Source organism: Uloborus diversus, chromosome 10 (genome assembly GCF_026930045.1).
Source record: "Uloborus diversus isolate 005 chromosome 10, Udiv.v.3.1, whole genome shotgun sequence".
NCBI lineage: Eukaryota > Metazoa > Arthropoda > Arachnida > Araneae > Uloboridae > Uloborus > Uloborus diversus.
In genome coordinates this window covers 100,747,507-100,891,685 of record NC_072740.1, presented here as the reverse complement: position 1 = coordinate 100,891,685, position 144,179 = coordinate 100,747,507, and the positions used below count along the sequence as shown (strand labels likewise).

General features: G+C 32.7%; 2 protein-coding genes across 4 annotated transcripts; one reads left to right on the top strand and one right to left on the bottom strand.

The window, feature by feature from the left end:
* Positions 1-67,411: 67,411 nt before the first annotated feature.
* On the top strand, positions 67,412-142,495 carry LOC129231775 (serine/threonine-protein kinase STK11-like). 3 transcript variants are annotated; one of them, XM_054866141.1, is made up of 9 exons: positions 101,903-102,368; positions 113,414-113,587; positions 119,541-119,673; positions 124,766-124,902; positions 128,494-128,621; positions 135,541-135,598; positions 138,528-138,709; positions 140,341-140,366; positions 142,371-142,412. In XM_054866141.1, exons 1-8 carry the CDS (start codon positions 102,034-102,036, stop codon positions 140,358-140,360), a joined length of 1,167 nt encoding a protein of 388 aa, XP_054722116.1. In that variant the 5' UTR covers positions 101,903-102,033; the 3' UTR covers positions 140,361-140,366; positions 142,371-142,412. The 3 variants fall into 3 exon arrangements, with proteins under 3 accessions (XP_054722117.1, XP_054722116.1, XP_054722115.1); XM_054866142.1 differs by lacking the exons at positions 101,903-102,368; positions 140,341-140,366 and adding an exon at positions 67,412-67,486 and having other exon boundaries at positions 142,371-142,495; XM_054866140.1 differs by lacking the exon at positions 140,341-140,366 and having other exon boundaries at positions 142,371-142,495.
* Positions 98,412-101,462, bottom strand: LOC129231774 (engulfment and cell motility protein 1-like). The gene is given in 2 exon segments (XM_054866139.1): positions 98,412-100,567; positions 100,569-101,462. Coding segments are annotated over 2 exon segments (2,157 nt in total). The 3' UTR covers positions 98,412-99,304.
* Positions 142,496-144,179: the final 1,684 nt, after the last annotated feature.

The window sequence follows — 144,179 nt, the reverse complement described above, 5'->3', positions numbered from 1 at the left end:
CAGGTAAATGAGCTACCGCTCGTGTCTTTTCAGTCGTAAAAAAGTGCGCCAGAAATTACTAAACAAAAGCTATACTAAAAAGTTTGAATTAATTTTTTGATATTGAATGTCTAGTTCACTTTCTTTATGTCTCTGGATCAGGTGCGGCTCCAGAAATCCATGGGGGTCATGACCTCCCCCTAAATTAACCAAGATAGGCAAAAACTGCATTCTTGGGATTTATATTTTGAAAAAAAAAAAACCCAGACCCCTATTTATGCCTAAAACTGACCCTTATGACTTCCTTTTCTGGTAATGCCCCCGTCCAAAACCAGAAGCTGGATCATCCCCTGCTCTGGATCACCTTTAAGGTGCAGTTATATTCCTGCAAAACTTCCAGTCAAAGCTCATTCCCAACTCCGGCGGTCTCCCTGTTAGATCTACTTTCCCCGAGAGCACGGTTAAAAGCCCCAATTCCTTTACAATACTCCAAAAAGTGAAACTATCTCACGAGGTCGAAATCTCCGAGTGTCTTGGTCATGCTCTGCTGAAAAAGGATGAGTTTTAACAGACGAAATATTGCGCCTGCCCATTCATACCAGAAGACGATTACATAATCTCTTTTAATTTCTTTCTTGTTATTGTTCTTTTTGGATTTTTGTAAAGTCAAGTGCGCGTACTTGGGACAGTACCCTAAATTGGGACATTTTTTTCGAATTTGGTTTTGAGGGCTGGTATACTTGTCAGTATTCCGCCAGTAAGACATAAAATGGTGTTACAGGATAAATGAATAATTATCTTTTGATGCTATGTGAATTAAACTTGGATGCTTTTGCTTCATGGGTCAGTTTAATTATTTTGAAACTTTAGACAAAATATGAAATTTTTAAGCATGGAAATAACTTTGATTACACCTATGTCAAGTGAGCAGCATTAGTTTGAATTGTTGTTATACTTTTCTTCGGCTATGAACTTGAGCCTTATTTCTGCACATTCATTTATTGTGCTGCACACATAAAAGGAAAATCAAAATGTTAAGGTGTCCTAAGTTAAAGAGGAAAACCCCTAATTAGGGACACTGATTTTTTTTACTATTATTTTTTTTTTCAAAATACATATCTACACATCTATACCTTGTCCTGAGGAAAAGTACTAAGGCTCTTCCTAAAAATAGATTACTCCACTAAAATGTAAAAATTTTGAAACTGTCCCAAGTGTGAACACTTGACTGTACTTCTTTAAAAAAATAATTGAAAGTAAAAGAAAGGAACTCCTCTCCCCCCACCCTGTTTTCTTGAACGTATAACCTTTTGAGATGGCTGAGACTGTGTGGTTGAAGTTTTTAGAAGGGGAAGAAATTTTAGAGGGATTTTGTTATCATTTTGAGGTTTCTCGCTCTTGGGAGTGCTCCGTAGTCCCCGTAAGGAGATGGGCACCCTTAATATCAGTGTTGTTTCTAGTCTTTTGAATGCTCGAGAAAGCCTTAAAACGTTTTATGGAGTGATGTGCTCCTTATTAATTCAACCAGCAGTACCAGCAGCAATTTAGGTAACGTTCGACAAAATACGATTTGTCAAAATCAAGACTTTTTCCTTTTGTTGCATTGAGTATTTCGAGCCCTTTTTTTTTCAATCGGCGGTAGTAGCTCCAAATTATAGGTAACGTTCACGACAATAAGAGCACGGTAGATGTCACTACGGTTTGGAAGCAGTAAAAATCGAAAACGTCTTTCAAGGTCATAACACCCTAATCGCATAGTCATTCATTCATTGGTGTAGAAAGTGACTGAAATACTGACTCGAAGAGGAAAAAAAAGTTATCAGTAGCATAGCTCCCCTACCCCCAACCCCCCCCCCCCCTCTTTTTTTTATTCCGAAAGAATTCTGATTTGCTTCTAAAAGCATTAGAATTCTTAACTGGGAAATCGTTGGTGTCAAATCACTTTTCCAAACCATCATCGAGGCAGTCATTAACTTTTTGGATGTGGGGGAAACCCGAAAATGTTTCACGAGGTCATATGCTCCCAGGAGTAAATATCAGTTAGTAAGATCAGGCTCCCCGCCACCAAAAACGGCCTCTTTGGACGTAAGCACTCAAAACTTGTCATTACAGTGGTATGCTGAAGTTCAGTGAACCGAAAAGGCGGTCGTCGCTCTTGCGCCAGCCTACGTAGGGTGCTCCAGTGCTAGACACTCCTCTGCAGCCCTTGCGGCCGACAAAACTTGCTACTACTTGGTGATGTGACCACGGGTCAAGAACGTCTGCTCCAAGATCAACAGAAGAAAAGGGCAGGAATTACGGTGCACTTGGAACGAGGATGCTCTCGCCTATGGGGAACTTTTCACTTCCTCAGGGAGTGGCAGATTCACTACGAATTGTGTGTGACGTATTTATGACGTTTTTGGCATTATTTAGTGTTTGAACGATTAATATTGTCCGAAGAAAGTTGAGCCCAGGGGCGCCCCGATGGGAGGTCACTGCGACCTCTCAAAAATCTCCTTATTCAGAAAATTTTGTCAGACGATTCGGTAAAATTATCACCATTCGGAGAAAATTTGGAGTTTCATTCGGCGAAATTTTGTGTTCTATTAGGAAAAATTATCATCATTCGGCAAAATGTGAAGTTCCATTCGGAAAATTGACAATTTCCGCCCTTCCAAAAATTTGAGTTGGGGCGTCCCTGGTTGAGCTAGTTCACATTGCAAGTAATCTTTACAACGCTCCTCTTCGTTAAATTGCTCCTTCTAATACATCACTTTTTTTATTGTTTTCTGGAATCCTTATATATTATTTCTGTAGCCTGTTTTTGGTTTCTACACCAGATTTTCCTTAATTCTTGATCGATTTCTTTGATTTACGCCTTATTTTAAAGCTTATGGTGCTGGCTACTGACGAAAAATAGACCCACGGTCTAAAAATTGTTTTTTTCAGCCGAAAAACCTGTTTTAAAGAACCAGAATGAGGTTTTCGGTTAAACTTCTAACTTTAATTTGCACTACGACCGACAGAGCTGAATAGCTTGATCGGCAGAGCGTTCTCTTCGTAACCAGGAGAATGCGTGTTCGGGCCTACGTCCGGACAATCTGCAACAAAAAATTAGAGAAATATCGCGCAGTACATGAACACTGAATTAAGTGATTAACAACTATGAAAAAATGAGAAGGAAACGCTCATTGCTGAAATGAAAATTTGAAGTGACTTTGTGCTAAATTACTTCTGAATGGTACGTTTTTTTTTTCTTTTTAAACTTTGGCTCTGGTAAGAAAATTAAAGCATAATGTAAGCGAAAATTTAAGTAACAGGTTCAAGATTTCAGTCTACAATAGAATTGTTTTTTGTTCAGAAAAAAATAATAAATCGTATATCTTATATATATAAAAATCTCGTGTCACGATGTTTGTTCGGGGTAAACTCCGAAACTACTGAACCGATTTTTATCAAATTTCATACCTATCTGTAATTTGATCCAACTTAAAAGATAGGATAGTTTTTATAATTTTTAATTGCAAATAAAATGTTAATTACACATTAATAGTGTGTATTAATTGTTTAGTTCTGAAAATTCTTAATAGATGGCGGTGTAAGTTAATTAATCGATATAACTCTAACATCGTTTGACCTACTGCTAAAAACACTATAATGAAAAAAACCCTCCGAAACGTTGCTTATTGTTTCCATATAATGTTTCGGGATTTTACAGGTTTTTATTCACTTTCTGAGGAAGTCAGTTATCTTTGTCAAAAAGTTTCCTGAAATGCTACAAATTGCAGATTTCACACCGTTGTGAAAAATATTTTTGTCCACCGGTATCAAGATTAACTGAACGTATTTATTTGGTGTATCGGTTTCAGCTCGATGACGGTCAGTCGAGATTGACTCAGCTCCCAATGAGAGCGAAAAGATGCATGGATCAAGCAGCTATGCAGGAAGTTGCACATGAGTTACATTCGAGCCAGCACTTACTTTAGAATCTAGCTTAGCAATGATTGCATTAATGCTTCGAGATCTTAGTTGGGAAAGCAGGAAGGGGTTCCAGATTATTATATTAAACCTACGTTAGGCTTCTCTGAAGTTGCCAGAATCATAACTGTTTTTAACCAGGAAGACTACTAAATTCTTCAAAAATATTCCAGGATAATATCTGGAAGGTTACTGAATTTAAGCGGAAAACATTAATTTTCTTTCTTTTTTACGCCAGGAGATTTTTAATAACACTAACTCTTGCAAATATACTTTCGCAACAGAAAATTTCAGTGACAATTGCATCGTCAGGCATTGCTGCTACTTTTTTTTAGATGGTAGACGAACAGCACATACAGCTTTAAAGTTGCCTATTAGATATTTATAACAAACCAAACGCAATGTGTAATGTAACATTAAAGAAAAAACGCGGAATGGCTGTAGTGTTGCAATGCAATTATAGTTTGGGATAAGTGTACTATGGCTCATGAGCAAAAAGCATTCATTCGAAGCACATCAAAGGATTATGTAAGATTTGAAAGGCAACGATAAACTTTTAGTACTATTGCCTGAATACTGTTTGGGGACTTCCGGCAAACAATACCAGTTATTCCGATGAAATCAACGGATGCTTAAAACAATCGTTTTTATAGTGTAATGTCGAGATGATGCGATTGACCAAAAACATGCGAGTTCAAATGCAAAATTAGGTATTCGCACAAGTATTTTCTAATCGATTTCTGGGTATTGCAAACATTGAAACTGAAATATATCAAAATACACAGTACATCAATTAGCCCGAAAAGTTCTGCACTGCAATTGAGACGAAAAATGAACTCATTAAGAGTGTATTCCCGAATTTTTTTTTTTTTTTTTTTTTTTTTTTATTTTGACCGCTTCTGTAGTCACGCTATTTTGGCAGCAAAAAAGTTAATGTAGACACAATTAACTTTTAAATGCAACAGCTGTTGCCCGGTAATTTGAAAAAAAATTAAATCAATCGATAAAATTGCTGATTAGAACAAATCAGTAAAGTTTCCAACTGAATTTTAAATCATCTGGACATACCAGGAATGACACTACACAATTTCCAGTTAAAAATTATTTCACGAATTAATATTCTCCATAATTTAAACCCACCTAGGTTTTTACAAATATACACGTATATTTGTCAAAAGGGTCACCGGAAATGTTCTTGAAGCAGCAATTTTATTGTAAAAGTTTAAAGGAGGAATTATCCTGCTGCCATGCATTCCATTAATATCGTCAGAATCTCCAATACAGCTTAGAAGGCTTCATATTTCGCTTTGCTTAGCCTTCGCGATAACCATAAATAGATCTCAAGGCCAAACAATGACGGTTTTCTTATATATATAAAAATCTTGTGTCACGATGTTTGTTCGGGGTAAACTCCGAAACTACTGAACCGATTTTTATCAAATTTCATACCTATCTGTAATTTGATCCAACTTAAAAGATAGGATAGTTTTTATAATTTTTAATTGCAAATAAAATGTTAATTACACATTAATAGTGTGTATTAATTGTTTAGTTCTGAAAATTCTTAATAGATGGCGGTGTAAGTTAATTAATCGATATAACTCTAACATCGTTTGACCTACTGCTAAAAACACTATAATGAAAAAAACCCTCCGAAACGTTGCTTATTGTTTCCATATAATGTTTCGGGATTTTACAGGTTTTTATTCACTTTCTGAGGAAGTCAGTTATCTTTGTCAAAAAGCTTCCTGAAATGCTGCAAATTGCAGATTTCACACCGTTGTGAAAAATATTTTTGTCCACCGGTATCAAGATTAACTGAACGTATTTATTTGGTGTATCGGTTTCAGCTCGATGACGGTCAGTCGAGATTGACTCAGCTCCCAATGAGAGCGAAAAGATGCATGGATCAAGCAGCTATGCAGGAAGTTGCACATGAGTTACATTCGAGCCAGCACTTACTTTAGAATCTAGCTTAGCAATGATTGCATTAATGCTTCGAGATCTTAGTTGGGAAAGCAGGAAGGGGTTCCAGATTATTATATTAAACCTACGTTAGGCTTCTCTGAAGTTGCCAGAATCATAACTGTTTTTAACCAGGAAGACTACTAAATTCTTCAAAAATATTCCAGGATAATACCTGGAAGGTTACTGAATTTAAGCGGAAAACATTAATTTTCTTTCTTTTTTACGCCAGGAGATTTTTAATAACATTAACTCTTGCAAATATACTTTCGCAACAGAAAATTTCAGTGACAATTGCATCGTCAGGCATTGCTGCTACTTTTTTTTAGATGGTAGACGAACAGCACATACAGCTTTAAAGTTGCCTATTAGATATTTATAACAAACCAAACGCAATGTGTAATGTAACATTAAAGAAAAAACGCGGAATGGCTGTAGTGTTGCAATGCAATTATAGTTTGGGATAAGTGTACTATGGCTCATGAGCAAAAAGCATTCATTCGAAGCACATCAAAGGATTATGTAAGATTTGAAAGGCAACGATAAACTTTTAGTACTATTGCCTGAATACTGTTTGGGGACTTCCGGCAAACAATACCAGTTATTCCGATGAAATCAACGGATGCTTAAAACAATCGTTTTTATAGTGTAATGTCGAGATGATGCGATTGACCAAAAACATGCGAGTTCAAATGCAAAATTAGGTATTCGCACAAGTATTTTCTAATCGATTTCTGGGTATTGCAAACATTGAAACTGAAATATATCAAAATACACAGTACATCAATTAGCCCGAAAAGTTCTGCACTGCAATTGAGACGAAAAATGAACTCATTAAGAGTGTATTCCCGAATTTTTTTTTTTATTATGACCGCTTCTGTAGTCACGCTATTTTGGCAGCAAAAAAGTTAATGTAGACACAATTAACTTTTAAATGCAACAGCTGTTGCCCGGTAATTTGAAAAAAAATTAAATCAATCGATAAAATTGCTGATTAGAACAAATCAGTAAAGTTTCCAACTGAATTTTAAATCATATGGACATACCAGGAATGACACTACACAATTTCCAGTTGAAAATTATTTCACGAATTAATATTCTCCATAATTTAAACCCACCTAGGTTTTTACAAATATACACGTATATTTGTCAAAAGGGTCACCGGAAATGTTCTTGAAGCAGCAATTTTATTGTAAAAGTTTAAAGGAGGAATTATCCTGCTGCCATGCATTCCATTAATATCGTCAGAATCTCCAATACAGCTTAGAAGGCTTCATATTTCGCTTTGCTTAGCCTTCGCGATAACCATAAATAGATCTCAAGGCCAAACAATGGCGGTTTGAACTAGGAAAATAGGTGTTTCTCCCATGGGTACAACTACATGTAACATGCTCATGTGTGGAAAAACCATCAAATCTGTTCGTCTTAGCAAAAGGAAGATTAACCAAAAATATTGTAAACAAATTAGTACAAAGATAATTTTCAATTTTAATAATTTAAAATAATCGAAACAATAGTTCGAAATAAATGTTATATACCTTATTCATAAAATTCCACTTTTATAGCTTATCAATTTATGTATAAACTGTGCATACAAAATCTGTATATTGGTTAATGCTTAATTTCAACATTCTGATACTTTACTTACCACGTTCAAGTTATTTTGCACCTTTGGACGATGTAAGTACACTGCAAAAGATTTCCGAAACGTATCTGAGTATTTCCGTGTAACGTTTCAGGATTTCAGTGGTTTTCATACACTTTCCAGAAATATCAAGTGTTATTGTCAAAAAGTTCTCTGAATTGCTACACGTTGCAAGAATGCAGTTTTCTCACTGTTGTGAAAAATATTTCTAGCTTCCAGTTCAAAGATTAACTGATCGTATTTATAAAGTGTATGGGCTTCAGTTTGATTATGGTCTGTCCAAGCTGATCAAGTGCCGATAGGGAGAAAATAGGCATGGACGACGTTGTTTCGCCAGAATTGCAAGCGAGTATAATGCTCGATACTTTCTTGCAATTCTTGCTTGACTTCGGCCATGTTTGCAGTAATGCTGATGGAACTTTCAAATTAAATCAGGAAGTTTCCGAACGATTATACCTACCTAAGTTTTCTCTGATTTTCCAGAAACATGACTGGCTTTAAACGGAAAGATGTCTGAATTTTTTACGCGGCTTCAGGAATAATTTCAGGAATATTACTTAATTTTACCGGAAAAAATTCCTGATTTTTATAAGGTATCTTAATGGTAGAAATTGGGCATATCAGCTGCTGCCCGTTATTTTCTAGGAACGTAGATAGTAATGGTTTTACTATAGAAAATTTAGTTAGTTCCTACTTCGGGCAAACACGACCATTCTCATTTCCCAGTGATTTAAAATCAACGGAACTTTTTCCAGCTTTGTTAAAAATATTAATTTGATCGTACAAAAATAATTTCCATTCTCAGTCACAGCAACGCGTGGCTGGGTCAGCTAGTTGAAATATATATTCTTCTAATGAGTTTTTGACTCTTTGTACAAATAAAAAAATTACTACCTCAATTTGAAGGGTAAAATGTATATTTTTTCTTCTTTTTGCAAAAAAACAAATAGCTTATCACATTTTTACTACATTTGAAAAGCTACGCTTAAAAAAGAGCATAGTTCAATTTATTTTGTATTTTAACCGTGCTGTTAAATGATGAACACGTGCTGCCATCTAAGTTATAACGGTTTAAGCAGCCTGCGGTAACAAATTGTAAAAATTTTCAAGAATAAAAAAATGTTTCTTCAATATCTTATCTTATATATTATTCCCTTCTCATTTTAAAACTTATCAGGCTGGCTAATGAAGAAAAATAGACTTACAGTCGGAAAATCAAGTTTTCGAAAACGTCCCTTGCTGTTTCAAAACCTTGATGCTGCCTGTAGTTCTTATGCATTTTTTAAAAGCAAAGTTCTAATCAGTTTTCCATTTTTTACGTCGCTTTCGGCAAAAAAAAAAATAATAGCCTGTGTGTGTGTTCATATTTTAATAAAGCTTAAAAGCACTGGACTTAGTTGTTCGGTTAAATTTATAAGTTTTTTTTCGGTAGAGCGTTCGGCTATAAACTATCTGAACTTCGGGCAAGTTTGGGCTGTCCGATATCCTTATATATTATTTCTGTAGCCTGTTTTTGGTTTCTACGCCAGATTTTCCTCAATTCTTGATCGATTTCTTAGATTTACGCCTTATTTTAAAGCTTATGGTGCTGGCTACTGACGAAAAATTGACCCACGGTCTAAAAATTGTTTTTTTCAGCCGAAAAAACCTGTTTTAAAGAACCAGAATGAGGTTTTCGGTTAAACTTCTAACTTTAATTTGCACTATGACTGACAGAGCTGAATAGCTTGATCGGCAGAGCGTTATCTTCGTAACCAGGAGAATGCGTGTCGGGCCCACGTCCGGACAATCTGCATCAAAAAATTTGAGAAATATCGCGCATTACATGAACACTTAATTAAAAGAATAACAACTATGAAGAAATCGAATGAATGAGAAGGCAACGCTTCTTGCTGATATGAAAACTTGAAGTGACTTTGTGCTAAATTACTTCTGAATTGTACGTTTTTTTTTTTTTTTTTTTTTTTTTAAGCTTTGGCTCTGGGAAGAAAATTAAAGCATAATGTAAGCGAAAATATAAGTATCAGGTTTAAGATTTCAGACTACATTGGAATTGTTTTTTGTTCAGTAAAATATAATAAATCGTATGTTGAAATATAGATTCTTCTAATGAGTTTTTGACTCTTTGTACAAATAAAAAAATACTACCTCAATTTGAAGGGTAATGTATATATTTTTCTTCTTTTTGCAAAAAAACAAATAGCGTATCACATTTTTACTACATTTGATTAGCTACGCGTAAAAAAGAACTTAGTTCATATTATTTTGTATTTTAACCGTGCTGTTAAATGATGAACACGTGCTGCCGTCTAAGTCATAACGGTTCAAACAGCCTGCGATAAGAAATTGTAAAAACTTTCAAAAATTAAAACACTTCTCGGCAAGAAAAAATTTTTTAAAATTACCTGTGGGTTTTTTTTTTTTTTTCGGTAGAGCGTTCGGCTATAAACTGTCTGAACTTCGGGTCAGTTCGGGCTGTCCTCCATAATAGCAAGTTTACAGTAATATTACGCATTACATGTACTCATAACATACAACAGATAACACACGTAATAAAATAAATGCAGTGGGAATGCTATTTGGTGTTTCGACTCCTTTATGCAGGCTACAGTTATTATTCAGGTAAGTTAACTGCTAATCGAAGGGTGTTCTTCCCTTTTTTTTTTAAAAGCTTTGACTCCGTCCAGACCACTGAACATAATGTAAGCATAAAAAAAGTATTAGATATACCTCAAGGGAATCCTTTTTGTGCAAAAAAAACATTTTCATTGTATGCTGAAATGTAGATTTTTCTAATAGCAGTGTTCGAACTTTTGTACAAATGAAAAAATACTACGCCAAATTTAAACAACGAGTTTCAACCAGTAAATCTTTAATTATTTATTCGAATACGGTATAAAACATTAAAATTATTGTCAACTTCTTTAGTAAGAAATCATTTTCTGCTCCTCTGCTTTCGGCTGAAAAAAAAAAAAAAAATTGTCTACGTTCGAAAAATTACACTTAAAAAACGGTCTCAGTTCATTTGGTTTTGGTTTTGAATTTTAAGTGTTCGATTAAAAGAAAAACAAGTGCGGGCATTTAAGCCGTATAGGTTAAAGAAACCTGCTATGGGAAATTGTTGAATATTCAAAAATTAAAACACTTATTTTTTCTACCGAATTTATTACTTCTCTAAAATGTTTGTTTCAATCGCTAAGTGAGATCTTCCTTATTCTTTAACCAAATTCCATGTTTTACGAATAATTTTAAATCGTATCATGCTGGCTAATGACAAAACATAGACGCATGATTTTATTATATTTTTTTCGGCAAAAAACTTTTTTACTGCGTTTTATTACGCTTTCCTTCAATGAATAGCATTCGAAAAGGAAGGCGCAGTTGCTAGGTTTGTTGGAGCGTCGTACTGTTAATCAGAATGGCGCCAGTTCGAATCCGTGCCACTAAATATCTCTTTAATGTTTCCTTTTTTTCTGTCAGATGCTCACATGGGCAGGACTGTATTTGCCACAACCTGTTTTTTCACATGCAAAATTACTGATTTTTCACGTGTCACTCAGCCACACTTTTAATGATATTTATATTTGCATTGAAAATACGTACAACCAAAAGGGGAGCGATAATCAAATTATCAAAACGTTGTATATAACGAGGTTTTGTTACTGATGTCTTCAAATTGCATTCCTTCTCTTGTGCGCTTACTTTTTTCCGTTTACTTTTTTCGGTTTTTCTTCATAATATTCTTTCTTTGAAATTTTTAAAGAGCGAAATGCATTATGAAACGATTCGAAGTACAGTGCGGAGTTCCGCACGGGTCGACTAGTCCTTATATATTATTTTTGTAGCCTGTTTTTGGTTTCTACGCCAGATTTTCCTCAATTCTTGATCGATTTCTTTGACTTACACCTTATTTTAAAGCTTATGGTGAGGGCTACTGACGAAAAATAGACCCACGGTCTAAAAATTGTTTTTTTCAGCCGAAGAACCTCTTTTAAAGAACCAGAATGAGGTTTTCGATTAAACTTATAACTGTAACTTGCACTATGACCGACAGAGCTGAATAGCTTGATCGGCAGAGCGTTCTCCTCGTAAACAGGAGAATAAGTGTTCGGACCCACGTCCGGACAATCTGCATCAACCAATTTGAGAAATATCGCGCTTTGCATGAACACTTCATTAAGTGAATAACAAATGCGAGGGAACAGAATAAATGAGAAGGAAACGCTCCTTGCTGTTATGATAACTTGATGTGACTTTGTGCTAAATTACTTCTGAATTGTATGTTTTTTCTCTTTTTTAAAGCTTTGGCTTTGGTAAGAAAATTAAAGCATAATGTAAGCGAAAATATAAGTAACAGGTTTAAGATTTCAGACTACAATAGAATTGTTTTTTATTCAGAAAAAAATAATAAATTGTATATTGAAATATATATATATTCTTCTAATGAGTTTTTGACTCTTTGTACAAATAAAGAAATTACTACCTCAATTTGAAGGGTAAAATATATATTTTTTCTTCTTTTTGCAAAAAAAAAAAAAAAAAAGCTTATCACATTTTTACTACATTCGAAAAGTTACGCTTAAAATAGAGCATAGTTCAATTTATTTTGTATTTTAATCGTGCTGTTAAATGATGAACACGTGCTGCCATCTAAGTCATAACGGTTCAAGCAGCCTGCGGTAACGAATTGTAAAAATTTTCAGAAATAAAAACATTTCTCTTCAATATCTTATCTTATATATTATTCCCTTCTCATTTTAAAACTTATCAGGCTGGCTAATGATGAAAAATAGACTTACGATCGAAAAATCAAGTTTTCGAAAACACCCCTTGCTGTTTGAAAACCTTGATGCAGCCTGTAGTTCTTATGCTTTTTATTTTTATTTTTTTGCAAAGTTCTAATGCAGTTTTTCAATTTTTTACGTCGCTTTCGGCAAAAAAAGCCTGTGTGCGTGTGTTCATCCTTATATATTATTTCTGTAGCCTGTTTTTGGTTTCTTCGCCAGATTTTCCTCAATTCTTGATCGATTTCTTTGATTTACGCCTTATTTTAAAGCTTATGGTGCTGGCTACTGACGAAAAATAGACCCACGGTCTAAAAATTGTTTTTTTCAGCCGAAAAACCTGTTTTAAAGAACCAGAATGAGGTTTTCGGTTAAACTTCTAACTTTAATTTGCACTATGACCGACAGAGCTGAATAGCTTGATCGGCAGAGCGTTCTCTTCGTAACCAGGAGAATGCGTGTTCGGGCCTACGTCCGGACAATCTGCAACAAAAAATTAGAGAAATATCGCGCAGTACATGAACACTGAATTAAGTGATTAACAACTATGAAAAAATGAGAAGGAAACGCTCATTGCTGAAATGAAAATTTGAAGTGACTTTGTGCTAAATTACTTCTGAATGGTACGTTTTTTTTTTTCTTTTTAAACTTTGGCTCTGGTAAGAAAATTAAAGCATAATGTAAGCGAAAATTTAAGTAACAGGTTCAAGATTTCAGTCTACAATAGAATTGTTTTTTGTTCAGAAAAAAATAATAAATCGTATATTGAAATATATATTCTTCTAATGAGTTTTTGACTCTTTGTACAAATAAAAAAATTACTACCTCAATTTGAAGGGTAAAATGTATATTTTTTCTTCTTTTTGCAAAAAAACAAATAGCTTATCACATTTTTACTACATTTGAAAAGCTACGCTTAAAAAAGAGCATAGTTCAATTTATTTTGTATTTTAACCGTGCTGTTAAATGATGAACACGTGCTGCCATCTAAGTTATAACGGTTTAAGCAGCCTGCGGTAACAAATTGTAAAAATTTTCAAGAATAAAAAAATGTTTCTTCAATATCTTATCTTATATATTATTCCCTTCTCATTTTAAAACTTATTAGGCTGGCTAATGAAGAAAAATAGACTTACAGTCGGAAAATCAAGTTTTCGAAAACGTCCCTTGCTGTTTCAAAACCTTGATGCTGCCTGTAGTTCTTATGCATTTTTTAAAAGCAAAGTTCTAATCAGTTTTCCATTTTTTACGTCGCTTTCGGCAAAAAAAAAAATAATAGCCTGTGTGTGTGTTCATATTTTAATAAAGCTTAAAAGCACTGGACTTAGTTGTTCGGTTAAATTTATAAGTTTTTTTCGGTAGAGCGTTCGGCTATAAACTATCTGAACTTCGGGCAAGTTTGGGCTGTCCGATATCCTTATATATTATTTCTGTAGCCTGTTTTTGGTTTCTACGCCAGATTTTCCTCAATTCTTGATCGATTTCTTAGATTTACGCCTTATTTTAAAGCTTATGGTGCTGGCTACTGACGAAAAATTGACCCACGGTCTAAAAATTGTTTTTTTCAGCCGAAAAACCTGTTTTAAAGAACCAGAATGAGGTTTTCGGTTAAACTTCTAACTTTAATTTGCACTATGACTGACAGAGCTGAATAGCTTGATCGGCAGAGCGTTATCTTCGTAACCAGGAGAATGCGTGTCGGGCCCACGTCCGGACAATCTGCATCAAAAAATTTGAGAAATATCGCGCATTACATGAACACTTAATTAAAAGAATAACAACTATGAAGAAATCGAATGAATGAGAAGGCAACGCTTCTTGCTGATATGAAAACTTGAAGTGACTTTGTGCTAAATTACTTCTGAATTGTACGTTTTTTTGTTTTTTTTTTTTTTTTTAAGCTTTGGCTCTGGGAAGAAAATTAAAGCATAATGTAAGCGAAAATATAAGTATCAGGTTTAAGATTTCAGACTACATTGGAATTGTTTTTTGTTCAGTAAAATATAATAAATCGTATGTTGAAATATAGATTCTTCTAATGAGTTTTTGACTCTTTGTACAAATAAAAAAATACTACCTCAATTTGAAGGGTAATGTATATATTTTTCTTCTTTTTGCAAAAAAAACAAATAGCGTATCACATTTTTACTACATTTGATTAGCTACGCGTAAAAAAGAACTTAGTTCATATTATTTTGTATTTTAACCGTGCTGTTAAATGATGAACACGTGCTGCCGTCTAAGTCATAACGGTTCGAACAGCCTGCGATAAGAAATTGTAAAAACTTTCAAAAATTAAAACACTTCTCGGCAAGAAAAAATTTTTTAAAATTACCTGTGGGTTTTTTTTTTTTTTTTTCGGTAGAGCGTTCGGCTATAAACTGTCTGAACTTCGGGTCAGTTCGGGCTGTCCTCCATAATAGCAAGTTTACAGTAATATTACGCATTACATGTACTCATAACATACAACAGATAACACACGTAATAAAATAAATGCAGTGGGAATGCTATTTGGTGTTTCGACTCCTTTATGCAGGCTACAGTTATTATTCAGGTAAGTTAACTGCTAATCGAAGGGTGTTCTTCCCTTTTTTTTTTTAAAGCTTTGACTCCGTCCAGACCACTGAACATAATGTAAGCATAAAAAAAGTATTAGATATACCTCAAGGGAATCCTTTTTGTGCAAAAAAACATTTTCATTGTATGCTGAAATGTAGATTTTTCTAATAGCAGTGTTCGAACTTTTGTACAAATGAAAAAATACTACGCCAAATTTAAACAACGAGTTTCAACCAGTAAATCTTTAATTATTTATTCGAATACGGTATAAAACATTAAAATTATTGTCAACTTCATTAGTAAGAAATCATTTTCTGCTCCTCTGCTTTCGGCTGAAAAAAAAAAAAAATTGTCTACGTTCGAAAAATTACACTTAAAAAACGGTCTCAGTTCATTTGGTTTTGGTTTTGAATTTTAAGTGTTCGATTAAAAGAAAAACAAGTGCGGGCATTTAAGCCGTATAGGTTAAAGAAACCTGCTATGGGAAATTGTTGAATATTCAAAAATTAAAACACTTATTTTTTCTACCGAATTTATTACTTCTCTAAAATGTTTGTTTCAATCGCTAAGTGAGATCTTCCTTATTCTTTAACCAAATTCCATGTTTTACGAATAATTTTAAATCGTATCATGCTGGCTAATGACAAAACATAGACGCATGATTTTATTATATTTTTTTCGGCAAAAAACTTTTTTACTGCGTTTTATTACGCTTTCCTTCAATGAATAGCATTCGAAAAGGAAGGCGCAGTTGCTAGGTTTGTTGGAGCGTCGTACTGTTAATCAGAATGGCGCCAGTTCGAATCCGTGCCACTAAATATCTCTTTAATGTTTCCTTTTTTTCTGTCAGATGCTCACATGGGCAGGACTGTATTTGCCACAACCTGTTTTTTCACATGCAAAATTACTGATTTTTCACGTGTCACTCAGCCACACTTTTAATGATATTTATATTTGCATTGAAAATACGTACAACCAAAAGGGGAGCGATAATCAAATTATCAAAACGTTGTATATAACGAGGTTTTGTTACTGATGTCTTCAAATTGCATTCCTTCTCTTGTGCGCTTACTTTTTTCCGTTTACTTTTTTCGGTTTTTCTTCATAATATTCTTTCTTTGAAATTTTTAAAGAGCGAAATGCATTATGAAACGATTCGAAGTACAGTGCGGAGTTCCGCACGGGTCGACTAGTATTTTAATAAAGCTTAAAAGCACTGAAATTAGTTGTTTGGTTAAATTGATAAGTTTTTTTCGGTAGAGCGTTCGGCTATAAACTATCTGAACTTCGGGCAAGCTTGGAATCTCCGACATAATATGAAATTTATATTAGTATTACGCATTACATGTACTCATAACATACACACGTAATAAAATAAATGCAGTGGGAATGCTACTTGGTGTTTCGACTCCTTTATGCAAGCTACAGTTATCATTCAGATAAGTTGACTGTTAATCGAAGGGTGTTCTTCCTTTTTTTTAAGCTCTGACTACATCCAGATCACTCAGCATAATATAAGTATAAAAAAGTATTAGATTTACCTAAAGGAAATCTTTTTTGTGCAGAAAAACATTTTCATTGTATGCTGAAATGTAGATGTTTGTAATAGTAGTGTTCAACCTTTTGTACAAATGAAAAAATACTACGCCAAATTAAAACTACGAGTTTCACCCAGTAAACCTTTAATTTTTTATTCGCGCAAATACGATATAAAGCATTAAAATTATTATCAACTTCATTAGCAGGAAATCATTTTCTACTCCTCTGCTTTCTGCTGAAAAAAAAAAACATTTTGTCTACGTTTGAAAAATTACACTTAAAAAACGACCTCAGTTCAACTGGTTTTGGTTTTGAATTTTAAGTGTTCGATTAAAAGAGAAACATGTGCGGGCATTTAAGCCGTAACGGTTGAAGCAATCTTCTTTGTGAAATAGTTCAATATTCAAAGATAAAAACACTTATTTTCAATCTAAATTATTACTTCTCTAGAATGCTTATTTCAATCGCTACGTGAGATCTTCGTCATTCTTTAATCAAATTCCATGCTTTACGAAAATTTTAAATCGTATCATGCTGGTTAATGACAAAATATAGAAGCATGATCTTATTATTATTTTTTTTTTCGGCAAAAAGCTTTTTTGCTGTTTTTTACTACGCATTCCTTCAATGAATAGCTTTCGAAAAGGAAGGCACAATTGCTAGGTTTGTTGGGGTGTCAGGCTGTTAATCAGAATGGCGCCAATTCGAATCCGTGCCAATAAATATCTCTTTAATGTTTCTTTTTTTCCTGTCAGATGCTCACATGGGCAGGACTGTATTTGCCATAACCTGTTTTTTCACATGCACAATTATTGCTTTTTCACGAGTCACTACTCAGCCACTTTTAAAGATATTTATGTTTGCATTAAAAATATGTACGACCAAAGTGAGCGATGATCAAATTATCACAACGTTGTATTTAACGGGGTTTTGTTACTGATGTCTTTAAATTACATGCCTTCTCTTCTGCGCTTACTTTTTTTCGGTTCTTCTTCCTAATATTCTTCCTTTGAAATTTTTAAAGAGCGAAGTGCCTTATGAAATGATTCGAAGCACAGTGCGGAGTTCCGCACGGGTCGACTAGTAAAAATGATCTTGATTTAAGGTACAACACCAATAGTGGCCACTTCAAGGTTTAAAACGGTCTAGTAGTGGCCACAGTGAAATACATTTTTAAACTGTAGTTCTATAATATTAATTGTCCCTCTTGAAACTTAATGAGCGTTTTATAGCCCAACGCTTTCTAAATCGTCCCAATTTCTGAAAATGCCAAAATTTCCTCTTATTCATTTTTTATCCATTTTTTTTTTTTCAAACTTCAAATTTGATTCAGCAGTGGCTACTCCAAAATCTGAAAATTTCAGTAGTGACCATCTGACATGCTTTCATCCTTTAAATTCAAATAACTGATGAATATAATGGATTGGGGCCTCCGTGGCTCTATGGTAGAAGCTTCGCTTCACATGCCGGAGGTTGTGGGTTCGATTCCCGCCGGTGCCCTGGATGTTATATCCTCTCTATGTGCTGTAAATCTTTCTTGTGTTGTCTTATCTGTAAATAAAGAAGTCCAACCTTTCGAGGCAATGGCACCAATCTTTCCGTAATAGTGTATTACGGACACGCCAACAACATATAATGGATTCAACATGATAGTTACATTAAGTTCCAACAAAAAATCACATTATTATTGTTCATTTCTTTCTTCAAAGTACAAAAGTAAACTTGAAGTGGCCACTACTGGTGTTTTACCTAACATTTGAGATCACTAAAGTGAAAAATAAAGATTGTATTTCTCAGGAAAAATCTTTTTATTCCGAAATGTGTGTGACGGTTTTATGATGTTTTCGGCATTTAGTGTTTGAACTATTAATACTGTCCTATATATATATAAATGTTGAGCTAATAAATATAGCAATTAATCTTTACAAAGCGCCTTGATAAATTGCTCCTTCTAATGCATCGCGCTTTTTTATTGTCTCCCGATAAAATACAAGTAAAAGGGATCTTAGTTTGAATTTGAGATCACTGAAGTGAAAAAAATCGTATTTCTCAAAGGAAAAAAAAATCACTCCAAAACGTGTGTGACGGATTCATGACGTTTTTGGCATCATTTAGAATTTTAAATATTTATAACGTCCTAAAAAAGTTGAGATTGTAAATTTAGCAACTAATCGTTATAACGCGTCTCGTGAAATTTCTCCCGCGGATACATCACGCTCTTTGAGTGTCTCCCGAAAAAATTAAAGTAAAAATTATCTTGGTTCAAACTGAGATCACTGAGGAAAAAAGATTGTATTTCTCGGAAAAGAAACTTCACTCCGAAATGTATGAAACGGATTCATGACGTTTTTGCCAATATTTAGTGTTTGAACTATTGATAATGTCCTAAGAGAGTTGAGCTAATTTAATGTAGCAACTAACTTCACCAGTGGCGTAGCTACGCTTTCTGCCGCCCGGGGCGGTTCCGCAATTTGCTGCCCTTTTGATGGGAAATAGTTAATACATTAAAGAGTCAAAAGTGCTTTAATAAGATTTTAATAAAGAAGAAAATTAAAATTTTCCTTCTTATTTTTCTTGCAGAAGTAAAAAAAAGGAATTCAGAGCCCCACCGAAAAATTCCAAAAATTAAGTCAAAATTCGAAATTTTAAGCAATTTTTGGTAACGCTTATAGAAAAGAGGCTTTGAGCTCAATTCAGATTTTTTTTTTTCCTAAATTTAAATCAGTTTTATGCTTTCTTTGGTGACGTTAATGGGTTAGGACTTCTCAAGAAAGTGTGACGAAATTGAAGTCTTAAAAAAGCAATTTTAGGCTATCTTTGGATGCGTGAAGATATTGGGGAAGGTTCAGCGGCGCTGTCCGGAAGGCTTTTCAACTAAATTGAAAAACACGTAAATGTACGCTGTATCTAATGGTATAAGTATCTAGTGGTATGGGCGTCCCGTAACTCCAACAAAGACTGGATTTTCCTCCCGAAATATTTTCAAACTTGAAATCAATTTTAGTCTGTCTTTGATGACGTTAAAGAGAATAGGGAACGTTCGGGAGCTCTATAGAAATTTTCCGATGGCAAAGTTTCAAAAACGCAATGGTAGGCTTGACGGAACAAGTTTCCAACTATTTCCAAAAATGTCGAAGTCAGGTGGTTTTCCCTTCTTCCTATGAAACTTTTTGAAAATGACGTCCTAAAAACGAGACTATAGCCGTTGTTTGATGGACAACGTCATGCGAGAGAGAGAGTTCGGTGGGGGGTTTCCCAGCCGAAATCTTTTTCGAAACTGTTGCTCATTTTAAGCTGTTCATTACTGAGAAAAAAAAAGGCTTTGCGGTCTTCCCTCAGAAATTTCTAAAAACGGAATTTGGAGCCAACTGTGATGACGTTAGGTGATTTAGTGCACATTTGAGGGCCCTACCTTAGAATTTTTCTGAAATTTACATTTTAAAAACCCAACTTTAAGCTTTTTTTTTTTTTTTTTTGGAGACATTGGACGGGGATTTTAAAGTTCAAAGTTGATGTCTTTAATACACGTATTAGACTATCTTTAATCACGTTACAGGAAAGGTCAGAGCTTTGACCGCCCACAGGAATTTGCTGGACCGCCCTCAGAAATTTTAAAAACTCAATATTATGCTAAAAGACAAGATGCAAAGGGATGGGGTGGGCGTTATCCCTTCGAAATGTTTCGAGACTCAATGCCTAAAACAGCACTTTTGGACTGTTTGGAGACGTTAAGGGATAGAAAGGTTCGGTTGCTCTTCCCGAAAAATATGACACCGCTCTCAGTCTGTAGCTACAGACGAAGGAGGAGAAAGAACAAACAATATAATGCTGAGATGTCCACAAGAACAACACATGTTTTGTATTTGAGAAATTTTATTATCATAGTCGTACCACAACCTTAGAATTCAAAAACCTTTTTTTAACTCCAGAAAAAGATCAAAAGCATGATTTACTTGTTGGAAAAACGCGTTAGTTTTTTTCGCATCGAAAGTGTGAAATTTCCGCTCCCCAAAAAGTGCCGCCCGGGGCGGACCGCCCCCTCCGCCCCTCCCTAGCTACGCCACTAATCTTCACATGACGTCTCGTTCAAGTGCTCTTTCTAATGAATCACGATTTTTGATTGCCTCCCGAAAAAATAATGATTTTGGTTTAAATTTGAGATTACTGAAGTGAAAAGATTGTGTTTCTCAGGAAAAATCTTTTCACTTCGCAATGTGTGTGACGGATTCATGATGTTTTTGGCATTATTTAGAGTTTGAACTGTTAAACATGTACTAAGCAAGTTAAATATTATAGCAACTAATCGTTGCAACGCGTCTCGTTAAATTGCTCCTTCAGATACATCACGATTTTTGGTTGTCTCCCAAAAAAATGCATCATGTAAAAATGATCTTGTCTTAAATTTGAGATCACTGAAGTGAAATTAGAGTAACAGATTGTATTTCTCAGGAAAAAAATGTTTTATTATTTACTTAATGAATAGAACTGGGATGTTTTCCATCCATCTTTTTCCACTGCAGTTTAACCGGTAACAGTAGATTCTTATTTCGCAAAAAGGCGTAAGGGAGTTTTTTTATTATTTTTTTTTTTTTTGCTTAAGAGAATAAGAGAATATTTGCTCGGCAAATTTTTTTCTCTTCGTATTGATAAAGTCGTCTTAGTATGATAATAAACATTTTTTTTTCTTTTTGATGTACAGATATCATATATTCGTACGTTAAACGAATGGTTACCTCGATTACATTGTGCTTTTTTTTTTTTTTTTGCTTTGTTTCCTGACAAGCGCAATATAACTAATGTGAAAGGGTCACTGTATTGACTTTTTCTTCATACTTGCAATCGAGAGGAATAAATGCACAAAATGCATCTCTAAGATCTTTTTCGAACTTCAGCATTTTTTACAGAAAACTTCTTGAGCATTAAAAAGAGGGGAGAAAAAATGACAAATTGCGAGCATATTGCGTCATATCACACACGGATACTTTGATAAGGATTAGGCTCAAAGGGGCTGTCCACAAATGAAGTCACCCTTTGAGGGGAGAGGGGGTTCCTGAAATTGTGACGGTTAGTGACAAGGTGGGGAGGTGTGAAAAGAAGGGTGACATCGCGCATATTTTATAAGGATATGTTTATGAAAAATAGCATGACACGTGACAAAAGGAGAGGAGAGGGTAAAGTGAAGAGTGACTCTTAGAGACAAAGGGAAGAGAAGAGTCAAAATGTTGAAAAAAAGTGTGACATAATTCACACACACATAGAAAGCCTCTAATCTTGGATTCATGTTTCCAATTGCGGTTGTTTTTCTTTCTTTTTTTTTTAATTAATGTAGATAATAGTTTTTTTTTTTTTTTTTTTCAATGATGGGATCATCTACAATTCAAGCTGCAATGTAAAAATGCCAAATGAATTTAAAAATTGTTTTCCAACTTAGGGAATTTACTTCCGAAGAATGAAAAACGCTTCTCGTGTTTTAGTTTTTTAGTGAGATTGTTAAGCTTTCGGATAAATAAAAAACCAATGACGATGTCGCACTATTTTCAAAAAATTTGATCTACTTCAACCTCCCTCCCCCCCGACCTCATGTCACAAAGTCACATTTTATCTTACCCCTCCTTCCCCTCGTCACATGTCACGCTGTTTTTCATAAACATATTTTTATTTTAAAAAATATGGAATGTCACACTTTTTGTTATCCTCTCCCTCTCCCTAGTCACAAACACCCACAATATAACGAATACCCCTCCCAATCGAAGGATGACATCATTTCTAAGTGACCCCTAATATGTTTGCACAGAGCAAAACGGCATTACTTTCCCGTGTACTATAAACATCGATTTGGTTGACGTAAGTTTAATTTTCCCTAACCACCATATCTCATAGATATCTGAAAAGCTGAAGCAGCAGTGAACTCCACCCGGCTCCTCACCCATTTCTCCCGGAATCGACTTCATTTATACCCGACCCTATTTACTTGTCACAATCGTCTTTAGGCAAAAACAGCCAGCATCCAGTACACATCTTCTACCTTTTAGCCCATGGCATCAATTTGAATTTGAAGTCTTGAGCTCAGATTGTGTTTTTCTTAGTTATGATTACGAAAAGAGCCATTTGTAGAAACAAAAAGTCCAACCAGTAGAATACTATCACAATTCGTGATTGGAAAAAACATAATTTGAATTCAAGATATCAAAATTTAAATTAGTGCCAGGGGTAGGATAGCTAGTTGCAAGATGTTTTTTTTTTTTTTTTTTGAGCAATCACGATTGCTTATTGCTTTCACTTGACTGTTTTTGGCGTTCCTATGATTTTATTTTCCCACCGCCACACTCCGCACCCTCACCGTCGACCGGCTCCTCACGATGCTGCTCCTTTAGCGAAAGCCGTCTCCAGGTTGCATCCATGTCCTACACACCCGCGCAAACATACACAACTAGACACACACACACAAGCACATACACACACATACACATACACACACGCATACATACACACACATAAAAACATACACACACATAACTACCCACACACTCATGCCTGCACACAGACACAAACACACAGGCCTACACACACATAACTACCCACACACACGCATACATACACACACATAAAAACATACACACACATAACTACCCACACACTCATGCCTGCACACAGACACAAACACACAGGCCTACACACACATAACTACCCACACACTCATGCCTGCACACAGACACAAACACATATGCCTACACACACATACCCCACCCACACACACACATTCATACACACAACCACCCACACACTTATGCCAGCACACAGACACAAACACACATGCCTACACACACATACACATACTCCCTACACACAAGCACACATACCCCCACACACAAACACACACGCCTACATCCACATACTCGTGATTGCGAGAAACATAATTTGAATTCAAGATGTCAAAATTCATTTTTTTTTTTTTTTTTTTGAGCACTCATATTGCTTACTGTTTTCATTTGGTCTTCGAATGGCGTTCCTATGATTTTATTTTCCCCCGCCTCCCTGTGCAGCACCATCGTCAACCGGCCCCTCCCGATGTTGCTCTTATAGCGAAAACCGTCTACAGGTTGCTTCCATATCATACACACACACACATAGACCCACCTACACACACACCTACACAGTACACACACATACATACACACACGCAACCACACATACCCACGAAATCATGCCTGCACACAAACACAAACACACACATACATACACACACACCTACAAACACACAAGCCTACATACACACACACACACACACACACACACTCGTGATTGCGAAAAACATAATTTGAATTCAAAATGTCAAAATTCAAATTAATTTCTCTTTTTTTTTTTTTTCTTTTGAGCAATCACGATTGCTTATTGTTCTCACTTGACCTTTGAATGGCGTTCCTATGATCTTATTTTTCCCCCGCCTTCCTCTGCAGCACCACCGTCAACCGGCCCCTCCCGATGCTGCTCCTACAGCGAAACCAGTCTCCATGTTCGGTCGATATCCTACACACACACGCATACATACACACACCTACACACACACACATACACACACTCATGCCTGGACACAAGCACACACGCCTACATTTTTTTTTTTTTTTTTTTGAGCATCCACGAATTGATTATTGCTTTCATTTGACCCTTGAATGACGCCCGTCCAGTCACTTTTTAATCTGGGCCTCTGCAGCACCACCGTCGACCCCCCGAAGGAATCAACTCCTCTTAGGCGGTTTGGCCCATATCCTACACACAAACTCACACACGCACGCCTACATGTACACACACACGTCCACACATACACCCAACTACATAAACACACATACACCCGCCTACACAAGCAACATGTTTGCACACAGACACACACACGCCTACATACACACACAAGCGGGCCTGCACACACACACACGCCTATCCACATACACACACGCGCGCGCGAGCGCGCATTCAAACGCACACACACATACACCCATTCACACACACACACAAACTCACTCACACATAATATGAATTCAAGCTGTCGAAAAATCCTTTTTTTTTTTTCTTTTAAGTTTTGCAACTACTATTGTTGGCTAGACATATGTCACATTTAGGGAAAAACTGTTGGGAAATGAAAAGCTAAAATAAGTGTGACGGATGGCTCTATGATTATTGTAGGGTAAACAGTACGATCGAATAGCATATTAAAATCTAATTGCACTAAAGGAAGAGAAAATATTTTTCTCCTCCTTGTGACACTTTCGGACTAACCATACGTTTTCCTGTTTTGAGAAAACTTTGTCCATGAGACGGGTAACTCTTTCCGCACTTTTTGCATATCGGTTCACTGATTTCAGGCAGCTCTGTTTGGGTTAAAGCAAAACAAACAAGATAAAATAGAAACACATAATTTGATATTGTACTTGAATAGCATAAGAGACCGACTAAACTGACACGCAAACCTGTTATTTATAAACAACCGATTACCTACTAGCAAACCTATTATTACTAACCTTAAACTACGCCCACCCAAGAAACCGATGAGAGCGGTTTATAAAGGCTGCAGAGGACAGCATAAATATCTAAGCGGAAAATAGTTGGATGTATTCATTATAATACAGTAAAAATCATATATTTCGTTTGAAAACTTTCCTACACTACCGTTCAAAATTTTGAATTTCAAAATTTAAATTTTTTTGGAATAACATTTTTTATCGAAATGTATTCAAGTTACGTTTCAAAATCAGTACAGCGTTTATACACACTTTCAGAGCAGATAGAGTACACCTAGACGATGGGAAACCACATAGCAATACATGGTCGGAAACGCTTTCCTGGCGCGGTAGTGACGACACAAATCACCAAAAAGACAGGACAGGAATAAGAGAAGAAAACATGTTTATTATCCTCAATACAGAAAAAAACTGAGAAAAAAATAACACGAAGGAGCCAACAATCGTCACCAAAGTAGGTGTTCGGAATTACGACCCCGGGCCGTGATGCATGCCTCACATCTCCGGCGCATTGAAGATCAAACGTCAAAGCGAGCGTGGCAACAAAAACCATGTGTGCGCATGCACCGTCATCTGATGCTTCGGTTTACGTAACGTCATCTATCTTGAACACCAGACAAAAACTTACCAGCATTTTTACTGAATTAAAAATAATAAACTTGTTTTCTCCTCTTATTCCTGTCCTATCTTTCTTGTGCTTTGTGTCGTCACTATCGCGTCAGGAAATCGTTTCCGACTATGCATTGCTATATGATTTCCCATCGTCAATGTATACTCTATCTGCCCTGAAAGTCTGTAAACGCTGTACTGATACACCCTCTATGAGTTTAGTATTTAATTGGTTTGAAATGTGAAAGATATTTTACGTCCACATACAAAGTGGAGAAGTGAATAATATTTATGTACGTGTAATCATAAAAGTAAAAATTGCGTTTAAAGTAAATTAATTGGCCTTAAGGGATACTTCAAAAAAAAAAAAAATTTTAAAGTTAAGTCATGAAAGCTTTGTTATGAAGCATCAAACGTATCTGCGTTCTTCAATTTCTTGGGCCCCCTCCGATAATTATTTCTGTAACCGTCCCTGTCTTGATTGTGGATTAGCATGGAGTTACAAAGAAACCACAATGAAGCAAAATAGTACTTCACTATAGCAGATTTAGGAAAAAAAACATCGTTTAGCCCCAAGATGGCGAACGTGTCGCTACTTATGCTATGATTCAGGGCTTTAAGTAACTCATCTGGGGACAATGACTCTTTTGGGAAATCAATTTGTTTTCCTTTGTTTCATCAAATTACTTTTCGGAATTCTAATAGTGCATACCCTTCTCTCTGATAGTTAGATAGCGAGGGGGATTTGAACTTTTTGTAAATGTAAACAAATGGCGCTGCGAATAATTGCTTTCGGGACAGAAACAGTGAAAACGATATTTTAATAACACACATGGTTGGTTCTGAAGAAAAGCCACCCGCGTAGCAAGTTCATTCAGATGAACAAAAAGATATTCAACTTCTTTTCGCAGAAAAATAATGAAAACCAATCTCAATTTAAAAATGGCCAAAGCAAATTGTGTTTTAAAAAAGAGGTTTCTTTTAAGACGGTAAAGAAAGAGTTTATTTTTTATTTTACTACCCTTAGTTTGAAAATTTATCGTTAAGTTTTATTACATTATTATTAAATATTTATTTATTTAATTTTTTTTTTTAAATTTTTTATTACTAAATAGTTGGCTAACAGTTTAGTGTAGTTTTGCTTGTAAGTATATAATACTTACAAGCAAAATAAAAAACAAAATGTTTTCCTTTAACGAAAAACTGAAATTAAAAATAATTTTTAAATTCATCATCATGTTCTATATGAAGCTTAAATTATAATATATTCTATATAATAAGAATAAATTTCACATTGTAAATTATTATTGGTATTGTTGAATCTTATAAGTGTTTTTCTTATCGATCCAGTGATCCAAACATGCTACGAAACTTTAAAATTTGACAGTGAGCAGAATTATATAGCTCAAAAAAAAAAAAAAAATATTTCCTTATTGACATTTACTATACAATTTGAACTGACACAGTATAGGTTACAAACCCTTCAATGTGATTGGTATATGTTTCATATTAAAAAAGGTTTTCGTTGAAACATGATGCTTATCCTACATTTTTCAATCGTGTTCTTGTGTTATCCAGGCTTGCTCACATGTTCTCTCCTACAGGGGCACATGTGAACAATTGAAGATATTTTTAAAAAAATCCATTAAGTATTCACCATTCCAAGGTGAAAACACCATTCCAAGGTACAAAAAAAAAAAAAAAAAAAGACTGCTCTATATGGGGAAATTTTTGCTGTGAGAAATTGATAATATTTATTGAGAAATTGAGAAATGAAAAAAATTGTTCTCATGTGTCCCTTATGTAATCATTTTTAATTTTTTTTCTTTTTCTTTTCTTTTGCTTGGTCCTGTAAGATATTTTTTCTCTGCTCGTCACAACTCAGGTGGCACTCATCATAAGAGGTAAAGACCGGACCCCTTTCTGTTCGTTGAAAGCTACGGTTAAAAGAAGGGATTTAAAAAATGGCCATTACGAGACCATAGAAACTTTAAATCTGAATTTAAACCAGCACACACATTCAAAAAATTAAAAAATGTGATACTTTAATTGCATCACTAATTATAAGCAACATATTTGTTCTAATAGGTTATAGTGAGGCTCTGATAAGTTGAGCTACGACTTTGACTTTGTTTACCCAGGGGTGCCTCCCCCCCCCCTAAGAGTAAGGGGATAACCCCGCTAAATATCGGGAGAACCCCCTCCAAAAAGCAAGAGCCCCCTCCCCCCAAAAAAAGTGAAAATTACCCTTCAACACCTCCCTCTTAAAATTCAAATGTCGCATTCTGCGCCATGACCCCTTCCCTCCTAGGTGGGCATCCCTGGTTTACCTCTGTTTTCGGTAACAGGGAAGGGTAATTGGCTCTGAGTTGAGTTGGGTTACTTTTAGTAATAGTTTTCAAAAAATATTCTTACTCAAATCCGTGACAAAAACACGGTTTATTTTTCTTTTTTATTTTTCATACACTCACACACAAATAGATACACACGCGCCTTAAAGTGAAAACAATTTGTTGCAACTTTCTAAAAACAATAATTTCAGAAAAAAGGAAAAGGAACTCAAATTTGACCATATCGCTGAGTCGATATGGCTCCAGCGATGTGTTTTTCAAATTTGAGGCAATCAAATGCTCATTTTTGAAAGCTTGCAATTACTCAGAAATGAAACAATATGTGCTCATTTTTGAGGCACTTGTGCACATTTTTGAGCATGCAATAATTTTACAATTTAGTATTTACCGAGTTATATACTCATTTTTGAGTATGAAATAACTCAGCACACTATTTGAAAACATTTGTACTCGTATTTGAAACACATGGTTTCAAGAAAATTTGAAAGCATGAATGTACTCATTTTTAAAAAACTTCATTTTTCTCAGTGAAAGCAGAGAAATCTTCAGAGGTTGTTCATCAAGAGAAAATGTCATGAAGAAGAGATAATGCCATGCAAAATAACAATGGGAAAAAACTAATAGCGTTCAAATAAGCAGTATTTAAAAAAATATAATTTCAAACATTCATCAGTAGGATGTATGACCTCATCTACTTTTGATACAGACTCGTATTCAGAAACTAGGAACAAAGAAATGAAGAAATGAGCACTAAAAAAAAGTAATATTCAACGCAGTGAAAGAAATGGCTCAACTACTGAAATGAGCCTGATATTACGTTTATCGTTTTAAAAAGCCATATGTAGTAATGCAAATATTTACCGCGAAACTGTTTGCGCATTTCAGTGCAAGGTAAATATGCAAATTTTGTAGCTGTGGTCTTTCTTATTCCCCAGTTGTACTTATTCTCCTGCTTGTTGCTTATTTTTTAGGCTAGAGAGTATTTAACTTTTTTCCCTCTTCAATTTGTGTAAAGTTTCCGATCAACCGGCCACCGATTAATCTTATGTAATTATTTTAAGTATGAAAATCCGAAAATCAGTTGCAAAACAGACGAAAAATTCATAATTTATTATGCAGTGTAATTACGAAATAAAATAATTAAAAAAAAAAAAACAAGAAATATGTTACTAATGTATTTAACGGTAAAATACTCTCTTCTCAAAACATAAATTAATAAATATACAAAATTGTGACAAAGTGGTCGCTTACGTGGGTTATGATGACCATGACTGCAACATCGATCACAATGTGACTCCCGTCACACCACTTAAAGCAGCGCAAATGCATCAAAAATGGCGTTAGGGGAGAGTGTTGTGCTTTGAAACACTTTTTATATTTCAATTTTTAACGTCAATTATTTAAATCAAATTTAAAATCTGAAAGTCACAATAAAATACCCCAACATATTTCTATGAAATACATTTTTTTAATTCAAACAGTTTGAAAATAAAATATCGCCAGCCATTTAAAGCAAGAGTTCCTAACTGTCCCAAGGTACAACATCCTATTGTACCTTGGGACACATCCTGTTGTACCATGGGAAAGTCTTCGTGATTCAGGAAACAGCCATATACTTGAACCAATTTTGCACCAAAAAACAAAAAAATAGATTTTTTTTCTTGGTAATGAATTATATCAAGAATAATTAATAATGAATTATTAACTAAAATTGAATGTGTTTAAAAAACTACATAAGATTAGAACATTTTCCATCTTCCTAAACAATAAACATATCTTGATTATTGAGATCCATGCGTATGTTTTACATTGTAACATGTCCAGGGGCGTACACAGGGGGGAGGAGGGACACCTGTTGGCCCGGGCCCGAGCCTGAAGGGGGCCCAATATTTTTAAAACTAGGGGGAGATATAGGGTTAAACAATATGGAGGGGGGCCCGGAAAAGTCATTTGTGACGGGTCCCAAAATTTATGTGCACGCCCCTGAACGTGTTCTAAGGTACAATATGTTTGGCTTTTCCAAGGTACAATCATCACGTTATTTAAAAAAAAAAAAATAGTCGTTAATCTAGATGCACTATCTTTAATTTCTTACAACAAAAATATTTAAAGCATTTCTCTTTTGTAACAAAATAAAATTCAGTTGATTAGTTTTACAAAGACAAAGACAGAAAATGAAATAAAAATGAAGAAAATATTTACTTTGGAGTCATAAAATTTTCCTTCTCTCACAAAATCGACAATTTTACTCGTTTAATGCTGATTGTTACTATGGCACCATTTAGTGGTGAAGGTTACTATTAGAGATTACAAAAACATTGCTGTTGAAAATAGATTCTTAAAAACAAGCAGTATACCGACGTATAAGCGTTCCAAGGTACAACACTCTCCCCTCTACGCTATGAGAAACAATATGCATCAACTTCCTCCATTAACTTGATTGGGTTGTTTTTTAAAGATGTAGAATTAATGCACCAAGCAGTCGAACCCCTTTCAGCAGAAAACAGGGCCATCGAGAGCCAAGGCGAGCCCTTGTCATTTTGGGAGACGGGTCATCTCCCCCCATAGAACTTCAAAAACTGATGCTACTCCGATTTCAAACTGAGATCTTCCAAGGACCGGGTCCCTAGTTTCCGACTAGGCTGACATGGCCTCTCGTCGGACCAGCAGAAAAAACGTGAGGGCTAGTTTTAAACATTCCTAAATTCACTCGGTTAGGAAATGATTGGTTTAATATTGTTTTTAATTTTTTAACGCAATTCAATACTACTAACTGTTTAATGAATTTTCAAAAATGCATTCATCACTCATACATACATTTTTTAAAATTTTCCGTTTGAATCGGAATACCAGTATTTCGCTTAACCAGATTACCGATTGTTTTTTTTTTCCCTTGCTTGCTTGTTTACAATTTTACAATCCTCAAGTACACAAAAACTTTTTCAACGCAAAAATCTCTAGAGATTTATTTACAATGGCGGAAATTTCTAAAGGTAACATAGCCTTTTTTATGCAATGTAATTTCTACTGAACCTCAAATTTAAAATTAATTAAATAAATTATGTATAAAGCGCTTAATATATTGACTAATTAAAGAATACGCTCGTTAAATTAAAAAGAAGGTATCAATTGCTTGGTATAATAAATAGCTTTGGCTCAAAGATTAATTGTTTGTAAGAATGTTATGATGCAGTTAAATTAATGGTTTTTCTACATTCTTCGGTAATTAAGTGAAAGTGATTCAGCATTCATTCCATTAATTAGCTTTTTCAGTCAAGATAGATTTGTTTAATTGCTGATTATCTTCATATATTCAGAAAGCTATTAAAAGGTCATGTTTTGAGAGCTGTTTAATACCTTTATGCAGGTCCATTATTCTAAATTAACTAAATAATTATTAATTGATTTTTACTGCGAAGACAAAAGAGAGCACGGGAAAAACGATGATGGATAATTTAAGAAAATATTTATTAACAACTATAATTTTTATAAATGTTTGTTACTGCTATTTGGTATTGAATCAAAAATTTACATTTAAAATGTGAACTTTCATCCAAACGTTTTTAAGTAGTTTTCACATAAAACAATAAACTTTTAACAATAAAAACTGCATCAATGTTACTAAATATTTATAGAAATTTCTCTAACTATCTTCTTTGATTATTGTATTATGTTGGGGGCACATGTGAGCATGGGACACATGTGAACATGGTATGTTTTAGTAGGATAACGTTAAAAAAAAAAAAAAGGAAAAACTTGAAAAATTCTCAATTAATTGCAGTTCCAGTCCTACTTCTTGGCCAAACTTTTAAGGAAGGAGTCAGTTTATGCTCCTGTGATGACAGCTACTTTGTTTTAGTAAATGCTGATGTACTTTTATCAGTCTTCTTCACGTAAAAACGTATTTTAAACTAACTAATAAACTAAACTTAATTATTGCAAACCATTAAACGAACATTCAAGTAAATTTATGACAATAATTAAGTATTTAGTTATTTTTTTAATTAAATTAGAAATACTTTATACAGTAAAACCAGGGCCCGATTACTAAATAGGCAAAGTAGGCAGTTGCCTAGGGGCCTAGATGTTCTGAGGGGCCCCAGAAAAATCTTAAAGTTAAAAATAAGTAAGAAAAAAATTATGTTTTCTACAAAAAAGAAAAAAAATGGAGGGCTCCCTTCCTTTTTTCTCATTTTTTATTCCTGTCGAACAGGAACTTTTTTTAGACATTTGGGATCCGGGGCACACACGACAACTATGGGGCCCCCACCAAAAGGTTTTGTTATTCATTTTTCAAAAGTCATGAAGACCATGGCCTTTTATTTTAGCTGCTAATGGGCTGATAAGGGCATATTTACCCTATCTCAATTATCACAAATGGGAGGGCCCCTACAACATAAGGGTCCCATAAGGGATTTAAAATTCAACATGAAAAAAATATTTATGTTAGACAAGTTGGGCCAAAAAATGCGTAGATCCGTCATTTTGGTCCGACGGCATCCAGATCATTAAATGTTCGCGAACGTTAAACTACATAACGAAAGATTGTTTTAATGATTAAAATAAGAGAGTATTAAAATGAAAAATCAATTTTTTTCTATCTTAGAAGTGTTGATGAAGGAATCGTTACATTTTTGTACCTTTTGAATTCGATATCTGTGAGCTTTATGTATTTTTTTGCACTGACCTCTGACTGCAATACTGCCTTCATCACTAAATCAAAGGGATTTTATTGAATTATATATTTTATGTGTGTGTTTTTCGTTTTTACTTATGTTCTGAAGAAGTAAGTTAAAATCTAGTTAATGATACATTTCAGTTTTTTTCATCTCTTCGGAAGGGAAACCGTCCCCTCCCCCTCAAATCCGCTACAAATAACAATAATGTTATAAATGCTTCAGCAATATTTTACTGAGTAATGATCTATAAATCTTTTTTTTCTACCTCTAAGATGAAAAGTTAACATAAACACATTTTAGTCACCGTATTAATTGTTAATAAACATTATTGATAATACTTAAAAGTGTAGTCAGAAACTAAAACTATGAGCTATAAAATGAGGGGTAAATTATGAAATTCGATAAAGGAATTTGGAAAATTTTGCGTGGTGACAGATATACAGGCTAGAGAAATAATATATGAGATTATGTATAAAATACATGTGGGCGGGGCTCCAACACTTCTAATGCCTATGGGCCCCGAAACCCTTGACCCGGCCCTGAGTAAAACCTGTAAAGTTGACCACCTGTCTATGTTGACCGCTTTTGTCAGGAACGAAATTAGTCCTATCTCATATAATAAAGGAAAAACTCTCTAACTTGACCACCTCTCTATCTTGACCACCTGTCTATCTTGACCACTAATGTACGCCAAATTTGGTTTGAAGTATTGTAAAAATCCCTTTGTAAGTTGACCACTTGGTTTATTTTTTTAAACTTTCTTCAGCAAATTATTTTATTTTATTATTTATTTATTTATTATTATTATTATTATTATTAATATTTCTTTTTTTTCTTTCTTTTTTTTCTTTCTTTTTTTTTCTTTTTTTGATAACTTTCCAAAAAAATTTTTTAATGCTTTGATGAGACACTAGCATTTTACTAACTAAAGCAGCAGCATAAAGCTTATGCTGCTCTTTATTCTCCAAACTTATTTTTCATTTGTTGTTCTATTTGAGATAGCTTTTTGGACTCTGCTCAATGAAAATAGGTGTCAGTAGAAAAGTTCAAAGTCTTTTCTTTCAGTTGCAATATGTTGTGGCAACACAGGAATTGTGCTAAAAAGAGCAGGCCAGGGATCTATACATTTTGAGCCCCCCTGCAACAAAATATGTAGGGCCCCTCCCTAGTGGCCAGCAGTGTCTATTTGCAAAGTGAATAAGTCTTAGTGCTAGTTTTTTTTTCTATTTTTTTCTTCAATTTCTAGGGCCGTTAGCCCCTTTAAGGTCGCGGGCCCCTCGCTCTGTGGGTACGCAGATGTACGCCTGCTAATAAGTAAAGTTACATGTTTCTGGTGCGAGGGATTAAGAGATAGGACATTTTAATTTTGCCTTTATGAACTGGGAGAGTCGCGCTTATTGCTCTTTGTGCTATAAGTTGTACAAAAAAGGCTTGAAAAAGAAAGTTAGTTGAACTTGAGATTAATAAAAAGTATGAAATATTATATTAAAATTACTTGAAAATGGAGAAAGCCAGAGAAAATTAGCCGGCACATATGGAATTTCTAAAACTACAGTGTCTAATATAGTTAAAAACAAGGAAAAAAATAACAAAATTCTTTGAATAGTATTTTGAATTATTGTTTCACTTTCAATAATGTTAAACAATGAAAGTGAGTTGAACAGAAAGAATAAGGGTGAATTACTCAAAAAATGAATACATGGTGCTAGAAATGACAAAAATAAAAAAAAAATCATTACCGCCCTTTATAAGTTGACCACCTGTCTAAGTTGACCACCAAAGTACTGCACCGTGAGTGGTCAACTTACACAGGTGTATTTTAAAATTAATTCTAAGGTAGATGACGGGGCACTTGTGAACACAAGATGTAGGGACACTTGTAAACAACTTTCATATCCTCTCCGTAATATAAAAAAAAATGTGTGTAGGGTTATTTAAAGTCTTAAAAAGGGGTGTAAAGATTTATAAGTATTATTTTGCTACAATCAATTGTAAATTTATTGTTAATTATTATTACTTTATCATTAATTATTAATTTATGTATTTTGTTATTTTTAATTTTTTAATTCTTTTGTTACTAAATAGTAGGCCAATAATTTAGGGTGGTATAATATTGGCAGGAAAAAAAATACAAAATATTTTCTTTTAACTAAAAACTGAAGCTTAAAATAATTTTAAAATTCGTCACCATATTACGTATAAAGCTTGAACGCACTATATGATAAGAATAAACTTTACACTGTTAAATATTTTCTGTATTGTTTATAAGTTTTTTGCTTGTGGATCCAGTAATCAGAACAAGTTACGAAACTTTAAAATTTGACATTAGGTAGGGTTATAAAGTTTGAAAAAATTATTTTCTTATTAACAGTAACTAATTAACAGCACGATTTAAACTGGGACAGTATAGGTTACCAACTCTTCAATGTTATTGGTATATACGTACATGTTTCATAGTTAAGAGTTTTTCGTTGAAATATGATGCTTATCCTGCATTTTTCAATCGTGTTCAAATGTGCCCCCAGGCTTATTCACATGTGCCCCCTAGAGGGGCACTTATGAACAATTGAAGACATTTTTTGAAAATTCCATAAAGTAAAGAAATATTTTTTTTTAATCTGAAAAAATTCAACAGCACAAACAAAAGAATATTCAACCATGGGGACACATTTGCTCAGAAAAATTAATAGTATTTTTTGAGAAATTAAGAAGTGAAAAAAATTGTTCACATGTGCCCCCTTTTCTCCTATTCTTAAATCACTTTAATTGATTTTTAATAATTGAAAATCTGTTATCACAATGCAGTATTTCAAATGTAAGATAATTTTTTTTTTCGATACTTTCATTTATAAAACAGTTAACATTTTGTCGCCAACGGGGAAAAAGAAAACTATATTATGCACTAGCTTACTACCCAGCGTTGCCCGGGTGCTTTTTAATGCAACATATCTTTTGGACAATCAATTGAATGAATTATTTCCAAATGAGCGTAAAAAAATACATTCGCAACGCTTTCTTGGCTCAAATCTTCAAAATACTTTAAATAACACAGAAAATCAAGCATTCGCCGAAAAGGTAGCATCAACTTAAAGCAAAAAAGTGTGAGGAATATTGTTTGGGCTCTGTAGTGTCCACTGGTACGTTGTCTGAGGTTGAATCAGACGGCCGGTACGTAAATTGTCTTCATGGTAAAGACAAATGATTGTCTTTTGCACATCGTGTGGGACAACCTTTTACGTGATGCTTCGAAAGAAAAGCGTTGTGCCGCCTTTGTTGGTTTTGTTTTCCCCAATACATCAAAAAATGCAACAGTACTTATCACATGCCTTTTATTCAGAAATAAATCATTGAATGTTTCCTTAGAAAGAGTCGTGAGCTTACCAAAAAATAAAAGTCAATCCCTATATCAGGCACAAATATATACAAAATAGTCTTCTTGGACACGGTTACAATATTTTCAGATTAATTTAAAATCATCCTCAATGTCAAAAGCTAAACAAATAGTCCACCGTACAGAAAATAAATTCAGTCAGTGTTGTTAACAGACGATAACACTCCGTTTTACAGATTTTTTGAGGTGTTTTTAAGAATGAAGGTATCAAGTGATAGGTTATTTTGTATGTTTTCAGGCAAGCACATTTCGCAGAAAAAGTTTGCTTAGTATAAAAAAAAACTTTACCAAATGTGTCTGCTCGCTCTTGCCATGGTGATTTAGTGCCATGCCATAGAGTAAAATTGGATAAATGTAACTTGCCTAAAAAGACCCACGTCGGCTACATTTTATTTTCTTATATTGACGTCAAATTTCTATTTTCGTAGGTAAAAATGACAGTTAGACAGTAATATTAATATCTTGTAAAGATTTAAAATTTGTCAAGATTTAAGTTCTAGTTCAAATTTTTAAGATCTAATACTTGCCGTAAATGTTATACATGATATCACACTGATGCAGGTAGAGAGAACATGTATTTAAGTTTGTTGCTTTAGAGAGAGTATTCCTTAGAGAGCATCAAAATTTTAATTTAGAGGGATACAATCGTCGTGAGAGGTGGGAATGGGTCCACTGATTACATTACAGTCATTATTTTAAGGTATGTAAAACATTAAAAATGGAAGTAGGTGAACGTGAAGTTATTGAACGAACTATTTCAAAACCGTCAATTAAACTGCGTTATAGAGAAAAAAGTAGGCGTGTGCCTTTTGGTCACTATCCGTGTTAGATTTTGTTTTTTAATTATTTGCAGGCCGTGAAATTTTTTGAAAAATAAATGTCTTGTTTGTACTTACAACTGTATAATAGACAAATCTTTTGTTTACAGCATCTTGTTGCATATTTTGCTCTTCTTATCCACAGCTTAAAAGCAATTGAAATGTATTTCACGTTTCGAAACGCAGTTTAAAAATTAAAAATTTAAATGATTCACATTTTTCTAATCATAAATTTAATTCAAAACTTTCTGCTAAATATTGTTTTTAATCCCCCTCCCAGCAGCAAGAAGAATTACATTTGTAAGTGAAACCAACCTTGATCAAGTAACATAAAGCTATCTATATCGAAAATAGTTATATCTCACATACATTTACAGCACTTAATCGTCCAATGTGGTTACACGTGAGATACAAAGTGTTTCACCTTATCCCTATACTGTTTAAGAGAGTTTAAGCTATTATAGCGATAATTTTCCAATATATATATATCTCACAGCACTTCTTCAATGACGGTTGAAATGCTTAATGGTAGCTACAAACTTCCAATATTTTTCGTTTGTTTACAATAGCATTTATCGACCTTGGCTTTTTAATTGGGAATGCAGCTTTTTTCAACTTATTTCACAATGAGGAAAAAACTTCATATTGTGGAGTAATATTTCATCATGCCTTTAAATAGTAATTTATGTGTGTCAAAAGATGCATCATGCCTGCTAACAGATATAAAACTATTGCTAGTCTGCGAAGATGCTTCATCAGATGTACTATTACTCGAGCATTAAGGTAATATAAAATTTCAAATGAAGACATTTGTTTATATAAAAAACGTAGCATTTTTTTGCAGTTTAAAACAATTCAAATATAAATTAATATTTATTTGCATTTTTTCCAAACTTAAAACTCCAACCCTCCCAAAGTGTATGAATTCCGCTGAATTATATTTCCGTGTGGTTTTGCGGGGGAAAAAGGTTTACAACCTTTAATTTTAGCACATATTGGCAATCCTAGTTTGGTAGCTTATTTGCATGTAAGAAACGTCATGACCCCTCCCCCTTGAAAAACAAATTCCAGATACGCTACTAAGCACAAATATGATTATTTTGCAATTTATTTGCGAAATTAGTATTTTTTACTCTTGTTCTTTGTTAGAATTCAGCGATTCAACTTAGTTGAACCGAATTAGGTAAAGATCCGACGTAAACCATGGAATAGTATAAAGAACATATGCAGATTGGTTTTAAGCACCATCCAACATTCAATTGTTGAAGCTTGTACATGGATAATGAATGAATTATTGATACCGAGCTGGTTTTGATATTTTCCGGGCTGTTCTTGTTTGAAATACCAATCTATAATTTCGTTCTACTATTACTGCAACGGAAATACCAAAAGAAAGCATACAAAGTAGGTAGAACCGTCGAAGACCGCAATGCATTCCTGCTTTGCAGAACACTATTCAAAAATCGCTTAACAGCAGCATTTTGATTTCGTTCGGTTTTCTTGCCAAACATGCTTTACTGTAGTCGCGAATCGGCATTGACGGCCAACGTTGAGAATACCTTTAGTTTTGATTGCATTTAAAATATTTCCTGGTGGTTATAAGTTGCAAATCATTTTTATTAGTTTGGAATTAAAGTTCCTAAATTTAACGATAGTAGTTAATCTTTGAAGAAACTTCATCTAGGGCAGTTTATTACGGGCTTTTCGTTAAGACTAAATAAATAACTATACACAAATTTGTTCGTGTAGAAAAGAGTAATTTTATGACTCAAAATGTGAATTTAGACCATTTTAGGTGTTTTTAAAATTTAAAAAACCAGCCTATATGAACTCCTGAGCAACAATTAACCTTTGTGCTAAATTTGGAAGAAATCCGACGAAAACTGGATTTGTAGAAGGAACATACATTCCCACACACCCACAAACATACATGTTCTTTGATAGCCTGGAGCGACTTCTATTTAACCGAATTAGGTTATTGGTTATAGTTGAAATGAATTACTTAAAGATTCGACGTAAATCGAGGAATAGTATACAGAAAATTTACACATTTCAAATTGATTTGGTAAGGATCATATAAATGAAATAAATGTGGTTTGAATAAAAGTACTCTAATGCTGAAACAGTCGAAGATAGTACGTCAATCTTGAATGTAATATTAATACCTTACTAATGTTTGTATTTTCTATCCTATTAACGTGGAAAACACTGATAAAAAATTACACGCAACCCTTACTGTTGTGGATTTTTTAAATTAAACAAGATTAAAAATTACAATTTAACGGTAGCATTCAAATTAAGTAGAACCATGGGTAGCATCAATGGATCCCTTGGGGCTACAAAACGATGTACATCATTACTTCGTATATCTACTGCTCTCTTACCAAACACGCGATTCGCTTGTCGCTGAGAGACATTAACGGCCGTTGTTTATGATACTTTTTGTGTTGATTGTGTTTAAAATATTTACTGGTGGTTATAAGTTGCATATCATTTTTTTTAGCTTGGAATCAAAGTTCTTAAATTTAACGATAGTAGTTAATCTTTGAAGAAACTTCATCTAGGGCAGTTTTTTACGGGCTTTTCATTTAGACTAAATTCATAACTATACACAAATTTGTTTGTGTCGAAAAGAGCAATTTATGATTAAAAATATAAATTTGAACCTCTTCGGATCTTTTTTAAATTCCAAAAACCCGCCTATATGAATTCCTGAGTAACAATTTACCTCTGTGCCAAATTTGGAAGAAATCCGACGAAAACTGTGGATTTGTATAAGGAACATACACATATACCCACACACCCACAAGCATACATCCATTTATATATATATATAGATTTTATAAAAAATATTGTCTTCAATACGGAATAGAAATATATATTGTGTAATGTTGTATGAATTTTAATAGATAAAATTCGTAACACATACTAATATACTAACTGCAGTTTGCACATGTGTTACTCGTAACCAAATAAAATTTATTTTATGTGCTTAAGGTCAAATTTATACCTCTGTTACTTTTCCGACCGATTAAGCGAAACATCAGTGGCCTCAGCAAAAGGTAGATGCCTTTAGTTCAATGAAAAGTGCTTTTATGCCAAGATGCGCTTATGTGTCAAGAGTAACAAAATAAAATGCACATGAAGTTTTTCGACAGTTTAAAAACCAAAAGAAATTTCCAACGTTATCGAGACATTAACCGATAACAGGAAATGATTCAAACACTTGAATGAAAAAGCAAAAAAAAAAGCCGGACGGAGAGAGATTTTTTTCCTGTTTATTTTTTCACTTGCTATTCTGTTATAATCTACGAAGTACAATAACCATTTTTATTCTGGTTCTCACTTGTTGATTATTGATAATCTTATTGCCGGTTATTTTGGTGATTAAATGTTGCTTATCGAGTACTCATGAAAATAATGATAGATATTTTTAGTAGCGTTTTGAATGATGGAAATTTCACAACAGTAACGGTAAACTGAAACTAAACGACAGTAACGGTAACTGAAAAGCATTAAATGCACTTTTAAACACTTTTAACTGTGTTTGAAAGCCCTAAAAGCTACAAAGTAATCAAAAGCTGTACTAACTTGTTATTTTGGATAATTAATCCTAGAAAAAATGTGTTTGAATCCAATAGTGTACTTCATTCAATGTGAAAGACACATAGATGCAACAATCATTTGTCCGCCATTTTAAAGTTGTTGAATGTATGTCCAAAGCAAAAGCGCATGCGCAGCGAGTCTTTCTGCGATTGCATGCTGTTTTCGCTCCTCTGCTCTATTTCCTGGCCAGCATGACACCCTTGGGCAACATGCTTTCCTTAGAGGGAATACATTCACTCGTCTGGAACCCCTGATCATAACAGTGTGTCGTATAACATCTTTCTTCATTTCTTACCACGTATAATAGCGGAAATAGAAAACTTTCTTTTTCCCCCTATGACTGTACATCATTTCAGTTCTACGACAAGAGTCTCGTACGTAGTTGTGTGGGCTATTTATACCGTTACATATGTGTGTAATCACCACATGCGGCTTTATGCGACCATTTTCCACATATGTTGAGTACAGTGAAATCACTTTTAGTTATCTGTACTCTATACCGAATTCTCCGCAAAAAGAACAGATTCCTTTCTACATATCGCTCATGGGCTGCAATAATGGCACAACACAAAAAAACACCCGTTTGGGACTAAGAACAGGTTTAAATATGAAAATACACATTCTTTTCAGCAGCAATACTTATAATTCAATATTTCGCCGTAAGATGGCAGAAGTAAAATGCATTTCTTATGCATTTTCCTTAGCAATGAAAACTTTAAACTCACTTATCTCAAAATACGATTTTTTGAGTTATGCCGCTATTGAAGCCCACAAGCGATATTATATTCGATTGGAATCAAATTATCTAGATTATCATTATTATCACCACACATCTGAGACTCATCAATGTGAGTTAGTGCCAAGCACTGAGCTAGTGTCATATACTTACCAGCTTACGTGAGGGCCATTTCCCATCATCGCCATGTTCGACATTAATGCGTAATACGAATAATTAGCGTAACAAAGTACGACAAAAATAAGTAAAAGCATGAACGTATAGCTAAAAATATGTATTCAAAGCAGTAAAGAATAAAATAAATACGAGTGCACACACACACCTGCAAGTTATATGTTGTAATATTAAAAAACACAGCATCTACAAACTAATTATGTGAGAACACAAAAGCATCTTCCTTCCGAGAACGACTATACTCTGTATTCACAATGACATTTGCTGTATGGTAGATTTTATCGCGGAGTTTTAATTATATTCTATTTAGAGATTTTTGGGGCGGACGGGATTGCCCGCTGAGCCCAGTAGCTTAGTGGTAGCGCTCCGCGCTTCCACGCTGCAAAACAGGGTTCAATTCCCGAGTAGGAACGGTCGACTAAACCTTTCAACCGTTTAACGTGTCGATAAAATGTGTATCATACGAGCTTGTGCTCTAAATCCTAGGAGTTCTGCGTTCGACTGACCACCTAATGGGAATATCTGCCTTGCACCCATATGCACCTTGGGTTACAAAAACTAAGATGTTGGTCTCGGACTTGCAGCATAGACTGTTGTACCACTGAGTTTGAATTTGGGATTGTCCTGCTGAAGTCAATGCACTACTTTTCCCCTAATAATATGTCAGGTTCTTGAATTGACAAATTTTTAGATTGCAAGCCACAGCTTATAAATTATGAAAATTGTTTGTCAGTGCATATGTTTTTTTTTTTTTTAATGCGAACAACTTAATTGGATGAAACGGTGCTTGTTAAAATTAAGTTCCTTCTAACCACTGCAACGGGGGTGTCCGGAACATAAAAATCGTCAAATTTTGCATTTTTTTTTAAATTACTTAAAATAATTTTCCATTCTTTTTTTTTTTTGCTTAAAATGCCGTTTGAATCTTGTTTCTATCTTAATTAGAACGAGAGATGTAATTAGTTTTGTTGCTTGCATTCAATTATTTTTAACTAAAAATCTTTAAACGCGTTTTTCTAAATGATGCAATTTTTCCCGATTCTTTGCATTCAAACTCTTATAATTCAAGAACTGATAAAGATAAAGTAATAAAATTTGGAGCATATGTTATTCAAACGGTTTGCTTAAGTTTTTATTCGGCAAATTTGAAAAAAAAATGTTTACTTCAAAAGATGTGATTTTTTGGAAAAAAAAAAGTATCTTGGATTTTTTTCAAATTTTCATTCAAATATTTTTATTGAATTAATATTTCTTCAATTGCTGAATAAAAATTAAAGCTTGGATATTTGTGTTTAGATTTCTGAAAAAAAATCAAAATTGACCAAGAATATTTTGAGTTTTAGCGATCTAAAGCGACCTCATTTAAAAATAAAATTAATTACATTTAAATAAAAAAATTATAAATATTTATTTTATGGTTTTGCTTATTTAATACATGGTGTATCAGAGTAAAAAATTTCAAAACTCTAAATTGTTTAATAAATTTTTTTTTTATGTGTCCCGGACCCCCTTAAAATGAACATGGAGAAGCCGTATTACGTTTCCATTTCTTCCAACATGAACGTTAATCCCCTCCCATAGTCGTAATGCAAAAACATAAAACAAGATTTTACAAGATAAAATCAAGGACAGATCAGGTCAGTCATTTCGAATTTTTCCGGAGGGATGAGGCGGCAAAGGGTTTATACTAAATGCAAATTTATTGGTAAGCAACAAAAGCCACGCTTACTTATGTGTACTTACACTAAATTTTCAAACTTTGGACGGTCATTGATCTCCTTCCCCCTCCCCCCCCCCACCCAAATGATGGACTTGGATTGAACCTTAAAACTAAACATGGAGAATGAATGTATTTCAGCTCTAGGCTTTGAATATCAATAATTAACAACTTTTCTACGACATTCAACATTGAATACCGGTAAGAAAAAAAATCGTGCGCGCGCAGTTAAAAATAAAACATTTCAAAACGAACTCAACATTTGCAGAGTTCAGAGTAAGAAGCACAATCAAGATGAAAGCTTTAAAATAAAAATATTTTAACTCTCTAATTTGAGATTCCAAATGACAACTTTTCCACTTTACCTGAAATTGAATGCTAGAAATATAAATTACCTGTATTAAAAGTGAGATGCTGCGAAAACAAAGTTAATTCTATAAAATCCAAGCTCAGAGTGAGCACCTAAGACGCAGAATAAAAAGAATATAGTTCTTTCTTTATGATTCCAAACGGCAACCTCTTCACGCGGTTAAAAATTGAGTTTTGAATTTAAAAAAAATGTTTTGCCATATCTTTCACTCCACCCTAATACACATATGAATAGCACACTGCGTTTATCTAGATCCCTTTTAGAGGACAAGCAAACCTATCCGACATTTTGGTTCCAAGGGAGCTTTGGATCGAACCTATTTAAAAATACATTATCATAGTTGATGATTACGTTGTAAAGATAACTGATGAGGTGCTGAGTAAAATACCACTTTCAGCAAATTCAGCCAGACAACTGATTTCATAAATTTGATAATATTTGGTCGGAAAATATGTTCCTTATAAGGAATCCCACTTTTTTTAACTTTTATATTTTCCTTTTATGAACTGAAACAGTAAAACATCAATCAAGCAACACATCTAAAGTTATTAACCAGTTTTCTTCAACGCAGTTCTCATCAGGGGTGCCCCGAACTTTAATTTTTTGGGAGGGCAGAAATTCTTAATTTGCCGAATAGAACTCCAAATTTAGCCGAATGATGATCATTTTACTGAGTGAACTCCAAATTTCGTCGAATGATGATAATTTTGCCGAATTAAACTCCAAATTTTGCCGAATGGAACTCCTAATTTTGCCGAATAGAGTTCCAAATTTTGTCGAACCGTGAGATAAAATTTGCCTAATAAGGAAATTTTTGAAAGGTCACAGTGACTTCCCATCGTGTCGCCCTTGGTTTTTATACGCATAATGGTACGTGCACAAGTTTTGAACCAAAATGTCGACCTAGTCGATTGCCTTCATATTTAGTGGCCACACGTTTATCTAAGTCAGTAAGGTAGAATGTTCCTCCTGCCCAGCTAAAATTACAGGTTTCGCCGGCCCAAAATGCCTGGTCACACTACGCCTATGTTTTGCCATCTTAGGACAAATGCAATGGAAAGCAAAAACAACAAAAATTTTACAAACCACTAAATAATGGAGAGAGTGCAATTCAGTTCAAATTTCTGATTTTGTTTATCTCATCAACCATTATGGCTTTTCAACGTCTAGCTAGAAATAAAATGCAAGGAAAATTATATTTACCATTCCTACAATTTTTCTTGAGTATATTTTCTACGATGATTAAATTTCGGAGAAATACTTAGAGTTTAAGTATTCTGCTATTATAAGTTTTAGAAGAGAAAGAAAGGAGTCGATGAACGTGGATTTAAGTGCTTTATAAACCTGCGTAAATGACATTTTGATGAGGGGTCATATGGAAAGCAAAATGAACACAAAGCTTGAGTTTTCAATTCGAAAACTCTATTTTCAAAACAAATTAAATTGCATTCCGACTAGTAGAACAAAAGATGTTGACGAAAAACGATTCAGGGACCACCACCACATATAAAATGCTACTTTCATGGCCTAAGTTTACCCATCACCGCAAAAGAGTCTTATGAAATATCATTTTATTTTTTCAAAGGAAATAACTGACGCTACCTGCTATAATATGTAAGTTAAAGTAATTAATAATAAAAAATCGGATTTTTTAAAACTATTTATTTTTACAACTTGGAGAAAAAAATCCAACGGTTACAAATTTAAAAAATAAATGCAATAACATTTTGCTAAAAATTAGTAGGAAGTATAATTCACTCTACAATCTGATACTTCTTGTAACCTTCGCGGCGATGAACCTAAACGGCTGTTTATTCTATATGAATGGTTTGAAAAAAATGAAAGTAGATGCCTAAAGTTGGGGACTACAGATAGTTGGGTTTGCCTCTTTTATTATAACGCCCACACATTGCATATACGATTTTAATCTGATGCATTACTGAGCCACTAGTCGACCCGTGCGGAACTCCGCACTGTGCTTCGAATCGTTTTATAAGGCATTTCGCTCTTTAAAAATTTCAAAAAAAGAAAATTATGAAGAAGAACCGAAAAAAGTAAACGGAAAAACGTAAGCGCACAAGACAAAGCATGTAATTTGAAGACATCAGAAACAAAATCTCGTTAAATACCACGTTGTGATAATTTGATCATCGCCCAACTTCTGGTTATACGTATTTCCAATGCAAACATAAATGTCATTAAAAGTGTGGCTGAGTTACTCGAGAAAAAGCAGTAATTTTGCATGTGAAAAAAGAGGTTGTGGCAAATACAGTCTTGCCCATATGAGCATCTGATGGAAAAAAAAAGAAACATTAAAGAGATATTTATTGGCAAGGATTCGAACTGGCGCTATTCTGATTAACAGCACGACACTCCAACAAACCTAGCAATTGCGCCTTCCTTTTCGAATGCTATTCATTGAAGGAATGCGTAATGAAAAATACCAAAAAAAGCTTTTTCCCGAAAAAAAAATAAGATCATGCGTCTATGTTTTGTCATTAACCAGCATGATACGATTTAAAATTATTCGTAAAACATGGAATTAGACTAAAGAATGAGGAAGATCTCTCGTAGCGATTAAAACAAACATTCTAGAGAAGTAATAAATTCGATTGAAAATAAGTGTTTTTATTTTTGAATATTGAACAAATTCCCATAGCAGGCTGCTTTAACTGTTGCGGCTTAAATGACCGCACATGTTTTTCTTTTAATCGAACACTTAAAATTCAAAACCAAAACCAGTTGAACTAAGTTCGTTTTTTAAGTGTAATTTTTCGATTGTAGACAAAATGTTTTTTTTTTTTTTCAGCCGAAAGCAGAGAAGCAGAAAATTATATCTTACTAATGAAAATGTTAATAATTTTTTATGTTTTATATCGTATTCGCGAATAAATAATTAAAGGTTTACTGAGTGAAACTCTTAGTTTCAATTTGGCGTAGTATTTTTTCATTTGTACAAAAGGTCGAACACTGCTATTAGAAAAATCTATATTTCAGCATACAATGAAAATGTTTTTCTGCACAAAAAGGATTCCCTTAAGGTAAATCTAAGACTTGTATTATGCTTACATTATGCTTAGTGGTCTGAACAGAGTCAAAGCTTTAAAAAAAAGGAAGAACATCCTTCGACCAACAGTCAACTTATCTGCATGATAACTGTAGCCTGCATTAAGGAGTAGAAACACCAAGTAGCATTCCCACTCCATTTATTTTAATACGCGTGTTATCTGTTGTATGTTATGATTACATTTATTGCGTAACATTAATGTAAATTTGCTATTATGTCGGACAGCCCGAGCTTGCCCGAAGTTCAGATAGTTTAAAGTCGAACGCTCTACCGAAAAAACTTATCAATTTAACCGAACAACAAAGTCCTGTGCTTTTAAGCTTTATTTAAAAAAAATAATAAAAAGAAACAGGTTAAATTTAATTTTTTTTTCTTGCCGACAGCGACGCAAAAATTGGAAAATTGTATTAGCACTTTGCTTAAAAAAAATTTTGCATAAGAACTACAAGCTGCATCAAGGTTTTGCAACAGCAGGGGCGTTTCCGAAAACTTGATTTTTAGACCGTAAGTCTATTTTTTGTCATTAGCCGGCCTAATAAGTTTTAAAATGAGGGGGGAATTTCTTTAAGAGATAAGAAAGATCTCGCATACTGACAGAAAAATAATCCACAGAAATAATATATAAGATAAGATATTGAAGTGTTTTTTTGTTTTTGAAAATTTTTACGATTTGATATAGCAGGCTGCTTGAACCGTTATGGCTTAGATGGCGGCAAGTGTTCATCATTTAACAGCAAGGCACATACAAAATAATTTGAACTAAGTTATTTTTTAAGCGTAGCTTTTCGAATGAATTAAAAATGTGATAGGGTATTTGTTTTTTGCAGAAAGAAGAAAAAATATGTATTTTACCCTTCAAATTGAGGTAGTAATTTTTTTATTTGTACAAAGACTCAAAAACACATTAGAAGAGAATATATTTCAATGTACGATTTATTATTTTTTCTGAACAAAAAACAATTCCATTGTAGTCTGAAATCTTAAACCTGATACTTATATTTTCGCTTTCATTATGCTTTAGTTTTCTTACCGGAGCCAAAGCTTTAAAAAAAAAAAAAAAGCCTTACAATTAAGCTTCATGTAGCATCAAGTTACCTCAAGGGAATCCTTTTTGTGCAGAAAAAAATTTTCATTGTATGCAGAAATGTAGATTTTTCGAATAGCAGTGTTCGACCTTTTGTACAAATGAAAAAATACTACGCCAAATTGAAACTAAATAAGGTAATAAAGGTTTACTGAGTTTCACCCAGTAAACCTTTAATTTTTTTATTCACGCGAATACGATATAAAACATTAAAATTATTATCAACTTCATTAGTAAAAATTACACTTAAAAAACGGACTTAGTTCAACTGGATTTGGTTTTGAACTTTAAGTGTTCGATCAAAAGAAACACATGTGCGGGCATTTAAGCCGTAACGGTTAAAGCAGCCTGCTGTGGGAAATTGTTCAATATTCAAAAATAAAAAAACTTATTTTCAATCGAATTTATTACTTCTCTAGAATGTTTGTTTCAATCGCTCCGTGAGGTCTTTCTCATTCTTTAATGAAATTTCATGTTTTATGAATAATTTTAAATCGTATCATGCTGGCTAATGACAAAACATAAAAACATGACCTTATTTTTTTTTTTTTTTTTTTTTTGGCAAAAAGCTTTTTTGCTGTTTTTTATTACGCATTTATTCAATGAATAGCATTCGAAAAGGAAGGCGCAATTGCTAGGTTTGTTGGAGTGTCGTGCTATTAATCAGAATGGCGCCAGTTCAAATCCGTGCCATATCTCTCTAATGTTTCTTTTTTTCCGTCAGATGCTCACATGGGCAGGACTGTATTGCCACAACCTGTGTTTTTACATGCAAAATTACTGCTTTTTCACGAGTCACTCAGCTACACTTTTAATGATATTTAATGTTTGCATTGAAAATACGTATAACCAGAAGTTGGGCGATGATCAAATAATCAAAACGTTGTATTTAACGAGGTTTTGTTACTGATGTCTTCAAATTACATGCCTTCTCTTCTGCGCAATTTTTTCTGTTCTTCTTCCTAATGTTCTTTCTTTGAAATTTTTAAAGAACAAAATTCCTTATGAAATGATTCGAAGCATAGTGCGGAGTCCCGCACGGGTCGACTAGTTGTTATTAAGTGTTCATGTAATGCGTGATATTTATCTAATTTTCTGATGCAGATTGTCCGGATATGGACCCGAACACTAATTCCCCTGGTTACCAGTCGAACGCTCTGCCGAACGAGCTATTCAGCTCTGTCGGTCACAGTGCAAGTTAAAGTTATAAATTTTACCGAAAACCTAATTCTGGTTCTTTAAAAAACCGGTTTTTTGACAGAAAAAAAAAACAATATTTAGACCGTGGGTTGATTTTTCGTCATTAGCCTGCACGATTAGCTTTAAAATAAGGTGTAAATCAAAGAAATCGATCAAGAATTGTGGAAGATCTCGCGTAGAAACAAAAAACAGGCTACAGAAATAATATATAAGGATTAAAGCGGTTGATTCAATTTACCACTTAACCGTCGTTAACTGCATCAGAAAAAGATACACATATTCGAGAGCTACTCGACCAACATTACACACGACCAAAATCGTCTAATATTAAATTGTGCATTTGGTTAAATACACCCCTGAGTTTACGGTACCCTCGGGAGCTTCAACTGCAGTGGTACTGGAACACAACTCTTACAGATTTCCTGTGACTTATTTGGCATTGTTCAATGGCTTTCCTTGGGTCTTCGATGGTAACATTTTATTTTAGACCTTCCAACGATTTAATTGATGATGGGCTGGATCTTGTCTGTAGATGGAAATGGAGAAATTTTTAGAGGGGGGTGTTTGGGGGATATTTCTCTCTTTTGGGGGGAGAGTATCGCTTAAGGGGCTGTTAGTGGTATTTAGGGGGTGCGCTCGTGCTTTTGGGAAGGATAGGCACTCCTGTTGTTGTTATAGTCAATTCTCGATAGCTCGAAGTAGCAAGGGGTCGGCTAAAAGCTTCGAGTTATTGGAAGTTCCCCTCTCAGACTTTTTGAGAGTAATGCTTCTTTTTTTTTCCTTCAGAAATAGTGCGTATACAGTATAGGTACAAAAATATTTTCACAGATAATAAATTTTATTAACATTCGCACTCACTTTAAAAAAAAGTTCTCCTTGTCTGCTTACATTTTTTTTCTTTTTTCTTTTTTTTTTTCTTTTTTCTTTCTTACTTTGAGAAGTCATTCAGTTTGTTAACAAATCAACTTTCTGTATCAAGCAAAGGTATTCAACTTTTTTTCGGCATCATCCTAAGTAAATACCACACAACCAAATCTCAATCCCTAAGTCTGAATTGGAAATGGCCAAGCAGGTTGGCCATATTTTAAGGATAGAAAAAAACAAAACAAAATGTTAAGAAAATAGCCCGAGATAATACAAGGTCGCTCGATTTCTCTTGATCACATTACTTTCACACATTATTTTGTCATAAAAGCACAATTATGTATGCCTTCAAGGAAAAAAAAAAGGCTACTTTTTGAAATCTTGACAAAATCTAATGTCTACCAAAAATAGCCAACTGCTACTCAATAAAGTTTTATATCGCTAGACTTAGCAAAATGTAGCCCAATCAGCCACTTCTCACTTAATCTTGCAATACGGTACCGATTCCTCATCAACGACTGGAGGAAAAGGACACTGCACCGACGCTCGTCTCGCAGAATCTGGGAGGGCGGGGAGAGAAATACCGTCAAAAGTGGCACTATAGTATTTTGTGAATGAATTCCTTCCTCATGCAAACTGATAAAGCAAAGCACTGTGCAAAAAAGGAAGAAGATTTTTATTTTCGTATGTTTTTCGCTGGATGGAAGGAAAAGGACAAAACTTTCATAAGAGCTTCGAATTAAAAGTTGTTACCTTCGAGATATAGAGACAGTTCTGTACCTCAGAGCCAGAGTGACGGAAGTCCAAAAATTGCGATTTTCTGTTTATTAGTGCATTGTGTGTAGAAGCACATTCCACATCGAGCCACGTGAATGTCATTCTTAAAAAAGAATCCTTTTCAATTTTTTACCAGGGTTGAAAGAGCAATTGTCCCATCCTTTGCATGGGCCAGAAAAAAGTTTTTCCTTTTCCCTCAAAAGTTATCATAATGTGACTTACGCCCTTCTGGCTCTGGGGTACAGAGTTTAACATTGAAAACACTAATAATTTTGGGACCCAATGAAAACTTCGAGAAAAAGAAATGAACAAGTTACAAGACTTCGAGTTATCGAGAGTTGACTGTATAATTATTTTTAAGAAATTTTCCATGCATGAGTTACTGCTTTGCAAACTATCATGCACACACCATTCCTCCAATCTACTGGGTTAGCACAATGTTGAATCTAGTAACATGAATATGGTTAATACTTCCTGCTATTAGTATATACAATTCATGTAAAAATATCGCGCGCTTAGAAGAACACTTTCACGACTCAAAAACAAAATTTTAAGGTAAGGAAAAGAAATTAATTTCTAAAAACAATAATTTATGATGCAGTCATTAATACATTAGTTATGAGCATTTCGTTTCACTTGCATTCATGATGCTTCTAAACAAAAAGAAATTACATAGCTTCCTGCAGGTGTGCCCAACTGTGGGGGGGGGGGGGTCATGGCGCAGGACTGAGCCTTTGAAAATTTTAGGGGCCGTTTTCAGTGGTATTTAGGGGGCGGGCTCTCGATCTCAGGACGGAGTCTCCGCAGTATTTGGAGGAGGGGGGGGGGGGGCGTCCTTGCTCCTGAGTAGGATGGGCACCTTTGGCTTCGAGAACATCTGTAAATATTTGTAATTTAGACTTTTTGAGTTATGTCACTGTTCTTCTAGCCATGCAGCACACATACACTTAAAATAGCTTTAAAAAAAAGCGAGTTGAATATAGAGCTGATATTGACGAAGAAACAGAAACAATGTAATTCAATTTGCTTCTATAACTCCCATGTTACTGCAACAAAAAATAAAAAGAAATTGCTCTGCATGGCTTCAGGTACTTCAGTTATACAATGCTGGGAATAATGAATCTTTCATACAATAGTTTTTACCTGTTTGAATGTGATTAATGTTCGGAAAAGATGTCGACCTTTGTAAACTCCGTTTTTCACCCTCAATTACCAAGGGGGAAAAATCATTCATCATAACCCATTCCCTTCATGAATATTTTTTCTGGACAGATTTCTTTTTTCCACTTTAACAAAATAAGGCCTTTTTAACTTTTACGAATGTGAAGTAGTAGTTATACAAACATATTGTCAGAATTTAATATTGTTTTCAAAATCATTACTTATCGTTTCAAGCCAATTAAACTCGAATTTTGTAGTACACTTCAGTGGCGTAGCCAGAGGGGGTTTAAAGGGACATATGCACCCTCCCCCCCCCCCCCCCCTCACAAGATTTTTTCTTGAAATTGAACTTTTTCAGGCATTACAAATTAAAAAAATATGTTATGCTAATAATGTTTTACTTTAGTAGATAAAAGTTGCTACACCTAATGTAAAATAATTGGCTTTTCTATTTTTCAACTTCGTTTTAAGACGATAATTACTATTATAAAATAAATTTCACAAAGAAAATGGTACGCACTTAGTTTTATGACAATAAATCACTTGTTTTAAGTCTATTAATAAAATTTTTAAACAGGAAAAAATCCTTTCAAATTCTGTAGATGTCATTGGGAAGTGAAACATTTGGCTTTGTACTGTACTGACATTTTCTATTCTTTCGCAATTAAGTTATGCAGGGTGTCCGAAAAGTCCTTGACGCATTTAAAAATTCATGGAAAAACAGCATATGGTCGAAATTTTCAAATCTAATTTTCCATGGATATACTTTTACTGCTTAAAGAACACATTAATATGGGGGAAATTGTAAAACGAAAATAAATAATGACATTATAATTTTCCTGTTCAAAAATATCTGTCGATCAGACCTATTAAACGCGTCCTAAATAAATGCTCTAATTCGGGATCTCGGACTTAATCTTTTTTTTTTTTTTTTTCTTGTTTTCTAATTGACTAAAGGGGCATTATTCATGTCGGAAAAAATTTTCTTCCGTTAAAAAAAATCTATAGACACCTGAAAATTTCAGTAATGTTCTTCTTTTTTATGCATTCATATGCAACTAACGTCCCTAAAAGAAGTAAAAATATGCAATTCGATATGCACTAATGGGGTTGTATATAACCCAAACGCTAATTGTAAACTTTTTTCCCCTCATTAAACTAATGATTGGATTATTTGCATCAAAAATGGATTTCGCCGATTGTAGTGAGTAGAAGTTTTAGAGTTTTCATGGTATCTTTGTCGTTTTTCTAAAATGATATTTGTTTTTGTTTTTTTTTTTCTAACTTGATTATAATCGCATTATTCCTTAAATAATTATAAATAAAACAAATATGACTAATATATAAGTACGCTAGTTTTTTCCAAGTGGTAATTTGAAACTGAAAAATTGACTTCTTTTGCTGCAATGACAATATACGTCCGCCCCCCCCCCCCCCCCGCCGCACAAAAAAAAAAAAAAAACACTGGTGAACTTTTATGCATTTGGAGAAAGTGAATGGAGGAGTGTGACTTGGTCAAGTGAAATAGCGGGCAACTCACGTTCCTAGTTTAGGAGGCCGTGGAAAAGTGCAATGGCAAAATATTTTCAGTTTGTAGCGCCATCTATCTAGCAATATTTTTACTATATTCTAATCGTTTCCTAACCGGTGTTTCGCGAACCCCTGGGGGTTCGCGAGAACTACAAAGGGGGTTCGCTAAAATAATATTGTAATGGCGGAAATTTAACATGTTTGTTTGAGACAAAGTCTCAAGTTCAATCGTTTTTAATTCATCATTTATTCATTTGTCTCTTGCACATTCGATACTTTTTGGCTACAAATGTTAGCACACTTGCTGACATTCTATTTTGTAAATTTAAGGAATTTTAAGTCTGTTACAAGGCACGGTTTTTACCGCTTTTGTTGAGCATGATAGCAGGTTGAAAAAGAAAGACTTTTGAACGCAATCTACACTGGTGTGCAAAAATTAAGGACGAGACGATTTTTTCAATATAACTTTGTACAAAAACTTTCCAAATCAACACATTTAATACCGTAAGATCCCCAATACGTAAGGACATGTGTAATGTAAGCAACGCTTACTAAAAGAGAAATCAGAGGGATAAAAAGAAGCTTTACTGAAAAAGTAGCATGAAGCGCAATGCGACTGAAGGCCGAAACATCCCTGTGATTGGTGTCCAGCAAGAAACATCCGGTCTTTAGTCGGGGATATGATCTCCCCGACTGCTAGGCAGGTAGAGTCTGCCCAGGCTGAGAAAGAGGGTGTCAATGAGTTGTTGAGGCATTGCTGCCCATTCGTCTTGCAGCGCCAATCGAAGCTCCCGAATCGTTACTGGTGGTAAGGTACGAGCTGCCAAGCGTCTTCCTAGAAAATCCCATACATGCTCGATGGGATTGAGATCCAGAGATCGTGCCGGCCAATCCATACGTTCAATATCCTCACTAAGAGCTGTTCGGCAGCTACTGTGCTATGACATGGTGCATTGTCGTCCATGAAAAGGAACTGCGGACCCATAGCGCCTCTAAAAAGACGCACATATGGAAGAAGAATCTCGTTACAATAACGGGTCCCGTGGACTGAACCTGCGTCGAAGATGTGAAGGTCTGTACGACTACCAAGCATGATGTCTCCTCAAACGAGAACACCGTGACCTCCATACCTGTCCCTTTCAATGATGTTCGAGGGATGATTGCGGCTTCCCCGCTCTCTCCAGATGAGTATGCGATGAGAATCGCTACTCAGACTGATTCTGCTCTCATCTGTAAAGAGTACTCGTCCCCATTCATTGTCTCTCCAATTCCGGTGTTCCCCGGCACCACAGAGAACGCCTTCTCCGATGGGCAGGCGTTAGAGGTACACACCGTATAGGGCGTCGTGCAAACAGACCACCACCGTGCAGTCTTCTGGCCACGGTAAAACGCGATATTGGTCATCCAGTCGCCTGTGTCGTGTATCTAGCGATTTCTCCCGCTGTCTGCCGCCTGTTTCTTCTTGCCTGTAAGACAATATACCGGTCATCTGCGGGTGTGGTTCCTCGTGGACGACCACTACTGAATCCCCGGATAGCTGTTCCTGTAGTTTGAAATTGTCTCCAAAGTCGTGAAACGATGCTGTGAGCAATTCCGAACTCTGCAGCCACACTTGTCACACTGAGGCTTTCCTCCAACTTCCCAATGATTCGACCTCGGATAAAAGCATCCAGATGTCGACTAACAGATTGATTATTCGACATTTCTCGTTGAGGCAGCAACTCGGTGTGATTTTAACTGCTATACGGCGTGCAATTTCTTTGCCAGAAATACTGATCTTACACCGACAACATGCTTTATACTACTCAGACACTCCCCCATTACGTCTGCCTGCATATCTGCGCATGTGCTACCATACATCACCTTACTTAATCTCCTGATTGATCTTTCCGTCCGCTCTGCCTCTTCGTTCAGCTGATATGCTAATTTTTCGACTTCGTCCTTAATTTTTGCACACCAGTGTATTTAGATGAGAGCATATGAATAATAATGAGAAATAATCTGATAAAGATAAATTACTATAACATAATAAGACTAAAAAATTATCTTACATCTATCGAATCCATGCGGTAAACGAAAAGTCTCCTCAGTGCACATTTCAGTTTACTTCTCTTGTCGAGTGAATCTGCGCATATGCCAAGTGTTATCTTTTTACTTTTCTGAAAGTATGAAAAAGGTTTTTCTGCTACTCACAGAAAAGTACTAAAGATAGGAGATTTTTCAGATACTCAAAGAGGTTTTTTGTATAACAAAAAACGTTTTTGAAATTTCTTACAGTGTAGTTAGTATAGAATCCAAAACGCGCTTCTTCAAATATCTCGAACAAACTCATTTCTGCACATACTGCAGTTTATCTGCTCACAGCAGCAGTGGGCTATTGTTCCGTTTTCAAAAGAACCATCATCTTTAATGAGCTTAACAATTTTTCAGACCACTCTTTCGTGTCAAACCGAATGTTGTATGTTTTGTGTGCTTTTTCCAACTATTTTATAACTGTAGTTTCATATATTCAAAGTTAACAGTAACGTGACCAGCCAGTTTGCTTAAAGAAATCTGACCTTTGATAAAAATTTGAAAGAATATGTTCCATGGTGTAGGTTGATCCGATGAAAGATTCAGAGGAGGAGGTGTAATTTGAAAAGGTTTTGATCTCATTTGGGGAGCATGGTGTGGTGGAGCTGTGTGGCATATGAGATGAGGGGGTGAGTCATCTCTTTTGGAGGAGGGGCACCCCTACTAAACTGATACCTTTTTATGCAGAAGTATAATGCTGACTATCGAAACTCGACCCCCCCCCCCTTACGAAAATTTGTTGAATCCGCCCCTGTAACAAGGTGCAAATTCTGAGGGCTATAGGTACTTTCATGACATTGAAAAAAACAAAATAGTGTCTGAGTTAATTACTACCTAATTTTTGCAATCAACAGCAGATATGTCATTTAAAGCACAACAGTTAAAATTTGAATTTTGTAATGGTATTTTCAGTTTTATGATAGAATTCTCAAAATTATAGAAAAATGTATACTTTGAGTGAATGGGACACTTTCAATGACAATTTATTTTATCTCACTAAAAATGAAATAAATTTATCTTTACTGAATGACAAATTTCACATTTAAAAAAAATATTATACATTATAGCTTTATTCAATAAAAACTGTTTGGAACAAACATGATTCATATAAGCGGCGGTCATTTTTATTATTTAAAACTTTAAACCTAGTCGGCCATACTCGGGCGAAAAAAGTGCCAAAAATGGAAGATATTTCCTTAGCATCAGCTCAAAGATCAGAGTCATATGTTTAAGCTTAAAACAGCAATCATTTTCTATTATAGGCATAATTTTGTGAAGATTCTCAATTGAATAAGAAAAAGAGGAATAAAAATGAACTGAAATGATTCATTATAGAATTGAACCTCCTAAAATTTTATGCATTTACCAAAATTTGCGGTTACATGCCTAGTTTCTCCACCATAAAATTAAACTTCTCAATTTATTCTAACAGAAAAAAAATGATATTTGATACATCTTCAGACAATATTGGTGAATGTACCATGAAAAGCACTCTTGAACAAAATTTGGAGATGCAATTTTGAACAATTAAAGACCGCACTATATTACATTGCAAATGTTTTTTATAGGTACCAGATACAAATTAATCTTCAATAAAATTCAGCAAAGGATACAACGATAAAGTAAAACAATAATTGCAAAATTATTTGTTAGAATATTTTAATGAAATTGTGAACCAACCTCTGCTCAAAGTGAAATAAGACAAATCAACTGTTATCTTCCTTAGAATCATTATTAGAAAGAACAAAATGGTAAATAAATATAAATGATGAATAAAGTGGTGAGAAGCCATTCCCCCTAACCTATTCCAATTGGCCAAAAAGTACAATTCAGAATCAAGTGTTCACTACAAAATATTTACCTTCTTAATATGTTTTTTTTTTTTTTTTCGATATTAAGCGAAAATTTTGTATATTTCTAGTACCGACAGTTTTAGTTCTCATTCATGAATGAATGCCCTTAAAAGTAGAATGCAGAATAGTATAACAAGATTTCATTTAAATTGCCAATTAAACATGATCCTAAATAAAAATATATAAATCTTCCAATGTGTGGTAATGAAATCCATTTCTTTTACAGCATTTAGCCAAGGCTGAATAGTAAACTAAGTATTTGGCTGAAGAAGAATACCCATTTGTTGCATCACTAATACAATGCACAATTCTGTCACGGACAGGTAAACGGCAGTATCTGCAACAAAAAGTTTTCGAGATATTTGAAGAAACATGCTTTGGATTCAATACCAACAATACGGAAATGTTGGAATTAAATGTTTTTTTCATCGGAAACCAAATAAGCAAGCTTGTACAATAGACATGGGCGTAGCCAGGATTCCGATTAGGAAGGGGCAAGTATAGGGGCCACAAGATAGTGGTTTTTAGTTGCCCCCTCCTCCCTAGTGCAGACCTTGGAAATTGCTTGAAATTATAGTCCTCCTCTCCTCTTAAAAATGCATTTTATGCTATTTTTGGTCAGATGAGGGCAGAAAAGGGTGTTATGTAGCTCTCTCCTGGAAATTTTTCAAAATTGAAGTCCTGAAATTGCAATTTTAAATTATCTTTGGCGACATTTGGAAATAGAGTGGGAGTTTGATGTTCTCTTCTAGGAAGAGGCAAATGCCCCTCCCCCTGGCTCCCTCTAGCTACACCGTGACAATCGATGACAAAAATGCAAAAAAAAAGAAAAAAGAAATCCGAAAAATTTGCAGTTACTTTCCTTCACCTGCCCATTGCAGAATTGTATTTGTTCTCTCGTAAATTTTTACCATGCTTCATCTTAATACTTAAAGAAAAAGAGATAAAGAAACTCACAAAATACGTGAGCAAAATATAATACGCTAAAAATTTAAGAACTTATTACTTACTTTCATCATCCATGTATATGGACTCATCAGTTTGGAACAGTCACTAACCAAGCTGGAGGCAAATGTCCTCTCATTGATGCTCAGAGTACCGACAGTCTCGTAGTTATTACATTTAGCAAACCAGCGAGAAACCCCAGCAATGGTGTGCTTGGGTATTAAGGAGTAAGTTCAACCTCTTGTTAAACCGATCTTCGAAAAACCACCACACTCGTAATTTGCCAAGGAAGATTATTTTTAGAAATGTGTATAGAAATGTAATTCAAATTCTCTCATTAAATTGCCACCCCGCTGTCCAGTATTGGACAAAACTGCAGTCTCTGGATGAGATAACTGGGCTGTTGGTATATTGCATGTACTTCTGCCTTAGGGGCACTCTTTCGATAATTTTCTTCACGAAAACTGCTGAATGATTTCATAAACATATTTTAATAAACATATTCTATATACATTTAATTGAAAATATAACTTCCTTTTGTATTGTAATTGTCAATTTAGCACTGCATCCTGCATGCTTTGACCAGCCCCAGAAACTCTTCGATCTGTCTTATGCACACAGCGGTAGCTGATTTTGTATTTATTAAATCTCCCTTGTTTCGGGTATGTTGTTGCAACACGCCAAGTACTTTTGTATCTTCACTGTATTGTTTTATCCAGTTATATATATATAACATTAACAAGCATATTTAAGTTAAATCTGTATAAGCCTTTCAAAAGAGAAATTAATTCAATTTCTATTAAAACACAAATACAATCTAAAAAATCTTTAACCTAAAAACGCCCAACATAGCAATTAAGTAAAGAACATGTAAATATGTACTGGGAAAAAGCAAAACCGAAGATTAACCAACAACCCCCCCCCCCCCAAAAAAAAGGAAGCGATCACCCCTCCCCCCTCCCCACACACAACACAAAATCATTGGCATGCATATATATATATGTATGTATGTTTTGCAAAAAAAATAAATAAATAAATAAATAATTTAGAAAGCCTATTGGAGTACTTTTGTAAAAGAGTAAGACACACCAGTTCTGACTTACATTTTCACACTATATATATATGTACATTTTTCCCTCGAATACTACTTATATTGTTATCTAATTGATATATTTGTATCAATTAGACCGTGAATTTTAAATACTATTAATTACAACGTTAAACCTATCGACACATGGATTGGCACATAGTTTTTTTTTAATTCCAATAATTTAAATCGGCTGTTCTGTCCCTTAATAACATTATTTTCGGGATTATCCGCATCCGCAATTTAATTAAGAAAAAAATTTAAAAACTTACATTTGCAGCATTTTCATTAGTGATTTCTTATACTCTGAAAGTTAAATTTTCATGACAAAACAGACATTTTCGAAAAGAGCGCAAAGAATGAAAAAATAGTAGTGGCGCCATCTATCGGAATTCAGCACGGAAGAATCCAAAAGTAAAAGAGTCTTGCTCCCTCACTTTTCAGAGTAAAAAATTAATACTCGATTGAAAAATGATTTTTCAGGATTGAATAATTCATTTCACGAAAGTAAAAACTCGAAATAACTGGTCTTTTCTCATCTTATTTTTTAATAATGGAACTTTGAAATGGAAAGGGAAAGTGTACCGGAGTCATCCCTCCCTATTTTTGATGCCATATTCCAAATTAGAAGTCATAGGGCCGGCTCTAGTAGTTCTGTCGCCCTAGGCGATATTAAAAGTGCTCCCCCCCCCCACCTTCCCATACCTAATAATATAGAATAATAGTATATTAATAAAATAGCAATAATAGTAAAGTGTTAAAATTAAAGTGAGTTTCTAGATCAATTCTAAACTGGGTTTTGCATATCCAAGCGCTGGTACTCACTTTAAGTCATCCTTTTTTTAACATTAAAGTAATGCATCTTATGTCACTGAAACAGATATTAATATTTTTTAAAAAAGACTTTTAAATCACGCAGTTTGCCGCCTCTAAAATTAAATTGAATTTCTAATTAAATCTCGAATTAATGCTTTGCATGTCAAGCATTGGTCGACACTCTAAATTACTTTTAGCACTGAAGCAGTGAATTTTATGGCGCTGAAAGCTGAAACATATTATTCATACATAAAAAAAAAGAAAAGTTTCAACTTCGAAATTTTCCGCCCCTAAAAATCTGCCACCCTAGCCGACCGCCTGTCCCAGGAACCGGGCTGTTTATCAGTAGTATTAAAAGCCTGTAATATTGCTCAATTTTGCAAAAACAAAAAAAAAGGAAAAAAATCAGCTTCAGGGGCCACACCTCACAACCTCCGTTATACTACTTCTTTTGACCTCCCACTTTTTTGGTGCACCAGCCGCCTATGTCAACGAAAACTTGTCCTCTTAATAAGTATTAAAACAACGAGCATAATTTTTTTTCGTGGTCAAGGTAATCTGAAAAATCAGAGTAATCAAAATGAGGAACATAAAATGAACAAAATCGAATTTTCCAAAAAAAAATTCGAGATACTCACCAACAAGCTCCCACTGCAAGCTAGATTTGGGGCCACATTTCATGAAAATCAACCGAACAGTCTTGTCCCTACGCGCGTAACACACAGTTGCCATGCAAACAAACTCTCTGCTTTATTATTAGAAAAGAAGTATCGAACAATGTATGTTGCACAAACGAATAAGCTATGCGAAAAATGTTAACGGTATCATAGTTAATCAGAGGGCTAAGAGTCTTTCATACACCCTGACCCTCAGGGTACCTGCAGGGGCTCCTCAAGTCAAATTTTTGAGAGGGCGGAAATTTTCAATTTGCCGAATAAAACTCCAAATTTTGCTGAAACCTCAGACACAATTTGCCGAATAACAACATTTTTGGAAGGTCGAGTAACCCGGTCTAGGAAGATTGGGCGCCGGGATCATTGGGCGCCGAGCATTTCGGGCGCCGGAATCATTGGGCGCCGAGCATTTTGGGCGCCGGGAACTTTGGGCGCCGAGCACATTGTGCTCAATGTTCTGAGCATCCAATGTTCCCGGCGCCCAAATTTCCCGGCGCCCAATGTTCCCAGTGCCCAATTTGCGTCGCCTAATCGACGGCGCCCAATCTTCCCATTTCGGAGTTTAAGGGTGTGGCTTTTCTCCCCCTGGTTTTGGGGGAGGGGGAAGGATTATACTATAATAAATTTTTGTTTGAAACTTTTCAATACATTTAAAATAAATTTAAAATAATGTTTTAAAAAAATAAAAAAAGAAATCAATTCATGTTAAGCAAAGGACGAATTGCAATTTGTGGCAGACTTGGCCCTGCGCGCCATTGGCCCGCGGGCCGGTGCATGGGCTGGCCCGCCCCTGTTCGTCCTGATTACCCTCCCTCTTGTGCGCCCTCGAACGTGTGCCCCTTCAAACCTGTGCCTCTATGTTTTTTACTTTCTTCTATTTCTAATATATAGAAGAAAGTATTTGATAAGTGCAAATTTTCGAATTTTGACGGATTCGTACGTTTTGAGGTGTGTTGAGTCCATTTCGACCACTTTTGGGAAATGCCTGTCTGTCTGTCTCTGTGTGTGTGTGTGTCACGTATGATGTGTGTGACCAGTTTTTTGTGGCCACTCTACAGCAACCGCATGAAATCGAACGAAATTTGGTGCACTTATGTGCTCCTATGTGAACTTGTGTCCACTGATTTTTGGCGTGAATTCCTTCAAAGGGGTGTGGAGCAATGGGACGCTTTTTGAGCTATGCGTGCCTGCTATTCCCCAGGAAGTAACTGGCGGAATGAAACAAAATTTGGTCCATATATTGCCCTTAACAGGTACAGGTGCTGATTCAATTTTGGTGTCAATAGCTCAAACGGGGGTTGAGCTGAAGAACGTTTTTTTGTTGTCAATTGTGACTGCTGTATCTCAAGAAATAATGAACGGAATCAAACAAAAATTTATCTACAAGTATCCCTTAGAGGTTATAAGAGCTGATTCTATTTTGGTGTCAATAGCTGAAAAGGGGAAGGCACAATCGAACGTTCTTCTCAAGAAATAATGCTGCGTTCTGGATGAAATTTGGAATAAATGAGAATACATGTGTAAACAGGCGTTGGTTCAATTTTGGTGCCCATCGCTCCATGGGGGGGGGGGGGCTGATTTTTTTTTCGTGTAAACAAAAATAGCTTTATAAATGCAACAAATAAGAAAGATAAATCGTAATAGACTGTCTTCTGCGTATTTCGCGTGATTTTAACTGTTGGAAAATGACCAGATAATCGCGATGATTTAAACTTTTTAACTGTTGCCACCTTGTGTTTGTTAACAAATAAATGTTTGTAATTATTTTAAGCAAGGCTTTTAAAACAATTTTTCAATTTTCATTCTTTGCTTTGCTTTTGAGATAAATCGGAAATGGGGATGGTCGTCAAGTTTTGGCGTGTGTATATTTTGTTTTTGTTGGGAATATTACTTCCCAACAAGCATGGGGAGGAATCAGAATCATAAGAAAGATATAGAAGCAAGTTTCGTGATGGCCACAACATACTAGTTTCTTCTCTTTTTATTTGGCACCTTCAAAACTGCGTGACTTCATTTTTTAATTCTTTTAGAACCTGGTCACCTTTTCTTTTTTTGCTCCCTCAGTGCAGTTTCCTTTTTCTGTTTGTTTTCGCCCTCGAACCTATTCGCACGAGTGCTGCTCAGGGGATACGTTCAAGAGTGTGTACTTTCAACCCCTAGATTAAAAAAATTTAATAAATTGAAAATTGAAAAGCTAATAGAAATAATTTAAAAACTACAAAATACATCACAAAAATTACTAAACTTATTTTCATGTCTACGAGCGCCAGCAACGGGTGCATTCTCACTCCCGTTGACTTTTAGCAATAAAATTAATTAAACAAGGTCGACAAAATACTTAGGAAAAACTACAAAATACAACAAGGGAAATATGGTTCTTTTTCATGTCGAGCACCGGCAGTGGGCTGCTTCAAGAGAGTGCACTTTCAACCATTTGCTTTTTAAAATAAAATTTGTGGATTTTTATAGAGAACATACACAGATATACATACACACATATTCTTTGTTTTATTTACATAGATTAATTTAATTACTTTAAAGTGAATAAACCAAACCAAACCCAGTGGAACGACCAGGGCTAATGTGCCCATCTCAGTTTTCCTGACCAAGGGCTGTAGGGCACAGGGGCAGATTTACAGTCTGTTCAAGGGGGTGGCGGTTGAAAACCGTGAAAGCCATCCCCCCCCCCCCCGACCCGTCATGTAGAGGAGCAAGGACTCAAATGCCCTGCCCCTTATCCTGTCTTTTAAATACTAATCGCCTTTAACAAATTTTCACCCCCTTGTAGTGTCAAATCGTCCTTGGGGGCGATCACCACTAGGGTTGGAAACAACTGTTGTAAATCATAGCAATGTCTTATCATAACAGTATAGTGTAGTCCTAGAAGAAAAAGGTTGAAAAACACATATGGAAATACAAAAATTATCAAAATTTGAAAAAATGGAAAGAGGCGAGCATAGGTTCAAATTAAAAAGTAGGTAACGCTGTCCATCCTCGACTACACTAACTTTCTCAAATTAATTTAAAGCAAATTTGTGGAATGTACTAGATTTATGTTAGTAGCGGTTACTAGTATTTCTTTCAATTCTATATCATTGGTTTCAGAAAATGACGGTCACGGAAGGGGTGGTCGACCCCCTAGTAAATCCGCCACTGCAAGAGCAGATGTTCCGGTTAGATGGTCTGCCTATAACGTGGGACCCCCAGTGTTTAGTTCCCAAGAGCACGCTTGTTACTCATTTTATCAACCAACTGAAGGGATGAACGGCTGAGTTGACCAAGCACAACCAGGGAATCGAACCCGGACCTGTGGCGTGGAAGCAGGGCCGATCCTAGGGTGTCGGCCGCAAGTGTGCAAAGACCTAATGTGCCGCCCCTGAAGAACAATTTGCATGTTTTGACTAACACTTAACGCCCATATAAATCTTTCTTCAAATTTCTGTATCAAGTTCTAATTATTATTTTAAAAAAAAAAACAGAAGGATGAATTTATGTAAAAAGTTAGAAACTCCTTAGGTACAATTTATATCTATGAAGAAAGTAATAAATTCCGAAATTTACTAGTCTTAAAAACGCATTTTATAGTCTGTCTTTGTTGACATCAGAGGAGGGGGGGATGAAATTGGCGTATGAAAAATAGCTGTTATTAATCTTTGGTTGTGTTTGGTTGCAAGGACAAAAGAGTCGGGAACATTCAAGGTCCACGGTGAAATTTTCAACATTGACTTAAAAAATTGCAATTTTAGGAAATTTTTCGAGATTTGAGGGGAAAGTAATGCTGCATGGAGATCTTTCCTGAAATTCTTTCAAAATTGATGTCAAATTGCAGCTATTTTTTGTGACCTTAGTTGAGGAAGGATTGGCGGTCTTCCCGAAAATTTTCTGAAACAGAAGTTTTAAACACGCAATTTCGGGCTATGTTTGTTGAAATTGCTGGAGGGAGGAAGATTCGGTCGTCTCCTATCGAAAGTTTTCGAAACTGAAGTTTAAAACTCGAATTTAGGCTGTCTTTGGTGACGTTAGGGTGTCTGGCATCTTTCCTCCGGTAATTTATCGGCACTACTGTTTCAAAAACACATTTTTGGCTATATCTGTACACGATAGGGGAAACTGGAAAATATTTCGAAGTGAAATATTTGTCGGAATTAAAATCAATTTTTGGCTATTTTTGTGAAGGAAGGATTTGGAGCTCTAAAAAGCGCAATTTTGTGCTATCTTTAGTGACGTTTAGGAAAACGGGAAGCTTCAGCGGATCTTTCTGAATATTTTTCGATATTAATATCTGAAAAATACAACTAAAGACTTTTCTCTACCTCACCTCGGCGATTGATGAGGGATGCCGGATGCCCTAGGGCCGTGAAAATTTACATAAGTCATCCGGAATTTTTTAGAAATGGAAGTCCCAAAATCATATTTTAGGCATTGTTTGATAACGATGGGACAAAGAGCGGGCGAGGGTTCAGTGTGCCCTCAAGAATTGTTTTTTGAAACTGAAGTCAATTTCAGGCTAGTGTAGGCAGGAAGGGTTTGGTGGTTAAACGGAACCGTCTAAAAACGAAATTTTGAGCTATAGTGATTACGTTGAAAAAAAAGGGGGATCCGGGGTATTTCGCTCAAGTTCTTCGAAACTGATGTTTGATAAACGCAATTTTAGTTTGTTTTTGAATACGTTAAGTGAGAGTGGGTGGGATTGGGGGCCTCTCTAGAGACGCTAATTCAGACTGTCTTTGGTAGTAATATTAGGTAGGGAATGGATTTCAGGACCCTCTACAGCAAAAATTTTAAAAAAGAAATTCGAAAAATGCTATTGAGCTATTTTTGATTTGGAGTCATCATTTTTAGGCTATGTTTGATTACATTAAGGAAGAAAGGGTGAAGGAGAGACTTAATTGTATCCTTAAAATCGGTGGTTGAAGTCCTAAAAACACAGTTTGAAGCCTTCTTTAGTCTCATCAAGGCATCCTTTTGATCTTCGTTTTGGAGCCACACTTAAAATTTGTAACCCGGGGCAAAGGCCCTGGCCTCCTACCCGATCTGAAACCGGGCAGTTCATTCGTGATTTTAATTAGAAAAAAATTGCTGTAAAGGGGGAAATCAAAAATTTTAGTTCGTTGATTATATATGTTTGATTCTCAGGGGAGTTGCAATTTTCCATTGTCTCTACAGTCTCCACTCATCCATGACTGCTGAACACAGAATTTGTTGTTTGAAATACTTGCAAGAGTACCCTATCAGCATAGTTTTTTATTTACACAAAATATGTCTTCATTGTTTAGGGTCAATAAAAACTTGGGAGGGTGGGTGAAGCATTACCAGCCTTTAGAAGGCACCATTTCATGCTTCGGGGGGGGGGATTTTCGTCATTGCCCCTCCCCTGTATCCATGCCTGATTGCCAGTTCTGTCACAAATTTTGCAACCAAATGAAGCATGTGTGTAAAGAGATGATATTAATGGATAATGGAGCAACACAATGTGCTCTAACATTCCATTTTTCTTAATACGCTATGCTGTTGGAAAATTGGCACTTACTTTGATAATTGAACATTTGAAATTCAGCATATTTATTCGACTTATTATGTTATCTTGTGAGAAATTCTTGAGGAATTTTGCTTGATTAAAAGAACTATAAAGATGCGGCCTACGGCCGCCCCTTGCATTGGCCGCCCTTGTGCGGTGCACACTCTGCACACCTGCTAGGATCGGCCCTGCGTGGAAGCGCTAAGTGCTAGAGCCACTGATCTTCTTTAACGCGAGGACTGCTCCTTGCTTTCAGATAATAGTTATTAATTTATTTTATTTTTCAGAAACTTATGCTAGAGGGCTGCGTACTAAGCGCCTTGCCTCCGGAAACACACAGGGATGTTTTACAACACAAAGAGAAGGAAATGAACAGTATTCACCTGACGTCACTGCGGTTCAAAAACGTTACTGCAGTGCATTGTGGGAACTGCAGCAAACGAAACTCTCGCACTACAGCGTATATAAAAAAACTTGCTTTTATGCGGCTTATAAATACATTTTTCTATTTAAAAATGAGAGTTTTTGGAAGTTTTTAACTAAGAAACGATGTAAAAGAATGGTGAACGATTCATTTAATACGAAATGCTCTCTTTATTATCGTATTTCCACGAGTTTAAGCCTCTTTGTGCTTTATCAGAAACATGGTGAAAACTCGAATTCTCTTTTTACGTGTCCCTTTTCTCGGCATTTTTCATGCATTCATAAGTCTGTTTTAGCCCTAAGCATGTTCATGATGTGTATGAAGTGCAGTAATCCTTAAATAATACGAGTTTTTTTTAGCACTACTAATAACACTGCGTAGTTGGTCAAACTGTCAAAATACCCGCAGACCGACAGCTGATGGGACCGTTGCCAAACCGTAAGGTCCATAAGACCACTGGTGGGAATCAAACCCGCAAACTCCGACATAGAAGACGAAACTTTTACAAACAGAGCCACGGAGGTACCATTTTCATGAGTAATGAAGAGGAGGAACTTTCGGCATATATCTCTTATCTATCCAACCTTGACGTTTGGCGACGCTATCCGCTATCCGCAATCGCAATGGTTTGGCGCCCGAACGAACAATAGATGGTTTACGACTGGCCTGAGGATTTATGGTGAGGTATGTTGTAAAGATTAATTTCAATTTATGTTTCACAAAAACACTATAATAACTGCCGTAATTAGCAATGTTGCAAGTTTCATTTCTTATTTCAACGAATATGTATTCAAAAATTGCCTGTACTAAATGTATTACAAAATGGTTTCGCTCGATCTTGCATGTCGTTAATGTGATTTGATGTCAATAACATGTTACAATGTATTTAATATTGAGCTATTGAGATGAAATGATTAATTTATGTATTTCTCTTTCTTCGAAGTGATCTCGTAATGGTTTGGAGCCTAAGAACACGAGAACGAAGAGGATTTTGCTTTGCTTCATAAAGGAAACAATGGTACATTTTTATTTATATTTTAAATACCTAAAGTAAACTTAGATAACTGCCTTTAATTAATTTATTGCAGATTTCTTATTTAATTAACTAATTTCTAAAGAAATGCATCTTAATAGTATCTTACAAAACGGTTTCGCTCAATGTTGAATGTCATTCTTTTGGATATGAAGTAAATAAGGATTTGATGTCAAAATAATTTCTTGCTTACTTAATATTTTGCTCTTTAGACAAATGTTATTGTTGCCCTCTCTTCGATTCTAGTAGTTTTTTAAGAACAAAGTAGTGAAATGTCATCAAATTGTGACTGACAATGTGATTTCTCTTTGAACTAATAACTTTTGCTGCAATAATTTGTTATATTAAGTTTTGAATATTATTTCTTCCTGTATAGTGTGCCTTTTTAGTAGTCATATTGTATTTGATCTCTTCTATTTATGTATATTTTCATTGCTAACTGATGTGATATACCCCACCCTTGGCGACTTTTTCCTGTTGGCGCCAAGAAAACGATGTATGACGACATATGTCATACATCGTTCTTAGCGATGCTTTTTTAGCGCCAACAGGAAAAAATCAGATAAAAAAACATGATCAAAGCACTTCAGAACACAATATATATAAAAACAACATAAAAGCACAACAAAAAACATCACGAATATATGCTTCAAAAATGTACAGGGCCGGGGTTTTTTGTAAACATATTAAAATACAATGAAATAAATTATTGTATTAATTACAAGTCGAAATTAATGCATTAATTTTTTTTTCATCATTTCTCCGGGATACGAGCCCTCGGTCTCATAGTACTTTCGTAATGAGACCTCGGCTCGCCGGCCCTGCCTCGGTCTCATTACGAAAGTACTATGAGACCTCTGGCTCGCCAGGACCTCGCTCTGCTCGATCCGTTATCCCTCCGACTGTTAATATACATTACAGTCGGAGTATGGTCACAATTATGTATATTTATGTATATTATGCATATTCATGTGTATGTACACCCAAGGGTGGCTCCTTCCGTTCAGTGTACAATAATGACACAGTTTTAAGTGTGAAATATGCACCATTATTGTGCAGATTTATTAATAAAATTCAGCATTTTTAAGAGTACAACCGAAAGAACTTTCAATTGTTAACATAAAATTCAGTACCTAAAGGAGGCACGTTAATAGAATGTCTAAATAATTCGTGGCATCGATAAGAATTAACTTTTAGAACAAAATAACCGTACTATTTCTATAAAATTAATTTACATACAGTAAAAATAAAGTTAAAAACTACAAGAACCCTTCAAGGATTTGTAAAAACAAAGAATTTTGGAAGTGAGAGGTTCTTTTTGAATTCTAAAATAAAGAACTTACCTTTTTATATGGTATAAATATTCACACTCAGTCTAAAACAATACATCATATGACAATGGCACCTTACAAATACACACCACGTTGGAGTTAACTTTTAATTAACCTTCAAGTTTGAAGAAACTGGCATTTTCTAATGTTTTTACTTCAAAACACAACTACTGAATCTAAACTAACACAAAATAAGCATTTCTGTAAGGTATATTGCACAAAACAACACGTATCTCTCCTGCGTAAAACCAAGTAAAGAACCCAAGTAAACAAGTTCGAACAAGTTTGCCTTCGCGTTGCCAACCACAGGTTAGTTTCACCAGGGATGCCATGCTTAAAAATTTATCGCCTCATTGGCGAGAAAAATATTTCAATTTTGTGCAAAAAATCGGATGTCGCCAAATGGGGGAGGGGGATATCACATCTGTACCGTAAAATTACCAAGTTAAAGACTGGCAAAGTATGGTATAATCTTTGGAATGTTTATAAGTATGGTATGGGAAAATAATCTTCTCTAGAAGAAAAAGATTTTTACATATTTCTTTTTCAAAATTTTGGTACCTGTTGATTGAATTATGTTTGTAAAGCAGAAATATATTCAGCAGTTTCCGAACAATCATTTTTCATGCCAGCTTATTTTGAGGAATTATGTAATTGAAATCTCAAATTAACTAATTCACAGCCTTTAAAAGATCTATCAATTGTGCTTTTATTGCTGAATTGCTTCAAGACTTTTAGAAAAATAACTCTTGCAGATTTGATTTTCATGTCAGTTCCAAATATTGTCACATGTATAAGGATAATTACTGAAGTTTTTAAAAAGTATTACATGTGCACAAGTAGCAGCAACAAACGTTCCAGATTAAAGTGCTTATTTTTCCTGCTTGGTATTTGTTTTTATTCTTGAGATTTTTTTTCTCAATATGCAATTTTAGAAAGATGTCCAATTTTAATTTCCTAGAAAGAGTACAATCTGAATTGTTTATTGTCTTTGTGATTCTGATGGGGTTTTTTTCTTCAAGGTTAAGTGTACATAAACAGACTTGCCAACTTTCCGGATTTAGCCCGGTAATGCTGGATTTTTGCCGCGTCTTCCGGGTTACCGGACTTTTGTGATTTTTTTCCCGGAATTCCTCTAATTTTTCCGGCGGTAATCAAAAGAACGTGTATTGATTCGAATTTTCTTCCATTGTGGACGGCGACTTGCCTTTACCTGCCGCGAGTCTGTAATTGGTTCACCCTTCTAACGATCGCTATTCAACATGACGTCATAGATCGCTCTGTGGTGGCGTCAAACTCAACGCTGTTCCCCGTTATTGGCGACCCCAAATCTTTAAACTCAGCAGGATTGTTTGAGATGTTTGGCATCGTGCCAAATAACGTGTTCGCACGCGCTTGCTACTTTGTTTACATTAGCTACTGTGGAGTGCATAGGCAAGGATGTTAAGAAAGCTTCAGAAAAGTTTTGAATTTTGGTGGAACTTGACCATGTCTGAAAGAAAATATAATTCTATCTTAAACAAGTCTTACAGTGTTGATTATCCATTCATTATAGAATCAAGAAAAGAGTCAACAGTTTGCGTTTTGCTCTTTGTGCTGTTGCGATTTTTCCATAGCCCATAAAGGAAAACGAGATGTTATTTCTCATATCCGCACGAAAAAACACCTGGACAGTAAACAAAATGTTGAAAATAATCAAACTTTGAGTTTTTCCCGACCTAGTAGCTCTTCCAATACTGGTATCCAAGCTGAGTGTTTGTTCACATCGTTCTTAATTGAACACAACATACAAGGGGTCACTGCTGTGATCAGAAATTTGACTCTGACTTTTTGAGAATAGCTAAATCATGCACTGCAAATGCATTAAATAAAAATTAAAGAATTATTTAAATATGTATATAAAATATTATTCTAGAATAACCATAATTATTATTAATCAAGATGTTAATAAAATATATATTAAAGTAAGAACAACAATCAATGGAATGTATTCAATCATATTAGGGATGTCTCAATAAATTAACTCTGGTAAATATTACAGAATTTGTTTCCTTAGTATTCCATGCAATTTTGTTGTAATATATGTTGATCACAATTTTTTAGTACTCGTTGCAATAGTTGCAGGATTTTCTCATAAAAATTGCAGGATTTTTCATTTTTCAAGGTTGGCATTTCTGCGTAAAGCAAGATGTATCATTAAAATAAAATCCTTGATGTTGTTTTTGGTCAATGAATATTTTCTCTGCTGTAAGATAATTTGTCGTTGTTTTCGTGGTTAGAACAGTTTAGAAATTTTTCTAAATACATTTTACACCAACTATAGATGCATTTTATATTTGTTGGAATGCCGTACTGAAAGAATCTGAGAAGCATCAAGTTTTGATTCGGAACATAGCCAAGGAAGGTTTTGGAGCTCAGTATAATTATTGTATTCCTGGTAATCGCCTGGAATATTTATATCTGCATGAATCGATGATTATAAATCTTCTACAGAACTGTGTGCTTTGTTCAATAAATAATCTGACGCTTCCTCTATTCCACAATTAAGCTGAAAATGATAATTTTAATGTCTGCTGCTTCAGCAATGGGCCTGGACTAGAAATTGTAGGATTCTTATTGGGCTTTAAGAAACATTCATGATTTCAAAACTGTTTTTGTTGCAGTGAATAGTTCTTTGAATGAATGGCGTGGCATTTCAGAATTACTGATGTGTGAAAATGTTTACCAAAAACCCTTTGAAAAAGTTGATGTGATGATAATGCATGAGTGTTTTTCTAATCGTAATATTCGCAGGTATAGTCCATAACAAGGATAAAACAGCTGCCTCTGGTTGGGATAACCAGGCTGTCTGGCAGATATGCATGCAGATTGCATGAATAAGACCAGCCTGGTTAATAGTTTACCATCCAATACCAGTTTCTGGTTCTCAATTTGCCTTTTTATTTATTTACATTAAGTTGATAAGGGTAATGATGATCTTTTCTAGAAATTATTTTTGAGCTCATAATCAAAGAAACTGAAAGATAGTTTGCTTTTTAATTTTGATAAGGAAATGATGAAAAAACAAAAAACAGGATTCAAAGCATAATTATTTCAGTAAAACAGAACAGAATTTTAAAAAAAAAAAAAAGAAAAAAGTTTTTATTTTATGTTAAATGCCCTATTAAAAACAGAAGCAATGTAATTTTTAACATGAAAAGTAAACGTTTGTGCATTAAATGTATGTTATACACCATCTAAAACCTATTGAAACATGATAGGGTATATCATAGATCATTTTTTCTTGAATTTCAACATTAAGATTTTTAATTTTAAAAGAAGGTAGTAATTATATTAGTCATAAAGTTGAATCTGAATTTTACTTTCTATGGATATATTTGTTTTATTAAAATGCAAAAATTTTGAAAGGACTGAAAAAACAAAGACTAAGTATAATATCAGGAAAAAGCCATAAAAGATTTTTAAAATTCCTTTAAAACTTGGGTGTATCAATTTAGAGTTTTCAATTGATATCCATGTATGATTTTTACTATCAGATATAATTATGCAGGTATTGTACGTTCATATTATATTTTATTTAAAAAAAAAGTCATATGCAAAAGTAGCATCTTACAAACTGTTATTATATGTTTATTTTACAAAGGCATTTTAAACAATGGAATCAAACAAAATTGGAAATTAATAATAAAAATTATTATGTTACTTATAATGTGTTAATATCTTAAAATTATCATTTTTAATTTCAGATTCAGTGTAAATCCTAAAAGCAGAAATAACAATCAACTCATTAAAGAATATCCAACAATTGTGGTGTTGAATAACAAGCACAATCATGCATTAGCAACACCGGCTGCTTTAAAATACTGAGTCCTTCCTTCAGAAGTAAAAATGACATTGTAAAAATTATTCAGACAAGGACATAGTCCCTCATCTGCACTGCATTGTCATAAAACTGATTTGCTGATAGAACATGGGGAAAACTTTCAAAGTTGCAGCAGATAATAAGTACTAGCCATCATCTTCTGTAGTTATAAATTATTTGAAAGTGAATTTAAATGCTGTTGCACAGTTTAAATATAGTACTGATAGTGAACATTATTTTATTATCTTATGTACACCAATAATGCTTAGAGCACATAAAAAATTGGTTCAAACTAGTGAGTTGGAAATGCTGGATGCCTCTGGAGGCGTTGATAAAAATCGACACAGAATTTACTTTTTGTGCAACTTGTGCAGCTGGGGGAATTTCGATTGGTGGTAAAAATAACTGATACAGATAAAAAAAATATTTTTATCGAAGCTGTACAGTGTTTCAAGGAAAGCTTGCCGAAAACAGCATTTTTTGCACAGGAATGTCCTTATATTTTCCTGACTGATAACAATTTAAAAGAACTTGTGGGCTTGAAAATAGCATTTCCCGACTCTACTACTTTGTTCTGTCACTTTCATGTTTTCAAAGCTGTTTGGAAGTGGCTCTTGAATACAAACCACAAAGTAGAGCAAAAGGGTAGACAAGAATTATGCTTTTGTTTCAGAAGATTGTTATACTCCCATGACGAAGATAAGGCTAAGCAGAACTTAAGCAATTTAGTAACCCGTTCTAAGGAGCTTAGCTGCACAAATTTTATTTTGTATATCACAAAGTTGATGAAGCAAATACAAAATGTGGATGAACTTTTACAGACAAAACTACCAATGAGAGAAAATAACACAAATTTTATGTTGCCGTAGTCTTCCGTCTCCCAAAAGACTGCATACTCAACAGAGTCATGGCTTTCAATGTTATTCAGCTCGTTGATTACATCATTTCGCTGTACGAAATTTACTGTAAGAAAAAATTAGTTGCAGTACTTTCGCAACGGGAGGTACTCTAATATACCATTAAAGAAAATGATGCTACAAAGCACCAATGAAAATTTTGTCATACGAACAAAGGATTTTGAAATGTTTCTTGATACTAATCAGAAGAATGAAAGCCTTTTGGTTGATCTCCAACAAGGTATGTGTTCCTGCAGCAAAGGCAATAGCGGTGAATTATGCAAGCACTCATCTGCTGTATTAATAAGGTTAGACAACAGCCCCCAACAGCCTTAATGTTGTGTCTAAAAATGTGAAAGAAAATCTTTTATATAGCGGAGGGTATTCTGCCACCAGATAATTGGTTTTTGCCATTACAAGATGAAGATGAGACAGAAAGTATAGCAGAAAATAAAGAGCTAATGTTGTTTCAACATGACACAAAATGTAAAGAAAATGATTCCCAGAGCAATATGGTAAATACTAGTGTTGAGCCTGCTAATAGTGTCCAACTGTTGTCCTCAGAAGAGGTTAACGAATTAAAATCATTTATGGCGAGAAGCAAAGTAGGGATCGAGACGGAACCAAGCGATCATATTTCAGCTGTGCGCAAGTTTTAGAAAAATGTAAAAATACATTACAAAACAGAGACTGGCTTCATAAGTGGCTTGCACACAGGTTTTTATGAATATAATATATTTAAAATGCAAGCAAAAGGTAAAGGGGTAGGTCTCAAAATGTGGGAACAAAAAAGTTAATTCTAAGCATTTTTTAAAATTTTGAAATTTAACAACAATTTTGGTTTTATTGCCTAGAACATCAATACAAACATAAAAAGACAGCAGGTATTTATAAAAATTAATAAATGGCAAATTTAATGATCGGTCTGTAGGTAGCAGATTTTGGGCATCATCATATGAAAGTTTCAGTTTTTGAACTTTTCCAATGAAAAGTTTATTATTTTTTTTTTTTTTTATTCTGCAATGAAAAATAAAGGATTTATGAAGTACATGAATGATTTGATATACCGATCTTTCAATAATAAAATTTTGTTATGGTTTCGTAGAATCCGAACCCCCCCCCCCCCCCCCATCCATTTTGCCAGTGCATTTGATAAAGTCGCCAAAACCGATGCTGTTGGCGAAAACTGGAATTTTTCGCTGGTAACTCTTTGCTTATCGTACACTGTGAGTTGTCGCCAATTGGGGTTTGCTTGGCGATTTTCGCTGCCGTTTTGTTTACTTGAATGCATTTGAAGTAGCTCATGTTTTATCCTAGTCAACAACTTGATAGTAGTTTTAGATCTCTGTGAACTTTTTCACTACAAAATGAAATCAATAGTAGTGATCATGTTATTGATATTGAGCAAAAAGTAATGGTTCAAGAAGTTTTTATCAGTTGGCGAAAAATAAGCTTAAACTATATATTGATGCAAAAAAAATAAAAAACTTCAACGATATTAAAGCAATTTTTTTTCTTTTTTGCCTCTTTCATATTTGAATGGAAATTTTTATTCTTTATACAAGGCTGAATTAGGCATAATAATTATTTAGCAGAAAATTTTCTAATTAAGATTTGTGTTTGTAGAAAGCTTTTAAATTTATCTAAATCTTCGGGGGCACTTCTACAGTTGATACAGTAGGCTCTCTGTTTAACGACGGTCTATTTAAACACTTTCTCTATTTAAAGACGGCATTTCACGGTCCACTATAGTGACCACTATATTTAAGGACGCTTTCGACTTAAGGAACCAACAGAGTAACAGAGAGCCAACTGTATATAAATTTTTTAAGTTGTGCCCCCCCCCCCCCCCCCCCCCCCCCCGTACCTATTTTAACATCATTTTGGATTTATGACCTGCTCTAAAACAATCAAACATGGCTTCAAAACTCTGTAACAACGATAACATTCGATTCCTTCCTTCCAATTCAAAGTTCTTATGGAAGAAATAACATGAGAGATATCTAAAAATCTTACTCTTATTAAGAATATTATTCCTTCTCACAACAGATGAACTGATCAAAATTATCATTCTTCGATCAACACTTAATATTGAACTTAGAAAGAAGGAGAGCCCATGGCCCCTTTGGTTTTGAAAGTGAGGGGCAGCTATGTTTGTCTTTGTGAAAGAACACTTACTAGTTAAAATGTTAAATTTTCAGCTGTTTGTAGAAGAAGAAAAACCCCATCAAATTCAACTTACTGTTCAAAATATCAAAACTTAATACAAAATAATAAGCTTTTAAACCAGTCCTCAATGTTTTTCATATATGACTCATTCTTCAAAAAGTAATTTTTCTGTCACACGCCTTTTACAGAAAAAACTTTAAGGAACAATTCATTTAACAATGCTTTTTAATTTCATCAAAAATATATCTATCTAAACCTGCCAACATTTTTTCAATAATAATTTTTATTTTAGTATATTTTTGGTTCACAACATGTGAATTTTCACCTCTGTGGCATGTCACACACCTTGAGTGACTGTTTATGCTGCTTAATAACTTGTTTAAAAGTATATGTTTAGTTGTTATTCCTTTCACAAGTGTCTCGAATACTGATTGTTTAAGCATATTTAATTTTTTAATATTGTGTTTTAGTTCGTTTTTTCACGATAAGTAGTCATGTCATACAAAAAACTTTCAACCTCCATTACCTAAACACAAAATGCCATTCCTCATTAACACGTGGCAGTAATGACATCAAATTTTATTTTCCATGATAGAAGGGAGCCCCCTTGTTTATTTTCAGCCATAGTTGAAGTTGTGAGATTGTGTCGAAAGACAAGAAGATAGTCGAACCTCCGTATATCGAAATTTTCTAAAAATCAAAATCCGAGCAAATATCTATGTTCATTACATAGAAAAATTGTCTCTGTATATCAAAAAAATCTCTCTATATCGATTTTTTTCTTGGAGACATTCGTAGATTTTTTTTCCACTTTAGACTGTTTGTCTCTTGAAAAATGAAGGTTAGAGGAGAAAATTATGTTCACTAAAGGTTGCTACGAAACTCATAAGGAATCTGGGATTGAGGGGTGTGTAGATAGAGCGTTGTTTCGTTCTGGAAATCTTAAATTCCCTCAAGTTTATTTCAAATCTTAGTTGTAACCAGTAATAATTGTAAAATCAGTATCAAGTTATCCCTTTTGTTTGTTGATTATGATTCCTAGTATCAGGGTTCGTACGGGTCATGGAAAAAAAATAATCAAATTTCAGACCTGGAAAAGTCATGGAAAATTAATATTTTCATTATAAGTCATGGAAAAATGTCTTGAGCAGTAAAAAAGTAACAATAGCTAAAAGAGCGCTAGAAATATTGAGTGATTTAGTAATATTGCATACAAATTGAACGATCTCAAAAACAAATCCTAGTTTTGGAATCCAATTTCATCTGTTTCTGTAACAGCTGCTCGCCTTTTTTTTTTTTTTGTAATGTGATTTTACTACTGGAGCGTTATTAATTTTGAATTCACCATTATTTTTAGCACTTCCTATATTTTGTATTCTGTAGTAGTGGACTTGCACATTCTTGATTTTGCCACGCCCCCTCAAAAAGTGTAATTCAATTGCACCTGAGTTTGTTTCAATTACTTGTAAAAAATTCATTATTAAATTTACCAGAATTTATCTTAATATGTTGAAGGCTTTAGAAAATGAAGACTTTAGTCAGGCAATAGAACATAGTTTCTGCAGTGTGCACTGATATTTTTTCAGTCAAAAGTGCTCCAATGAGGTAGTGGCACTCACGTAATAATTTTTCTAATGCCCATTCCCGGAAATTGTCAAGTTTTACATTAAATAGTACTATTCCTTTCGTGTAACAAGGTCATGAAAAATTTTATGAAGTCCTGAAAAAGTCTTGAAAAGTCATGGAAATTTTTTATCCAAATTGAGTATGAACCTTTATGGTTTTTTAACTGCAATAAAAATCATTCAAGTTAAGTAGATTCATTTTTTGCTTTTCTCTCGATTACATTGTCAAAACAAAAATCCCCTAATGTTGCGGATCAAGTTGAATTGCTGAAGAATGAAGATGTATTAAGGCACAAAATGTGTAATTTCTGTTATTTTTTTTAATTATTAACTTTCATTTAATCGGATACTTGTATAAATTAGAAATTGGGTTTCATGCACAAAAGTTAGCTTTAATTGTAATGTTTTAGAAGATTTTTAGGATAAAATAAGATTGTTTCTATACGTCAAAATTTCTATGTATTAAATATTTTTCCGGCAATTTGCTACTTTGATATATGGGGATCCGACTGTAGATTTTGCTTTTTAAACTTAGTGTGGTTATGCTGACTTTTCGCCTCGGTGAATGTGAATTTCAGGGATGTAAATTAATGTAAAAAAAGAAGTGAACATGTTTTTATATGCTTAACATGTGCAGATTGTAGCAACGAAGAAAAAAAAATTCCATGAAAAATGTATCTATTAGGCCTATACTAATGAAAAGATTCTCACGTCTAAATCTCACCTCCGTGACAGACCTTATCAATGTCATTATTTCTGAGGTGAAGATAACTGATGGAGGAGAAATACATCAATAATAGGCATTTTACCAAACTTATGAATTGCTAGTATATCCTCAAATTTACTAAATACTATTCTTTAACATACATTTGAAACTACTAATTAAGTCGTACTTTAATTAAGAGAGCTTAATTTTATATTCTCATTAATCATTAAAATAGCTAATTGTTTGCATAATTCACAAAATTAATAGTTTGATATTAAATTAGTCTCGAGTTTTAAATATTAAAAGTTTTTTTTTCCAAAAACAAGGGATTTTTTTCATTTTTTTTAATTTATGAGTAAAATAATTGAAATTTAGCAGGAAATTGTTTATGGTTACTTCTAGTAGGTAACACTTTCATGTAAGAATAAAAACAAAAGGTTTTGAGATCAAAAAATATTTGTATTCAAAAGTTACGTTTTCTGGAGAATGACCCATATGCAACTCAGGTTTAGCATTTTTCAATACTAATTTGATAGGAACAGTAAAAAAATTGTTAAAATATACTTCGAAAACATATTGGTTGTGAACAAAGATGGAATCGCTAAAGAATCAGGGTAGAAATGCTTAATTACATGTAAATGGGAACACTCAGATGCATCTTGATTATTTTCAACCACTGAAATTTAAAAGTTGGTTAATTACACGTCAATAGGTGCACTGATTACTTTTAATATCCTCTTCGCACACACTAAAACAGAGCGTAACTGAATTTCTCAACAAAAGTATGTCTTATTTCAGGAAATAAACAATAAAATAGTGGTGCCATCTAGGGTTCACGAAAGAATTACGCACGTCATGGCCTACATCATTAGAAGGCGTGGCTTATAGAATTACCACTTGGGAACAGTCAATATGCAAGCAAGACGATTACTGAGCAGTGGCATATACGAACTACACACACATGCAGGCTCGTAATCGCGGTAAACATCATTTGACTTCAAGATGTCAAAAATTCAAATTTATTTAAATTTTATGTTATTTGAAAACTTGGAAATAACTGCTTAAAATGAAATTTGTTTGAAGTTTCAAAGAGCATTATATAAAACCAAAATTTGAGGCTTACATCAAACAAGAAAAGATGATGGAGCTAGAGAATAAAATGAAAGATGAATGGAATTTATTTTTTCAACTAAAATTCAAATTTTTTATTGTTGCTATAGTTAAGTCTTTTTGCTACTTAGTCTTTTTTTTTTTTTTGAGCAATCATGAATTGCTTATTGTTTTCACTTGACCGTTTAATGATGTCCACCTCCTTTGATTTTTTTTTCTATACTTTTACTGCAGGCATCCATTTGCCTCGGAATCGAATTAGTTATAAACGACCTTCTCGACTAGACATAATCCTTTCTACGTGAAAACAGTACCCAGCACACAACATGCAGCATCCAGCCCCTCGTATTCATTTGAATTTTGACGTCTTGAATTCTCAAATTATGGTTGCGATAAAAGCCAGATTAGTAGAAACAAGTAACCCAATGAGTAGGGTTCTATAGCACTTTGTGATTGTGAAAAACATAATTTGAAAATTCAAGATCTCATTTTTTTATAAGTACTTTACTCCACCCAATATGAACCCTTCTGTTTTATTAAAAATGAAGTAAATTGAAATGTTTCCACTACAAAATAGAAGTCACATGCTTTATCTTTTCCAATTTTAATGGTTTAAATGTGTTCAGTAAATCATTAAAATAAAAAATGCGTCATGAACGCATTTGCAAAGTTCTTTCAAAAGTTAAATTTTGGACAAAATGCATCATTTTAAGCACGAAAATAATTAAAACTTTTGTAAGGCTTCTGCTAAGTTCTGTAAGCAACAAAATTTGTTTTGTTTTTTTTATCTTACTTTTATACATTAAATGAAATTATGAGCATAAAAGTAAGATATTGAATTATACCTTTACTTCGAAATTCATTAATTGTGTGATATTGATTTATTACTCCTGATTCTGATTTATAATGTTAGTATTTCCTTTCAAATGATAAATCCATTTTTAATGTAGCTTAGTTTCTGAAGTAAATGTCCACTTTGTCTTTTTTTTTAAAGTTTATATAGTTTACAGTTTGGTGCTTGATTTAATATGAATTCAGTATTAATATCAAATACGGTATTTGACTTATTATTCACTTAGTATTTATATCAAATATTACATTTTCATATAACCTAACTATTCCATAGTGAATTCTAACTCTATACGCAAAAAAAAATGTAAATTTTGTTTTAACAGAATCCAGTTTCTCTTACAGCTAAAATTATTGCTAATCAATGCAGACCAACTTACCAACAGCTTTATGCATGTAACATGTAAGACACTTGTAAACATTTCTGTTTGAATCATGCAAACAAGAGAAAAAATAGTTAAAAGATGGTGTTTGTGCTTCATTAAATTAAGATAATTAGAAATTTGAACATCTGCAAAAAAAAAATGTGTTGGTTTATCAAAACATGTATTTTCCCCCCGCTCAATTGACAATGGCACATAAAAATGCTTGTTAAATGTTTAACATGTAAAATTTGCCAACTAAAAAGTCACAAAAAAAAAAAAAAAAAATTCAAAACACTTCTGAATGGAGCAAAATTTTAAAATAAAGTAATTTTCATTCCTTAAAACTGCACAACTCGTAACATTAGAAAATGTAACTACAAATGTTGATAATAATAGTTGTGAAGTCAATAGCGAATCATGACTGTGCAGTAGAACAAATTAAATAATTCTGAACTCATTTGATTTTTTGCATATCACAAGATGATGAATGAGTCTGAGTATAAAAAGAAAATCAACCTTTTTTTCATATAATACTCCAAAAACTTCTATTCTCACAAAAGAAAAACAAAAAGAAATTTATCTCCTAAAGATTTATTGAATAAGAATGCAAAAATATACAAAAATGATGTTTGTTTTTTCTTTTTGTTACAACACATAATGATTTAATAGAGGTTGAGTAAATAACTAGGTTTTATCATTCTTTGTAAAATTGTTTGTTACAATACAGGAAATTCAAATACAAGACATTGCTTCAAATGCATACCATGGAAGACAAAATTTTTAAACAGGAGCAAAAATTGCCCAACAATCATATGACAAACCAAAAACAGGGCAACTGAGAACACTTTTTTAAAAGTGAATTACAATGTGTCAAATAATTTATAACACTAGATAAAGCTTTCACTACTTCAAGTGTTGAGTTTTGAGCTCAGCACTGATTGTCACAACTACTCACAAAACTTCTATTTTAGGTATTGCTGAATGAAACTTAAGATTAACTTTTAAAAAATAATAATAATTAAAAAAAACACACAATCTAAATGAGATATTTTCAACTAGAAACAATATGTATGACTAGAAATTTTTTCCTTAAAATGAAAAGGGAAAAACAACAAATACAGTAAAACCTCAATGCCTTGAATCTTTTGGAAAGACAAATTTGAGATTAGAGTCTTCAAGTTATCAATGTTCTTCAAACTTACAGCAATCAATCTTATATCTGCACACAAACAAATATATACAACTGAATATGAGATTAATTTACAAATTATTCTCTTCAATGCATTATAGCTGTCTAGAAATGTTCTTCACGTTTTTTTCAATCAATTGAAATTTTTATCATTGTGGAAAATGTACTGCAAAGGATTTAAAAATAAGTTAGCATGCTATTTTTGTTAGTTTTTCCATCTACAAACTTTCAAATTTCAATTTAATCTTCAATCAATAATTAATTTAATTTCGAAATTTCACCAGTCATTTTACAGCATTTAGAGAAGTGGAATGATGTAGAATAAGCTTTTGTGAAATAGCTGTTCAGCTACAAAATGAAAAAAGAGACACCTTGTCATCAAAGTGAATGTGATGCAAAACTGAAAGAAAGTGCAAAGAATCGGGAACACCATAGCACTTAAGATCCACACTTCTATCATCAGAATCACATATTCATTATTTTTAAAGTAAAATGGAAGAAAGAGAGCATGTAGTTGTCTCTTAAACTGGTTCTACTGCCAATAATTTTCAAGGAAACGCCTAAAATTAACCGTGTCGTTATGGTGAAAATATTGATAGATCAATTGTTTCAAAATATAAATCTTTAAATAACATTTGCTTTGAAATAAGAGGTTGAAGATATCAAGGTTAGACTGTATATAATAAACTACAGTTGTGTTTGTGTAAAAAATAAATAAATATATAAATATCAGCTGGGTGTTTTGTGCTGGTTAAAGGTAGTATAAAGTAGCACCATATGAAGATGATTTTCTCATAAATAAATAAGTATTCCTTTATCAAAATAAAATCACAAATAATTAAAGAATCATTAAAAAGATATGTACAACAGAAATGAATTAGAGGTCTTTGTTCCTTTATTGAAGTCAATTTCAAGTTCGAAGTGTTTTTGAAGAGGAAAAAAGATTGTGCAACAGCTTTTTATTATTTGCAACGAAGTTCAGAATCAACAATGTATAATAAAGTCTAATGAAGAAATGATTACCAGATGATTAGAAATATCTTATAAGCAATCATCATTAATTCAAAATAGTATTTATAGTCTACAAAGCAAAACAATACTATTTAAGTACTTAAAAGAAACTAAAAAATAAAAATGTCAAGATCTAAGTTAACAATGTGAAAAGATATTTTATAGAATAAAAATTAGCAGTAAATATAAATCAAATATTTGAAAAAGATAATCTCTCAATGAAGGAACAGAGAAAGAAATCAAGTCATAGTAACATACGCACTAAGCATAATAATAAACAAAATCTTAAATGAAAACATGATTATAATATCAATTATACAGATAAATCAATACAAATTGATTTCAACATATCCTGGCATCAGAACAAAAATAGGATATTTTACTGATGTTTCCGGGATTAGATGCCTTACGGTTGTTCTGAGGCAACAATATAAAAACACACACAAAGGTTTTTTTTTTGCAACTTAGTGATTAGATTAAATTATTTCTGAAATTAAATTGAATTAGAGCAAATGTACAGAAAAAAAAACCTATAGAATGTTTTCAATTGCATCAAAAATTTTGGATAGGAAAATCAAAAAATATAAGTACAAACTTAAAACCTAAAAATTGTTGAAACATTATGTTATAATTAAAATACAGATTAGCTCATTAATTGTGCCTTCTAAATGTATGCATAAATTAGACCTATGATAGATTTTTGGTACAATAAAATATTCCTTCTTCACTAGAAGATTGGGTCCAAAAAAATAATAATAATAATAATTAATTTTTATAATATTAATTAATAATAATTTATAATTAATTAATAATAATTAATTTATCTTTAGAAAAAAGAGAAAAGTAGGTGCAATCTATCAGTTTAATATAGTAAATGGTAATTCCTGTAAAATATGAGAGAAAACAGGTTCAGGATAAAGTTTTACTTTTTGGTAATATCAAGCATACATGCCTAACTTTATATTAGCAAACAAACAGCATTAGTAGATACTCATTTATCTACAATTAGATAAATTTGTCTGATATGATTGAAATGACTGACAAAACTACAAAATGACACTAAGCAAGAAGGAGTACCATTTATTTCTTCAAGGCTTTTGGCCAGCAAATGTTCCGACTCCAAAATGTATTACATCTTGTAAGCAATATGCAAAATGATAAAGCAACAAATCTAATTAGCTATAAAACAATTTTTAAAAAAACTTAAATTTATACCTAAGAAGAGAAGAATTTTTACTAAAAAATTGAATTTTAATCTTATTTTTTATAAAGCATAAATTGTTGGACTTACAACTTTAAAGCTATTAATTAAATAAAAAGTATTAGTCAGATTTTATAATCATGAGAAATCATAAAGGTAAACTTATAAGGCATGTTAGAGTTTGCACATGAGTTTCAACCTAAAAGAAAGACAAGATCAATCTTTACAAATGAAGTGAAAAATTAGTTTTTAGGATTAGTTATTAAAAGAACACAAATAGTTACATCAAGATTAGTCTAACTATCTACAGATCTTTTACAATATGCTCCATGCCTAAAGATAAATAAAACCAAATTTTTCATTCTACAGTGTTTATATTTTTACATCTTATATATTTACAATTAAATATATATTTATTGCAAGAAAGCTTGTGAGAAAAAAATTAAATATTACAGCTAACTTAATTTGTTGATGCAACAGAGCTGGGGATGAAATAGTTCCTGTCAAGACAAAAATGGTCATAAGCAAGGATGGTAGGAAAAAGTGAACCTATCATTTCTTCTCACTCACAGATCCAAGAAAAGAAAAGTAACTTCCCACTCATTAAAAAAAAAAAAAAACTTAAAATGAAATGAAACAGCATTTTGAAAATTGAACCCAAAAAAACAAACTTTTAGAAAGCAGCAATTGAAGCCTAAGCAATTGGTAAGGTGAGGGTTACTGGGGTGACAATCTTCTTCAAAGCCTAATGAAATGCTGTATAGCATAATATGGAAAAAGACATGTTGAACAAATCAGATCACATAAACACAACAAACACATATTGTTCATAGCACATAGACAAAAAGAGTACAACACAATATGAATGCATTATATTCTTGATGAATTAAAATGTTCTCCTAAAGCAAATTCCAAGAAATGTGTGTGTGTGCTATATTTTTTTCTTTTTTAACAAAGTGATTTTGAATAATTATTTCCTGATAGATTACATATAAGTCTAGGGGTCTGCAATACTCCTTAGATTAAGAGGGTATCCTCCCAAGTTTATAATTTTTAAAGCGATAAGAAATATTCAGTTTACCTTAAATTTTTTTAATTCTTGGCAATAGAATTTTTTAATAAGCCTTAAATTAATGTATTACAAATTCATTTATCTCTGTCCTCCTAAGATGTTGGTGAAGAACTTAGTATATTTGCAGCAGGGAAAAATCATCTAAACTTTTCTTTTTTTTGCCAAAAAATTGTTTCTTTTGTTTAAATCATTTAGCAAGACATTGTAAGTTTTTTTGTTTTTGTTTTTTGTAATTCATGCTTTTTATCAGACTGTACTAATAATTTTCTGCAGAATTTAAGCAGAGAATTATTAAGACATGAAGTATAATAATTTTTTTTTAATACATCCATTGCATCCTAGCATTTGAAATAAAAAAGAAAACCTGTCAGATCAAAAATTGTCTTTATATCTATGCTACATCGTTTATTTTATTTTTTATATATTTATTTAAGAATAATGATGGTAATTTAAGAGAAGTAAACAAATCTAGTTTAAAGGAGCCTGAATAACAATTTTGTGCCATCACAACCGACATTTAGAAGCAGAGCCAAATTTTGCTCCACGCCGCCTCTAGGCAGATTTGAAATCTGCTGCCTACCCCCCTTAAAATAAAAAATAAAAAAAATTAGAGACAAAATTTCAACACATTGAGATTATTATTATTTAATTTTTAAAATTGTTCTTTAATGATGCTTAACGTTCCATCCAAGTAGGTGTTCTGAATGTATGATTATGATATTCCCACATGCTCATATTTTATCATACGGCAAATTGAGAATTGTTTTAATCTGTGAATCAACAATTTAAATAATTTAATCTGTGTTATTACGTTCACTCACTTAACATTTCTAACCACTCCTTATTGCTCGATGGTATTTCACTTGTAAATTGCTACTGGATTAAATCCCAAAAAGCTCAAAGACTCTGCTTATTAAATGTATAAGCCCAGCAGTTTAGAATGTTATTAAGTACTATTGAAAAACTGCACCGTTGAAATAGTTTTATAACCGTACACAGATAAGACAAATCATAAATTCAAAAGCAAAATAGAAGGATCAACAGTCAAGGCCCATTCCTTTCTGATTCAAAGAACCCGTAAAATTTGAATGGGCCCCAACTGTTGATCCTTCTATTCTGCTTTTGAATTTATGATTTGTCTTATCTGTGTACGGTTATAAAAATATTTTAACGGTGCAATTATTCAGTAGTACCTAATAACATTCTAAACTACTGGGCTTATAAATTTTTCTTTTTAGTTTTTTTTTTTTTTTGGTTTTTACCCAGTCGGATTTTTTGTTTTTATTGAATAATTTTTTATTTTACACTTTTTAGTTAATTTTCATTGACTTATTTATTATGATTATAAGACGGTACATTTCACAACCTTGTCATTTCATTGGGAAAGTTTTTTTCTATCTTGAGGTTTATTAAGTAACTTGCGGAGTAGTCCCTCTAGGGACCTAACTCGGCTTAAAGCTACATGTGCTTGACCTTCGACAAAAATGCGCGAACTTAAGTCAACCACAGCGCAGCTATTTAAACAGCCTGTATAACTCATGATAACGCGAAATCGGAAACGTCCGTCAATCAAATCTTTCTCGCAAAACTAAAAAAGTCTCTTAAAAAAGTACAAATCGCGAAACTCAGTCCCTTGAATCAAGGCAAAAACAAATGCAACATGTTAGAGATGAAAATCGAATTAGTAGACTCTATACCTTGACATACAAAGGCGTCGGAACCGGGGGAGCTGGGGGAGCTTGAGCTCCCCCTGGAATATATCAAACCGGCTCAGCTCCCCCGGAAAATTCTAGCACTGCAGCTTATTGCCGTACATTGATTTCCTCAAATCTGATTTCAAAAATGTGATCTGCCTTTTCTAGGAATTTCGGAGTTTCCACCCAATAAGCAACAAAAGCAGGGGGCAGACGGAATGGTCAGTGCACTTGAATTCACCTTCACCCTTTTTTTACTGTTGAAACATCTCTTGATTCCAGAAATGCGGAAAAGTGGGCTCTACCCCACGGCCTGCGAAAATCAATACCAGTACCAATATGGATTTGCTCCCCACCTTGAGCTCCTGTTTTGGCTTTCGAGAGCGGCATTGCAGCTCAGTTCATATTCTTATTAGTTTTGCATGCGGTTTTTTTGTCCAATGTGGTGGCGAATCCAGAACTTTGTTCTGGGGGCGGCTGAGGTAGTTAAAATTCTTGCTGAGCTCTCTTGTCATTACCAAAGTTTATCGATGTAAATGAAAGTGTTCTGTATCATTATCTGCTATCTAGGGGTGTTAATGACTAATGAATCTTTCTGAGTTACATTTGAAATTATCTAAAATTTGGTATTCAGTGTTAAAACTCTAAATTTTAAATGTATATTCAAAGTTTTTTCATTCGTTTAGACATATTTGTTATGCAATTTGAAGGCAAAATTTTCAATTCTTGTTAAGGATGCAAAACAATTACGCTGACAAGGTGATGTAAATGAAATAGAAGAAAGAAAAGCTGAAAGATGTTAAACAAATAGTGAAAAACAGCGAGAAAGAAGACAAAATTTTAAGAATTGATATTAAACACGAAAATTAAAGAGAGAGAAAGAAAGAAAAACAAGTAGCTATTATATCTACACTTTTTTCTCTTTTCCTTCTTTCAGTGAGTAAATGTATAAATATTTGGAACAGGTAGGGAAAAAGTTCAGAAATTTGAAGGGAAATTTCGGAAAACTAACACTTCTGTTACTATCGCAAATTTGTGTATCAACCTTAAGAAGAGCGAAAACAAATTAATTGATAAAGATAGAATGGATGTAGAAAATTATGTATATATTTTTTTAACATTAAGATGCATAGACAGAGGGTGAAAGAATTTATTTCTGGTATGGGGGTGGCTGCAGCCTCATAGCCCCCCTCCCCCCTGGATTCGCCATATTAGTCCAATGATCACAAAAAGAGGTAATAATGAGCCAGTTTGGCATTTAAATATGAATAACATGGAAGGTGCTCCAGACATGACTGAAAAAAGGTTACTAAGGTTGTTTGTACTTGTTCAAATAATGTTGAACTTATTCAAATAATTTCAACTTTCAAAAACTTACAGTGGCTCCCAAAAGTATTTGTACACTTACTATTTTCAATGAAATACGCCATTATCGATTCGTTAAAATTAATATTTTGGAACGGTATTTAATTATAAGATCTATGATTTATTTTTTAACAAAACTACATGAAAATTGTTAATAACATAATAAAACTTGATTTTTAAAGAAATCAATAATCAAAAAGTGCCACAAACTTAATCTCACAAAAGTCTTCATACACTTTGAAAAGATGTCAAAAAACTAGTAAATAATCTAACTTTTTACTAAGTTATTATTTAGTAGAATATCATGCAGTATCAGCAACAGCTTTTAAACGTCTGGGAATAGATTTCATTGTTTTTTTTTTCTTTTTTTTTTTTTTTTTTTGAACAATTTCTGAGTAAGTGTTCAGCCGCACTTCGAGTCTTACTGTTTCTAATTCGTTTTCCGTTTCAATAGTGTATTTTCGTAATATATCCACCAGATATCTCCAAATATGTTCTATTAAGTTTAAATCTGGCGATTGAGGAGATACTTCTAAGTTTAATGACAATATTTGAGGCACCAAACGCAAAAGTGTGCTTCTTATCCTTATCTTGATTTTAAAAAAACAAAGTTGTTTCCGATTGCCAAATTTTGGGCTAATAATTTAAAATTGTTTTTAAAAATATTTCACTGAACAGCATGATTCATCGAAAATTTTCAAACTTCCAAGTCCTGCACCCTCACACAAGAACACCTTCACCATCCTTATTAACTGATCCCAACTAAGTTTTTTAGATTTAATTTCTCATTTTTTTCTATTTACAATTATGCAACAATTTAACCCAAAATGTTGAATTTATTTTTAACCGACTTCAAAAAGGAGGCGGTTATCAGTTCATACCGTATGTATGTTTTTTTTTGTTTGTCCACTCATAGCGTCTCACCTAGTGAACCGATTTTGATGATTCTTTTTTTAATGGATAGAGGATGGCTCAACTTAGGTCCCATTACTTTGTTTGACCATATTTGTTCTTTAGATAAAAAGTTATGGGCAAAAAACAGTAAATTTCCCTATTAAATGATTAAAATCATATTGTAGCGAAGTTCGCTCTTTTCATCCGTGGATAACGGTGGCTCAGTGGTAGAATTCTCGTCTCCCACAGGAGCAACCCGGGTTCAAATCCCGACTAGGACAAAGTGAATTTTACTAAAATTTCGTTTCTACTGTTTCCCGTATTTTCTCGAATGTTCTATTAATTTCTGTATCTTTTCAAGTCTGGAAAGCTCCAGCACTTTTTCAAGTTGTATATAAGGAGATGTAACGTTCATTCGTGGTTCTGAATAAAGATCTCGAGTTGAGACTAACGAGTATTCGCTTCATTTGGCTTTCACATTGTCTTCGCTATCTTCATCTACGCGACAATATGAAACTCATTGTTATATAAGTTTGGTGCCATATAACTGTAACATTAATAGTAATTGTAATGATAATTTTGAATAAAGGCTTTTCTAAAGCAATACAGTGATATAGAGCCGCACTTCTTACTAGGTAACTTCTTACTTTTACTGAAATATCTACATTTACACTAAAAAGAATGAAATAAAAAAATTTTGAAAAAAAAAATAGAACCGACTTCAAAATTGCTCTAAAAAGTGAAAACTAATTTTATTCTTTAAACACCATCGATAATACTTTTAAACATAATTTTTGAAGTTGGCGCAAAAACAAAAAGTAAAATCCATTGTAACCATGCTTTGTTCATATTTTTATCAAAAAATCAGCCGTTTTTGCGCCAACTTCAAAAATTATGTTTAAAAGTATTATCGATGGTGTTTAAAAAATAAAATTATTTTTCACTTTTTAGAGCAATTTTGAAATCGGTTCTATTTTTTTTTTCAAAATTTTTTTTTATCTTTAAGAAAGACATTGTTCCAAAATGTTTTGATCTTATTTATCATTGATTTTACGGCGGAAAATGTAAGCTTTCTGTTTTTCGCACGAACAAGAAAATTTCTGCAGGAAGAGGTCCCATTTAATCCAGGTAATCAGAGAACTTGGCGAATAATTTTAGGGGAAAATTAAACGAAAATGTTTCATTCAATTCTGCAGAAATTTTTTCATCGCTCAAAGGTGTACTTTTCATCGTTTTTTTAACTGTAAATCTCCGATCACGCTTTGTTAACTTTGCATTTGACATTTTCTTATACCTTGTTTTCGATCCGATTCTTGTCTTTAAAGCATTTTATCAAGCACTTCACTATAGAATGGTATAAATTAACTAATTTAGAGACATTTCAAACCAATTTAGGGCTACTGAGAGAGAAAAAACATCAATTTTCGAATTGTGTTTTTGGTTTATGCGCATAGCTGCCATTTTAAAATAATAAGCAGAATTTTAGGGCATAAATAAACAAAAAATTAAAGCCAAATGACTTTACAGTGTGTCATCACAATGCAAAAATAATAAACACCAATTTATGGTAATTTTAATCATGAATTAATTCGAAAATATTTCAGTGTGCGATGACTATTGTGGCGTATTTTTTTCTCTGATCCTTCGTCTTTTGACAAATTTCAAAAATAAAATCTGGCAATAGTTTGAAAAAAAACTACTGGGTTTTATTCAGAATGGCATAGGATTGGTGTGAAAAAAAAAGGACTTCATATTCGAATTCAGTTTCGCATTATTTTGATTTTACTACAAAATTTCAAGGTGTACGAACACTTTTGGGAGCCACTGTATCTCATATTAAGTTATCTGACCCCTCAGATTATACTTTACGAAATTACAGTTATTCTTGTTTTTTGAGCAATCACGATTGCTTATTGCTTTCATTTGATTGTTTTGATGTGCTATCATTTTATTTTCCCGCCAGCACCCTCTGCAGCACCACCGTCCACCGGCCTCACGATGCTGCTCCTCTAGCGAAAACCATCTCCAGGTAGCGTCAATATCCTACACTTACACGCATACATACACGCACGTACAAACAAACACATACACACACGACATATATACACCTATACACATACACAAACACATACACACACTCATGCCTGTACACAGACACAAACACATATGCCTACATACACATTCCCCCCCCCCCCCTACCACAACCACTCATACACACAACTACCCACACACTCATGCCTGCACACAAACACATATTCCTACACACACACATACACATTCCCCCCCCTACCACAAACACTCATACACACAACTACCCACACACTCATACCTGCACACAAACACAAACACACACGCCTACATACACACACACTCGTGATTGCGAAAAACATAATTTGAATTCCAGATGTCAAAATTCAAATTAATTTTTTTTTTTTTTGCTTTCTCAAAATTATGATTTTTTTATCACTTACAGATATATTTTTATGCCAAAATTGTTACCTTTCCTCTATTATTGCAGAAAAAAGCCAACAATATTTTATAGTTTCTATCAAAGACTCAAAGACTTTAAACTAAAAATTTATCTGAACAATATAATATATAGTGAACAATTCATTTTAACACATATCCAACGTTCTGTTTTTTCGCCCTCCTGTTTCATTTATTTCCTTTTTTCTAGTTCTCAGAAAATAAGAAAGTCTTCTAAATGCTATGCTGTCGAAGCCTCCCCTTTCCTCCAAAACTATTACAGAGCGTCTCAAATTTTGTTTTCAAGGCTCAATTCCCTGAAAATTTCCGGAAGAGTCCTTTGAATGCCTTGCCCTCCAACAACATGGGAGATAGTGTAATATTCCGTTTTTGGGACTTCAATTTCAAAAAAATTGCTGGACTCCTAACACCAACAAATATGATTCACAGTCGCGTTTTTCAGCAACTACAATTTCGAAAAAATTAAGAAGAAGAAACCTCTGAACCTTTTCTGATTACATCATTGAAAAACGCTCTCTATTAGGACTTCAATTTTGAAAAATTTCCAAAGTAGAGCCCTAGTACAGCCTTTTCCCCTGCCATTATTGAAGGTTGTCTACAATTACGTTTTTAGGACTTCTAATTCGAAATATTGGGATGGAGATGTAAATTGTTCAAAAAATCGATCGAGGACTCCTTCCAGTCATATTTTCACTAAAGGCAACACATATGGTATATAATCGCGTTTTAAGACATTAATTTCGAAAAATTTTCAGGGAGGGTATTCGAACCTTTTCTCCCCTTAACATTATCAAAGATCACCTATAAGTTCGATTTTAGAACAAGAATTTTGAAAATTTTCCGGGAGAGACCCTAAAACACCTCTATTTCTACGTGCTCATCTTCGAGTACTAACCGACTCCTTTTCAAAACCAGAAGTTTAATCACCTCATTCTCTCCATAAACAATTGTATATATACAATATTCAATTAGAGATGGAAGCTTCGAAGCCAATTTTTTATGGGGGAAAATGTTTAAAAGCCTCCCTCCCCCCACCACCCCCCCAAAAAATTATTTTCTGGTTGCGCCTCTGCTTCTGCCCCTTAGATTCCAGACACTTCTTACACTGTGTCCCAGCTCCCCCTACTTCTACAAAGTTCCTACGCCTCTGTTGACATAGAAGGGTTTTCAGATTGACTAAATTATTTTCCTCATTAACAAGTTGGAACTAACTGTTTTCGTCATTAACAAGTTGGAACAGAACTACTTTGAAAACTGGATTCAAGAGTTTTGATATTCATAAGTATTTTTACAGCATAACAAATTAATTTAAAGGAAAATTTATAAGTATATTTTAATTAAACTTATTAATTAGTTTTAGTAAACTCAATTGGTATGATGCATAAATTTGTAGTTAAATACTTTTTCAACGTGAGGAAATCTTGTATTTGTAAAAAAATGTCAATAACACATTTTTGACAAAAATCTGGGAGTTAAGTGTTTTGGAGAGGTTTTTGACTTTTCAATTATTTTTTGATGTGTCATGTCAAAAACTTAACCTTGCTTTGAACAAGCATAAAAATGTAATCCAGAAATATTTTCTGGATAATTTGAGTTTTCAGAAATTTGTGGTCGCTTGAGGCTATTGAAATTTCAAGTACATATAGTCAAAAAGTTTAGTTTCACATAAAAACTACAAAAATATTTAAAGTACTACGTAACGGAAAATCTCAGAAGAAAAATGAAATGTTAAAAATATCAAGAACCATGATTTGGCAAAAGTAAGTGAATATGAAATAGAATTATATAATCATTTCCATGTCTAACAAACATACAAGAGCCCAATCATTTCACTTATACTATGCAAAAGCACCTACCTGATAATCCTAAGGCTTCACACTATAGAGTTGGAGAGAAAAGTAGGATCTTTAATCGCCCATTTTCATTTCACGCTTAAAACAAAACAAAAAATAAATCACTTTTAAAGAAAGCTTTTTAGACAGACTTTATTTTTAGAAACAAGTTTTATTAATCTTTTGGCAGTGCTGAGAAACTTTCATAAGTCTGCAACTCTTTTTTTCTAATGGTTTTAATGAAGAATGGAACAAAAAGATGTTGTACATTTTTCTAGTTCATAATTATTTGTAGTTTCTTTATTTTTTGTCGCAAAGAAAAAAAAATATGAAAGCATTTTTTTCAGATCAAGAATCTGGGGTACCTTGGTCCACTTTTAGAAAAATTAGAAAAACAAAAGTTCATGATGATCTGATGATGTGCTGATTTTTGAGAAGATGTGGATAGTTCTAACATCAATAGTGCAAAAGTAGAAGTTAGTCAATTAAATATTTGATTTAATTTAATATGTTATATCGATCATTAAACATTATGTTTCTAAATTCGAATTATAAAATAAAACAAATTAGTTACAATATGGGATAATATGTATCATTAAAATCGTTACAGAAGTTATTTTCATGTTGCTTGGACCAACCAACCCGGGGCCTAAGACATGTTGGTCCACTTCACTAAATTCTATCTAAAAATTAATATATGAAACGTTAATGAATTTGACACTTTCAAAAAAAAAAATCTGGGATGAGAAATATTTAATGAAACTCATATTACAAAATCAAAATGTTTATTTAATTTTTTGGTGAGATATAAAATGAAAAAGAAAATAGCGAATCAACATGCCCTGACTCCTCCTTCGGTGAAATAATTCGGGGAGTACATCCAAACAGTAAGAAACATGTACAATGCATTTATAAAGATCAAAATTAATTTCAAAGACTTTCTGAAAAAAGAACTCAAATTTAACTGGCTTTAAAATTTCAGTAATTTTTTTTATGATTTATATTTTTTATTAAAATTTCGAAAAGGGCCTCTGAATCACCAACAGACACTAAATGTTTAGATGTAAGTTACAGCCCATAAGCCAGGGCTAAGGCAGGACTACATGCAACGTCCCAGACAGCCCGGTTATCATATCCAGAGACTGCAGTTTCGTTCTTATTAGAACTTATTAGTCTGGATTAGTGAATAACCGGTAGCCAACAAACTGGCAATGAAAATAAATTTATCTCACCAGCAAGATAGAAAGCATCCATTATTAATCCTGAATTCAAAATAGATGAATTATTTTATACCATAAAAATTTGGAATAATAATGTGTTTATTTACATAAAACAATCAGCACAGTCAATAATTTACCTATAGCACTTAATTTAATATTATTTGACTAGATGAATCTTAATTACATCAAAAGTTTCAATGTATTCATACAAAAGAAAATGTGTATCAAATAATGCAAATATCACAAGAAATTTCTAAGAACTGAGTAGCTCTGACATTTTTTTCACTCTGTCTTGTTCAAATCATTCACTAATAATGTTTTTTCAGAAAAATTTGAGTACTTTATTTGTTGTTTTCACAAAATCTACACTGCTGCGAAGTTACTCTGTACACGGAATATGTATAGACTGAAAGTAAACAAAAAAAATTCAGGAAGGTTTGTCGCTTTTGGGGATTTTTTTTTTTTTTTTTTGAATAGTAATAATAATAAAAAGTTAACTAATGGACTTGCATTTGCCATGCGCTTGGCCCCAATTCTTTTGTACAAGCCAAGCATGTGATTTGAGGATGCCAAATGGAGCATTTCTATGTTTACGTCTAGTCTATCTTTGACATGAATGGAGGATAGTGTAGTTCTGAAGAATATTGAATGAAATACTATAATGAATATCACACTTCCACCAACAAAGTAGCAATTTTTCCCTTTTAAAAATACTTGATTATGAATTTAGACAACCTTGGAATTTAGAAGTATTTTGACATTTGATGAAGTGCCAATGCTTCATCATTTGCCATTAAATGTATTCTTAAGAGCTTAATTTTTTCCCCATCAACAAAAAGAGACTTTTCCAACTTCATTTTTGAAATAATTAAAAATTATCCCTTTATATTTGAAACTGATATAGGCCACACAGAATTATTCAGCGATTTTTTTCTCTTCAGGGTGATTTTTATCCTGTGGATTATAAACCACTATAGAAAATTGATGTGTGCAGATAATAGATGTATTGCATGAAATTAATAATTGTTAAAATGGTTTTTATCAGATTTTATACTTATGAACAGACCCAGATAATATAGATGAACACGCAAATGCTATTCGAAGAAAATTTTCAATGTTTGCAGAAAATTTTGATACTTTTTAAACAAATTTCATATATATTACTTTTTTTTTTTTTTGATGAGCAACAAATCTTGATCACCAATTTTGAGGTGCCCCCAATTAATAATATTGAGAAAGAAGTAAATATAATTGAAAAAACATTCTAGTCGCTTAGAAGTACTCGACTCACTCTCAACTTCACATTGTTCTGTTGATCGCGATATAAGACTCGGGAGGAGTACCATGTTTTTTGGCAGAAAATTTTTAAGAACTCATTTGAGTTTGCAGACAGTTTTAAATTCTATTTAGGTCTGCTTATGAAGCATGTTTTAGGAAACATGTGAAAAATTCCTCCATACATATATATTTTTAACTGTTATTGTTTGCACAAACTGTTTAATTAGTTTGCACAAACACAATCTGTATAAGACTGACACATATTTAAATGCTACAGCATATAGTTTTTGATAAAGCACTATTTTTTAATTTATAATTGCACCATTTATTTATAATACACATAATACTAAATATAAACATCCCCCCTCACAAACACACAAAAAAGATAAAAGCTAAGAAGGAGGATGCAAATACAATAGATTAAGACTTCTTGATATGTTTCATTATATTATTTCTTTTTTGAAATGATTAAAATTTATCCCTTTATTTTAAACTGACTATATATATTACCAGGGGTCTGTCCAGGATTTTTCACAGGGTCTGTTTTTTGTGAAAACCAAAATAATTTTGTGAAAAATCAAATAATTTTGCCAAAAAAAAAAAAAAGATTTTGTAAAAACGAAATTTTAGAATTTTGAGATGACACAAACTACATCAACACTTAAAGTTGAGTGGAAATGTAGGAATCTAAAGGAAAAAAGGTAAATAAAAGAGTTTATTTAAAAAGTTAATCATCCTTGTTACATCCAAAAACTAAACCCATATAATTTTCTTCCAAAATAACAGTTAACCAGCGCACCGTGAATGCATATTGCCAAGCTGATAAAATGATGAGAATATTTCCTAAAAGTCACTATAAAGGTTTAACGCCAGACGCTAAGTGGCAATGTCATCATTTTGAAGTTGGTAACCCTATCTGAAGCGATCACATTTCCTTGGCACCCCTATTTTCCTTTTACAGTTCCAAGTTCATTTCGCTGATATATATTATTAAATCATGAGCAGGGAGAAAAGTGCTTACACAAAGACCTTTTCAGAGAAGTTAACAAAACCAACCCCTTCTCAGAGAAATTTACAACACCACTGTTGCAAAATAGCTATGATGAAACAAACAAGCAAAATTATTTACTGACTTTCAGCTGTTAATTTCTTTCAAAGAAAAAAACAACAAGCAATATATTTATTTGGCAGTAGTAGTTATCTATCTTGTTTTTTTTTTTTGCAAAATTAGCAGATTTTTTATAAGCTTATCCCTCTAATTAAACTTTAAAACACAGGGTGGCGACAGGAACTGTGAAAAAAAGTCCCCTGACTTTTCCCTGATTTCGTTCACCAAATTTCCCTGATTTACGTTACCAATGATAATGGTTTTCTTTCTTTGCTCTACTTGAAATCCATTGTATGTTTGTATAAAATGCAGTATTTTAAACGTTTTAAGTTGTGTAAAGTTGTTGAACTAAAGATATATTTTAAAAAGATGCTACTTTTTTAATAAAATGGTTTAAAAAAAAACATATCTAGGCAATTTTTTTTGGAAAAAAACGCTACAAAACAGTATATTAAATTTTTCTACATGGAAAGATTATAGAAAATTAAAAAAAAAAAAAAATTACTTTCAGAAACCACTCAGCATAAGAATTTTAATAAACTATTAAAATTACTCTTAAAACATATGTGTATTTATGATAGAACTAAAAAGTAATTGAAATTATTTTGAACTAAGTTTTCAAACAGTATAATAATTGTTGCAAGAATAACAAGTAATAGTGAAAGAATAGAAGTAGTGTAGTTATTCTTATATAACTAATTGACATATTTATGCAAAACAGATGAAACCATTTGAAATCCATTTATAGGGAGCTTTTCTCTGATCAAGAACATAGGTTTTAATGAATGAATACAGCATTTTAACAATTAAAAAAAAAAGATATTTACTTAAGTACACAAGTTAACTCTATTTCAAATGATTTCAGTATGTAACAAAAAAAAAAATCTTAGATTGCTTTTTTAACAAACAACTTTGAAATGCAAGGGGAAAAAAGCAATTATATAATTTCAAAATATATAAAAGAAGAATACTACTTGGTTGTAAAATTAAAGAATCACTTAAGTCTGAAGAAAAGAAAACCTTTATAATCTGCGGTGACAACAAATATTATAACGGCAAAAAATAAAGTTTTTTTTATTGAAAGTTCAATTTTAGCAATTAAATTAAAAATGCGAAGAAGTAATAACTTTTAAACTTTTATATTATTAATTCAAAAACCAAAGATTTCTTCTTGAAATCCTTATTACAGTATGCTAATTACTTCAAGACAGTGGAATAAAGGCAAAGGAGCTAATGCATTAATGAAGGCTTTCTCTTTGCCTGTATGGTTGCTTATTTTACATAGGATTGAAAGCGTAAAAGGAAATTTCAAGCTAGATAAAATAAACAACCTAACAGACACAGAAGCAATCTTAAGAAGTTCATCCTGTGGTTAATAAGTAAGATTCAATACTTTGACGTTGAGGAAAAAAGGTGCACAAATATGCAGCAGTGTATAATCGCATCTCATTAATTTTACTTTTTTTTGAACAGATAATTGGCGGAAAATGTGTAGGGAATTAGAGTACTTAATTTTGTAAAGCAAAAAAAAAAAAATTTTTTTCTTCATAAAATCGATTTTTCCTGATTTTTTGTTATTTTTTCAAAATTCCCTGATATTTCCCTGACTTTTTGCTGATTAATAAAGTTTCCTGACTTTTCCCTGATCTGTCGCCACCCTGAAAAAGGTTCTAAAAATTCTTGGTTCTATACTCAGAAATATGTATTTCAGATTTGCTCTTTCAATAAACAACTTGAAAAAAATCCGTTTTTATTTATCAGAATTTTGTGAAGGGTCCGTTTTGGCTGATCGGGATTTTGTGAAAGGTCCTTTTTGTTTGATTAGATTTTTGTGAAGGGTCCGTCAACGGACCCAAATTTCCTCTGGCCAGACCCCTGATTATAAAGGATTATTCTAATTTTTTTTCCTCTTCGGGATGATTTTTATTCCGTCCTATGCCAAGGCAGATAATATACAGAAAATTACAGCACGATTAAAAAACATATTTGACTAGCAGACTCCATCAGTATATGAAAAATTCAATCTGATGATAGCTCATGCATGTAGTATTCTCCAGCTTTTGTTCAGAATTTTATAATTTGGCATTATTTAAGACAAATGATGACAAATTAATCAAGAAATCAAAAAATTACAAAAACCATGAAAATTATTTAATAATTTGATTTAGAAAGAGTAAGAAACAATTTATGGTTTCAGTGGCTGAGAAGTTTTGCTTATGGTTATTGGCCTACACAAAGCCAATACACAGGGCTTGATTCTCTGCTTTGCTATGGACAGGTTCATTATTTGTCCACTGGCACTTTTAATTTTTTTAAGAGAACATCACATGCATGATTTTCAATAATAATAATAATAAAGGAAGTGTTTCAGTTTATGAGAAATATAATTGGTAAAATACTAAATCTTATGAAATTTAGCTTTTGAAAAGCATGCAATGAATATACCGCAAATGATTGTTGTGACATAAAAAGAGTAAAAATGTTCTATAGAGTAAAACTATCAATCACATTAATAAGTTTAGTTCGTGTTTTTAGCAACTTATTTAAAATCATAGCAGAAATCATAATTTGGAGGATCTTTAGGAATACTTGGAGGATTTTCAGGAATATCAACACCTTCAGTATCTAAAAGTCTCAATTTTATGTCCATGCTCAAAAGAGTCTCTAAATCATGCTTTGTTTCCTTACTCATCATTTTATTTCCTATTAAAGCATTTATTCCGTCTGTCCAATAATCAAATTCTTTATCATTAGGAGCAACAAAATTCAAAGGTTCTTGATCAGAGTCAGGAATAAGGGAAAATGCCAGAGACAGAGTCGACTTTGTACGTTTCACTTCTTTCATGTGAGGACATTCTTTGCCAACAACTAGAGCCTTGACTTCAATAACTTGTAATTTATGTGGCAGCTCTTCCAAGCCCGGCACTCCACGATTTTCATCACAGTCTCCATAATGAAATACTTTATGGTTAGGAGATAAGCGACAATACCAAAATTTATCTTTTATTCTCTGTCCTTTATTTGAATATTTTGTAAACATTGTGCCCTCGCATAAATACTGCAACCTTTGATCTTGTATTAAGTTCCTTATTTCCGGAGTAATTTGCTCACGCAGTTCAACAATCGGCCTGGCCTGCGACTCCCACTCTTCCCTGTTTGATCGTTCTTGCTGCCATAAATTCGTAATTTCATTATATGTTAGTGTAGCAAGTTTTGACTTAAAAGAATCAAGTGTTGATGGAGGAGGATCGGTATTTAAAGCTCTGGTTATTTGTTCTTTGACAACACTAACCACCTTGGGAAAATCTTCTGTTGTAGCACGCATCTCTTTCCAGGTTTTATTCAAAAGAATGATGCAAATGCAAAAGAATTCTTCAAATGGATGGTCATGAGTGAAAAACATAGGATAAAATGTTTTACCTTGCTCAGTAGGAGGTTCTCCAATTTTAAGTATTTCACACAACAATTTTGTAAGCTCAATACTTGTACGACCGAAAGGACATTCGTGTTCATCTGCCCTGCAGGAATTTTCGAGAACAACTTTCGTATAGCTTTCCGTGTGATTCCGAGCAAAATAAATCATATTATCCAAAGCGAGCATTCCGGGAGGAATTTCGGTAAAATCTTCAGCAGGATTCACATGATTTTTGAAACCAAGCTTTTTATAATCTTTCGAGTACCCGCCACCTTTACGCCCAGTCGAATTAACAATCTCGGCATCTGTATCGAAAGCAATTTTGCGAAGCTCTAAAATTTTTTCTCTTGCTTCTGGCTCCTGTGGATCCAATTTACGCTTTTTTTTTTTCTTCTAATAAATTAAACAATAATGTTTGAAGAACATAAAGTTGGTGAGCCATTTCGGCACCAACATGTTGTGTCTGAATAATATGAGTCAAGATTACATTCCTTATTTGTTTAGAAGTCAATGTTGCAGCAACAGCATGTCTTTTAGTTGCGTCTGCTTTTAAGAACAAGGCGTTGATTAAAGCTATAGCATTTTGCTGAATTTCCGGTATAGTAGAATGTAAATGCATAATTAAAGATGGCAAAGTAACTTCTTGCTCTACTAAAGGATATTTTCCAGAACTACTTAGAACCAAAGATTCTAAAATCGCAAGAGAAGCTTGTAATGATCTAGAATCTTGAGTTGAAGTTTGAGAATTCACTTGATTTGCAACTCTTCCAATAAATTTGTCCTGTAGATTATCCCATGACACAATACCATGTTCCATTAATTCAACAAATGATTGAAGCGTTAATGCCATAAGCTCACCTGTAAAATTTCCGCCTTCAATCATAGAAATAAGGAAATTTGAGCCTTGTTTATTTATGAATTCCAGGGCGAAAGTATAATCTGCAGATAATTTCGCTAGTTTTCTTAAAACTCCTTTTTTCTCATCTTGAGTACCAAAATTTAGCTTTTCTAGAATCTCTTGAGCAGTCTTAGTGGAAGAATAAGTTAGTCGTAAAACACTCCCATTTTTTATTTCATTCCTATTTTTCTCAGTAATGTAGTTGTGTGCATTGTCAGAAAATTGAAGAGCGTATTGGTCAGCTTCAGTTAAACCCCATGTCGTGCATAAATCTTGAATTATGGCAGCCAGTGGACGCTTTTGATCAAACTCGATAAGTTGGGGCACTTGATCCTCCATCTCTACAGCTATTTTAACGATGTTTATGTCTTTGATTGCAGGCATTGTGAAGTTTGAAAGAAGAAAACGAATTAAAAAGAATTCTGAGCAAGATCTCCAATAAATTGTTATTATTTTACAACATTATAATAAAGTATACGGACAAAATTTGCTTTTCCATGGTTGTTGTTGTTAGGGAGAGTTTCAACTGATGCCAGATTGAAGGAGATAGATTGATAGAGTTCCTCGAAATCTGGAGAAGTAAACGGATCATGGGATGGCAGTTCGACTCCAGTCTCTGATCTATATGAGAAACTGTTGAGAATCTAATTAAACAGTAATAATGACGCCTGTTTATTTTTCCTGCGGCCTTGTAACATTGTAGTATCTCTCTAGCGCCACCTAAAATTAAGGCAGAATAACTCCAGACAAAGCTTACGCTCCAGTAGTATCGTTCCATCAATCCACAGTTTTTGACTTCAACTTCAATTCAACCAAATCAAAAACACGAAAAGTCCCGTAAAGTGATAGAGAATACGGGTAAATATTATGGAACGTTAATGGTAACGAGTCCTGTTATGCGGCTTATAATTTTTCCTTGTTTTGTTTCCTTGTTTTTCGTTTTTATAAATTTTTCATGGCAGAAGAGGGACATGCATCACCGGAGTTTATCATTCCCGGCGATGATGAATATGATGATTTCCCTGAAAGACCGATGGACAGCTGGTTAAATGATGAAGCATGTCTTCCAGTGACATTTTATCAGTTCGATTCTACGGAGATTCGATGTACGACTCCGAAGAAAAAGGCGAAGATGATTGGAAAATATATTATGGGAGATTTATTGGGAGAAGGATCCTATGGTAAAGTTAAAGAGCTTCTTGATTCGGTGTCACTCTGTCGCAGAGCTGTCAAAATTCTGAAGAAGAAAAAACTCCGAAAAATTCCTAATGGAGAAAGAAATGTGCAAAGGTAAGTATGAATAAAAAAATACGAATAATACTGAATATCTTCAGTTGCTATGTTTTAAACTAAATGAAAATCGTTTCAGAAGTTCATGAAAAGTTTCTCTTTAGTCAGGTACTCGAAATAAAATTCACACAGCATGGATTGTGTTGCATTAGCTTTTATAACTCTTCTCTGACGTTTTAGGATTGAATAAGAATGGAAATAATACCTTATTTATCTATGATGTAATATTTATTTTAAAAATCAACTTGTGTCAAATGAGTGTATAGCATAGTCAAAGAATATAGTAAGTTATGGAGGCCTAAAAAAATAATAATAGTCTTGTAAAATCTCATAAATATTCAGGTACTTAAGTATTGTTCTGTCAACCATTTTCATCAAAACCAAAACTATCCCAACGTAAAAGTGAATATCGTGAAATCTCCTCAAAAATCATCATCCACAAGTTTTCCAAAATGAGTAGAGCAAGTTTGGTAACTATCATTGGCAGTCTATAACAAGTTTTGGTTTTGATGAATATGTTTGACGGACTAATAAGTAAAGTTGAACTCATTCTCTCAAACGAGCAGAGAAGTGCACTCTTTCGTTTCTCTTTGAGCCAAGGATTAGGGTCTAAATTGTATTCTTATACTCGAAAAATATGATCTTTGTTAAGAACTTATTTTGCAAAAATCTCGTTTTGACATTTTTACATTTTTTAAATTGTTTGCCTTGTACCAATGAGAAGGAGAAAATTGACAGTTACAAATCATTTAGCTTTATGCGCATAAGCCAATTATACTATTGGAGACCTTATTTGTTCTTACATTATCGAAATGTAAAAACTATATAGTACAGTGAAATAACAATCTAAATTGAAGCGTCATTTACAGTAAATTTTTATGTTTCAATAAAGTGTACTTGGAAAACAACTAATAGCTATGTAAGCACTTCTATTCATTACTGTATTAAGTTCTGGTTACTTATGTGTCATTCAGTGGTTGGAAGTAGCACGCTACAAGTAGCGACGCTACTGTAGTAGCTACATTTTTTAGTAGTTTGTAGTGTAGCGCACTACTTTTCAAAAAAAGTAGAGTAGCGAGTAGTTCGATACAAAAAAAAAGTAGTTTATAGCGATTTCTAAAAACTACTTTTAAATAAAGTTCCAAAAAAAAAAACAGATTTTCAAGCGAATTTGACCATGCAAGTCTTAACGCGAGTAAAACTTGCATCAATAAGATTCGTAAGACTCTAAGGCCATTAGTTTGTTTGGCATCGAAACTTTCACATTTCCCCAAAATTCCCCTTGAATAGAGCATGGTTTAGAAAGAAAATAATAAGCGATAACTGCTAATTTAGTACCGCTTTTGTGTTTTCTGGCAGCAGAAAATGTCCCATGGATGAACATTTTAGATGTCAATGAGGATACGTAATATGAAAGCTACCGTAAATGTTATAGAAGAGAATGATATTGAACTGTCCTCTCTTCTCTCTCTCTCTCTCTGGGCGGCAAACAATAACTATTACAGTATTACAGAAATCTATAATAAATAAAACTAAGAATATGTGTGTATTGTATATATATATATGTTTATATGTTCCCTATACAAATCCACAGTTTTCGTCGTATCTGGACTAAATTTGACAGAGAGCTACTTGGGCACCCGAGAAGGAACGTAGGGGGTTTTTGAACGCCAAAAAAGAACAGAACCGTTCGAATTTTAATTTTAAAGCCCGAAAATGGCATTAAATGGCTCTTTCTACCTGAAATAATTATCTGATCAGTTCAATTTTGGCGCCGTTCGAAAGCGCGCGAAAACACCCATCGAGTTCATTCATTTCCTTCGAATTAAAAAAAAAGGCTGTAAAATCACCGGGAAAAAATTAAAAAGCACCGTTTTTGAATTAAATATTCACTGTCAGGAAAGGATTAAAAATTTAAGGGTTGAATTCTTTCAACTTTTATATCCTTTCTTGCAGCGAATATTCGTAAAAAAAAATGTTTGGACTGATAAATTGGTTCAGTAAAGGAAAGAAAGAATAAATAATTCTTAGTAATATGCCATGTTCAAATGACCCAATTTATCAATTTAAACCATTTTTTGAATTTTTTCATTCAATCCTCAAACGTTGTGTATGTGTATGCTTATTATTATTTTTATTTTTTAAAAAGTAGCGAAGTAGCTACTACATTTCTAAAGTAGTTTGTAATTGCTACATTTTGAAAAAAGTAATTGTAGTTGTAGTTAACTACATTTGGAATAAAGTAGTTGTAGTTCGCTACAAATGAAATGTAGTTTTTCCAACCGCTGGTGTCATTTTGTGGATGTTTTTTATCAAAAGCAAAAGTATAATCAAATAACTGTTAAGATTATAAAATGTTGTCAAAAATCTTACGGGAAAGTTTTTCAAAGTCATTAGAAGAACAAATTTGTTGTGAATCATTGGTAGTCTAGTGCTCATTTGGTGAAGTTTTGATTTAGACAAAAATGATCCACAGAATAACGTGTAAGTACAAGTTCTGTAATTCCTAAAAATAAAAACTTCATCATCCTTTTCACTATAAAATTTCTGATATTATTGCATTAATTAATTCTTAGAATTGTGACTCTCATTGTAAAAGTGATGAAACTTCATGTTTAAAATACTAAATGGCATCACATAATTTTGCTAAATGGCTTCATACTTAGATACTAATTTTTTACACACATTTAGTTACCAATTGTCTAATTTCATTCAAATTATAAATATTAAAAGTATCACTTAAGTACTTAATGTGGTATCATTTAGAAAAAGAATACATGTTTTAAAAATATGGATTCAGGGAAAAAGGAAATTTGGTCCCATTCACAAAAATCGAACCAACCGAAACAAGCCTTCCACAAATTATTTATTGGAGAAGCAAATTTGAAATTAAAATAATGCATATTTCTGTGTACAACCCAATAATGTTGGAACTTTGGTACAGATGTGATATACCCCCCATTTGGCGACATCGTTTTTTTGCACAAAATGGAAATATTTTTCTCGCCAATGAGGCGATAATTTTTTAAGCATGGCATCCCTGGCGAAACTAACCTGTGTTAGGCAACCCGAAGGCAATCTTAGATCTGTTCAAACATGTTTACTTGGGTTGTCTACTCGGTTTCACGCAGGAGAGATACGTATTGTTTCGTGCAATATACCTTACAGGAAAGCTTATTTTGTGTTAGTTTAAATTCAGTAGTTGTGTTTTGAAATAAAAACATTAGAAAATGCCAGTTTCTTCAAACTTGAACGTTAATTATAAGTTAACTCCAACGTGTTGTGTATCTGTAACGTGCCATTGTCATATGATGTTTTGTTTTAGACTGAGTGTGAGGATTTATACCATTAAAAGGTAAGTTCTTTATTTTAGAATTCCAAAACAACTCTCACTACCGAAATTCTTTGTTTTTACAAATCCTTGATGGGTTCTCGTAGTTTTTAACTCTATTTTTACTGCATGTAAATTAATTTTACAAAAATAGTACGGTTATTTTGTTCTTAAAGTTAATTCTTATCGATGCCACGAATTATTTAGACATATTCTATTAACGTGCCTCCTTTAGGTACTGAATTTCTGAAAATTGACTTTAGCATTTTGTTGACTTGAATTGTTGACTTTAGCATTTTATACAAATATAAAGGTGTTATTTTATGTAAAATATAATAGGTATTTTGAAAGCATGTCTGCAATGTTTGGATAGCAAATAAATTATTGTATTTTTGTATTGTTTATGTATAGGATGTTCTGTTGAGACATTTCTACTTTTCATACATCGAAATTTGAGTAACTAAGCGCTTTTTTAGCTGAAATAGTTATTGATTTTGGGGATGTTTTCCGCTTTAAACATCGCAATTTGAATCGCTTTGCTCTGTTTTAGCAGAGTATGAGAAAAGTTATTGTTTGATGAAATGCCTGTTGGAAAATAGCTTTTACTTCTATTAGTACATATTTCATTTGTGAGTTGTTATAGTAATTTGTCAATTTAAGCATTTTAAATACTTTCTAGTAATTGTTCTTTGTATACAAAAACTCTCTAGTTTCTGGTATTTTTGAAGCATATATTCGTGGTGTTTTTTGTTGTGCTTTTATGTTGTTTATATATATATTGTGTTCTGAAGTGCTTTGATCATGTTTTTTATCTGATTTTTTCCTGTTGGCACTAAAAAAGCATCGCTAAGAACGATGTATGACATATGTCGTCATACATCGTTTTCTTGGCGACGCTTTCTTGGCACCAACAGGAAAAAGTCGACAAGGGTGGGGTATATCACATCAGTTCCGGAACTTTTTTTGAAGTTAAACTCAAGGGGATGAGGGTAAATTAGGACATGCTAAGTTAGAAACATGCTCCGCTCTTCTTTGTTGCTTGCACAAGCAATGAATCAGTAATAATGCTAAATATAGCACTTTTATAAATGGTAGTTTGCCCAATGGCAGAAACACCGCAACATGATGACGATGTCACGGACAGCGAAACCCTGCCTCGGACAATTCTGTCCGCACTAAAAAAATAAAAGTTGTCTGCAGTGAAAAAAAGAAATAAAAAAGCTATTCGCAACTGTGTCGGACATAATGAACTGCTGACGCAGGGAGAGAATGATCAAACACGTAATTGTTCTTGTTCGCCTGCCTGCCACACTTATAAACCAAAACAAAATGATCTTTTTCAAATTGTTTACTGAAAAAGCTAATCTGAAATAAAAATAACGCATATTTCTGTGTACAAAAAAAAAAAAAAAAGTTAGCACATTTCTGTGATGCAAACGATACATAACTCACATAGTGAATAATTTTGCTTGTTTGTTTGTTTTATCATAACGTTAGCAGTGGTGTTGTTATAAAGTTCTCTAAAAATGCAGTGTAAGAATTTTTTCTTCCCTCGAATGAAAAAAAAAGCATTTATCAGCGCATTGAAATGCGATCGCTTCAAATACGGTAACCAGCCTTAAAATTATCCCCATTTAGTGTCTGGCGTTAACCTTTAGTCATGCTTCTTTTTTTTTTCTCAACTCCGAATTTTCGATGAATATGTCAGTGATATTAATAAAATTCAATATGCACCCCTGTTAAATGGTAATTCTAAAATTATCTTATGTTTAATAAACTTTTTTATTTACCGTTTTTATACTTTTAGTGCTTTCATTTTGAAAAATGCAATCTGATTACGTCCGATATGAGAATCGAAATTTTACTCTTTTTTTTCACTTAACTTTGCTTCATATATAGGCAAATAAATGAAAAGTCTATTAAAACCATCATTTCAAGATTTTAAAACGAAATTCTGTTTTTGTTTATGAGTCAAAAACTTAAATGCTGAATTGATGGTTTAATTTTAGTTTTGCTGCAACTGTTTTTATAGATATTAATGATAGGTTTATCATAGGCTTCTAAAATGCAATTCTAAAACAATTTTTAAAAAAATAATTTTTTTATGGGTCGTTTTTATACTTTTGGAGTCTTCTTTCAGAACGCATCTCTTGCATCCGCTTTGAGAACCGAATTTGTCTAATTTTTGATGTTTAATACACTTTTTTAAGAGATAAACAAATAAATTCTCCTTTTATTTTTATTGAAATCACAAAATTTAGATGTTTTAAACGAAATTCTGAGAGTTTTAAGAGTTAAATGCTCAACCACTGCTTGAAGTTTTTTTTTGTTTCAATTATTTAATGAAAATTAATATAAACGGAAAAAGAAAAAATATCAGAAAACACCCACTTTGAAATTTTGTTTTATAATCCCCCTCCCCCACGCAAAATGATTTGAGTTTTCACAAAATGAATTTATTTTTTACAAATAAAATGGTCCCGTGAAAAATCCTGGACCCCTGTTCAATAGCCAACGCATGTTTGCAAATGTCAGGTGCCCACCAAGGATAGAGGAGTGTGGGTTATCCGATTGCACCATTAAAACTTTTAGGGAGAGGTGGTTTGAAAAAGATGTTGGTCTCGGTTTTTTTTTTGGGGGGGGGGGAGTCTTGCGCTTGGAGAGGGGAGTGCTTCAAAGAATTTAGGGAAGTGCGCCATTGTTTTTGGGGAGGGGGATGAAATGATCTCATTTCAAAAATTATTTAAAAAAAAAGACTTATTGAAACCACGCTCGAAATTTTGCAGACAGATTATGAAGTTCTAAAAGCTTGTTGCGGACAGCTACAGAACTGCCACTGAGGTAGTTTGCCTTTTGAAAGAAATTATCAGTCTGTAGTTTTGTTTTTATAATTTTGCATGGGTTTGTTTTTACGTGGCCAAATGAAAATGGCTAGCCGCGATGTTGTTATAAATTTCTCTAAATATGCAACCTCCTGTAGCTGTGCAAAATTGTCATGTAAAACATATCTCCACAGCAGTCTTGCATAATATAGACAAACGAGCGAACGGCGTTCGCAGAAAGTTTTTGGCTCTGCAAATTTTTTTTTTCAAACTGCTAAATGTTGATTTATTTAAAAAAAAAATTTTTTTTAAGGGAATTTTTAAGAAAATCCCAGTTTATTTCTGTTAAAGCCTTGCTCCAAAAGCCTTTTAAAGCACATGTGTAAAAAAATAATAATTTTGGCAGTTTTTTTCAGTTGGTGAAAAAATAAGCACACTATATGTTATTGTAAAAAAAAATTAAATGATTTAAAGCACTTTTTTTTTTCTCTTTCATATCTGAATATAAATTTAATTTTTTTATTCAAGGGTGAGTTAGACAAAATAAATATTTTCAGAAACTTCTCCAGTTAATATTTGTGTTTGCAGAAAGCTTTTCATTTTATCTAAGCCTGCTCCACAGTCATTATTTAAACAAAAAATGAGAACACTAGTATTCCGAGAATTTAGAAGTGCAAATGCATAGCTAGGGGTGGGGGAAAATGTGATCGCTTCAAATGAGGTTAGTAGTTTTAAAATTATCGTCGCTTGATGTCTGGCCTTTAACTTTTTAGTGGTATATTTTAAGGTTATTTTGGGAGAAAATGTATAGGTTTTGAATTTTTGATGCTAACAGGAGTGATTGTGTTCTGGTTGTATTCCTGCATTGCTGTCTTTTTCCGTGTACTTAATACTGGATGTCCACCATTGTCCATTATGCTTTCCTCTCTTCCACCTCTTTTTTTCTTTTTTTTCTTACTCCAAATTTTTGGCAAATTTGTCACTGATTATTTATAATATTCATCATGCAGACCAGTTAATATGCCATTCTAAAAATTACTTAGTGAACTTCTTTTATTTGCCGATTTTGTACTTTGAAAAAATGCTATCTCTTTGCACCCGATATGAAAATCAAATTCTACTCATTTTGGATGTTAACTGTTTTTATAGGGAAAATGAAGGACATTTCTTTAAATTTTTATGAAACTCATAGTTCATTATTTTCAAGCAAAATTCTATGTTCTTAGGGTCAAAAGTTTAAATGCTGAATTTTTAATTTGATTTTATGTTTGCTTCAACTCTGTCAATAAATATTAGCACTATGTTTAATGTATATCCTTCAATTACAATTTTAAAAGAATGTCTTTGAAATAAATTCTTTTACATGCTGATTTTATACTTTTAATTTACTTTGAAAATTGCAATCTCTTTGTATTCACTATGGAAATCGAATTTTTCTCATAGTTATTAAAATCATAAAATTGAAAAGCTTTAAATGAACTCCATGTTCCAAGGCCGTATCCAGAAAATTTTTTTGGGAGGGGCCCGGATTTGCACATTGCCCTAACACATATCTACATAATAGAAACACATACATGCATAAAAATATTAACATAGAAGATGTTTTTTGTTTTGATTTTTAATGATTCCACTGGACTGTTGTTATTTTTATTTTTGTTTCTTATTATTTTTTTATTCACCTTGTAGTGGAAAGGAAAACAGGAGAGTGTCCCTTTATGTCGGATGTAGAACATCCATAATTTCAGGGGTTTCTCCCCAGGGAAATTTTTTGAAAAGTAGATATAAAAATCTGTATTTTCAGGCCTTATATGGGGTAATTGAGACTACAAAAATATGAAGAAAAATAGGCGAACAAAGACTTCTAAAAGTTATGCATTCTTTTGCAAATGAAGATCAATCAAAATAAAACTTGCTTTCTCGACAAATCGTTGATATTAATCGACGAAGAGGAAAAACAAAAGAGGAGAAAAGAGAAGCACATTGTCATTTGCTCATATCGGCATTTAGTGTAGTTTGTTTTTGATCACTTCTCTAACATCCCCCCCCCCCTTTTCATCAAACGCCCTACAGTATAAAAACTACAAAATGGTAATGGTTTAAAAGAAATGGTGTAGAGATTCAGAAAATAAGAATGAAAGAGTAATGTTCTGGCCATTTAGACATTTCAAAAACTTAAATAATTTTCAAAGAGTCTAGAACAATTGAAATTATTTAAAGCACTTCATTTGTACTTTTCAGAAGTTGATCACACAATCTTGGAAAATGATTATAACATTGTAAGACACACCTGTTTTAAGTTAAAAATAAATGCAACGAAATATTTCTCAAAACAAACAAATTTTTTTTTTTCAATCACAAGTAGTGCAGAAAATGAAATAGAGGAGAGTAAGTGTTATTTTTTCCCTCATGCTTAAGATATTAACAGTATGCAGTAGAAGTAAGATAAAAACAAGCAATAACAAAAGATCTTCCAAAATACTGAATTCGTAATTAAATAAATGGCAAGACATGGAACATATCAATCACAAAAATTGATCTTGAAAAATGTGTTACAAAAACGCGAGACTCATGATTTTTGCATTTTTTACTCAGGATGTATCAAGGAGCTGAATTTGGCCCTTCTTGGTAACCAGATACTAGCCTAATGGGAAGCTAGGCGCCCAGCCCTTGGGGAGTCCCCAGCTCAAAATCGGTGCAATGTAAGTTTTATAAGAGTTTTAAGGGGAGGAGGGCAGGTGGCGTGCACAAGGGGGAGAAGGAACACCTGTTGGCCTGGGCCTGAGCCTGAAAGGAGCCCAATATTTGTTGTACTAGGGTTTAAAATAGGGGTAAACAACATGGAGGGGGTCTGAAAAGTCATTTGTGACGGGCCCCAAAATTTCTGTGCATGCGCCTGGAGGAGGGCAAGTCTACCAAGCTGACAAAGAGCCTGATTTGGCCCTGAATTGAATTCGGAAAGAGAGCAGGAAATCCTAATTAAGGGTCTAAATTTCAAGTATGCTTTGAAGCTAATGAGAACTAGAATTGTTTTTTCTGTATTTCTTCAAATTTTCAATCGTTTAATAGTTACAAAATTAAGAATTAAAAAAACTTTCTTCTGTTTTATGGTACAAAACATTTCAAGTTTTTTTTTTTTTGCAGGGGGAGGCATCGCCCCCCCCCCCCCTCTGGATACAGCTCTACCATATTCTTAAAGAGTCATATGCAGAACTACCAACTTTTGAAAATCTAAATTTATACCCGAGTTTTACGTGGAAGGGTGAAACAACACGTTTAATGACAGGTGTAACAAACACAATTAACAATTTATGTTCCTAAAATCCGGAAAGTAACCCCTCTTTCCAAAATCAAATTGATAAATTTTAGGGGGGGGTCTAATCTAATTTTTTGAAAATTGTTTTTAGCTTTTATTTAAGGATGTAGAAAGGAAAATAATTACATGTGAAAAATTAGTGTCAAACAAGAATTATAAATTGATTTACATCTGTAATAATTTTATAGAAGTAATAGATTGTGCAGCGCCAGTTTTTATCAAAAATGGGTTGACCACTTTAAGTTGGCAAAACCTCTATAATATAGCACTTGAAAATTCATGATTATTTAATGTAATAAAGTTATAAGAAATGAAAAGCAGAGTGAAATCATTTCAAAGTAGAAACAAAAGTCTGAATTATGAAGTCAAATTCGTCATAGAAATTGGGATTTCGAAAATGCGGCTTTGCAAAATTGATGATTGAAAAATTGACACGGTTTAGTAAATTATGCACTTCTGATCTCAAATTCGTTAACTTTCTTTTTTTCACCTTTGAAAATGGTTATTTCTAAGTATTGGGACAATTTTTAAACAACCCGTTTTCCAAATGGCATCAAGTTGAAGTTTATTTTCACTAGTTAAAGCAAAAATGTTTGTTCCAAATAAGTTTCTTTTGTAACACATATGAGCAAAAAGAAAAAGTGCCCTTGCATCAAAATGAGAAAGACAAGGGTGGAAGGAATAAATCACTGAAACTGGCAAAATTTTTTTTTTTTGCTTTTTTTTTTTTTTTTAATTTTTAAATATGATACTATTGTTTGCTTTACTTTGATTTTTTTAGAAACGAAAACCTGCTCATGGAGGGAGGAACTAAAAATCTAATAGTGTAAAATCTAGTAAAATGCAGAGCAGAAAATGTTAGGTGTACTTTATTCTTAGAGGATATACGAGATTACAAAATGATCTTACTTTGGTGAAAGGGGGGGGGGGAGATAATCAATGGAAGGGTTTCTTTCAGGATTTTGAGATAAATTTACAATAGGACAAAAAAGATTATTTTAAAAAAATATTTAATTTCTTACTATTTTATCATTTAGAATAACAAATTCATTTTGTTTAATTTTTAAACGAAAATTTGGAACATTAATTTGCACAAAAGCAATATAATCTAAATGATTCATAATACAGACAACATCTTTCATGATTGAAAGTTTTTTTATCATTACAAAAAAAAAAAAAAAGAAAATTGTAGGTTTTCGACATGTTTTTGTAGCGTTGTAGTTCATAGAAACTACGATTTTTTAGTAGCAGTTGGCAGCTCTGGTCATATGCCAAGATGTGACTTGCTGATCTGCTGCCTGATTTTTGCTTTTGTTCAGTTATTTTACGTTTTTATTGGATATATAACAACCCTAGTTAATATTTCTAGTACAGTATCTCTGTATACAAATGTTTTTGTTTTGTTGTGTCATCATATCTAAGGAGGATCAAATAATGAGTTATACGTTATTCTATGCTTCCCTCATCCTAACAGTTGGATAAGAATTATTATTGATTTCAGTTATTGTGAAAGTGATTTATTCCTTTTATATAATTTTATCATTATTTATTTTATTAATTTAACCTTTTTTTTTTCCAGAGAAATTCGTCTGCTCAGAAAACTTGATCACAAAAATGTTATTAAGTTAATTGAAGTTATGTATAGTGAAGAAAAGCAAAAATTATATCTGGTATTTGAATATTGTGTTTCTGTTCTACAAGAGCTTTTAGATTCAGTTCCTCAAAAGAAGTTTCCTATTTGGCAAGCTCATGGGTAAATATTGGCGTTTCTTTTTATTGGTAAGAGTTGATATAAAGTATTTTTGTTGTACTATTCAATTCAGTGAGAAAAATAAAAAAAAAAATGAATAGAAAAAAAATCAACCAAGATTAGAAATTGTAATAAATCAAAACTCCACTGTTAAATTTAGTTTTAGAAAAAATTCTATTCAAAATCAGAGTAAGCAGTATTTTCACCTACTAATATTTTAAATATGGCAATTTGCTTAGACATCTACTTTCTTAAATTTGAAAATATGATATCTCACCTATTGCACTCCTTTATTGTATTTTCTATAAATATGAAAAATACAAATGATTAATTACATTTCCAATGTAAATCCCAGTTATAAATATCTATGGATTAAAGAATTCTTAATGTTAAGTAAAATAACCATTTTTGTTTTTTTATTTTGTTTATTATTTTTGGTTGGTTATTAATTGCTGTAATAATAATTATTTCATAACACTATTTTCCTAATAACTTCATAGTCAAAAAAAAAAATTTTTTTTGGCTAAGTTTTCAAAAAAAAATCTTGATTGTTACTCCCTCCCCACCCCTGTAAGTTTGGGAGAGGGAGGTACATTTGGATACACAAAATAAAAACCCATTAACACGAACTCGCTTAATGTGAATTTTCGCTTGGCGTGAAACAAATGCCATTCCAGTGAGATAAAGCTGCAAATTAGTGTTAAATCAATCGTTTAACACAGCGAGGATTTAAACAAAATCCCGCATGAGATGAAGAAAATTTTAAGGTCTTGAAGAAAAAAGGGAAAAGAAAAAAAGAAAATCCTCATACTTTTACATGAAATTACTTTCGAAAGTCTAAAGATTTGCACTTGAATGAAAGCGACATGGATGGCAGCGAGAAAATTTTCCTTGTGAAGGAAAATCAGGAAAACCATGTTTTTCAAGAAAGTACGAACTTTAGCTGTAGACTATGCTTACAGTAAAAAATCTCGGATGAACAGTGAAATCTTCAACAAGTAGTTGACAAACCTAGATGTAAAATATCATTGTGAAAAAAAAAAAAGAAATTGTCTAATTCTGAACACCTGTTCTGCCTATGTAGGGGTTTAAGGTCTAAAAGCGATAAAGTTTTTTACCCGTCAACACTGCAGCAAAATTCCAGTCTTGAGATCAAGGAAAAATCAGATGTTTGAAATGCACTGTCGTAGAGAAATGGTCCGAATGGCCATTGCCTCTGTTTTGAATTACTTGTGTTTCTTACTTAAATTATAAACATAAATGCTTGGGTATACATTTTTGTACAAAGGTACTTTCGTTCCTATATTTTCTAAGGCACAAAAATAAAATGTCTGCTTAAACAAAATCCAGTAAATGTGGGAATTGGTTAACACAAAATATTTTGGCGTCTCTGTCGATTTCGTGTTAACGAGGTTTGATTGTATAGCAAATGAAAACAATATGAAATTTATCATTTCAAACTGTTTGCCATTACATTTTTATATTTCAGTATTCTATGGGGGTGCCCAAATTTCAGAATCCTAAAATCCGAATGACCCAAGACTGAGAACTTTTTCCCTTGTTAATATTATCATTGTTATTAGTATTATTTAAAAAAAATCCAAAAATTCTCCCCTCCCCCTTTTTTTAAAAAAGTTACATGTTTAAAATTGTTAACAATGGATCATTTCATTAATGCCAGGTTCATTGAGTATTATTAGCATTTTGCTGTAGTTGTACAACAATCTTTCAGCATCCACATTTGGTTCATGATATTTCTTTTTATTTTTTCACTAGTATACAATACAAAGCATGTTGAACAAAAATATAAAGTATTTTTAGTATAATTATGATTTATGTATTACATTGATCGACATATCATATAGCCAATTATTAATAAATATTATATAATTATAAAAGCATCATCTGCGGATCATGCACCGATGAAAATAATCTCTGACTTCTTTTTTTTTAGCATAGCAAAGTATACTCTCATTAAGAATGATTTTAAAAGAAAAGAAAGAAAGAAAGAAATTTAGCACAATTATGAGCAAAATTTGGAATAACATGTTTAACATCCAATGATACCATAATTTTAGCAATTTTTTTTTTTTTTTTGAATCAATCTAAAATACAGTAGGTTTCAGAAAAGTCTTTTCTAAATAGAGTCTCAGTTGTTATCAGTCTGGATGTAGGTATGTATTTCATCTGTTACTAACTCGAGGTTTGTAAATGATAAGATATTGAGTGATAACAAGCAAAGAGTACTTTATTTTTTGAACTTTCTATACAAATCAGAAATTTTCTGATGACGTACTCTTGTATAGGTCTTCTTAAAGTGAGCCAAGTTAAAACTTCAGCTTCTGAGATAGATATGCTCCGCATATTCTGTTGGTATTCGGCAGACAAATTCAAGATTCGGTTTGACCAAATACTTTAATATTCAGCAACCAAATTATGAAAAAAATAGATATTTGACAATTAGTAAACAAATTTAATTTTTTGTATTACAAATGAAAAATAAGCATAGTACCAAAACCAAACCCAGTGGTCGAGCTTCGTCATAGTTTCAGAAAATTTCACTGTCTTCAGAAAATTTTACTTGAGTCCACTATCACCCCTGCTCTATTCTAAAAGAATAATGATTCCAAGATAATTTAGAAATCTTTCAAACAAAACATTCAGAATGCTCTTCAGAAATCGACTGTTTATGGTCCTTGTAAATTGTTGCATTTTTTGATATTTTTTTCTATCCCCCAACTTGTTGCCAAGGAGTTCGAGCAATTACATTGATAGATTGATCAAGCCAGATTTAATATCTGAGAAGATATCATCTCTAGTTGATATTTCCTTTCTGTATTAATAAATATGAATTTTTGAAATCAGTTTGTACGGCATTGATTTAGGAGGTTTATATACTGCATTTAGTTAAGTTCGTATGAATATATTCAGTAGCAAGTCCAATTTTTATTATTTCCAAGGACCAAGGGGCTGTCCATTCATGATGTCACACTCTTTCATTATTCCCCCCCCCTCCCTCTCTTATGTACTTCTTTTTTCACATGTCACACTATTTTTCAGAAGCATATTCTTATCAAAAAATGTACAATGTCACACTTCTCATAACCGCCTTCCTCTCTCATGTCCCAATCTGTCGCGATTTCAGGAACCCCCACCCCTCTCCCTCAAAGCATGACATTGACATCATTTGTGGACAGCTAACAACTGAAGATCTGTTTTGTTCCTTTTAGTTTCACCTTAAAAGAAGTAACATTATTGATGTAAAGCATAAATAACATATGCATCCTTTGTACATCTTTTATTTTTTGATGAACTCATCCCTGAAAATTGAGTTAATGAAATAATGTTTTTCTACACAGCCCTTGTGTTCCAAACTAGTTTTGTACTAAATTCCCAGAAAATGGGTTGATTGATTTTCTCCCTACATAAAGAACAAATAAAGAGACATATTTTGTTTTGTTAAAAATTTATATGATTAAATTCTTATCATTTTTTGATTAATATAGATACTAGCAGTACCCGCATGGCAATGCCCCTGCTAAGAAGTTAAAGGAAGTCCGTTGAACAAAAAAAAAATCCATGCCCCCCCCCCCCCTCCTTATGATGTGAAATGATCATTTTTCTTCAACTAAAATACATACACACCTTTTCAAAGGACCTATTAAAGTCTCTTTAGAATTTAAAACTATTCACTAAAACACATAAAAATATTACAGTAGCTTTAAAAATCTAAAATAATCGTTCTACTAAATAGTTCATTGCTTAACGCAGCAAGCAGCCATGCTACCGTAACCCTGTCCTTTAGCGAGTGAAGCGAGTTTTTTCCCTTCAATTTACAGTGTTTCGCCACATAAACAATACTATAAATAAAATGTTATAAAGAATAATCACAATTGAACAATCGGACAAATCAAATTATTTAATTAAATAAGAAACTGTCTTCAACTATAAGAACAAAAACAAATGTTGAAGAAATAAGGAAAACAAGACCCAATAGAAAAATCCTACAAAATCAAATTATGTACCTAAACATCAAGAGAAAAAACGCATTCAAAAATCTGCTCGTTGATCACAACAGTGTAGCATGCGCATGGTTCCTTGCAGATATCGACACTTTCGTCCCGTGCCCTCTCGAACATGACTGTAAATATCATTTATATTTCAATACCATTTAAAGTATGCAAATTTTTATACATAATGTATATTTGTGAATGTAAATAATGAAAGAAATATTAATTTAAAATTGATGCATTATAATAATAACATAAAAAATAAACTGCAGTGATTTAAGGAGACAAGATTTAATGACTAAAGTTTGCACTGATTGAAAATATCGGATATATATATCAAAATATCTGATAAATATCAAAATACCATTATATTTTCAGTATTTTCGAAAATATCGTGATATTTTCAAATCACCCTGGCGTGATGTTATATAGCCTATACAGGGCCCAATGCAGGCTGATTTTGCTACCGTTTTTCGGTACCTTCACAAAAATCTTGTTTTGAAATCAGTACTTTCACAAAAATAAAGTAATAAAATCAGTATCTTCACAAAAACATCGAAAATTTCACAAAAATTAGCATTTTAAAATATAAAATTTGTTTATCTGTTTAAAACAAAATTTACTCATAAAATAAAATTCTAAGCAGGTTTATATGAACAATTGCTTAAATAGAAACCTTTTTGTAGTATTTTAACTAATTTTTAGCTGTTTCTCGCTTAAGTGTCTTTATGCAATATTATCGCAATCTTTCAACATGTTTTGAAAAACCGTTTTTCTCATAATTTCCTATATTATACACAGCCTATTAAGCTGAAATTACAATGGTATTTTTCATACTTCTTAAGTTTTTAGCTACCCCCCCCCTCCCCAAAAAACGAAATCTGTTAAAAATAATACTAGATGACATTTACACTTTTCGAACTAAAATTTCACTTGTTCTACTTCTCTTTTACAAAAATTAGGATGCCTCTAAAATTTCACAAAAACAATGCTGATAAGAAAAAAAACTTTCACAAAAATAGAATGATGCAATACTTTCACAAAAATAGGTAGCGAGAAAAAAATCCTGGATTGGCCCCTGCTATAGCTTTCCTCAATGAATGGACTATTCAACAAAAAGAGTAAAAGAATTTTTCAATTCGAACCAGTAGTTCCTGATAAACAAACTCTTCAGACTCTTCTCATACATATATATATATTATATATATATATATTATATATATATATTGCAAATCATTTTTAGTATTTCTTAAGATTCTCTCTGAAAAGTTCCCTCGAGATTTGCCACATGGCTGACTCGAACCTACGGCTATTGGATCATGAAGCCCACATCTTTAGGTCGAGCCACCGTGGCTATGCATATTCTCTGTTCCAAGCATTTTATTTTATAATATAAATTTTGCCGTCTTCATAACATTTTTTATATCTATTTCACTCCTTATTAGTCATAGCATGATGTTATATAGCCTATAACCTTCCGCAATGAATGGACTATTCAACACAAAAAGAATTTTTCAATTGGAACCAGTAGTTCTTGAGTTTAGCGTGTTCAAACAAACTCTACTGCTTTATATTATTAGTATAGATTAATTTAATTAAAATCTATACAATTAATGCTCAATTTTACACACCTCTAATTCAAACACTCAGAATTTTACAAAAGGGCTTAGCGGTTCTAAAATGTCCTTTATTGAAACAATCCTATTCAATTTTATGAACTCTCTATTTTATAAACAATTTTTGGAGTCCCAAATACTTTGGAAAAACAAATGTGAGCTGTGTAATAATTTTAAGATTTTATGATGGCAATTTTCTATATTTTTTAACAGGGGTTAGAAATGCCCCTAACATTATGTAATTATATTATTTAAATTTTAATTTGAATGACATTTAATAGCTTATAATATGATTTCATAAATTACATTATATTTGTTTCACTCATTTAGGTATTTTTGTCAGTTGCTAGATGGCTTAGAATATTTGCATAGTAAAGGGATTGTTCATAAAGACATAAAACCAGGTAACCTGCTACTTGCAAACTGTGGAACTTTAAAAATATCCGATTTGGGTGTTGCTGAGGTATCTTTATTTTATTTTTTTCATTGCATGCTTTTTCTTTCTTTATCATTTCAGTTCTTTTTTAAACTTTTGTCCTTACATGCTTTTGTTTATGTCTTGTGAAAATATTTGCATTGAAAATTTAAAATTTTACATAGTTACTTTAAATGTTTTAATTTTCAATTCAAACTTTCATCAACAAAATATTATTTTTAGGTTAAGTATTAAAATTTATCTGAGGAAATTCAATTAAAGGTAATAAAAAATATGAAGCTATTTCCTTTAGCTTTGAACAGAAATACATGAGCACGCTTTTCAATGAGTGAACTTGTATTGAATCCCTTTTTATGAATCAGAATAAAGTTTAAACGTAGAAATATGAGTATTCAGCAATAAAAATCCAACCAAATATGAATGAAAACTGATTAGTACTAGAAATTTCATGCACTGATTCAAATGTAGCCTTTTTCATAATAAATGGAAATAGTTAATGCTGATTCCTAACTTAAATTTGTATCAGTGTGAGTGCATTATTGCATATAGAGCATTTCTCCGCCCATAAATTTTGAATTTATGAGTTGCTGTTATATCTTCAGCTTGTCACCACAAAGAACTACTTGATTTGCTATATGCATATTTGGAGAAAAAAAATGTTATGATGGAATTCATCATCTAAATTCAGGTATAAATATTCATTTTGTTTAACACATTTGCTGTAATAACTTTACCAATTCTAAAAGTTAAGAATTGATTTTCTGCTGCAAAATATTTGGCTATTTTCATTAGTGGTTCTAAACAAGTTGCAATTTACAGCAGTAATTCTTGTACTGGTGTTTCTCTTTGTGCATATATTTTCTTTGCTTTCTTATAAGTGGTTCATTTTTGAATTGAAATAAGATGATGTTTTGCGATCAATGCTCAAGTGTATGCATGTCATTGTAGTCGAAAAATCTATCATTTAAAAAAAACAGTTAGCTAATTTGAACTATGAGCTCAATGAATGCTTACAAAAAAGCACAAAAGAATTTTTTCCCCTTCCAAGCTGTGGGTTCATTTCTCATCCAGTGGATTCTCTTAGCCCCTACTTGGAGTGCTAACTTATAGCTTTTCACCCAAGCTTTTATCTTCACTTTTTGAGATAAGCAGCACCATGCTTGCAGACTCTCACTGGTGTGCTAACTTACTTTTAGCAGTGTAATTTTTTTGTAAACTCTTTTGAATCAATTATTTCAGAAAGGGAGTAAATCCAATAGATTTCTGTAGGACTTACGCCCTTTCTGAAATAATTGATTCAGTTTCAATAAGCGGACTTCTGCCTGCAGCTTATGTTTGGCTATTCCAGACTGATAATTTCTAATAAGAGTTTAAACTACTGTATCTGAATGTCATAATCAAGTTTTCAGTATATGCTTGTAAAAAGTTTCCAATTATAATATAAATTATTTTATTTAAAACCTAAACTCTTTTTTTTTAAATGACATTTTTATTTCAAAATTAAAAAATGTTCCATTCTTGATAGTTTACAATTTGTAGCCATACACATTTTATGGATTTGTAGTTTTTAGGTTTGCAAAGTTTCAGCATCTTACTCTATATCAGACTAATTGTTAACTATAGGTCAATTCCATGAGTGACACACTACAAATTGAGAATTTTAAGATACAAATCTATCTTTATCTCAAACTTATTGAAGTATTATCTCCTATTTTTCTTCTCAGTATTACTAATTAGCATTGAAACAAATTATTCAACCTATTATTACTCAATAAAAGCTTTACATTACAGTTGGAACTGTTAAAATACAAATGTGACTCACACTACATGCAAAAGGAAGTGATATTTTAGTGATGTTTATATCTTTGGATATCTTCCTCTTTAGCAGAATTAAAAATAAAACTTGTTCTATTTATGTGTCTAGAAAGTTCAAAATTAAGAAAAATATGCAATATTTATTAATATAATCTATTTTAAAACATTAGGGGGCTTTTCTATACATGACTCTCACTACATATAGATTGTGACTCACACTACAGCTTCTAATTTCAAAACACAAAACATCCTACACATTAATTTTTCAACATTGACACATTTAAGCCAACTTAAATCTCAAAGAACATGTTTCAAAACAGAATTACAAGATTTAAATTAACCTAGACACAATTATTAAAACAAAAATTTTGAAATATGTAATGCATGTGCTGATTAAGCAGCTCAGGAAGTTTCTTTGTAGCACTATCAGAAAAAGTCATATCCAGGTCAGATATGTCATCAGCTTTAGGCCAAGATAAAAGTTTGGAATCCTTATCCAACCTTAAAATTTTATGGTCACGACACCTAAGTTTGGCTTGCCAATAACTTGACCAACAAAATACTTTACTAGTCTTTTGCCAGAAAAAGGAACAAGAATCCAGTCCCCAACATTAAAATTTGAAGCTTCTTCATGTATGTTTTCTGTGTCTTCTGGTTCTTCAAAGCACCCATTTGTGAAATTAAATATTTATTTAATTTATCTCCCCTGATATTAACGAAATTTTTAGCTTGTATGGGGATACTCTCTCAAAACAATGCATCCTCCTTGTTTCAGAAATTGGCTTGATTTCAATCCCATTTGGTGCCCACAGCTTATCATAAGACATTTTGAATGTTATCAACTCCTGTGGAACATATATGGAGTGAATATTCAGACAAATCTCTGCAGCTATTTGAATTCTTTCGCAGAATGGGGGTCAATTTTCCTAGATAAGTTGACCTTCCTCACTTGCTGCTTCAGTGTACCACATAAACCATTGATTTGACCCTTGCCATGGCTAGTGACAGAATATTGCCATTGAAACTTTCCTTCTATTAGGGTACCCAAATTAAGTTTCTTCGTTGACGTTTTGTTTCAGCTTTGCAAAAAACGAAATATTTCCCAAATTCCTTAAGCCTTTTTCTTTGCTCTGCTTTACGTTGAGATGGAGTTTTAGCCATATTAACTATAGAAAATACATTTAAATTATTAGTTTGTGTGAATTTTATAATTTTAATGACGAATTTTGTCATCAAAGTGTAAAAACTCACAAAACAAAACCAAAACAGTGGCTCACACTACACACACATTTATATTTATATTTCTAACAGTATTCAAAATTGTATCAAATGAATTGTGAAAAAGTATTGACATCAAGTTATAGAAAAAAAATTAAAAATATTATAGCTGAAACTATAGGCATTATTTAATAAAAATAAAATTTCTATGTTTTTTGTGACTCACACTACATGCATTAGGCTTATTTAAGAATGCAAAATTTGACTATGCTTAAGTTATTATTGGAAAAAATTTGCATGCCTCCTTAAAGTACTGCAAAAACACTTTTAAAAAATACTAATATATAATACACTTCAACTTATCATATATGTGAAAAAGATCCTTATGAAAATGATCAACTTTTTTCAACATTTGTAAACATGTAGCAACACATGTTTACAAATGCCTTTTTTGATGCAAGTTTGTTGCCAGATGCAAAACAAAAAAAGTAATTTTTGCGTAGATAATGTGAAATTCAATCTATTTACTATAAAAAATAAACAAACATTTTGAATAAAGCTTGTTTTAAAATTTGACCATTGTGTGTACTTTGGCATGGAAATGCCTAAATGGAATTTTAAAAATTCGATTCTGCAAGATGAAATTTGCAGATTGTTCTTGCTTTTCCATCTTTAAGAAATTCATAGTGTGGTTGGTGCATAAACTGATTAACATTTAAATTCAAAAATTTTTTTGTCCTTTTTTTTTTTTTTGAACTGCTTCTACAGGATAAAACTAGATGGGGGCAAAAGTTGATCTTTGTAATAGAATATAAATAAATTAGTAAATAAAAGTATTAACACTAGATATAAATCTAAGACTGCAGATTTAGAATGAGTATAAAACGGTGTCATTGTGTGATATGCAGCTAATTTTAGTTTGAATATAATGGCACCTAAACTGTTTCTTCTAAAGTTTGTAAAGATGGAAAGAAAACAGCTCAATTTTTAACAATTTAAGAAAAGATAAAGATTCTTAACATACTTGAACAGCTAAAAAGTGGATCAAAGATAGCATTCATGAGTGAATCTTTTATACGTACAATTAAAAAGGAATCTGTAAAAGTTCAGAACTTCGTTTCAGTGTGAAGCTCGCAGAGTAGTGGCTGAAAAAAATTTAAACTGTGAGAATGGAAACTGCTCTTGCATTATGGATCAAAGTGACCAGAAAGAGGAGTGTTACCATAGATGAAAACATTATGAAAGAAAAGGTGAAGCAACTATAGTTAAAAATATATTCGAATAACGATCTGAGATTGGGCAGCATAAATCATCATCAATTTTTAAATTATAAATGTAACTACTGTATCTACAGCAAAGTACTATTATAGTGCAGTATTTTATTATTACTACATACTGTACATATCTTACTGTTTTATTTTATGTCTCTCTCTCCCATTGATCATTGATTTTGTGCAACATAACAGTGTTTTATGTTGAATAATGCAGCTTTTTTAAAAATACTGTTAAAAAAAATTCTTTATGTAACACCCAGTAATATGTAGTTAAACAATGGTTTAAAACAGTTTGAGAGGTGTTTGCAAGTGTCTTAAATAGTTGGGTTGTTTATATTAAAAAATTGTTTTATACCCTTTTCCATAATGTAAATTTTAACTTATGCAAAGGGTCTTGGAACGCATCCCTCACATAAGTGAAGACAGCAGTATTTGTATTATCATTAATTTTTCTGGGAATGTATGCATTTTCTATAATGGGTTAGTCTGTATGGGATTATTTCAGTGTTTTTTTCCTCCGTTTATTTGTTTTAAGTGAGGAAAATTTTTAATGGTTTGAAGTAAAAACACATACAATTATTAAGCTAATTCAATATAGTAACTTTAAAAAGCATTTAAGAAAGGTTTCAATTGAATAGTCCATTAAAATCTTAGAGGCTTCTCTTAAGGGTAATTTTAAAATGCTTTCACTTTATTATTGTCAGTATTTTTTTTTTTTTATTGTAATCTAATGAGTTTTCTTTCTTTAAACATGTGTATCATGTAGAGATTTACCTAGTTTTATAATATTTTTTTTCTTTTTTTATCTATAGGCGTTAGATAATTTTGCCATAGATGATACATGTCATACAAGCCAAGGATCTCCTGCATTTCAACCTCCGGAAATAGCGAATGGTGATGAAGAATTTTCAGGATTCAAAGTAGATGTGTGGTCTTCAGGTGTAACTTTGTATGTATTCTTGTACTAAAGTTTGGTATCATCATTTGTAAATTTTTGAAAACTCTTTTCACACAAATTGCTGCTTTGTACTATAGTATAAATTAGATAAAATCTATAGTGATAGTCTGGGGATTTCATAAGAAAAAATTCCTATACTAAACAAAAGAGTGGCTTCTTTTTCGTAAGCTGTAATTTGTTTTGAACTTCTGAGTTAATTAGAAGTGAAATTATAAAATTTTTAACCCAAAATCTGAGAAAATGTATGAAAAACATTCTAATTTTCATTCATTACCCGAAAATTCTTTTTCAGATAGTTTTAGTTTTCCATTTACCATTGTAGTGATAATATAATTCTGTTCTATTTGTATTTTCCACTTTTCTAGCACGCTATTTACTAAGCTTAATTGGTTGGCTGCTTTGTGCATCTTTAGGCTTTATGTTTGATATTTTTATAAATTTCAACTTATTTTTATGTACTTATATATTCATGAATAAACAATCAAAATAAATTGGAAAATGCAAAAGGCTAGAACACAAAAACAACACCAAAATGAAAAAAGATGAACCAGGGACCGATACTCTCTCAAGGGGAGGACCGGTCCCTAAGTTCATAAGGCCCTTTCTGTTTAGCAAGAAAGACGGTCCCAATAACTTGCTACCCTCCCCGTGAGCCTTGAAGGAAAATAGAATATGAAAACATACCTGAAAATTAAAGAACGAAAGAGCTTAACTGCATTTTTGTCTGGCACGTGCAAGTCATTTCTTTTACAAGGTCTACATTCTGATTGCTGCTTCCGTTTGAAGGTTCGCCTGAATTCCCTTTCGTTCTTTAATTTTCAGGTATGTTCTCATGTTCTATTTTCCTCCAAGGCTGTTGGGGATGGTAGCAAGTTATTGGGAGTTTCCCTCTTGCTAAACAGAAAAGGCCTTGTGAACTTAGGGACCAGTCCTCCCCTTAAGGAGAGTATCAGTCCCTGGTTCACCTTTTTTCATTTTGGTGTTGTTTTTGTGTTCTTGTTTTTGCATTTTCCAATTTATTTTAATTGTTTATTCATGAATATGTTTGTACTATTTTTGTTTCTAGGAGTTTTGTGCTAGCATTACAGTAACCTATAGTATTTGTTCTTTCATTTTTCTTTCAATGTCTTTGAATTTATATTTAAAATGTTCTTAAAATGTATCTCATGTTTTTTATGTGTGTGTATATATATATATATATATATATATATATATAATAAAAGTGAAGAATATTGAAAAGACCACACCAAAAGCCCATAGATGCACAAAGCAGCAAAACTAAAAAACCAAGTAAATATAAAATAAGCAAACAAAATTTCAAATATTAAACAATTATATAAAAATAATGATGATAAAAAGGAAAATTGCAAATAGCATTAAATAGGAAAAGATAAAGTATGAATCTAGAGCTAATCAGCCGTGGAGGATTGATTAATTATGGTCAAAAGACCAAAATTTTAACTATGAACTAAAAGAGAATGTTTAAGCTCCAGAACATGCAATGTAGAATAACATTGGGCAAATGCACCACTTGCTAAACTATAAACAATAAACAAGAGCTCAAACCTAAAACTAAAAGCAGGGGGTTTCTCCTCGACTAATTAGGAAAATAAGTTCCGATAACCATCCACGGGACAGTACCTGCCAATAACAAAATTATCTTACCTTGAAATCCATATAAAAAGAGCCAATTCCAATGTTCAACATGATAGAAATTCCTTCCAGTTGTCAACGTAAAAATAAAAAATAAAATCATATCCAAAAGATTATTCCAGAACCATGCCAAGTCATCTGTTTCCCATGTGTAAAAATCATCCACCCCGGTGATCCACAAAAAAATGGTTTGTCACGGTTGTATCATACATTTACACAGTTAAACAGTTTCAAAAGAAGCGAAATGCTCATCGAAGGCTATACTTAAGCAAATGTTTTCAACCAGATTTTTAGGGAAGTTATTATTAAAAAGTATGTTTTTGAGTACTGAAATTTCTTGATTAAATGCAGAAATGGCATTGCAAATTCTTTTTATTCTGATAGCTTGCGAAACAATGATGCCAATAAAAACCTTTTTACTTAAGCAGGAGGGAAAATCTTGTAAGCTGTTAACTGTGAAATTAAACTCGCGCCTTTTATCATAGATTGTAGTGTAACAATTTGAATCAATTTGTATGTTGATATCCAGGAAATTAAAGCTATTTTGATTAAAACTAGTCTTTTTGAGTGTTAATGAACTATGATAAATTGTTTTGCTGAGTTCAGAAAAATTCGGAAAATTTATACACAATAGATCATTGATGTACCTGCAACAAAGAGGTGTAGAGGAGGGATTGTCAACTAAATATTTTCTCTCATAATATAAAAGAAAAAGGTTGGCTAATGTAGAGCTAAAATTAGCTCCCATTGCAATGCCATTAATTTGTAGAAAACATGAATTACCATTTTTGAAAAAATTATTGAAAATACAAAATTTAAAAAGACCAAGAAAAAACAATTCATTAAAATCAAGGGAATCCTTGACCGAATTAAAAAGTTCTGACGCAGAGGAAAAAAGTTCAATGAGTAGGATATTAGTGAAGAGGTTTTCAAAATCAAATGTATCCAAGTTATTTATATCAAGCATATTAAGTAAATTGATCACTTCTACACTATTATTAACAATTCAAAACCAATTCTTTTGTTGAAGTTTAAGTTGTTCGAGAATTTTTTTGAGAAACTGTTCAAGTTTTACACTCAGATTTTTTCCGATGGTGTTGGTGGCAGAACATATAAAACGAAACCCAACAGGTGTTTTATGAAATTTTGGAATTGCATATAAGTAAGGTAAGTTAACAGAATCAGGACGTGGCAATTTAAAAAGTTTGTAAGCAGCAGCAAATTTTTTGATGATGGAAGATTAATTAACTTTGGAGGAATTATAAGTGATGTTTTTTTCTAGTTCATTTTTCAAAATATTAGCATATAATTTTTGGCAGCAGATAAAATAATTAGAACTGGCCAGTTCTAATGACTTCAGAAAAAAAAAATGTTCCATTCATAGCTTTGAAGGAAAGATAGATACCAATAATTATGAGCTCTCAAAATGCTATTTCTTTGGGGACATCAGAGGAGAAATTTGCAAAATTGATATCAAAAATTTGTTATCTTAAGGAGGTTTTGGTAGTGTTAGGGGAAAGGAAGAAGTTGGTGTTCCCTCCCAAATGTTAAAATGCAATTTTTTGAGGCTTTATATGAATTTATGAGTATAAAAGGCTAATTTTATGAGTATAAAAGGTTTTTTAGACCATACACATGCAAAATGAAAAGCAAAATGTAGAAAAATATTAAATACTGGGTATGCTTAAATCAGTTTCAGTCTACATATTATATGTTGTGTGTGTGTATTTGAGCATTACTCTGAACCAAACCAAGTTCCAGTGAAAATAAGAAGAAATTTATTAAAAATTTCATCATCTTTTTTCTTTACAATTTAATTTAGTAAATTTGTTTGTTCCTTTTTAAACTTAAAAATTAAATTAAGAATATATAGTTTAAAATATTGAGTTGCATTTGATGTTTTTTATATATTTTCTCATCGTTTTTTAGGTTTAATATCACTACTGGAAAATATCCTTTTGAAGGAGACAGCATTTATAAATTGTATGAAAATATTGGAAAAGGTGAAGTGACAATTCCTGAAGATTTGGACAAGTCTTTGCAAGAATTACTTTCAGGTTGTTATTTATGATATTTTGAATTTATTAACTGTTCTTAAAGAATATTTCAATTATGAAACTTTGTTTCAATCCTGTGTTTAATTTCAAATTGTTTCAATATATTTTGGATACAATTTTAAAATTTAATGAGGTATATTCCCATTTTCCAACATTTCTGTTAAATTTAATAAATATTGGCAGAAAATGAGATCCCAGCACCTAGCAAATACTGCCAGGTACATGAATTTGTTGAGGCTTTTCCCAATTCTGAAACATTTCAATCTGAATATCAAGTTACAGAGCATTTGTAAGCTAGTGCTGGATATGGCTCATTTAGCAAGCAAATGAAGTTTGTTTTAATCATTTATTTGTTACAGTTGCACAGAAGCAACATATTTTCATCAGCTTTTATGCCAAATATATGGCTCTGAATAACTTATTCAGCATTATTGCTTTATTGCTGTGAAAAATTTAATGTTTTTCTAAAACTTGTAAATCAGTGGGTGAAAAAAACGATGATAACACAAGCAAAGTATGCTCCAAAAAGAAGTGAACATTTCACTTTTTCTTTTTATTTAAGTATAAGATGAGCAAGGTGAAGTATATGTGTAACATGTATCACTACTGGAAAATATCTCACCCCACTGATTTACATGATGTAACATTTAAATTAGTGGATAGAAAGGGAGATAATGGCTGGATCAATTGAGGGGGGGGGACATTGAAATATTATACGTATATTACTGCAGTGTACAGTTTGAGAGCATATGATCCAAATTTTTCAAAGTGCCTTGGTGTCCTTTCAGCTTAGTGCTAAAGTACTGATTTAGCATAACAAAAGATGGTAGGTGAAATCTCACCTAGACCTTATGCCCTACCAAGAACTATGCACGCATCACTTACTTGCTTCATAGATGCCACACTACTTACTTAGTATGTGCACTAGGGTGGTCACAAGGTACATGGGGAAAAACTTTTTTCATCTAATCTTTTGCGGCACCCCCTAAAATGTGCCAATGGACTAGAAAATGATTTGCAAAGTTTCAAGTCATTTTGATGATATTAACATGTGCCGCAAAGAGGCTAAAGTTACGAAAAATTGCAATTTTTAGCAAAAAATCGTAGTTTTTCATCTGTAAAACTAAAACTATTCTTTCTAGAAACTTGGTTCGGAACCTCAATTTATAGGGATTTTTATTTTCTTTAAGTCTAATTTTGTCTAAATTCTTGTAAGAATTGATTGAACATTATTCAGGATTTTTCAAGTCAGGTTGTAGCTAATATCTTCAAAGTCACGCAAAAAGAACGAATCATTATAATATAAAGTGTATTGCTTCTTTTAGTTAGTGGTTGCAACCCCCTTACAATGTTAAGATATCAGAGCAAAAACAGCAATATTATCAGAAATATATGCAGTGAAATCCCGTTACAACGAATACCTAAACAACGAAATATCTGTTTCAAGGAAAGAAATTTTCAGCTCCGATTTGATTTTTATTACGTTGCTTGAATTTCATTACTACTAAAACCTTGTTAAAACGAAGAAAATTTCTGGTAATTTGAAGTTCGTTGTAACAGGATTTCACTGTACTATAGTTATGTCTCTAAAACTCAAAGCTAAAACAAACAACTGCATGTAAAACTTATGAAATTAGCTGTAGAGGCCATGAATATGGAACGTTGCTTTCCTCCTCGGTGGTCAGTGCTAAACACTAGCTTAAAAATCCCAGTCTTGTAAGGGTTTTCGACCCCCCAGAGAAAGGAAAAACTATGATTCCCAGGAAAGTAGCCTGTGTTCTTAGACGAGGACTTGTTAGGGCTTTAGTTAAAATGACAGTCATTTTATGGCTACTTTCTGCAGTACAAAAATGCGTTTTGTGAGTACAGTTGTTACAGAAAAAGTGTTTGTATTTTGCATGTCGCTACCACATCTTAGAAGTTTTGATTTGCAAAATAGGTATGCCCACTATTCCTCAACCAGATATTTTTCAAGAATTTCAGGATGTATAGATAATGTATAGATAAGAAGCACTTCAAAGCAAGTATAGAAAATTAAAAACAAAATAAGCAATCCAGATGAAATTTCAAGTTTTTTTTTTTTTTTTTTTGAGAAATAAAAACAGTAGCAGCTTGGGCATGCCTATAAGAAGTTCATTCCACTTTGCTTAACTTATTTAGGGAGTCTTTCTCCAAACAATGTTACTTTTCGAGTACCTGGTGCTATTCATCACACAAGATGGATGGCAAAGGCCATATGACGTAGTGAGAAGCAAAGGGATGTAAGTGGACTTTTTAGAGTTCCTTATAAAATGGATTTAATGCAGATCTCCTAGGTAGGCTTTCAATGAACTTTTTTTCTAAATCCTGCTATATTACAGCCCCTACCAGAGCTACTAGTACCATCTCTTTCCCCTAAGCAGTGGAGACGTTCCCCTATTATTTGTAATGACTATCTCGAAAATTTTAATTTTGTGAATCACATTCCTTTGCATCTCACTGCCTCATATACTCTTTAGAAATATATCCTCTCAGGGATCAGCTTTCCTTAATCAATTTAAAGATAAAAGGTATTGAAGATATTTGGTTGTTTATCAACAATATTTGTGGAAAAGTATGGTTTATTGTCTGCTATCCAGCTTTGGCTACCAACCAGGATCTACAGTAAATAAAACCTTTGGTTCGATCCAAGAGTATTTATGAAGATGATGTAGGCACAGAACTACCTAAAATAATTAACCATTTGTGGTCTCTGAACTCAAAGAAGGGGAGAAAAAAAAAGAGATCAAAACAAAGAAGGCGGCAAAATTAAAATCCGAAGTTGGAGATAATGAAGATGATTGTGATGATAGGGATACAAAAGCTCAGCTCAATCTGAAAGAAGCTTAGTTTATTGGACAAAGAAGTAGATTTTTTCATTTCTCCTCAAACTTTTTAAGAGATACAATTTTTTAAAGAGATTCAAAATCGATACAAAGTTTTTAAATACTGATCTTGATGAATAGTGTGAAAATCAATATTATATTAAAGCTAAAAAGATAGTGATCAGTTTAAGGGTTGTCAATGGCACAGCTGAAACAGGTCTAAAACTAATTTCTAACTAACAACAGTTTCTATTACAAGTTTTGTCCAAATGCGGGCACATTTTTTCTACATTCATCAAAATCTATCACATCGAAGCCATTACCTCTTTAATTTCTCAATAAAAATAATAATATAATGATGTATGATTAAATAGTGTAAGCAATAAGATGCATTAGATTTTTTCTTTTCTTTTTTGTAATTTTTTAACTCTGCTTTCTCTTCTGAACTGCTTAGTTCCTTTATTTTAAATCAGCAATTTTTTGCATTTAATTTTTAAAGTACCTCCAAATGAAGCCGTTTGGATAAATTTAAATCAACAAAGAGCAAATAAATGTAATTGAATACTGTAATGCTTTTAATTCTTTGCATGAAAATTCCTTATTGATGATATCTTCCATGACCTGACCAGAAAAATGCCAAGTACCATTCTATAAATTTTATTTTAAAAATGTATAAGATAACTCATCATGAGAACAAAATTTCGTATAAAATGAGATAGGAACAAAGTTTCTAGGATAAAAAGTTTTGGTTTTAAAGATGAAAAACTACGATTTTTCGCTAAAGATCACTGTTTTTCGTAACTTTAGCCTCTTTGCGGCACGTGTTAACATTATCGGATGGAGCTGAAACTTTGCAAATCATGTTTTCTACTCCATTGGCACATTTAAGGGGGGGGTGCCGCGGAATAAATTCGAAAATCGATTTTTTGTGACCACCTTAATGTGCACCAAAAAAAAGTTTTTCCTTAATTAGTTCACTATTGCTTATTAAAGGGCTGAATAAGCAAAGCAATCTCATGAACATTCGTTTTCTTCCAATCTGAGTATTATGAAAAGTTTTTGTCAGGAATGATGCATAAAAAGAGAAGTCAATGCAAATACCAAGTACATATATGGAAAATATCATATAAATCGTCTTTAGAAATGTAGCTCTTATTTTCATAGTATTACAAAAGAAAAACCTGCATTGTAACTGTTGTGAATTATTACTGGCTACAATGTCTATAAAGAAGTACTGTTGCAAAGATAACTGTGGGCATAGCACATTTGAATCAGTAACGTGACGGGGGAGGGGGGGGGGGGGGGAATTATGCAATGCCACATCATGCTGCCTATGTAGCAAAAATTGTAACCTCTGTTGATCAAGAGCCACAAGAACTATGAAATTGATTACTTGAAGAAATCTGTGCCAAACTCCACTTGTCATTCAAATAAATAGCCAAAAATGAACAGAAAACTCACATTGTGGTGGTTTTTGGAAAAAAATCAATTTATTCTGTTTTTTTATTTAGCATTTCTTTGATGTACAGTGCCCCATGAGTGAGGTCCTGTGCTTTAGTTAGAGCGTCAAGCTAGAAGTGCGAAAATTGTGAGTTCAATCCTACCATGCGTTTTGTCATTTTTGCAAGACTTTTTCTTAGGATGAGATCTTGATCCAAATAACAAAGGGATACTGTAGGATTATGCACCACAATGGTGCTTTAAAATCAAAAATGAAAGTATTTATTTTAGCAGGGTAAATTGCAGTACAATGGACACTGGTTAATTGAATCAAATCGTCAAAAACAGAACTAAATTTAGCTTTATTGAATTAGCCACTTTATGGAATCAAAACTGTTTAGAACAAACATGATTCATATAAGGGGCGGCCACTGAATCATGAAATGTATTTCATTATTTTTTTTTTTTGGGGGGGGGGTCCTTCATGCTTTATAAAATTTGCTATTTTTCACTGTCATCAGCAAAAAATAAACTATTAATTTAGGTTATGCTTCTTTTTTCAGGAAAGTGCCATAAAAAAGAATCAGTTTTTTAAACTAGCACTTTCAAGTGCCAATATTTCACTCATGTCAGCTAGTAGTTTTGGTTTGCATTTGTTAAATATTTTTTGCAGTTGTTGATGATTGTTTCACCCATGTTTCATTGCTTTTTTAAGTTCTTCATAGGTTTGTTGGTGTTTACAAATCAAACACTTAAACATAATCTCTTCTCAGAAATTATTTCATAATATATTGCATATAACTTTTTCTTTTATTCAAATTCAATTTTTTAAAAAAAAGAAAGAAATTATATTTTGAACAATATTCTAATATTTTCTGACAAATATCAAAATACAGAGAAATCCTTTTGCAAAGAACTTTAAGGGACCGCAAATTTTGTTTGTTATAACGAGAATTTTGTTGTAATGGAATTCAAACTATGTCATAGAAATTAAATCATAACTGAAATTTTATTTTTTTAAGCAGATATTTCGTTGTACTGATATTTGCTGTGCAATGGGATTTCTCTGTAATTCATTTGGACATTTAACAGTTACTTAGAACCTGTATAGTACTATAATCATTTGTGTTTCATGTGTTTCAGAAAGTAATAACTAGGTGCTGCAAAAATATCTTAATGAGAAAAGTTTTGTTCCAAAATAATATTGCATTGATTTAAGATTCCCTTAATCAATGCAATATTACTTTGACTACTATACAGTTTGTAGACCATATTGATGATTGTAAGTAAACTGCTCCTAAAGATTTTTTTTTCTCTCCAGTAAAGGAATCGTGTTTTCATATATGGAACTCTATTTGATATTCTTAGTTTCAAAATAAAAGGGGAGGGGATTAACCTAGTTTTATTGCTCTAAAATATCACCCTTAAAAATGAAGGAGTAGTATCTGGTTGAAGTGACTATCTTATTATTTTTTTTCTTTCCTGGTTAATTATTTTTCCTTTCTTCAAAGTGAGAAAGTATTTGTATTATCCTTGACAGTTCAAACCACTTCTGTCATGAAATTTTAAAAATAATCAATTTATTTATTTCACATTTCATTTTTAAAATATAGTATCAGATATTTTGCAGTTAGTTTACTAAGTTTCAACATGTTTTATTGAAAGAATATTACTTTTACTTTTAGACTACCATTGAAAGTAAGAAAAATTAAATTGCTGGCTAAATGGTGATGCATGAAAATTTTTTAATCTCAGTTAACAACTATTTTCATTTGATTTTTATATCAAAATTCATGTAAGATTCATAAAATTCAAAGTAAAAGTTTCAAAGTGTTTTTTTATAGATATATGAGGGGGGAAAACCTCAGGGAACAATGTTAAAGCTCTGAAATTAAAACTTTTTCTCTACAACTGATAGATTTAAGCACTTAACCGTTTTATATATTTTCCAAAATTGTTCAAAAATATGTTAATTTTTTTATGGCAGTAAATAATGTGTTTTGTATTTATGAAAGAGAAATAACAATTAAAATAATTGTAATTAGGAAAATTAATTGCTTAGAGTGTTTTAAATTTCACTAGTAATTTCTAAATTGCAGCTTTTTTGAAGCACTAATAATACACCTCTAACCGCGCAAAACTCGTTTTTCAAGAAAACTATGATAGACAGCTATGACCATTTGTTGACAAATTCTTCAATTACACTCTATAATAGTATAATTGAAAATAGTATAATAAAAGAAAAAATACAAGCAAAATGGATAGCAAATCAAAAGAAAAAAAATCTGGACGTACCACACAGGGGCAAATCAAGAGTTGATAGATTGATGGTGAATGTATAGTGTATGGTTAAAACTGGCGCGTGGTTAAAAGTGGGTATCACATAATTAGAAATGTGCTGCTACTGAGTTTTGAGACAGTATTTGATGGTATGGTTAAATTGTATGAGAAAGTCTTGTTCGCTCTTTGAAAAATCAAGTTAAATATTCTCTATTACCATATCTTTAGACCATATTTTTATGGTATTATTATAGGTTGATGTTTTTAATAAAAGGAATTATTGCAGAAGGAGGGAAGGGGGGATCTGAATTCTGAAAATTTGTTATATGAGTAATATTTACTGTTTTCTCCCTTAGGCATGCTACAAAAAGACCCTAATTCAAGAATGACTCTCAATGAAGCGATGGACCATTGGTAATTGTTTTAAGATTTCTTTCACTCTTCCATAGAATTAGTGTTTGAAAGCTTTATATATCTACAGAGATGCCAAATGCTACAGATGTTCCATAGTTTTTTCGGGAAAACAAAAAAAAAAAGCAGCTATGAAATACGGAGCAGTCCCATTTTTTAATGGAAAACAACATCAACTTAAAACTTTAGACGCAGTTATAAAAATGAAAAGAAATCTTTGGTGATTGCTGAAACAAGCGATTAACTGATAGCCTTGGTAGTCTGCATCATTGGACAATGGAAGATAGAGAAAAGATGGCGTCACAATAGCAGAAAGCTCAATACAGTTCTAACCTAATTTTCTTCATGCATTGAGGGATATTGGTAGCAACCCTTTAACCCTGTGCTTATTATCAAAGGAAGAAAAAATTTTGCTTGTGGTTGCTTTTGCTGCACATTTTGATGTGATCAACATTTGTGCTGCTTGTACTGACACTTATTTTTGAGCATTTTCTCATCTGTTTTAAAATTAAATTCAATTTTTAAATTTTCAAAAATGACTTATTTACTTCATTGTAGGCTGCAAAAACAAATCTAATACCGAACTAAATTGTGTAGTATTTTGGCAGATCTTTATTCAAATAGAGGTGCATCTATTAATGAACTTTTTTTTGTTTGAGGGAAAGGAAGATTTCTTTTTTCTAAATGTCAGGCATGATATTCTTCCTTGGATATGCAGTTTTCCGCTTTTTTGTCATTTTCCTCATTTTTCTCGATTTTGTTATTTTAGTTTTTTCCTGCTGGTTTGTTTCCTTTCTATGATTGTGTGCAAATGGAATAATTCTTTCTCATAGCAATGTTGCTGGAAAAAGAGTGTTTTCAATATGTAAATTCGAGAAAAAAAATGAAAAAGGAGACTTGTTTGAGTTATGTCCTCAAATTTGACCAATCTTTCTTTTTTCCATATTTATCCCCTATAATCTCAATTTTTAATTTCGTCCCTTTTCCTGCTATTTTCGACCATCCATGATTGAAAATTGGGAGAAATGCTCTTCCTATTCTAATTGCAGCATCTATATATTGAAATGTGCAATTTTGCATCCTTTGCAGAAATTGGAATTTTTTTTCATTCAGAGCGTTCAGCAGTGGACTTTGAGGAATAGACCAATACAGAGCTGCCAACTTTTGAAAATCTAAATTAGTAGCAGAAGTTTGCTCCAGGCAGGAGGGAAGTAAAGCAGCACATTTTATACTAATCTAACAGAGGCAATGAATAATTTATGATGTTAAAGTTACAATGGTACAAGAAACTGTTAATTTTGAAGAAATATTTAATTTTTTTATGTTTTTATCATTTAATATGATAAAATCATTTTGTTTATTTTTAAAAAAAGAAAAAAATATATTATTCAGTACTAAATGATTAAAAATATAAATATTATTTATAAAGATTTACTCTTCTTTTTTAAGATTACAAAAAGTAAAGAAAAGAATTTTTTTTCTTGTTTTTGTAGCATTATAACTCAAAGCTGTAATTTGTAGAAATTACAATTTTATCTTAGCAGTTGGCAGCTCTGGATGAAAATTCCTGAATACTATTTTCCTTTAATCTAAATTTTGAAATTTTTCATGTTCACAGAAACAGAACGCAAGTCCTGTTAAAGGAACCAATAACTTTGACACCATTCAACTCAAAATAAAATTTAGATTAGTTTAGTTATGACTTTTAAAGTTTATTAAAATTTAGAACATATGTATAGTATTGAAGCATGGAAAAAATATTCAAAGATCAAAAATCTGCCACTATGTGCAAAATTCAAATCCTTGAATATTGGTACCAAAATGAAAAAAAAAATCCTAATTTTCCACCAAACTACACCAATGAAACAATGCAGCACTGCAGTTTGTCTTTTCCCTGAACAACCTAAATTTCTACATACATAATATAATCTCCCACATGGAGTTAGGTAAATGTTTTTGGAAGTATTATTAACAAAAATAGGAGACAGTAAATAATTACAAAAAGCAATTTCTTGCTTATTTTTCACCTGCTGAAGAAACCACTGAGCATAATATCTTTGGTTCTAAAACAGTTGGAATGATACTGTGAGTTTGATCGCCAATAAAAATGTCTAACAGATTGAAATGCAAAACTTTAGTCATTTGTTTGCACTTAAAAAAAAATAATAATAAAATCCAAATGTTCTATTCCTCATGAATTTCATCGTTTTCCTCTTTTCAGCAATCTAATGCCTAAAATATATGTTTCAATTAAATTCCTTTTCTTTGAAGGAGAGGTTTTTGCTTGCTGTAGTTGAAGTTTTTTTCTTGAGTATGCAGAATCAGGGAAGCAGGATTTTTTTTTTTTTTTTTCAAAATGCATTTATACAAATCCGTTATTCTGGAGGAGAAGCAGAATTTTTTATTAAATAAAATGCAGGTTTTAACTGAATTATTTGTCTTCCAAGGAAGGAGGGATATTTAGGTTTCAATTTTATAATGCATATTTGAATTCTTTTTACTTTATTGTAGAGGGGTGGGGTACTTTTGTTTTGTTCTAATTGGAATGCATATTTTAATTAAACATTTTTTTCTTCTGAGGGAAATGGAATTTTCATTTTGTTCTGACTGCAATGCATTTTTTTTTTTTTTTCTAATTTTAATGCCAATTTTCATTAAATTTGTTTTTCTTCAGATATTTTTTCTTTGAATATTGAGTAAGTTTTGCATCTGGATTTGTCAGGTATTAAGTACAAGAACTACTGAACAGCAGAGAAAACTATTGACACTTGTTAAGATTACTACTGAAAGCTTTAATATGAAAGTGTCAGATATCAATTTTACTGAACTCAAAAATTTAATCAAAGTACTATTTATTTTTCTTTCTTTTTTTTTTTTTTTTTGTTTTTGTTTTTGTTTTTTGTTTCTTACAAGAACATTTTTGTCCTTTTAGTTGGGTGAGAAGACGTCCTCCTGTTCTTGCAGAATGTGTATCAATTCCTAAGAGATCTGAAAAAGATGTATACCGAAATATGACTGTGATACCATATTTAAAAGCACTTCATGGTGGTGAAGAAGAAATAGAAAGTGAAGATGATGAGGATATCTTTTACAGAGTAATTCCAAGTACAAATTGTGAGCATGAATTAACATCAACTGCTCAGTTTTTGTTCTTTGTGCTTTTGTTTGGATAGATAATTTTGTCTTTGAAGTTTTATTTCTCTGTTTTTGAACTGCCAAATGTTTAGTTATATATATATATATATATATATATATATATATATATATATGTAATTTTTTTTTCCTTCCTTTTCTTTTTCTCCCAAATTGTATGATTTTTTTTAAATCTGTCTTCGAAGCATAGGAGCTAACCATTAAGCTATTTGTATTTTCTTTTAATTGTACATTAAGTGCACAATTTTTATTTGATTATCAGTACATTGCTTTAAAACAGCTTTGTTTTAATGGTGGCTGATTAGAACAATTATTATAAAGATAAACTAAAGGCTCCAGCCCCTGCTCCGACTCAATGGTGCTTTTGGTGGGTGACAATTTATGAGTTTCATGCTTTTTAGTGAGTCAGAACATTCCCTAGATGTCTTCCATCCTGTCCTGTATCCAACGGTACCAGTATTGACCTTGTAGACATTGCCACTCCATAGGGAGTTGGATAAAATAACCACACACAAGCTTGCAAAGGGTTAATAGTACTGATTAGTTCCGTTGATGTTTTAAGAAAGACATTTTTAAAAGAATGAGAAAACACGTATATTATTGAATTATTTGAATAGTGTTATGATCTTTAAAAAATTTCTTCAATATCTTGGTGTTAGTTTTTTTTTTTTTAAGCACCATTTTTCAATTTTTTGCAACAATCCTTGTGACAGTTTTATACTGGTTTCTATTTTCTTTCTTGTGCTAACATCTAGTTGTCGGATTTGATAATTAAATACGCAATTGGTCTAATAAAATTCCCAAGTTCTCCAACCATAAGGCTGCAAGCAATATGCTATTGCATTCCGTTTTTCTTTATTGATTTTCAAAATCCACCAGGTAACCCCCTGTAACTGAACCCTCCCCCCCCCCCCCCAAAAAAAAAACCCTGTAACTGAATTAGAACCTTAATATTCTAAAATTTATGCTTCAACTCAAAAAAAAGTATTTAGTCTTCTGCTTTTTCAAATTAAGTTCTATAACCAGTTCCCTTATATGTGTCACATAATCAAGCTTTACTGTGATTCTTAGAAAAAAAGTTCTTATTATTTTTTTTCAATATAGAATGAATGAATTATGTAGCAATTCTATTCAAAGTGATAGAATTCTAAAGGCTTAAGACACACTTGCAAAATTGTGTACTACAATTGCACTGTTCTGCTTATGCACATTTTTGCCCAGCCGATCAAGACAAAAGGGGGGAAAAAGGAATTAGCTCTTGTAGTAATTCGTTTAGCTTCTTTAAACTTTTAAATAATTCTACCAAATAAAAATACTCTACTTAAAACTATCTATTAACAAGAATGAACATACTTTTGAATTATTTTGTTTTTGTGTTTTCTTTGTAGTTCATATTTTAGTTACTTGCATTCCCCTTAAAATCATCCTCATTTTTTGTTTGTATTTTATTGTTAAAATTTGAGAATTTAGTTTTACAAAAGGGTGATTGCCATTTTTTTTAAGCTATGCTTAAGCCTCTATTTCAAATAGAACTGTAATCTAAAATAAGTAGATTTTATAATTTTGATAATTTAATTAATGCCTCTTTCTAGATTCTGATTGGAGCTTCTAATTGCAGGTAAACTATTGAGATTTCGATTATGACAGTCTAATTTGTGCCAGCATAGATCAATTGCATCAGCATGTACCCTAAATGTAGTTCCAACAGCATGATGCAAAGATTTGGCTTCCTGATAATTTTTAAAAAAATAATTGGATTTGAAATTAATTTGACTTTTAGCTGTACATGCATTTTATTTAAATTTCAGCTTGCTTTTTATTTAAAATTTTCTAACCAGTAATTTCTGGTAAGCGCATAAGATATATAACAAATTTAACTGTACTAATTATTAACTCCACTGTATCTAATGACTGTACAAGGATGAAAAGATGTATGATCTTCCAGTGTTTTTATTTTCTCTTTCTTTCTTTGTTTTTACTTCCTTTTACAAAAAAGGAAGTATTGTATTCGAGAAAAAAATTTCACTCAAAAATCGACCTTAATTTCCATCTTGCTCACACACTGAATGAATGTTGAGTTTTTTTTCGACCCGACCACACATGGATATATGCCCTAGGAACGTACAGACACCTAAAATATCCCTTTAGATGATCTCTGAGTTTATTACAACGAGTTTGCTCGTGATGTACGTATGTATGTGTGTATGTACGCATGTGCATATGTATCTCGCATAACTCAAAAACGGTATGTCCTAGAAAGTTCAAATTTGGTACGTAGACTCCTAGTGGGGTCTATTTGTGCACCTTCCTTTTTGGTTGCATTCGGATACTCCAAAAGGGGTCTTTTGCCCCTTTTTGGGTCGAAATTGTTGTTAATTTCGATGTAAACTCGTGGTGTTATGATTTGTCAAACACTTGGCAGTATATCGCCAAGCTTGTGGCTGCCAAGTTTTGTCACCGACTTGGCCAAAAATTTGGCGAATGTTTTTTAGTATTAATTTTTAAATCTGGCTTTAATTGGTCAATGTTGGTGATGTTTAAAGAGTTAACCACTGAATCACATTAAAATTGCCAATAATGGGGAAATAAATCTGTGTAAAACTTTTTTTGCTTTGGTTTGCAAGAAACTAGGGGTGAAAATATTTAGTGTTTCCTTACTTACTCCAAAGCGCTATTATCATTAAATTGGTGTAAAAGGAAGTCATGTGATGCACACATCAGCTCGTTTTCTTCTTGCTTTACTATTTTTTTCTTTTGCCTTTGCACCATGAAAGCATATCATGATTTTTGTTAGTTTACATAATGACATTCTAATTGCGTAAAGAAAATATTTTCTCCCCCGTTTCTTCTGTTTCCTTTTATATTTTTTTATGTACATACAAATAATTGAATGGACCATCCATTCCAGATATCATAACAAAACAATTAAAACTTTCTTTTCTCTTTTCCTGCCTTTTTTCCCCCACAAACATTTTGTCTGCAGTTATATTAACCATTTTCAACTTTATAAAAGCTAAAAAAAATTATATTTCTTTTAATTATTACAAAAAATATATTATTATTGAAGAACTACAATACATTATAATCTTTCCTTAACCTGACTCTAAAGCAGATTACTTTTGTTGAGACACCATAAAATTTTTAAACTCAATATCGGAGTGTTTTCATCATCATAATACTTTTGAGTTGTGCTTTCTGCTTGTTGTTTTCTAACATAAAGTGATCGTTCAAGCATGATTCACTTATTTTTATGTTTAATAAAACAATTTGAAAATCGCAATTTCAAAATTACGATGTTTAATTAGTAATATTGTACCTTATTATTTTTAATTTACAATATTTGTTTCTTGTTTCAATTTCTGTTCTTGAAATACCTTGTTGCACGCTATATTACTTGATACTTCAATACATATAATTGCAGCTGTTAATATGTTAGCTAATTTTTTCTATCAACTGTGGAGTTTGTAATGAATTTTATGGAAGTTCTAAAGAATAAAAATTTGTGCTTATGTATTGGAGAATTTTCAGGAAAGATATTTAATTTTTGTTTTTCTAGTTTCAGATTATTAATTTTATTCATAGGTTAGTGAACTTTTATATGAACTTTTTGTTCATTTTATAGATGAACCAGCTGCTCAAGCTATTGAAAGTGAGCCTTCTGCTAGTTCAAAGAAGTGTTCAAGGAAGAAAAAGCGTAAAGCAATAAATTGTATTAATGTTAGAACTGATTTCTGCAAACAATCATAATTGTGTTCATCATGAAAATATATTGTGTAATATAGTTGTCCTCATCTTGTTATCATCATTAATGCACTTGTTTAAAGTATCTAAATTTACAGGGTACATGGCTCAGGATTTGTTGCATTGTTGTCATTTTTCTCTTTGAATACTAATAAAAGAATTTCATTTTTAAAAGCATTGATTTTCTTTTAGATTGATTTATAGGTTGATCAATTAATCCTAAATGACAATTACTGAAGGCAATCTGATGGGAATACTGCTATCTTAATCTAAAAGGCAGTATCTCCATTTTGTGCCCATTTGAATTTGACTCACTTTCTACATTTAGTGTAGTAGTATATGTTATCCAACAATGCTTGAAAACCAGTAAGAGCCCTAAAATATAAAGACACTTCGTAGGTACCCAGCGTTTCTGCATGGCAGCACCCCAGCTGAAAGAACTTTAAAGCTTGTTTTCTCAAAATTAACAAAATGGGAGATACTGCTTTCTTATTTTGGACAATAGAAGATGTGTACACATACCCTGCCCATGTTACAACTTATGAAAATGGATAGGCAAAAAGACAATTGTGTTTCTCAATAGTACTGCAAGGATGGATATGTCCTCTTATGGCGGGGAGTTGGTGCTGTATAGGATTTAACTGTGTAAGGTTCTCACAAGGAACTAGCTTTTGTGAACTGGTCACTAAAGTATTTGAGTCGAGTAATGCACAAACGTTTAATTGGCCAACATGCAGCTCACAAACAAGGTTTGAGGACTAAAATAAGCATTATGCAATGAACTTTTTCATGGAATGTTAACCAAAATGGATGTTATATAGTTTCTGTCAGTCTGCACAGAATTTTGCCCATGTGTCTTGAAATCACAACCAGTGTTTGGGTTAGGAGGCTTCATTTCTGGCTATGATTTTTTTTTGCAGCATGCAGCAGTGTACAAACAATCCAGCATGATAATTTTTTGCAATAAGACATGTTGGGAAGATAATATTGGTTTTCTTAAAATTCTGCTGTACTAGACAAAGCAGTGTGCTACATTTATGGTAGAGTTTGTTGGAGAGGTACGTTGGCACCATTTACAATTTCTTTATAGCAGTTGTCCAAGGATTTTTTCCCTCTGAATTTGAAATCGTTTATTTTCTGCATTCAAATATATTTTGTAACATAGTTTTTTTTTTTTTTTTTTTTTTTTTTAATGCTATTCATTCAATTTGCTGAATAAATGATACAGCACTTTTGTTTCATTCACTGTTGAAACCAATACAACCATCAAATACGATTGTATTTATATATTTTCATTATATTTTTCATGTAGCTCACCATTTTTTAAGTAGCTCAGTATGAAAAATAATGCACGGCTTGATAAAAACATTCTTTATTGATTAAATTTCGGGAAGTGGGACAACTGACTCCTCTCGTTTTTTTGCTTAATTCATGCTACTATCTTATGATAAGAATATCAATTATCAAAGTAACTGCTGTAGAAAGCTGTTGAAGCTGTATCACGTTTGTTGGCCATTTAGTTTTGATGTGAAACTTTTTTTTTTTTTGCATATTTTCATTAATTTTTTGCATGATTTGAAGTTGATGATGATCTTATTTTATATCAAAAAGACTAAAACTTTTGCACGTAGTAAGTAAATATTTAAATTAACTGTATTTAGTATAATATTTTAGCTTAGTAAATAGTAAT

Bases quoted from the DNA above. Each gene is read 5' to 3' on its own strand.
- LOC129231775 (XM_054866140.1), top strand. From the start codon at position 102,034: ATGGCAGAAGAGGGACATGCATCACCGGAGTTTATCATTCCCGGCGAT. The intron at 128,622-135,540 runs GTTGTTATTTAT...TTTCTCCCTTAG, and splicing joins TTTGCAAGAATTACTTTCAG to GCATGCTACAAAAAGACCCT. The intron at 138,710-142,370 runs GTGAGCATGAAT...TTCATTTTATAG, and splicing joins AGTAATTCCAAGTACAAATT to ATGAACCAGCTGCTCAAGCT.